At 41.4% G+C, this 144,179-nt stretch overlaps 1 protein-coding gene across 5 annotated transcripts; it reads right to left on the bottom strand.

Moving 5' to 3' along the window:
- Positions 1 to 69,326: 69,326 nt before the first annotated feature.
- Positions 69,327 to 143,049, bottom strand: GABRA4 (gamma-aminobutyric acid type A receptor subunit alpha4). 5 transcript variants are annotated; one of them, XM_073342133.2, is made up of 9 exons: positions 142,941 to 143,049; positions 141,803 to 141,921; positions 130,021 to 130,088; positions 124,028 to 124,248; positions 123,843 to 123,925; positions 122,121 to 122,264; positions 116,646 to 116,798; positions 108,004 to 108,263; positions 69,327 to 71,269 (listed from the first exon to the last, which is right to left on the bottom strand). In XM_073342133.2, exons 3-9 carry the CDS (start codon positions 130,021 to 130,023, stop codon positions 70,736 to 70,738), a joined length of 1,398 nt encoding a protein of 465 aa, XP_073198234.1. In that variant the 5' UTR covers positions 130,024 to 130,088; positions 141,803 to 141,921; positions 142,941 to 143,049; the 3' UTR covers positions 69,327 to 70,735. The 5 variants fall into 5 exon arrangements, with proteins under 5 accessions (XP_073198234.1, XP_073198230.1, XP_073198231.1 ...); XM_073342129.1 differs by lacking the exon at positions 142,941 to 143,049 and adding an exon at positions 142,136 to 142,717; XM_073342130.1 differs by lacking the exons at positions 116,646 to 116,798; positions 142,941 to 143,049 and adding an exon at positions 142,136 to 142,717.
- Positions 143,050 to 144,179: the final 1,130 nt, after the last annotated feature.

Below are 144,179 nucleotides of genomic sequence, written 5' to 3'. Positions count from 1 at the left end.
GCATGTGGGTAAAGCCTCCCATCCCTGTCTGGCTCTAGGGAACCCCAAGAGGTTGACAAAGAAATGCTTTCCCATTGTGTCCTCTGGTGCCAAGAGATGGGGGAGGAGAGACCATGAGTCCACAAAAGTGTTTAAGGAATAGCTCACTGGGAGGCTCAGAAAACTAAAGGTGCCAGATGTCAAATTTAGGTGCCAGATGTCAAAGAAATCTAATTTTGTCTTCTTTATGAATCAAAGGTATCAAGGTAGATAGCCTGTCTTCTTCCTTCAAAATGATCTCTTGTTTTATAGTAGATCCCAAAAGACTGGAGATAAAAGGTATTTTTATTTTAGATATAATTACAGAATGTATGAACCACATCCACAAAATTTAGAGAAACTATAAAGGATTTTATTTGTTTTCTTTCTAAATGATTGTTGCACTGTAGAAGTGATATGAATTGTATGGCACATATTGAAAGATGTAAGCCTCTAACCAGTGCAGAACTTTGATATACAAAAGAAATTGCTTAAAAAGAAGGGAATTCCAATTACTAGTAAGGGTTAATAGAAATTCAGTTCTTGAAAGGATCAAAGAAATGTGTTATATGCCATCCCATCTACTGGATATCAACAAAAACAGGTGAGAAATGGGGAGAGCAAAAACTGAGAGCCCACTTGGCAAGCATCCAATAGAAATCAGAGCCTTGACCTCCAACAACCCCCAAAACAGGGTATATAAACTGTCCACCACAGTGACTTCAGAGTTTTCTGAACCCTCAAAAGAAGCTGCAGAACTGAGAAGTGCTACTGGACACTTGACAAGCCCCATGAACAGACTGTCCTCTCCCAGGGCTACCAGGACAAAGAAGTCTCATTCCAGAGACTGTTCCTTTCACATAACAAACTGAGGCATTACCTTGATGAGTCTGCACTCTCTCTAGTGGAACTTGAGGGAACCATAATTTGGATTTTAACTATAGAATTGTTATAATGTGTATAATCAACTACCAAATAGGAGAAGTGGGCAGACTACCAAAACTAGACACATTCCCTGGTTTACATTTTGTTCATTGTTGGCACTGGTGGAAAGTAGGGTGCCTACAGAACCATTGCAGTCATATGTGTGTGTTGGCTGAATAAAAAGACTTAATACCTAAAGAAGCTGCCACATGTGTGGTTCACAATACAACATATGGGAATGAGGTAGAGCTGAAATTACAAGAACAGAAGAAAAAAAAGAGAGAGAGAGAAAGAAATAGGTTTGGGACACCATCTGTACATAAGACCTACAAACCCTTACAAACATAGAGGAAATGGCTGCAACCTATGGGACTATTTCAACATTTAATCTGCAACTCCAAACTTGGGAAGAATACTGTGAAATATTATCTTATTTTTTTCACTGCTAACGATATTACAGAAGAAAGTGATCATATTCAGCATCACAGGAGCCAAGACTAACGAGAAAAACCTCTTAACCCCTGAAAAGCCTGGAGAGTTAACTTCTGATGAGCTAGTAAATCTGTTAAAAAACCCATTTCAACCCAACACCCAGTGAAATAATAGAATGATTTAAGTTTCTCTCTTGGTCAAGGAAAGCAGAGGAGACAGTAGGGGAATTTGTGGCAGAACTGAGGAAGCTCTCTCAAGATTGCAATTTTGGTGTGACCCTGACAAATGCTAAGAGACTGATTAATTTGTGGCGCTGATCATGACAAAATGCAAAGGAGATAACTGTGCTTCAGACAGTAAACATTTGAAACAACTCTGAAATTGGCCCAGGCAGTGGCATCTGCAACCACAACCCCACAGGAGCCTGGGAAGATGAAAATAGCACACAGGAAACACAAAACTGCAGGGCAATCTGGAAAACAGATCCAATAAGCTAGCAGGGAGTGCTACTGTTGTGGAGGCAAACACACTCCAAGGAACAGCAGATTTAAAAATGAGAAATGTCACATTTTCTGGTTGACAGGGCACATTCAAAGGGTGTGTTGCAACAAAACCAGGAAAGCAGATATACAAAACCACAATAAAAAGCAGACTCATAGCCATGGTACTTTTCACGTACCTGAGAAGGAAAGTAGTGAAAAAGATGATGAGGAAGTAGCTTATACTACCTATAGTATAAGTGAAACAAATACTCATAAAGTAGGTCCCATTCATATGGGGCTGTTTGTAAATGAAAAAAAAAATGTACAACTTGGAGTTCAAACACAGGATGTAGTGTAACTGTTATGAGTCAAGACACATGTGAGACCTTGTAGAAAGAGAGTGAACATTTCCATTGCAGAAATGCAAGATAAAATTAAAAACATACACTGGAAAAGCAGTAAAGATATTGGGAGCCACTAACGTGAAGGTTTGCCACCAGAGCCAAGTAAGACATCTGCTACTGGTCACAGGCACTGACCCTAACTTGCTCAGCAGAGGGTGGCTGGCTGACCTTTCATTAGATGGGAAAGGAAAAATGCATCACTTGAAATGAGAAGATTATCTAGTTCTGGAAACTACATATTAGGAACTATTTAAATGATTAAGTGCGCACTTTAAAAGTGTCACGCCTTGTTATTTCAAACCCAGACCTGTACCCTTTGCCATGAAACAAAAAGTTTAAACTGAGTTTAAAAGACTACAGGCCACTGGTATTATTGAACCTCTGAAGTTTTCTGAATGGGCTGCAACAATAGTACCAGTGTTGAAGCCGGATGGCTCCATACGCATATGTGGTAAGGATAAATTGACTGTACATAGGGCCTCACATAGCACGCAGTTCCAAAACCTGAGTCTCTGATTGCAGTTTTAGCAAAAGGGCAGTTATTCACACAGTTAGGCATGAGCCATGCCTACCAACAGATCATCCTGGAAGAAGATTCCAAGCGGTATGTCGCAGGAAATACTCACAAAGGACTGCTTAAATATAATCAGTTACCTTTTGATGTGTCCTCCACCTCCACTATTTTCCAAGAAACCATGGAGAGACTCCTTTAACACTCCTGCTAAATGTTGTAAAACACGCTAAAGAAAGCAGGTCTGTGCCTAAAACAAAAATAAGTGTTCCTTCCTGACACTTGAAGTGATATAAAGTGGATGCCCAGGGACTGCACCCAGTGAGAGAGAAAGTCAAAGTAATGTGGGATGCCCGTGGCACCTAGGAATATTTCAAAGCTGAAGGCTTACTTAGGCTTGCTGAATTACTAAGGTACGTTTTTGCTAAACTTATCAACACTTCTAATGCCTGTTACTTAAAAAGGGGGGGGGTGCAGAAGTTCCACAAATATGGTCAGAGGTTTACAGTTTACACTGACCACAACCCCCTGATCTCACTGTTTAATGAGATGAAAGCTATACCACAGATGATATCACCCAGAATCCAGAGATGGGCAGTGACATTAAGAGCCTATGAACGTATCATTGTATACAAAGCTTGTAAGAAGTTGGGAAATGCAGATAGTTTATGCAGTTACCTTTACTGGAGAGGCATGAAAGAGACAAATGTGAAGAGAGAGTGTTTAATGGACTATCTCAATATACATCCAGTAACAGTGTTACAGGTAAAATCATGGACAGGTACAGATTTGGTTAGAGATCTTTGTTAGAGAAGTTGGAGAATCTGTGCTAAGAGAATGGCCCCAGACCAAAGCTGATCAGGAACTCACACCTTATTATAAGCGACTGTAGCAGAGCGTGGCAGGGCCCCCTTGGCTCCTGCCTCTGCTAGGTCCACAAAGTCACTCTGAGACCTTGGGGTTAGTAACCATAGCTGCAGTTTATTTAAAGGTTTGTTCCCACCACCATTTCACCATGGACAGTTGACCCTTCGCTCTCTGAAGGCAGGAGGGAGGGAAGAGCTACCTCCCTGCTTCTACTCCCTGCCTTTTCCCTTTCTTTCTGCTCTTCCCCTCCCCCTGCCAGCTTCCTTTCCCTGAGGCTATTATACAGCCCCAGGCTACTTAGGCAGCGGCTGGCTCTGCTTCTCCAATTAGGACCAGGTTATCATCAGCCAGCTCTAATTTATTCCTCTAAATGGGAGCTGGCATAACAGAGGGCTGAATCAATAACCCTTTGCCCAGCACCCTGTAACAGTGAACTTAGTGTGCAAGGTGGATGTGTATTATGGGATGCACAGGTCATCATTCCAAAGCAAGGCCGTGAAGTAATAATGGATGAACTCCCTCAGGTACACCAAGATACTAAAATGAAAAGATGGCCAAAGATGGATATGGATATTGAGAGTAAGGTACAATCCTGTTCTATTTGTCAAGAGAGTTGAAATCTCCTACTGTGGGTCCACTCTTATATATGAGTCTATACTTAATAGGAAAAATACAGCAAAAACGACAGAAGCAAAAGCGGCAACATGACAAGCATGATCAAGAGCATAGTTTTACTGTTGGAGAACTGTCTATACTGTCCCAATCCCAACTGGATGCCAGCTATCATGCAAGATTTTTCACAACTAGTCTCATACAGGGTAATTGAGGGGGATGGCAGGGTTTGTGGGCCAACATGTGGATGAGCTGCGAATAAGGATTGTGGTAAACTCTGGAGATGTTAGTACAGCAACAGTGGAATTGCACCTTGGAGAATGCCCAGTTAGGTTCAGCACCAGTTTCTGGAATTCTGGCCCAAGATCAGCTACTATGGAGAGACCTCATGGACAGACTGTTCTCAAGTTCCCACATCTCAAAATGACAGGTTTGAACCAAAAGTGGTTTCTGAAAATGCAGCAGTGAAGGCAGAATTACCTTTTGCAGTGGTTGAACTGAGGTGTTCCACATGTGAGAAACGTCCATCTACATACATGAAAGATTAAGTGTAATAGTGATTGACTGCCTATTTGTTTATTATTTGCAATGCATTTCTAATTATTATTGATAGTTTTGTAAGTTGTGTAGTAAATACTTAAAATGTAGGGAAATGCTATAATGTGTATAATAGACCAGCCACTAGGGGGAGTGGACAGATAGTTAAACAAGGAAATATGTGGCTGTCTAGGTTTGGTTTTATTCATTGTTAGCACCTGCAGAAAGTGGGGGGAACCGCAGAATCACCTCAGTTGGCTGAATAAAGACCGTTAATACCTCAAGAAGGTGCCGTACACGTGGTTCACGATCCTACTGTAATGCTAAATGTTGTTCTCTTTTGTAAGTCCAAGTAAATGGGCCTAACAGAATCTCAAACAATAATTTTAAGCAGTTGCTTTTAATGTTTTAAACCAAATGCTAGAAATAACAGGTTCCTGAGATTGCCTTACAAGAAAATTACATCCTTACTCCTTGGAGAATTACTTGAAGTGTGATAACTATTAGACATACTAAATAAATGATGATTGTAAGCAAGTGTCATAAGAAATCTTGGTGATTTGTATCATTCTATGACAGTGGTTTTCAAACTTTTTTTCTGGAGACCCCGTTAAAGAAAATTGTTGATGCCTGCAACTCAACAGAGCTGGGGATGAGGGATTTGGGGTGTGGGAGGGGGGTCACAACTCTGGGCTGGGGGGGCAGGCTCTGGGGTGGGGCTGGGGATGAGGAGGTTGGGGTGCAGGAAGGGGCTCCAGGCTAGGGCAGGGGATTGGGGTGCAGGTTTAGCTCCGGCGGCTCCCGGTTAGTGGCACAACCCGGGCGCAGAGGCAGGCTTCCCGCCTGTCCTGGCACCGCAGACCGTGTAGCGCTCCGGAAGTGGCCAGCAGCTCTGTTCACAGGCACTGCCCCCCAGTTCCCATTGGCCTGGAACTGGTCCATGGGAGTGTGGAGCCGGTGCTCAGTGCAGGGGCAGTGAGCAGAGCCCCATGGCCCCTTTGCTTATGAGCCAGACCTGCTGCTGGCTTCTTCTGGGGCAGAGCATGGTGTCAGAGCAGGTAGGGACTACTAGTTTTTACTGGCCAGCCGACAGGGTCTCTGGGTGCTGAGCAAGGTGACCCAGTGCCTGCATTCCGCAACTCAGTACTGGGTCACGCCCCGAACTTTGAAAACCACTGTTCTATGATATAATGCTTGACCTCAATGCTGTTTATGTCAGTTGCTTACAACACAGCACGTTGTATTTAGTACTTCCCTAGAATCTTTGATATCCTAACAATCTATAAAAACTATTAGTTATATAAGCGTGTGATTCTTGGTGAACTGGTAAACTTGTTGATAGTTGAAAGCTAAGTGGCTTGATTTGGAATTTACTACCCAAGGTAAAAGCAGAACCCAGTGTGAAAAGAACCCATCATTAAAATTAGTAAGCTAATGCTCCCTGGCCTCTAAGTTAGGATGACCCCCCTTTTTTTTTTTTAATTCCATTCAGCTATTGCTATAACACTTATTAAATTGGCAAATCCAGATTGTTATATTTCAGCTTTAAAATTTAACTGGCACGTTGGCAAATTCATAAAATTGACCCATTCATTCTTACAAGAGCAACCAGTCTATTGTCTACCCTTTGGATATAACCATCACTTCCAAGTGGTCAGTCCATAACTCCTTGATTACATGCATCCTTTTCTGATCCATGCAGGAGCATAGTTTAGCCTCAAGGACCATGACGTGTTTGTGCTCTTACACAAAAACAGCCTGACTAGGGAAATGGAGTGTGCAACAACTGCCAGATTGGGCCCTCAGTATATTTCTCCAGAAAGCGTTAGTTTGGATTACACAGATCAAACAGGAGAAATACTTTCAAAAACATTTAGTATTGAGTAACAAGTGACAGGAAATTCCTATGGTGGGAGGAGTTTAGCAGACACACTATTACAATGGATTTTTATCCGCAATGTGAACCTGAGGCACAAAAATTACAGACGTAGTTTCTGAAACAGTTGAAATCAGGCTGCACCAGTGAGTGAAAAGCTTGCAGGCTCCTTATGGAAAGGGTACCCTTTTTTCTAACCCCCATGAAAATCCACCCAGGATTGTCTTAACTATAGCTATAGAAAGTCACCAGGCCTCACTAAACCTCTGTCTTCACTCTGAAGCAGGCCTATGGACCACAGCCTCAGGACCTGATAGAAAGTGGCTCCTCTTCTGACCCAACCATGAGGTCAAACTTCCCTGTGAGAAACCACCACATTATACAGTTCACCTGTAAATGTATGCCTACCAGAGACGTACATTGCTATTGGCGAAAATAGAGTTAAAGTATTACTCTATAGAGTAACTGTGAGGAATGAGGCAGAGTCTGTCAGTGAAAGTGATCTGCCATGTGCATTTGGGTAGGGTTGAAGGTATATTAAAGAAGGATACCTGAATAAGCATTTTCTTGTTTTTAAGGGTCATGGGTGGGGAGCTATTCCTGTTAAGCAACTATAACTGTTTTGTGACCAATTTTTTTTTCTTTGTAAATTAAAGGCCCATTCATTATACAGCAGTAGCAGGTGTCAATAAGTATTAGGAGAGTTGGAGGAACAGGATGAATCTTAAGGCTGGATTCCACTCAGCATAGAACCAATGTCTTAGAGATCAGCTTTTCTTGTTAACGGAGCTTTTTATATTTTTTCCACTCTGTCTGTTTGCCAAACATATGATAATTCAGATCTTACTGTGTTACAGGTGCATTTGACAAAGTACACCAGACCTTTGGAAAAGTACCAATATAAAATAGGTTAAGAAAATGTTGCACCTTTAATTCCTGAAAAAGTTTGTCTTTAATATGCTCTCCCTTCTTCCCAGCTCCCTACTGATTGTTGCTTGGAATTATCTGAAATTATTAGAATTAGGCTCTGTACAGAACAATGTTGCTAGAGCACATGCTGGCAAGAGTAGGTGGCATTGTCCTGGTGGGTTTATTATTTCCTTCTAGAAATTAGAAATAAATTTGTTTCCATAGCAAAAATCTAAAATTACTTTATTGCTGTACCTGTTTCTCTGCATTTCAATTATACAAGAATCTGAAGCATAAACTATGGTAATGCAGTGATCTTGCTAGGCCCTGCATGTAAAGAGGGGCAATGATTTTTTTCTGTTGGGAACAAGCTATTCTGCAGAGTATTATTAACAAACAGCAAATGTGCTCCTCTATAGAAACTCTGTACATCAGTGCAGAAAGTCCATGGCTGTTATGGTTTGTTTTTAAATTAAGGGTCAGATAACTGTAAAAATAGTATGCAGATCAGGTTTTATCATTGTTAGATAAAAATTTACAAATAATTTGCCATTCAATACATATTTTCTAAACATAATGTACAGAGTATAACTATTTCCTCCTGCCACAGGTTCTTATGTAGAGTATGAACAAATACTATTTGATAAAAGTTTCCTGTTTATTTAAAGTTTAACATCAATTACTGGGTTTGCAGAATATTTGTCTAATTCTCCAATGCCCTGCAGCTTTTGCTGTCATTTACATCTGTGCAAAGTGGATGCTAATGCTGAAGAGTGACTCACTGATGCAAGCACTCCCTTGTGGCTAGGTGTGGGGTATCAGGCTTTCCTCCTTTGGTACCTCCTGCTGATAGCTGCTCCAGTCCTCCAGTGGTCCACTTCTTGTGACTCAGATTTCATAGTTTCCCCCCACTCCCATGCCCTTCCGGAGTGACAAAATCATGCCAACAAATAGTTAGATTACCACCTTATGTCAGGTCTTTGGCCTCTGTCTCTAGGCCCAGTGGTCCTTACAGCTCTTGTTGCAGGGCTTCTATTAGCCTTACCCCTTGTATCAGAAGGCTTTCCAACACTTTCTTTGGTGATCAGTAGGGGGAATCTAAGTTCCCTCTCTCCTGTTTTCCAGCCCAGGGACCCTACACTGAGCAGTGTCTTCTCCTCCATCCCCTTGCTGCTCCCCTGGACTTCTTCCTACCTTGGTCTATCTCTAGGCCCTTTTCCCCAGCCCCTTTCTAGTCCCTGCAGGGTCCTTTCTAGTTCATGTAATGAGCAACACTTCCCAGCAATTTCTCCCTGGCAATTGGGTTCCTGCCCTTTTAGCAAGGTTCATTACATGGGGTCACTCCACCCTTGTGGTTTTTCAGCATCTATCCTAGCCTATTGCCAGAATTCCTCAGAACCTATTCTCCCCCTGCACTCCCCTCCCTTCTTTTCTACCCTGAAACTCTTCCTCTATATTAGCCACCCAGCTCCTTCTCAGCTGGGTCTCCTTCTTAATTGAGCCTGACATGCCCTAACATGGTCTAGTTGACAGCTGGTATCAAGAGGAGTAACCCAAGGCTCAGTCCTGGGGTCGGTTTTGTTCAACATCTTTATTGATGATCTAGATGATGGGATAGATTGCGCCCTCAGCAAGTTCGCAAATGTCACTAAGCTGGGGTGGGGGAGGTAGATATGCTGGAGAGTAGGGTTAGGGTCCAGAGTGATTGAGACAAATTGGAGGATTGGGCCAAAGAAATCTGATGAGCTTGAACAAGGACAAGTGCAGAGTCCTGCACTTGGACAGAAGAATCCCATGCACCGCTACAGGCTGGAGACCAACTGGCTAATCAGCACTTCTGCAGAAAAAGGACCTGGGGATTACAGTGGATGAGAAGCTGAATATGAGTCAGCAGTGTGCCCCTGTTACCAAGAAGGTTAATGGCATATTGGGCTGCATTAGTAGGAGCATTGCCAGCAAATCAAGGGAAGCGATTATTCCCCTCTATTCAGCACTGGTGAGGCCACATCTGGAGTATTGCGTCCAGTTTTGGGTCCCCCCCCACAATACAGAAAGGATGTGGACAAATTGGAGAGAGTCCAGCAGCGAGCAATGAAAACAATCAGGGGGCTGGGACACATGACTTACGAGGAGAGGCTGAGGGAACTGGGCTTGTTTGGTCTGCAGAAGAAAAGAGTGAGGGGGGATTTGATAGCAGCCTTCAACTACCTGAAGGGGGGGTCCAAAGAGGATGGAGCTCGGCCATTCTTAGTGGTGGCAGATGACAGAACAAGGAGCAATGGTCTCAAGTTGCAGTGGGGAAGGTCTAGGTTGGATATTAGGAAACACTATTTCACTAGGAGGGTGGTGAAACACTGGAATGGGTTACCTAGGGAGGTGGTGGAATCTTCCTCCTTAGAGGTTTTTAAGGCGCAGCTTGACAAAGCCCTGGCTGGGATAATTTAGTTGGTGTTGGCCCTGCCTTGAGCAGGGGTTGGACTAGATGACCTCCTGAGGTCTCTTCCAATTCTAATCTTCTATGATTCTTCTATAAACACCTACATGGGGAACAGAAATTTTATAATAAAATATCAAGCGGGGAAGGAGTTATTTAAAGTTAAGTGCCAATGTTTGCACAAGGACAAATGGATGTAAACTGGCCATCAAGAAGTTTAGACTTGAAATTAGGTTAAGGTTTCTTACCATTGGAGGAGTGAAGTTCTGGAACAGCCTCCTGGGTGAGCAGTGGGGGCCAAAAATGTAAGTGGATTCAAGACTGAGCTTGTTAAGTTTATGGATGGGGATGGTATGATTAGATTGCATACAATGGCACATAGCCGATCTGTAACTGCTAGTAGCAAATATCTCCAACAGCCGGTGATGGGTCACTAGATGGGGAGGGCTGAGTTACTACAGAGAATTCTTTCCCATTGTCTGGCAGCTGGGTCTTGCCCATATGCTCAAGGTCTAACTGATTGCCATATTTGGGGTCAGGAAGGAATTTCCCGCCAGGTCAGATTGTCAGAGACAGTGGAGGTTTTCGCCTTCCTCTGCAGCATGGGGCATGGGTCACTTGCAGGTTTAAGCTAGTGTAAATGGTGGATTCACTGCAACTTAAAGTTTTTAAATCTTTTTTTGAGGACCTCAGTAACTCAGCCAGAGATTAAGGAACTATTATAGGAGTGGGTGGGCAAGGTTCTGTGGCTTGTAATGTGCAGGAGGTCAGATTAAGTAATCATGATGGTTCCTTCTGGCCTTAAAGTCCATTAGACTATAACAGAAGCCTTTTCACTAGACAATCACAATGGTCCCTTCTGGTCTTAAAAATCTATGAATTTTCTCTTCAGGGATGGTGAATACCATTGCTAATTTCCCATGGTAGGACAACTTTATATTGGAAAAAGTTAAAGCAGAGTGTAATAATGCTCCTAGTTTATCTTTTTAAATTAAACCAATGGGCCATGACAGACACTAAGACCCAGATCCACAAAGGGATTTAGACATTGTGACTCTGAGTGTCACAACACCTAACTTTTAGGCACCTAGAAAAAAAAATCACAGAAAGAGCACCGAGATCCCCAAAGCCAGAGTTAGGCTGCATATATAACAGCTGGGGAGAGATAGATGTCTTAGAATACGAACCACCAAACCAGCATGCTAGGTGAGGAGCTGCCTAAGATAGCCAATAGGATGATCAGAAGGGTGTGTGCCAAGCCCCATCCCTCTCGTGGAGATAGTCATCTGAGTCTCCCCTTCCCTGCAGGGAAGGGCCTATCTCTGCTTGTGATTGATGAACTGGGAGATGGTAGGTGTTCACCCGCCTAGGTTGCATACGGGGCCTGGTAGGTACGCTTAGAGGCCACCTACTGAATCTGTCCTTTCAGGTGAGTTCACACAAAATGGGGGGGGAGAGGGGAAAGAGAAAAAGAAGGGGATTCTTTATAAGCTTTAGCCTAATGGATCGGTTACTCACTCAGGATGTGGAAGACCCGCAGGTCAAGTCCCCCCTCAGCTTGTTAAAGTGAAGGGATTTGAACATGGATCTACCAGCTTGCGGGTGAGTGCCCTAACTGCTAGGTATGGGATAGTCTGATGTGGGTGTCCCTCAATCTCTCTTATTAAGTTGTTGCACTTTATTCAATTATTTAATTAAATATTAATTGGGCCAGCAAAAGAAAATGAATCTATAGCCTAGTGATTAGGATACTCATCCAAAAGGTGGCAGATCCCCTGTTCAAATCCCTTCTTGTAGAATCATAGGACTGGAAAGGACCTCAAGAGGTCATCTAGTCCCATCCCCTGCATTCATGACAGGGTAAGACCTAGACCATTCCTGACAGGTGTTTGTCTAACCTGGTCTTAAAAATCTCCAATTATGGAGATTCCACAATCTTCCTACACAATTTATTCTGGTGCTTAACCACACTGATAGTTAGGAATTTTTTCCTAACGTCCAACCTAAACCTCCCTTGCTGCAATTTAAGCCTACTGCTTCTTGTCCTATCCTCAGGAGTTAAGAAAAACACTTTCTTCCTCCTCCTCCTAACAACCTTTTATGTCCCTTCTCAGTCTTTTCTCCAGACTGAAAAAGCTGAGTTTGTTCAATCTTCCCTCATAGGTCATGTTTTCTAGACCATCAATCATTTTTGTTGCTCTTCTCTGGACTTTCTCCAATTTGTCCACATCTTTGCTCAAATGTGGCACCCAGAACTGGACACAATACTCCAGTTGAGGCCTAATCAGTGAGGAGTAGAGCAGAAGAATTAGTTCTCATGTCTTGCTTACAACACTCCTGCTAATACATCCCAGAATGATGGCTGGTTTTTTTGCAAGTGTGTTACACTGTTGACTCATATTTAGCTTGTAGTGCACTATGACCCCAGATCTCTTTTCACAGTGCTCCTTCCTAAACAGTCATTTCCCATTTTCTATTTGTGCAATTGATTGTTCCTTCCTAAGTGGAGTACTTTGCATTTGTCCTTATTGAATTGCATCCTATTTACTTCAGGCCATTTCTCCAGTTTGACCTGATCATTTTGAATTATAATCCTATCCTCCAAAGCACTTGCAACCTGTCCCAACTTCGTATCATCTGAAAACTTTATAAGTGTACTCTCTATACCATTATCTAAATCACTGATGAAGTTATTGAACAGAACCACACCCAGAACTGATCCCTGCAGGACCCCATTCATTATGCCCTTCCAGTATGACTGTGAACCACTGATAACTACTTTCTGGGAATGGTTTTCCCAACAGTTATGCACCCACCTTATAATAGCTCCATCTAGATTGTATTTCCATAGTTTGTTTATGAGACGGTCATGCAAGACAGTATCAAAAGCTTTACTAAAGTCAAGATATACCACGTCTACCACTTTCCCTCTATCCAGAAGGCTTGTTACTCTGACGAAGAAAGCTATCAGGTTGGTTTGACATGGTTTGTTCTTGACAAATCCATGCTGACTGTTATATATCACGTTTTTATCTTCTAGACGTTTGCAAATGTATTGCTTAATTATTTGTTCCATTATCTTTCTGGGTACAAAAGTTAAGGTGAATGGACTGTAATTCCCTGGGTTGTCCTTATTTACCTTTTTAATAGATTGGCACTATATTTGCACTTTTCCAGTCTTCTGGAATCTCTCCCTTCTTCCATGACTTTTCAAAGATAATCACTAATGGCTCAAATATCTCCTCAGTCAACTCCCTGAGTATTCTAAGATGCATTTTATCAGGCCCTGGTGACTTGAAAACATCTAACTTGTGTAAGTAATTTTTAAACTTCTTCTTTCCCTATTTTAGCCTCTGATCCTACCTCATTTTCATTGGCATTCACTATGTTAGCCGACCAATCACCACCAACCTCCTTGGTGAAAACCGAAACAAAGAAGTCATTAAGCACCTCTGCCATTTCCACATTTTGTTATTGTTTTTCTTGTCAGGAGGAGACACCTACCCACTAGGCTACAGGTCATAAGGGAGTTCCTCCTTACACCCCACTTCCCTCATTTTTTGTGAGCCTGCCTGAGGAGCCTGATCTGGTAAGCAGCCTCTGAGCACATCTACCGTATTGGGCCCTGCACAGGACTTTGGCAGCTGAATGCCTGTCTTTCCTGGTTTGTGAATCACTCTGTGGATTGGCGGGAGAGAGCCGCCTTGTGCCTGGGTGCCTAGAGGGAGGTAGCAGTGCACATGCCCAGAGGCAAAACTTTAGGTACTTACAGGGTTAGGCGGCATCCAAGTAGGAGTTTTGTTGATCACAATGGTACCTAAAAATGGGATTTAGGCAACTAAGTACCTTCATGCATTGCACCCTACAGTTCCTGAATGGTTATTGCACGCTGTTGGGGTGTTCAAAGGCATAAGACAGAAGGCTAAATGGCTTTTAACCACTCAAGCAGAGAGATAATCAACCTGAAATGGATTACCTGGAGTGTGTTATTGCATTGTAATTTATAATTCATGCATCCAAATAAAGAAAAACAAATTGTGATATATTTTAAGAAAAACAATTTTCAAGAAACATTAAAATAGGAAGAACTGATACAATGAAAAATTAGGAGGAAGCCATGAAATATTATCTTAGACCAGTTTGCTAGTTCATCCATAGTCTTAAGACCCATGAAAACTGACATTATTTCTATTAAGTAGACTGGTTAAAGATATACTGTGTACTATATAAGGCGGTGTTGATGAGTATTGACAGAATAAGAGAATATTTCACCACATGTGAAAAAATTGTCAAGTATAATTAATTTGACCAGAATTAGACAAACACATAAAAGTAGTAACAACAGGGGATATTAATACAACTGGGCTCATTTATCTATTATTAATAGTTATTATTGCCTGTTATAGGTAATACTTCCATTAATGTCAGTACTTCAATAGATGCAGGATTAAGCCCTAAATTTGACAGATGAGTTAGGGAAAGTAGTGCATTACAAGCTCTTATGGGTCTTAACCATTTTAGGAGGAAATCCCATTTATCAGCAGCTCTCTGTACTGGGTCCCATTATATGATCTGTTATGGTCTAAAAGGAAGAAACACAAAGAAAATTTAAAAACCCTCTACATTTGAGATTAACAACACTGATAACTAATTAGAGGGCTCTCATTATTTCTAGAGCAATACCATAATCAATGGCACTGGACACTAATTAAATACGTTTTGAAGGGCCAGTTAGGTCTTTTAGGTAATTCCACAGTTCTGTTTAAAGCCTCATTACCCAGTTATTTTATTGAGATAAAAGGCCAAAATTTCAAAGGAACTTTAACTCAGCCGCTAACTTTACACCTTCTGTCAGTTCTGGGTACAAGTGACTGCAAGTGAAAATGACAGAAGTGGCATACCTAAATAGAATTGTATCACAGTCAGACTGAAACATCTAAACGGTCACAAAATCAGAGATTTTTGAAAATGTGGTCCTCTAAATGTGACTTCTCTCATTATGTACATAAGATGGGGGAAAGGAGGAACAACTGGGGTTTTTCTTCTCCCATAATACATTTTAAAGCATATAGTGTTTAGTAGAAAAGGCATTATTCTTCCCCCGTGTATCCATCCTGTCTCCTCCCGCTCAGCCACTGGACTCAGCAGTGCTGGAGAAGCCATTGACTCCTTGTACACTTAATTGGGAACTAAGTCAAACCCGGCTGAAACTGTTGAAATTTCATCTTATGTGAAAGTTCAACTGAAAAATATCTTCTTCTGGAGCGGTAGTGAGCCAGGTGGGAGGAGACAGTTGATGGATCTCTTTGGAAACCCGATGAGGTAGGTGGTCCCCTTCAGAAGCTCCTAGGTGACCAGGAATCCAGGCATCTCGGAGAGATGCTGTCTGTCTCTGTGAGTGCAGCAGCTGCTGCACTCACAGTGCAGCAGAAGTGTCCTGGCTACTTTTGCGTTTTACTTAAAAACCTAAACTGGGAGCATTTAAAACAGCTCCAATTTTCATTTCTTAAGTAGAAGTTAAACTTCAAATCAACCCAACCATCTCTAAAGCACTGATGATGGAACGGAGGTGGCAGTTTTCCTTTGAAGAGGACAACTGAACTTCAAGGAGAAGCACTGCAGCCATCAACTGCCTGGCTTATCAGTGCTTTGCAGATGACCAGGCTGTCTTTAAGTTGAGCAGTTCATTTGTACAGCCCCGATTCAGCTGTGAAATATACATTTAAACTTGAAAGTGACTCAGCAACTGCACAGCATGAGCAGCTGGGAGAAAAAGCACCTGCCTCCGAGAGGCTAAAAAATCCATTTAGAACACGAATGGATACAATTTGGAGTAGTTTGAGGATTCATGGATCTCTCAAACTCTTTGGTGGCTTTCAAGCTATGGAAATCTAACTAGAAGTTGAAACCCATTGTGTTTATATCTTAAATCCCTAGGGAGGGAGTTGGGGAAAATGGAGTTTTGTTTAACTAACTTTGAGAAAGTCACATTAGCGATATAAGAACAACCCCCTTAAACTAGTCTGCCGCAAGGAGGAGTCTTATCTACTGTATTCATTTTCCTCATTTTCCCCCACACTCTCTTCTAAGTGGAGAGCAAACCTAATCATTTTCAAATTCAGACACATGAGGCTTCTCACAAACCTTATTCTCAACTGCTGTGACTTCAGACCTTTGAATGATGACCCACTGCTATGTTTTAAAAGCAGCACTTCTGTAAGAATTGTATCATTCACTCACAATCGCCTGACTATGACAATTAGTTAGAGACTTTTGGAAGTCCAGAGTAAATTAATATTTGGCTTAAGAATGTAGAAGCAGCATTAACTAAACAAAATAGTGATTTGTATACAATGTAAACCAAACTATATTCCATTCTCCTTTTTATAAACATAAGTGAGTGAAGGGAGATGGGAGCACTGTGAGAAGTAGTGGTTGCCCTTGTGGTCCCTGAGGGTCTAAAGTCTCAGGTATGGGGGTCCCTTCATGCTAATTGCATCTGACAACCAATATGCCTATCTATAGCAACAGGGAGGTGAACTGTAGTCTGGTAGGCCCCATGGCTCTTTGGGAGTACCTATGCATTATTTTATATTCTAGCTCATGTACATAAGCCTCACATTACATGGATTCCTTCCTGACTCAAAGGCAGAAATAATCCATTGAAAGCAATTTCATTTGTGGTTTACAGCAAACTTTATACGTAATTTTCTTATCACACTCACACCAAGTAATAGGTCCACAATCAAGCTACACCAGTTTACACCAGCTGAGCATCTGGGCGTATGTATGTACAGTCTTACTTGCAAAGAGTCTGGCTAGATCCTTGTCTGTCTCATTTAACTTCTCATGAGCCTGGGGTGTGGCCATGGATAAACTGTAGGGTGTATTCACAAACCCTTGTAAACCCATTTGATTAACTACATTAATTCTACCCTCACTACCAAAGCCACAAAGATTATGGCCCAGATTCTCAACTGCTTTGCACTTTGTTTATTCAGGCACACCTCTACAAACAGAGTACAAAGCAGGCATGAAAAATCAGAATGGGAGCACTTTATGCCTACTTTGCACACATGTAAATAAAGTACCAGGCATTGGCAAATCAAGTCCAGGGTCTGAGAATGGCCAGCTGAACACCATTCGTGCATATATGCATGATCATACACTAATGTACATTTGTATTGCACAAGAAAATTGGTGTGAATGAGTACACACTCTTCCCTAAACACTACTGAGAACAAAAATGTGTATGCAGAAGAGGGGAAAAAATTATGTGATTTTTGCTGAATCAAAATGCAATTGAAAATTTATGAAATGTTTGAATACTAGTTCCTACATTGCATCAATCTATAGTTAATGATGCAACATATACTGTAACAAGCCCCCATCTTTGTCTCCAGGTTACAGGGAAACAAAGGTCATGTAGATACATTCTTACCATTCTTGGTCTGTTACAGAAATTCTTGGGTTAGTCATAACATACAAAAATGATAGATCAGACTAAGAGAAAACAATACCTTGTTTTTGTTCATCATGCACTTTTCAAAAGAGTCAGAACTTTATTTATGTCCTGAATTGAAATACCTTGAAACTAAGTCCAGCTTTAACAATGCTTGGAAAATGTGGGTGTGTGTACACACATGTACAGGAGGAATCCTCTCACATTCTTCAACAGTGCCATTCCTGCCATGCAGTAACAACTGCAGTAGATCAACTGCTTGTGTACATTGCTAGTGACACAGTGGACCTCTGCTACATGGGTATGATTTTTTTTTTCTGTTGGGTCTTTTGATTTTCACTCTTGCCTGTTAGGCTCCTTATGAAAAATTAGATCACGATAAATTCCCTTATTTTGTATTGAAGTGTTGCTGAAAATCCTCTCCCTACCCCACCCTTCATGACAGAAAGTAATTGACATGTCAGGAAGATAGATGCAATGGCCAGCAGCAGGGAAAGCAGAAACTCCACCATAGATCCTAATAACAAATGCTCTATGTCCAAAGGCTAGTGCCATGGTGCCTGATTGTCTAACCTATAAATGAATTCTGAGGTTGCTCACTGACAGGGCTTTGTGACTTTCAAAGAGATTTCACTTCCAAGGCTCAAGACATTTTCAAAACTTGAAATGCGTTAAGAAAAACAGATGAGTAATTGCACCATGCCAAATGCAGGAACGTAGAAAGCGCTCTTTTTGAAAAGAGGGACTGTAGTTTTGGCTGAATACATCTCCAGGAACACACATTACATCTTTCAGAGTAGCAGCTGTGTTAGTCTGTATTCACAAAAAGAAAAGGAGGACTTGTGGCACCTTTTGTGGCTACAGCTCACAAAAGCTCATGCTCAAATAAATTGGTCAGTCTCTAAGGTGCCACTAGTACTCCTTTTCTTTTTACACATTACATCATAAATCAACTTTGCTGCTGAATCTAATGTGTTCATTGTTTACAAATAACATTAGAGTAATTAATGGGGGGCAAAGATGTCTTGGGCGAATGAAAGTCTGGGATGATTTTTTCCCTAAACCAGTTTCCTCCATCTGGAATTTATTATTGATATATCAGCAATTCTGCCCATGCACACTAAAATGGAGCTATTCGAATTATTCACTATTTCTGTTCACAGAAATAAAGATGGGTTTGAAAAGAATTTGTGAACATAATTGTTCATAAATATTCCATAAGTAGTTTCAACATCATCACCAGGGTTATTGGCAAACTCTTTACTTTGATTGTTTGATAGTCTTTATTTGTGATGTATGGTTGATTACCTATGTAACATGGCATTGTCTTTTCCTCTCCCTGATTGGATGACAAACTTTTCAAAAGCAGGGAAATGACTGATGACTACAGCTTTGGATGAAAAAAGAAAAATATTTTACATGGAAAAGCTTCATTCATTTTTCCCCCTGCTTTTTCCTCAACATTCTTTAGATAGTTGTCATTCATGTTTAGTAAAGCAGAATAAATAAGCACTAAGACCCTAATTCTGCAAACCCTTGGTTGAATAGTTTTTCACTTTCAGGATTACTCACACATGTTAAAATTATTCACTTGCATACATACATGTAGGATCAATGCTTTAGTGATAATTTGACAGCTACCTAGAGGTCATCCAAATACTCACTGCCCACATTTGCAAAGGCCTTATGCTCAACTTGATGGCATTTCTCGGTTTGTATTTATGTTTGTAATGTGTTAATTTATGAATACAGCAATCACATCTGAGCAATTCCACTGTTTCAGAGAGTATTCTAGGCAGCAGACTTCAGGATCATATTGATTTGGAGGATAATTGGATAACTGAAAGGGAAACGGGGGGAGGAGGGGCACAAATTGAGCCCCAGCCATCAGCTTAGCACGGCCACAGCTTCAAGCACCTCTGCAATTGTCTGTAGAACAAGCATCTAGTTATAGTACCCATTAATTCTATCCAGCATAACTACTCCATCTCATTTCTTCACTTCCTCTCACTGGAATTTAACATGGTGACACCCTAACTGAGTTATCTGCCAGAGAGAAAGAATAATGGTGGGAGTGAGGGTGGAATAGAGCACACAGAAGCCCAGGCACAGTGGGATGGGAGATTGGGGGACCCTGGAATGGGAGGGGATGCATACAGACACTGCCCTGGGGGGAATTCAGAGCATGGGGGATGCACACAAAGCTGCTAGTACCGTAGGAGAAGCATACAGAACCCCTGGCAGAGGGTCCCTGAAATAGAAGGGGATGGGAGGGTGAAACACAGGGAGCTTGTGGGGGCAGGCAAATGGAAGGATGCAAGGAGCCCCTGGTGTGTGCAATAAACTCAGCCTACACAAGGTGTGCAGTGTGCAGCCCCTACTAAATAACAACGTGAATCCATGAATGTGAAGTTGATCTCTTTATCTGCAAATAGTTTAGACCGTTTTCATTATTATACCAAATGCATATGTGTATTAACTAATTCAGACAGACCGTTAATCGCCCCATGCCACATATCCTGGAGTGCAATATTCACCATGCTTGCTACCTTGAGAACTTGTGAAAAGATGAGAGCATGAGATGGACCGAGTATGCCCCAACTCTGCAATTCAGCCTGAGCCCCGCTGACCTTAGGGGACAGGCAAGGGGTCTACCTGTGGGAACAATTTGCAGAATTAGGGCCTCAGAGATTTTTAGTCTCCACAGCATAATCATAAAGTAAATCGCTCCCTTTCTTCTCTCTAGCATCTGTAACACTTCATTGCTCTGCAGCTAATTAGCGCTACACCAAGAAAAATATTGCTGTGACTCATTCACGAGAACACACAGGGGGGTTTCATAATTGGTTCAAACATTTATTTGCAATATTAAATTTTTTAACATTAAGAAAAATTAGACTCAGGAAATCAGCACTTTCGGATACTTTGGCAGCTCCCGATTTTCGTCATAGCCCTTGTAGGTTCTCTCTAATCTCTCTTCAGATATTTTGAAAGTGTACGCGAATTGGACCTAAAATACTTGAATTTAATGTAATTAGATATTTATTTTAACCCAGTGGGCAGATTTGTTGACGGAGGCTCTCCAAATTATGAAGGCCATACACGACATGCTTTGTACTGTGAGCAGATTGGGCGTACTGTACATCATCATCATCATCATCACTTCCCTGCCTCGGCTCCGAGTTTAATTAGACTAGCTGTTGCAGACAGATGCCCTTCCCAAATGCTGTAAATGCCAGAGCAAAAATATGAATATTGGAGTGGGGGGGGAAGGGGGGGGTTCTGCAAAGCAAACCTGTGGCACTTTACTATACATGACCATGATATAAGCTTTCAAAGCACAAGAAACTATAGGAGAGAGGTCCAGATCTCACAAGTCAAATTATTTTATAAATGTACACAATAGCATAATCTAATTATTCCAACAAAAACACTGAGTACTCTTAACTACCACTTTGCTTCTAGAAAAATCATGCTTGATATGAACATGACGATCCATTGCTACAGGTCTTGTGAAGAATTTTCTTTCATGGATATACAGAACTCTAATTTTCCAACATCTATAACTTGGATAAATCCTAGAAAGTATCTTGCATGTAGTCATTCACTCTTACAATGTAATAACTAACCAAGATCTTGATAAAAATTATTTGTAGTTGGAAATCATTCATGCCTTAGAAGATATGTTATGTGACGAACTGGGTTGTCATACTTACTGAGTGCTGTTAAACTAGCAGAAAACAAACTGAAATGTCTGAGCACACTATTTTATAATGAAACCTGTATTAAGAGTCAATTGGCTACCAGGTAATTCTGAAGGATTACAAACTTTGATCCTGATCTTGCATACCGTAACCATGTGCTTAATTTTAAGGACATGAGTAGTCTCAGTGGTATGTTGACACAGCAACTAGATACCCCCAGCTGGCCCTTTCTAGGGGACTCATGCGGGCTGTGGGGCTGTTTCATTGCTGTTTAGACTTCCAGCTGCAGCCCAGGTTTAAGAACCCTGTGGAGTAGGAGGGTTCCAGAGCTCGGGCTCCAGCCTGAGCCAAGGAGTCTACACAGCAACAAAACAGCCCCGCAGCCCAAGCCAGCTGGCATGGGCCAGCCACAGGGTTTTCTTTGCTGTGTAAACATACCCAGCGATGGTAATGAGACTACTTGTCTGAGAAAAGGTGTGTTTGTAGGGTCAGGGCCTTTGTGGTACCAGCATTGTTATATAGACTTGTAAAGGGGGAGTTATTACTAGCTCCCTGACCAGGATATCACTGGTCCTTAAAGTAGTTATCAAATTGACATTCAGAACATGCACCCACAATCTCCTTGACTGAAAACAGGTAAAATTGTTGTAGGATTGGGCCAAGCTGGTCTAATAAAACAGATCTAATAAAAACCTATTTGTACAACAGCCTGTTGGGTGCATTGTGAAGTTCTCCCTGGCAACCATGTAAGAAATATGCTTATCCTTAAAAAGCAAGCAACCTGAAGTGTATCTGCATTTACCAAAAAAATAGTTAAGGAAATATGTTGAAATTGTAAGACACGAAGGACTGTGAGCTGGAACCCAGTGAAGTGGGTTGCCTCAGATTCCCCTACCTACTCCAGCCAAAAACAACTCTGGAGAAAGTGGCTCTAAAACCAGGAGACCTAAGGCTGTCCAGCCCCCACTAGGGTCAGGGAACTTTCAACTCCCCTTTATCTTGAAGGGGACAGACTATTAAGGACCCATCCAGAGGAATGGATGACAAACTTGATTAACACAGAACTGAGTGTGGCAGCATAAGGACAAGGGAGTCAGGTGGTGTAGCTCCTCATTCTGCTGCAACAGGGTGCTAACAAATAGAGACCCCATATTAAAAAGTGGGAACAATTATTTCACAACAGCAGATAATTAAAAGACAGCTGAAAAAAGACAAGCTAAACAATGGAAAAAGTAGTGGAGGAAAAATGAACCAATAGGCTGTAACCTCTTTAGACCCGAGATAATTTCTGTCATACACTTGTACCTTGCCTAGCACAACAGGGCTGGAGCCTCCAGCTGCCTATCACAATACAGATAATAATTACCATAAAGCTTTGAACAAAACAAGTTATAACAAACCAGCAAAGTTCTATTAAAAAGAAAAAATGAACCAGCTGGACACATACTAAAATTTGCCTCCAGCATCTAGGTGGAGCTAATAAAGGGAAGAATGCTTTAGAAGTGTGTGTAATAATAAATGCCCAGTGCTTACCATTGGTGATGCTCATGTATGGCTGCCAGGAGAGCTCCTCCACTATGTATTTAGTAGGGTCGTCAATTACTCGCAGTTAACTCACGCGATTAACTCAAAAAATTAATTGCTGTTTTAATCACACTGTTAAACAATAGAATACCAAACTGAAATTTATTAAATATTTTTGGTTTTTCTACATTTTCAAATCTATTGATTTCAGTTACAACACAGAATACAAAGGGTACAGTGCTCACTTCATATTTTTATTACAAATATTTGCACTGTAAAATAAGTCTCCTCATATAATAAAGTAATGCAATCATAGAAGTGCAACTTAATGTAGATTGTTACATAACTGCACTCAGATACAAAAAGTAAAACTTTAGAGCCTACAAGTCCACTCAGTCCTACTTCTTGTTCAGCCAATCGCTAAGACAAACAAGTTTGTTTACATTTACAGGTGATAATGCTGCTCTCGTCTTATTTACAATGTCACCAGAAAGTGAGAACAGGCATTTGCATGGCACTTTTGTAGCCCGCATTGAAAGGTATTTACATGCCAGATATGCTAAACAGTCGTATGCCCCTTCATGTTTCAGCCACCATTCCAGAGGACATGCTTCTATGTTGATGACGCTCGTTAAAAAAATAATGCAATTCATGAAATTTGTGACTGAACTCCTTGGGGGAGAATTATAGGTCTCCTGCTCTGTTTTATCTGCATTCTGCCATACATTTCATATTACAGCAGTCTCGGATGATGACTCAGCACATGTTGTTCATTTTAAGAACACTTTCACTGCAGATTTGACAAAATACAAAGAAGGTACGAAGGTGAGATTTCTAAAGATAGCTACATCACTCAACCCCAGGTTTAAGAATCTGAAGTGCCTTCCAAAATCTGAGAGGGATGAGGTGTGGAATATGCTTTCAGAAGTCATAAAAGAGCAACACTGCAATGTGGAAACTACAGAACCTGAACCACCAAAAAAGAAAATCAGCCTTCTGCTGGTGGCATCTGACTCAGATGATAAAAGTGAACATGCGTCACTCTGCACTGCTTTGGATCATTATCGAGCAGAACCCCTTATCAGCATAGATGCATGTCCTTTGGAATGGTGATTGAAGCATGAAGAGATATGAATTTTTAACTCATCTGGCACGTAAATATCTTGCAATGCTGGCTACAACAGTGCAATGCGAATGCCTGTTCTCACTTTCAGGTGACATTGTCAACAAGAAGCAGGAAGCATTACCTCCTGCAAATGTAAACAAACTTTTTGTCTTAGTGATTGGTTGAACAAGAAGTAGGACTGAGTGGACTTATAGGTTCTAAAATTTTACATTGTTTTATTTTGGAATGCAGTTAATTTTTGTATATAATTCAACATTTGTAAGTTCAACTTTCATAATAGATTGTATTACAGTACTTATGAGAGGTTTCAGAGTAACAGCCATGTTAGTCTGTATTCGCAAAAAGAAAAGGAGGACTTGTGGCACCTTAGAGACTAACCAATTTATTTGAGCATAAGCTTTCGTGAGCTACAGCTCACTTATGATTAAGTGAGCTGTAGCTCACGAAAGCTTATGCTCAAATAAATTGGTTAGTCTCTAAGGTGCCACAAGTCCTCCTTTTCTTTTTGCGAATACAGACTAGCACAGCTGCTACTCTGAAACCTGTATTTAGTGTGGGTCTACCTGTTAAAACAGTGACTGTTTTACTGGGAGTCTGAAATGCCAGAACTGCTATTCCTGATTGTTTGTCATCACATCTGAGAATGGCATGTAGAACTAGGATGAAGATACATTTCATTTCAATTTCATTCCCTCATTGTTCTCACAGATGCAGGGATTTGGGTGCTCGAACAGAGATTCTGCTGTATCATCTCCATATGAAGAAGAGTCTTGTGCTACTGTTAATGTGTAAGTATACAGTATGCCATGAAAAATCCTAAAGCTTCAAGGATCATCATACAAACGTTCTTTATTTCAGCAGGATTGAGCTAGAGCAGGAGCTCAGATCCACCTAGAAATGTAGGAGCTGAAAGGAAATGCTCTGAGAACACACACACAAAATATGAATGAACACCTCGAACTTAAAGTTACTCAGATCTGACAAATAGCTCTGTGTAGTTCTAACTCATACCTTCCACCAATAGAAGTTGGTCCAGTGAAAGATATTGCCTCATCTACCTGTCTACCTCATAAATCAGACATTCAGAGCCCTCAACATTATAGAAAATACTGAACTACCTTAAGAGCCTGATTTAGATCCCAGTGAAATCAATCCCAAGGAAATCATTCCATTGACTTCAGTGGACTCTGGATCAGGCCCTTTCTGAACTATGGAAAGCATTTTCATTATTGTACTTTGTGTAAATTGACACATTCTGCTACTTAAAGGTAAGTTATCAGAATTCTATCCTGAAAGAATTTTGGTTTACTGAGCTTTATATTCCCTTCTTATTTCCTGATGATTCACATCAGGAGTTCAAACTTTCCTTTCACTGAGCCACAAATACATAAAAAGTAAAATATGGAGTTTGATTTTAATGTAGGTTTCTAATAAAATTATTTTGTTAAGCCCCAAGGAGATGTGGAATAAAAGTAAAGAAGCTCTTATAAATTATATAGATAAAACCTGAGAATCATACTATATTGAATGTGAGAAATTGAAAATAACGTAGCTGCTGACTCAGGGCAGTTAGAGTTATAACAGCAAGTCAGTGAACTTTGAGTTAGTATAGCCTTTATTTCATAGTCTTAAAACTGGAGCTTTGGATGCAAAATAAGTTCTATAAAATAGAAAACCTGCCTTTCTGAAAAGCAGCAAAACTGGTAACCTCAGAAATTAATTAGTATTTGGGATTACAACTGGTCAAACTGGTTTCTCCCTACCCCGCACAAAAAATATTTAAAAAAAGGAAGGGATTTTGTCGTCATTTTGTTTCACTCAGTTAGGAAAAATCCCACTTTGTCTTTTCACATCCTTCCCCCCTGCACAGACACACGCTTTTCCACTGGAGTTAGGATGTGGAGTAAAAAATGGTCTGGGGTGTGGGGTAAGAGTCTTCCCTCTCCTCCCAACCTAGGAGCCGAAGTCACTTCTAAAAAAAGAACTTCAGAGCTTTTGACAAATGTACCTGAAGTATTACTTTGTGTTCCTGCCTCTCACTTTGAGACACAGTTAAGTGAGACTCACACAGAGAAGTGAGTTACAAATTACTAGTGTAAGTGTTGCTTTAACTTTAACTTTTTTTAAAATGTATCTCTCCCCCCCCACACACACACTTTTCTTGTGGGGGAAAAAAGAGGTAAAGGGAGCAGTTCACTTCCATTTTACATGGTTTTGAGAATTTCCTGGTATGCTTTTAATCAAGTGCTGCTTTTATACAGCAAGACTTCCTAATGGTCTTCTTTCCTCAATGCATTTTTTATTATTATTTTATTAAAAGAGCTCAGGATCTCAGCCATTTTCTGAGTCATTATTAGTTTCACCATCTTTCTTGAAAATTAGTGAACCTGCTTTCTCTCTTCTTGCTTCTATCTCACCACCTTGTCCAGTTACTAGAGGCTTTATCATGTTAATATCTATAATTAGATTTAACTCATTCTGCTTCCTTGATCTTTTCCATGCAAATATTAATATACCCATTGCATTCTTGATTGATGTCTCCCTCGTTTTCTGTTTATAGTTGAAAGGACACATACCCGTGAGTTTTTGAGCAGGCCATTATGAAACTGCCCTGGCTGCTTCTTGTTCCTTTCCATCTTTCAAAGATCTCTCTGCCTTGCTTCCTTCATTTCCAGTTTTATTTGTTTATTTTTAAACACACACACACACAACTCTTCACTGTTAAGGCAATAAGAGGAGAGAAAGGAAAAGGGGAGTTTCTGCCAGAGTGGAGTATATTTGATATCAGAGAAAGTTATTTTCGGTTCTTGTTCCTGGTAGGTGTCTTAGTCCCACTTTTCACTCTTAATTTTAGTCTCCTGGATCAGTGTTTACACATGAGTATGTCAGTATCATTTTGTCCTCTATTTCCTATTTATTATTTTTCATTATTATATTTTTACTTTTGACTTAACACAATTAGAACAACTTTAAGGAAATCTTTAAGGATTCAGTGTCAGCTACTTACCTCATTTCTACCCCTTGTTTATTATGGTCTTGATCCAAAGTCCATTAGGAGTCTTCCTCACAGTACAGCAGGCTTTGCATCAGGCCCTTTGAGTATCAGCTAATCTGTTTCTTCATGTGTGACCAAATACTATTTGGCAGTAAGGAGCCCAGGTTGGGAGCTTCAGCAGCAGAGCACTGTGAGGCACCCCAGGTTTCAGGGCAGGGGTGACAGTAACTAACTGGTCTGGATTGCACTCCAGAATGTTATATCATGCATTAAAGAAAACTGGGAAAGAAGGCTTCTGAAATCATTTGTGATGGTTCCACTACTTGGAAAATAATCCCCTTCACTTTGATGTCAGGATAGACATTAGTTGGATGCTGGCTGTGTAGTATTAAGAGAACGAATTGCACAAATGAAAAGTGGGGGAAGAACAAGACTGCGTTAATAGTATACCTTTGCATATGGTGGTGAGACAGGTACTAGAATGTTGTATACCGTTTGGACATCCATTTTTGAAAAAAGTTGAAAACTGGAGACACTGCAGAAGAGAATCACAAAAAAAAATTTAAGAGCTGAAAAAAATTCCTTAAAGGGAAAGACTTAAGAAGCTCAGTCTGTTTAGCTAATCAAAACAGAAGAGTGAAAGGTGACTTAATTACATTGTAGGTACCGTCACAGAGAGACAACACAAGGTACTGAAAGACTAGCAGAAAAGGCTGATGCCAGGAAAATTCAGATTAGAAACATAAGGTCCAGATTTTTAACAATAAAGGTGATTAACCACTGGAACAAAAACTACCAAGGGAAGTGGTGGTTTCTCCATTGCTTGGAGACTTCAAATAAAGCCTTTCTGGAGGTATGCTTTAGTCAAACACAAAATATTGGATTCAATACTGTGTGAAGTTCTATGGCCTGTTATATAAGCTATCAGACCAGATCTAATGGTCCCATCTGGCCTTAAAGTGTACAACTATTTTAATTGGGCCAACTAGAGTTTGCCACCTACTGGGTGGACATGTGTAGTAGGTTCTGAAGAGCACAGGAACAAACTAACCATATGTACCACAGCATATGTTAACATGCACATAACATGGATCGTGTCTGGGCTTTTCATAAACAGGGAGTTTATGCGAGCAGTCAAAGAAGATGGAAAGGCTGTTCATGCTTAGCAGTGTGTCAAGAAGTTGTTAATGTAAAAAGATCAGGATTCTCTCTATCTGTGGATCCTGGAAGCTCTCACTTTAAATTGCAGCACACAAGCAGCTAATACAGGAAAAGAAAACAATCTACTACACTAAGCATTTAGGTTAAACATTTCCCACAGAATGCTGTCATGCTTGGCCCCCTAGCCCTCCTGTCCCTTGCACCCAGAGCTAAGGCTGAAACAAGCCATAACATTAGCTACGAAGAGAGGTTATCTAAGTGGGTCATAATTACTTTTTGTAGATTTCCTTACTCTTTGGGTGTGGGGGGAGGGTTGTTTCCAAAATATTCATGCCATTCATCTTAGCTTCTAAATACAATACAGCTTCAGTAAATCTATTTGGAGCTTGTATTTCTTTTTCATCATGCATCAACTGTGTCAAGATCTCCCCACTGCCCAGAATACAGTTTTAGGGTTTTTTTGTTTTGTTTTTTTAAACAAAGTGGGAGGATGAGGAGCAGAGTTGGGAAGTGCAAATAACAGTGTTTTTAATTACAGCTTTTGGAGAAAAGTTTATGATTTTTTAGTTTCCTAGGCTGACATTCCATTGCTGTCACACATCACTTCTCATTAATGACACAAAAAGAAAAGGAGTACTTGTGGCACCTTAGAGACTAACCAATTTATTTGAGCATGAGCTTTCGTGAGCTACAGCTCACTTCATCGGATGCATGCCGTGGAAACTGCAGCAGACTTTATTTATACACAGAGAATATGAAAAAATATCTCCTCCCACCCCACTGTCCTGCTGGTAATAGCTTATCTAAAGTGATCATCAAGTTGGGCCATTTCCAGCACAAATCCAGGTTTTCTCACCCTCCACCCCCCCACACAAATTCACTCTCCTGCTGGTGATAGCCCATCCAAAGTGACAACTCTTTACACAATGTGCATGATAATAAAGTTGGGCCATTTCCTGCACAAATCCAGGTTCTCTCACCCCCTCACCCCCCTCCCAAAAACCCCACACACAAACTCACTATCCTGCTGGTAATAGCTCATCCAAACTGACCACTCTCCAAGTTTAAATCCAAGTTAAACCAGAACATCTGGAGGGGGGGGGGTAGGAAAAAACAAGGAGGAAATAGGCCAATTGTGCCCACATATCTATTCAGGGGACACCATCACAGGGCCTAATAACATCAGCCACACTATCAGAGGCTCGTATACCTGCACATCCACCAATGTGATATATGCCATCATGTGCCAGCAATGTCCCTCTGCCATGTACATTGGTCAAACTGGACAGTCTCTACGTAAAAGAATAAATGGACACAAATCAGATGTCAAGAATTATAACATTCATAAACCAGTCGGAGAACACTTCAATCTCTCTGGTCACGCAATCACAGACATGAAGGTCGCTATCTTAAAACAAAAAAACTTCAAATCCAGACTCCAGCGAGAAACTGCTGAATTGGAATTCATTTGCAAATTGGATACTATTAATTTAGGCTTAAATAGAGACTGGGAGTGGCTAAGTCATTATGCAAGGTAGCCTATTTCCTCTTGTTTTTTCCTACCCCCCCCCCAGATGTTCTGGTTTAACTTGGATTTAAACTTGGAGAGTGGTCAGTTTGGATGAGCTATTACCAGCAGGAGAGTGAGTTTGTGTGTGTATGGGGGTGGGGGGGGATGTGAGAAAACCTGGATTTGTGCTGGAAATGGCCCACCTTAATTATGCACATTGTAGGGAGAATGGTCACTTTGGATGAGCTATTACCAGCAGGATAGTGAGTTTGTGTGTGGGGTTTTTGGGAGAGGGGTGAGAGAACATGGATTTGTGCAGGAAATGGCCCAACTTTATTATCATGCTGTCAAGGTTCCTCCCCCACTCTGAACTCTAGGGTACAGATGTGGGGACCTGCATGAAAAACCTCCTAAGCTTATCTTTACCAGCTTAGGTCAAAACTTCCCCAAGGTACAAAATATTACCCCCGTTATCCTTGGAATGGCCGCTACCACCACCAAACTAATACTGGTTACTGGGGAAGAGCTGTTTGGACGCGTCCTTCCCCCCAAAATACTTCCCAAAACCTTGCACCCCACTTCCTGGGCAAGGTTTGGTAAAAAGCCTCACCAATTTGCCTAGGTGACTACAGATCCAGACCCTTGGATCTTAAGAACAATGAACAATCCTCCCAACACTTGCACCCCCCCTTTCCTGGGAAATGTTGGATAAAAAGCCTCACCAATTTGCATAGGTGACCACAAACCCAAACCCTTGGATCTGAGAACAATGAAAAAGCATTCAGTGTTTTACAAGAAGACTTTTAATAAAAAATAGAAGTAAATAGAAATAAAGAAATCCCCCCTGTAAAATCAGGATGGTATATATCTTACAGGGTAATTAGATTCAAAAACATAGAGAACCTCTCTAGGCAAAACCTTAAGTTACAAAAAAGATACACAGACAGAAATAGTTATTCTATTCAGCACAATTCTTTTCTCAGCCATTTAAAGAAATCATAATCTAACACATACCTAGCTAGATTACTTACTAAAAGTTCTAAGACTCCATTCCTGTTCTGTCCCTGGCAAGCGCAGCATACAGACAGACACAGACCCTTTGTTTCTCTCCCTCCTCCCAGCTTTTGAAAGTATCTTGTCTCCTCATTGGTCATTTTGGTCAGGTGCCAGCGAGGTTACCTTTAGCTTCTTAACCCTTTACAGGTGAGAGGAGCTTTCCCCTGGCCAGGAGGGATTTCAAAGGGGTTTACCCTTCCCTTTATATTTATGACACATGCACATTGTGTAAAGATTTGTCACTTTGGATGGGCTATCACCAGCAGGAGAGTGAATTTGTGGGGGGGGGTGGAGGGTGAGAAAACCTGGATTTGTGCTGGAAATGGCCCACCTGATGATCACTTTAGATAAGCTATTACCAGCAGGACAGTGGGGTGGGAGGAGGTATTGTTTCATATTCTCTGTGTATAAATAAAGTCTGCTGCAGTTTCCACGGCATGCATCCGATGAAGTGAGCTGTAGCTCACGAAAGCTCATGCTCAAATAAATTGGTTAGTCTCTAAGGTGCCACAAGTACTCCTTTTCTTTTTGCGAATACAGACTAACACGGCTGTTACTCTGAAACCTGTCATTAATGACACATACTCCTTGAATGAGGTGACAATGTGCTGCATCACTGCAATAATGATACCAGTAGATTTAAAAAAAAAAAAATCAGATTTAAAAATGGCCCTTAGTGAAATATAAATCTTTGACTTTTTTTTAACACCAGAATTTTGCTAATATACCTCAGTGCTGACTTGTAACACCTCTGTTTGTCCAGCATTAAATTTCAGTCTCAGGACTAGATAATCTCAGGTAAATCCCATAAGAGATCATTTATTTCCAAAAACCTTGGACCCATCACCACTTCTCTAGGAGTACTTGTTAGTCACTACCCAGTTTTACACAGCCCCTTTTTAGAAATGGTGATTGAGAATTCCAGCTGCATATTGTGGGTATCTACTGTACGTTCTGTCATGATCACAGCACAGAAAGAAGTTAGATTAAAACAAAGTACTCTTGTTGGAAGACTGCAAAACAACACTACTTTATTTCTTAGAATCCAGAACCCTAACACTAAAGAACCAAAAACACAGAGAGAGAGCAAGAGAGAGAGCACACACACAAGCTGTTCCTTAAGGCAGAGAGGTACAACTCACTACCGCTTGTTCCAGGGTGACTCTTGGCAGATAGAAAGATGTGGATCTCACAATCTGCCAAAAGTCTAAGATTTATATTTCACTAAGGGCCATTTTTAAATCTGATTTTTTTTTTTTTTAAATCTACTGGTATCATTCTTGCAGTGATGCAGCACATTGTCACCTCATTCAAGGAGTATGTGTCATTAATGACAGGTTTCAGAGTAACAGCCGTGTTAGTCTGTATTCGCAAAAAGAAAAGGAGTACTTGTGGCACCTTAGAGACTAACCAATTTATCTGAGCATAAGCTTTTGTGAGCTACAGCTCACTTCATCGGATGCATATGCTCAAATAAATTGGTTAGTCTCTAAGGTGCCACAAGTACTCCTTTTCTTTTTGCGCATACAGACTAACACGGCTGTTACTCTGAAACCTGTCTTTCTTCAGTCACTTTCCTACAGGGCCTCTTAGCATGAAAACAGGAGCCAGGACCATTTAAAATTATGCTTATAATTTTAACAGTTTTCAATGCATCACAAATTCCAGTCTGAGTAAATTGGCTATTTTGGTTGGACTCTGCCAGATCAATCTTCCTAAGGGCTTGGCTACACTTGCAGGTGTAGAGCGCTGGGAGTTAAACCAGCTTTCGGAGACCACAGCAGGGAAAATGCTGCCGTGTGTTTACACTGTCAGCTGCAAGCGCACTGGCTTGGCGACATTAGCAGCTCCTGCAAAGCCACAAAGAGCAGTGCATTGTGGTAGCTATCCCAGTGTGCAAGTGGCTGCAGCATGCTTTTCAAATGGAGGGCGTGGAGCGTGACAGGGAGGGTGTTGTGTGTCTCTCCCCACCCGCACCCAATGCGTTTTGGGGGGCTGAGAGAGCATCAGCGTGCTGTCTTGTAAGTTCAGACAGCAGCAGCCCGCCCTCCCCCACCTCTGTCTCACACACACTCACAACAGCAACATTCCACACTAATGGTTTGCTTGGTCCTGGAGCAGATAAGCATTCCGGCTGTCCAAAAGGGAGCTTTGAAAGGGGCTATCCGCATGCCTGCGGGCGATTTCAAAACAATGAGAAGAGTGGCCACTTGACTTCGGAGGATTATGGGAGGTTTCTGGAGGCCAATCACAGCACAATAATGCAACACCTCGTCCACACTGATGCCTAAGCAATTCAGCCAGGGCGTAGCAGCCTTTATGCTTCTCCTGGAGGTGGATTACCAGGAGCGCTCCAGCTGCAGAGGCCAGGTGCTCTACATGCCTAACCAGTGACACCTCAGGAGTTAAGATGCCCGGGGCTGCTTTAATGCGCTCTAACTTGCAAGTGTAGCCAAGCCCTTAGCCCTCTCACAGATCTTGGGAGACAGGCCAGTCCTTGCCTACAGACAGCCCCCCAACCTGAAGCAAATACTCACCAGCAACCACATACCACACAACAGAACCACTAACCCCAGAACCTATCCTTGCAACAAAGCCCGTTGCCAACTGTGCCCACATATCTATTCAGGGGACACCATCACAGGGCCTAATAACATCAGCCACACTATCAGAGGCTCGTTCACCTGCACATTCACCAATGTGATACATGCCATCATGTGTCAGCAATGCCCCTCTGCCATGTACATTGGTCAAACTGGACAGTCTCTACGTAAAAGAATAAATGGACACAAATCAGATGTCAAGAATTATAACATTCATAAACCAGTCGGAGAACACTTCAATCTCTCTGGTCACGCAATCACATGAAAGTTGCGATATTACAGCAAAAAAACTTCAAAACCAGACTGCAGCGAGAGACTATTGAATTGGAATTCATTTGCAAATTGGATACAATTAACTTAGGCTTGAATAGAGACTGGGAGTGGCTAAGTCATTATGCAAGGTAACCTATTTCCCCTTGTTTTTTCCTACTCCCACCCCCCTCAGACGTTCTTGTTAAACCCTGGATTTGTGCTGGAAATGGCTCACCTTGATTATCATACACATTGTAAGGAGAGTGATCACTTTAATAAGCTATTACCAGCAGGAGAGTGGGGTGGGGGAGAGAGAAAACCTTTTGTAGTGGTAAACACCCATTTTTTCATGCTTTGTGTGTATAAAAAGATCTTCTGTACTTTCCACAGCATGCATCCGATGAAGTGAGCTGTAGCTCACGAAAGCTCATGCTCAAATAAATTGGTTAGTCTCTAAGGTGCCACAAGTCCTCCTTTTCTTTTTGCGAATACAGACTAACACGGCTGTTACTCTGAAACAAGCCCTTAGTGTGACTGTGGAGCTCAGTCTCTGGCTTGGGAGGATTGAATTGAATAGCTCTTCCAAAATGGCTCCACAAGAGAAGAAAAAAGAAGAATGCAGCAGGTTTCATACAACTTGGGTTCAAAATCTCCGCTCACATTTCCGTAGTACCCTGTAGTGGTTTCAGAATGCACCAAGAGTACGACTCTTTCATCCCCATTAATTCACTATGGAGGTGCTGGGGAACGTAGGGGATGGCTCACCTGCAGTAGCCCTGAGATGAAGGGCCAAAGTACTGTGATAAGCTGTTAGATAAGGAGATTGCTATTTTTAGCAGCCTTTAAGGAAACAGGTTTCTATTCAAGCTAAAACTGCCTCTTTTGCTCTGTAGCATGTGGAGCCTGAGGACACAGAACAATTCCCCCCCCCCCCACTCCCCCCTCAAAATTTGTCAAATCTATTTCCAGCTGGGCTGAGACTGTTTGCCAAATTTGACCCTGGAGAAAAAAAACTCAATTGTCAAATTTAAATATCGCTGTAAATAAAAGGCTTTTTAGTGAAGATACTGACACACCCTTAGCTGTGTGCTGTAAGAATAGTATATTATTATATTATTCAGTCAGGCTGGGGAATGTTGGCCTCAAACATTGTAAAACCTCACTTATAGGGCTATTTGCTTTATATTTTCTCATCACCATTTTCAGCTTCATGATTTCTACTTTTTCCCCCTTTTTCTTCCCCCGAATAATTTTGCCATTTACCCACAGTAATTTACCCTAATTTATATTAACAATTTCTTAAACGGAACCTACCAAGATACTGTTTCTGTAATATTAATTTCTTTGCAATGAAGTCTTCTCTCCTAACTCAGCTAGCATTAAACATTTAAATGCTTTACTGAATATTAATTCCAAATTCATGTTAAGCAGCTGCAGCTGTTCCAATATTTAAATATCCTCTTTTGTTATTGTTGCCTGATGCTCTCAGGTTTTTCTCTTCCTCTCTTGTATTCAGTTCTCACATAATGCAGTTTTGTAACTGGTGTGAGGAACGCTTCAAGCTCTTTATTCCCCCATAACAAGTCCTTTCAACATAAGCAAGATGCAGGTAGTTCATGCATGCCATACAAGCGGGATGCATAACAGTATCTACAGAAGGATGCTTCCTCTTCAGCTCTCCCAATATTTAGACGCGTAAACACACACACACACACAGGTACTAGAAACTTAATCACTGAGAATATAGACAAACATTGTTGCTGTAAAAAAAAATAAATGCAAGACACTTCTGAACTCTGGCAACTGACGTAGTTTGTGTTGCTTATATAGGCTCTGCCCTATAGTTTGCTGAGCACTCTTATCCCCTATCCAGCCAAGGATGTACTTTGTTTTAAGATACTCACATGCTTAAAGTTACATACACACACAAACTTACTTAAGTGGTTGCCTGGAGCAGAGTGGGCAGCACTGGCGGTACCATATACTATGCATAGAGTACAGGGAGTGTGCAAATCAGACTGGGTTTATAAACAAAATAATTTTTATGTATCCCAAGGTAAGTGCCAGTCATATCCCTACTTATCTTTATTGGAGGGGAGAAGTTAGTTGGTCTGAAGCTCTTCATTTGGCTGTCATCACATAAGCAATCATTATATTATGCTCTCTTATGTTGTGCTTTGTCACCCTGGGTACAGAAGATTCTTGATGCCCCCCACCCCAAGGTCATGAATATCCTGGAAATATATGCACACATTCAGTAGTACGGAATCAGACTTTGTGCTGGATTGAGGCTGCTTCCTTTTCTTAAGCTTTGATAATTATCTTCCCTAGTTCCTAACATCTGTACATACATAGGTTTGGGAGACTTCATATCCTTCCCCGAGCACCAGTGATCAAACTTAACTGAGATACACCATGCACCTTCCGACCCAAACAGCAAGCACTGGTCTTTGTGTTTATCAGAATAGTCAAAAAAATGCCCTTTTCCCCCCCTGAAAATTGAGGAAAAAAATTCATTGCGCTTTGTAGAGGTTTCCCATTAAAATTCACAGTTTTGACTAGACAAATAGAACCCCACAAAAGGGTTTGTTTTTTTGAAAAATAAGAGGGTGTGTTCAACCAATAAAACTAAGTTTATTGAAAATGAAACAGATTGTTAAAGTTTTAATTTTTGATTAAGCTTTTTATGATCAAAATTGACATTTTTCCTATCAAATAGTAAAGAGCTTCAAGTTTTCAGATACGTACCTATTGAGTGCTCATGAACGGTGCCTGCTTGACACTGATTTCCCCCTTTTAAATGTATACATTTTCTCTGCCTGTTGTATTAACTCTATAGGCATGCTGTGTATTTAGTGAACACCAAATCCTACCAAGTGTAGCTTATGTGCAATCGGAGAAAGGCAGCACAGGGATGCCCTTTCCAGCATCAACCTCCACTCTACCCCAGCAGCTGCTGAACAGACAGGATCCATACGTGGTGCTCCATAGAGCACTAGAAGCTGAAGATGCTGCCAAAGCACCCACTGACAAATCACACCCCCAAGGGCTATGGTGTTCAAGCTAAGAAAAGCATCACAAATGTATAGCAATGCTAGCTAGGCAGCAGATACCACTACTTTCCCCTCTCCAAATGATACATAAGAATGGGAGCAGCATTGAATCCTAAAATCGTTCACCATAAATAACCAAAACTGATGACCACAGCAGCCACACCCTTGAAGTCAAAGAAAATATTTCCCCTCAGGATCTTTTCATAGTTCCTTTTATATTGCAGCAGGACTGACAGAGGAATGCACTAAGAGCTCAAGGTCCTATAACAGGAGTGAAGTTACACAAACCTAACACACGGTTTCAGGCAATTGAATTTGTATTTTCAACTAGTAGCAGACAAACTGTCTTCTGCTTTTATTAATGCAGTTCAGCTCATATGAGCAGACAGAACTGAAAGGGAGGAGGAATGTACTTTATTATCTGGTGGAGAATTTCAATTTTCTTTTTCAAATACAGTTGAATGACTCTTTGCAGCCAAAGAAACTGAAGATCTTGATTACTGTTGCAAGAATAATCTCAGCTTTGCTGTGCAGAAGACAGAGGAAATAAATACTGTTGATGGATGCTGTCATCTGTAAGCTACAAAACAAGAGCCAGAATATTAAATCTGGAGACTAACCTTAGGTGACAGTTATTAACATGTTTTAATTGTGCTTTTAGCAAGAAGTATGAGTGTTACAAAACAAAAAATATTTTTCTTACACTGCTGGTTGAATTACTGATTGAAATTAACAGATCCTGAAAATGTTCACCCCTTTTTATATTCTTGGCTAATTCACAGACTGAACCTGATTTTTGAGAACATCTGTTATTTGTTAGTATTCACCAAGTGGTTTACGCAAATAAATTTCTGACTAGATTATTCAGAATGTTCACTAAAATTATTCCCTGTTAATGGTGCATGGCCAGTAACTGAAGTCCCAGGATATTATTTCTGTTCCCTGAGAAATAGGAGAAAATGTTTTGAATAGATGAAAAGCAAATAATGCACTTCCAGGATATATTTTGAATGGTGTGTCATAAATATAAAGGGAAGGGCAACAACCTTCCTGTATCCAATACTATAAAATCCCTCCTGGCCAGAGGCACAAAATCCTTTTACCTGTAAAGGTTAAGAAACTTGGGTAACCTGGCTGGCACCTGACCAAAAGGACCAATAAGGGGACAAGATACTTTCAAATCTGGGGGGGCGGGTTGGTTTTAGTTTGTCTGTTCTGTGTGCTTGCTGGACAGATCAAGGGAGCAAGCAATCCAACTCCATAAGAATCAGTAAGTACAAACAAGGGAATGCGTTAGTTTATTTTTGTTTTGGCTTGTGATTTTCTCTGTGCTGAGAGGAAGGTGTATTCCTGGTTTGTAACTTTACATTTTGGCCCAGAGGGAAATCCTCTGTGTTTTTTAATCTGATTGCCCTGTAAGATTATCTTCCATTCTAAAAGAAATAGAACTTTATTAGAAAGAAAAAGGCTAAAAGAAGCACCTCTGTAAAATTAGAATCTGATTCAGGGGGGGTTTTGTGTGTCCTAAAAAAACCCAAGGTTGGTCTGTGCTTATCTTGTTTATTCTCAAGCCTCCCCAGGAAAGGGGGTGCAGGGGTTTGGGGGGGGATATTAGGGTGGAGTAGGAACTCCAAGTGGTCCTTTCCCTGAGTTTGTCTAAATCACTTGGTGGTGGTGGCAGCGTTACCTAATCCAAGGTACAAAGGAGAATTTGTGCCTTGGGGAGTTTTTAAACCTAAGCTGGTAGCAATAAGCTTAGGGGGTTTCTCATGTGGGTCCCCACATCTGTACCTTAGAATTCAGAGTGGGGAGGGAACCCTGATAGGTGCTAAGCCTTTGTAATGTATGAAACTTTTGGTGGCCATTTGAGTGCTCAAAGACCATGAATAATGCTGACCTCACCCATACATTGAACTTGGGCGAGTCAGTGTTTGTAATAGTTGAGCAGCTCTAGAATTTAGGATACTATCACTTTTAATATAAAATACGACTTCATGAATGTCAACTGTCAACACCTTTAATGAAAGGGAGAGAGGAATCAGACAGAACATCAAGAGCACAAACATACCCAGCAAACATGATATAGAAAAGAAGAATCAGCATCCTCAGAGGAGTTTGCTTAGTATGCTGAAGTTGTTGCACTCGTGCCTGATTGCAGGGCAATTCCATTTGAGGCACTTAAGGGTCTGAGAGGAAACCGATACAGTCGCTCCACTTGTGTTTAAACTAGCAAGTTGTGCATTTCAGCATTTCTGAATTGTTCATGCTCTGACATTTCAGTCTGAACAATAAAGGAAATCACTCACAAGATGAGGAGTTTCTGCTGAAAAGGAAGTTATCCCCTGTGTGATCAGCACCACCATCCTGCCCACCACTCAGACCACTAACCTGGGCATCACCTTCTACTTGAGCCTCTCTAGTTCCTCACCTCCAGGCTGCATCTATATTTTGCTGATTCCTTCTGCACAACATCTCTAAGAGATGGTCTCTCTTATCCATGCACATAGCTAACACTCTCACCCAAGCTCTTATCTGGATTACTGCAACACCCTTTTTTCTGGCCTTGGCAAATGCAATCGTGCCCTGCTTGTATCCATTCAGATGTAGCTGCAAAGACCATCCTCCCAGTCCATCACGGAGAAAGGGGGACCAGTAGAGAGATTCAAAGACAGGAGTGACATGCTCAATTGGATCAAACATAAGCTGTTCATCTTCACTTTCAAAGTTCTTCCCAGTAAATCCCCACCCTGCCTATCATCTCTCACTCACTACCAAGCCATTTCTTTGCCCCCGATCAGCTCACAAGACCAGCCTCCATTGCCCATTTGATAAAAGGTGTCTGCTTGAAAATTAAATTTTTCCTGGGCTGCCCCACACTTTTGGGAGGAACACTTTGTAACCATCACAGTCATCCCATTATCCACCTTCAAATCCCCCCTTTGCTATGACATATGCAAAACAATTGATAACAGTTAGGCTGCTGGTGTGCGGGCCTAAACTATCCCTTTAAAGGAAGATGTAAATATTAAATAGGATTCGTATCTTGCCATTATTCTATTCATGGAACTCCCACTGAAATCAAAAGTGATTTTAATCTTGGGGATATGGTTGTGAGGCCCTGAAATGGTAAGGCATTCATTGCTCATAAAAGTAATATTTTTATCTATTTAGATATTCTAGGGGATTGTGTGTGGAATTTTCAAAAGTACCCAGTTTTGGCCTAACTGCCCCACTGAAGTAGATGGTAGAACTCCCTTTGACTTCAGTGGAAGTGGAAAGAGGCCAGTGGTGAGTACTTTTGAAAATCCTGTCCTATGAAAAGAGATAAGTCTTTCTCCTTCTACTCCCCATCCCCAAATCAACGTTGGGCATCAAAAAAAGGTGGGATTCATAATCCCGAAGCCCAAGTTACCATGCAAATACATAGGATTATTTAACCAAAGCCAGCCAAGATGGCTCTTCTCCCTGCCACACCTAGTTAGGGTAGGGAACTGAAGACACTGCAAATAAAAACAAATGTCTGGCCCGTGCCAGCTGACTCAGGCTCCCAGGACTCAGGCTCTGGGACTGTTTCATTTCAGTTCATTTCTGAGACCTCCTAGAGCCTGGGCTCCAATCCAAGCAGAGAAATCTACACTGCGATTAAGCAATCCTTTAGCCCAAGTCCCAGGAACCCAAATCAGCTGGCATAGGCCAGCCTTGGGTGTCTAATAACAGCGTAAACATACCCAAAGTGTCCTTGCTCATAGACCCTCACCCAGCCCCTTTCATTCTATAATCAAATTCACAGTGAAGACCACCACCACAGGATCATTAAAGGAGAAAGCAGAACACAAAGCAAGGTGCTCCATGCATTGGGAGTAACCTAGCATGCTATGCAATAAGCCCCCTGACATACATAAGCCAATGGAAGTAATTGGGCCGAGAGAAGGTGGTTAAACATTTTAAACGCTGTTTTCTTTTTGTGACAGAATCTTCACTTCTCAGACAGGAATACCTGAGGCAGAGGCTTAGGATTCATGGTGACTAAAGCAGACTCTGATGAAGCATTTTACAGCATTTATCAGTGAGGGAATTTCCCAGCTGTAAGGTGATAATCGAGGATTGATGGTTGAAACTAGTCCTCTTACTGAAATCTGGGGCTCTGTGTTCAAAGCAGATACACTTGAGGAGTACCAGGATTGATGGTGTATTTTGCAAGATCATGTTTGTTTGTCGTCTTTATATTTGCTTATGGTGACAATTTTGTTGCTACTGAAAAATAGTTAAGTTGTTATTTAAAAAGTTGAATATAATTTTTACATTTACTTTGCATTCCTACAGACCTACACTTAAAAGACTATGTAAATGTCTAGTGATGATTAAAAATTCTACATTTCTGGAGGGAAAAAATGATTTATTCAGCTGACTGAACAATTTGTAAACAACAACTAATTTGATTAAAGTTGCCATTTTTAATTTCACGAAATGTCCATGAACTAAATCACAAATTTTCTCAGATTTATTTATAATTTTTGACAACTCTTCATAAATTAACAAGCCAAGATGAATAGAATTTAGGTCCTGATTAAGGAAAGCATCCTTGTTCAGGAAAAGTACTTATGCCTATGCATTATACTGTCTATGCTTAAGGACCATTGAATACAATTGTGTCAATAGGATTTTGTTGAGAGGGGATTTAGCTGTAAAGAGAAACAAGAATCAACTCAGTCCCTGGAAAAATCATGGAGCAGGTCCTCAAAGAATCAATCCTGAAGCACTTGCATGAGAGGAAAGTGATCAGGAACAGCCAGCATGGATTCACCAAGGGAAGGTCATGCCTGACTAATCTAATCGCCTTTTATGATGAGATTACTGGTTCTGTGGATGAAGGGAAAGCAGTGGATGTATTGTTTGACTTTAGCAAAGCTTTTGACACGGTCTTCCACAGTATTCTTGTCAGCAAGTTAAGGAAGTATGGGCTGGATGAATGCACTATAAGGTGGGTAGAAAGCTGGCTAGATTGTCGGGCTCAACGGGTAGTGATCAATGGCTCCATGTCTAGTTGGCAGCCGGTATCAAGTGGAGTGCCCCAAGGGTCAGTCCTGGGGCCGGTTTTGTTCAATATCTTCATAAATGATCTGGAGGATGGTGTGGATTGCACTCTCAGCAAATTTGCGGATGATACTAAACTGGGAGGAGTGGTAGATACGCTGGAGGGAAGGGATAGGATACAGAAGGACCTAGACAAATTAGAGGATTGGGCCAAAAGAAATCTGATGAGGTTCAATAAGGATAAGTGCAGGGTCCTGCACTTAGGACGGAAGAACCCAATGCACAGCTACAGACTAGGGACCGAATGGCTAGGCAGCAGTTCTGCGGAAGAGGACCTAGGGGTGACAGTGGACGAGAAGCTGGATATGAGTCAGCAGTGTGCCCTTGTTGCCAAGAAGGCCAATGGCATTTTGGGATGTATAAGTAGGGGCATAGCGAGCAGATCGAGGGACGTGATCGTTCCCCTCTATTTGACATTGGTGAGGCCTCATCTGGAGTACTGTGTCCAGTTTTGGGCCCCACACTACAAGAAGGATGTGGATAAATTGGAGAGAGTCCAGCGAAGGGCAACAAAAATGATTAGGGGTCTGGAACACATGACTTATGAGGAGAGGCTGAGGGAGCTGGGATTGTTTAGCCTGCAGAAGAGAAGAATGAGGGGGGATTTGATAGCTGCTTTCATCTACCTGAAAGGGGGTTCCAAAGAGGATGGCTCTAGACTGTTCTCAATGGTAGCAGATGACAGAACGAGGAGTAATGGTCTCAAGTTGCAGTGGGGGAGGTTTAGATTGGATATTAGGAAAAACTTTTTCACTAAGAGGGTGGTGAAACACTGGAATGCGTTACCTAGGGAGGTGGTAGAATCTCCTTCCTTAGAGGTTTTTAAGGTCAGGCTTGACAAAGCCCTGGCTGGGATGATTTAACTGGGAATTGGTCCTGCTTCGAGCAGGGGGTTGGACTAGATGACCTTCTGGGGTCCCTTCCAACCCTGATATTCTATGATTCTATGATTCTGAGAAAGGTAGACACTAGAGGGGGTATGGGAGAAGGGAAAGCAGGGGAACACAGAGGGAATGTGGAGAAAAGCTGAAGTAAAGAGACTACGAGGAAGGGTTGGGAGACCGTGGGAACAGCCAGCCAACCTGTTCAAGGTCTCAGTCCTTAGCTTCAAGGTGCTCCATGACTTGGGCTCAGGGTATCTAGAAGATTGCCTAAAGCTTCATGATAAAGACGTGGTCAACAACTTTATTCCTCATGCACAATGGACCTTGTTATATTTGGACTAAACAAAAAAAAAAGATAGTGACACGGGTTGCTGATTCAAAGAACAGCTGCCTGCTGTGGTAGCTTTATTGTTGTTTTGGCAGCATAAGTGAAGGCAACACGAAAGTGAGACTTTTCACTTTTCCTTCCTCTGTGTAAAATGCCCAAACATTTAGAGATCAGACATCACATTCCTCCACCCTACATAAAAAAGCCTTTCCAAACATATACATCATGTACATGGCTAACACTATAGAGTCTAATGAAAAGTTGTCGGTGGACACCACAGACGCAAATTGCAAGGGATTATTCTGCCCTGGAATAGCAACTCACTAACAACTTATCAGTTCAGGCACACCGTTGATTGCTGTGTGAGAGCTTTCTCGGGGGTTGGTCTAAGACTGTGGAATGAATTCCCCCAGGAACTTGGGACCATCACAAACCTCACCCACCTTCTGCTCCAAGTGCAAGGTGTATTTCTTTGCCCTTTCTTTCTCCAGCACAAAACACAGCAACAGGCATACTGAGAAAATCCTGCCGAAACAAGACACTGCACACAATTCCCTCCCAGGAGAGGATGAGACCCCAGCCATGTGGCAGATGCTGTTGAATGCACTACTGGAAGGTGTGCAGATACTATGGTGATGCCTGTGATATAAGAACCTATCTAGAATAGAATCAGCAGACAAGGTTGTCCAGAGTAGGGTTACCTCCTTTGAAATGCAAAAAACTGCTTTGTCTCCCTACAGTAAAGCAAGCCTGCCACAACCCCAACCCCCAAACAACTCTACAACCCCACCCCACCACAAAACAGCCACTTATTGTATCTAGAGAAACAACACAGAGGTAAGGTTGAGGAGACGTGCAATGTTATCACTCTTGCATGACTCAAACCCTCTCTCAAATACGTGCCGTGCACTTGCATATTGGTGGGCAGCCAGCTGCTGTATTTTCAGCAGTTTTTATCTGTTATCATGTAAACTGCAGGAGTGGGAATATACCAGCATCTTTAGCTGGACACAGACATTTACCGTTAGATATCTGAGTGCATTGTGCTAATAATTCACGTATTTTGACCCACGTAAAAAAAAATACCCAGCAGATTAAACTATTTTTCTGGCAACTGGCAAATCCACAAAACAGCCAGAGCAGTCAAATACCAGCCAGATGTCAAATCTAGTCCAGAATAAATCTATAAAGATATTGTAATCTGATGCTGTCAAAGCCTGCATCTGCCTACCACAGCTACTTGTCTCTGCTGCTCTCAGCTGAGTTTCTGGGGGGCTCCTTCCAGCTGTCTTTTTCCCTATGCTGACATGCTGGATGAGGGGCAGGACCCCATGGGCCCTCATGCCCCCAGAAATTCTCTCCCCTGCATAGTCCTCAGGGTGCTGGGAGAGAGTTAACGCCAGCGGGATTAATAATTAGTTATCTACCTATTATGGGGTGTTGTGGTGATTGATAGAGAAAGTGAGATGGGGGAAGACACTGAAGAGACAATGAAATACAGCTGGGAACATGGAAGAGGACAGCCATGAGGAAAAAGGGACAATGTTTCTAGTAGGGATGCTGGTGATGGAAGCCATATATTTGGTGTTTGTTATTACTAATTTAAGCCAGGGGGTGCAGCAGTGTCCCAGCTAGTTCCAGCACCACTGAAGAGGGGAGAAAGAAAATGTAGCACAAGAGAGCCATGGGGTAAAGAGCAGAAGGTGGAGTTAACAGGAGAATGAGAGGAAACGTGCTGCTGCTTTTCACGGAGATATATGACAGAAAGGAGAGAATATAAAAAAGAAACAGGTAAAATGAAGGGTGCAGACCTGGCTCCTCTGCTGCCTTCCCCTGCAGCCCTTAGTGCAGTGGGCAAATAGGAGGCACTTCTGGAACAAGCTGTGTTCAGCTGGGGCATTGGGCAGCAAATCAGGAGGCTGTCGCCAGTACTTTGAGGGCCCCCACCCTGAGTGAAGCAAAGGATGCAGCCCTCTATTTTTTGTCTAGCTCTTATTTCCTCAAGACTTTTGTGCCATGCTACTCTTGTATTTTGCTTCCATAGAAGTCAATTCTCTTTTTAACCACACATTGTGTTTCTGTTTAAATCACACACAGTTATTTTTAACTTGAATTAACTGTTTTGCAAGCAAGCTAAATTTAGAGCTATGTTACAGTAACCTGGGCCTACTGAATACCGAAAGCAAATAGACCAGGGGTAGTAAGAAAACATGGAGGCAACCCATTTTGTAAGGGCATAACCAATACTCGTGGGGGAACATCCATGACAATGAATTAAACACATGATTAAATAATTATTTGGTTGATTTGATTTGCTCAATTTAGCACACCTTGAAACACCAGGAAAAATGCTTCTGTGATAATGGAAATAGAGTTGGGCAAATTATTATAGAACAATTTTCTCAATGAATTTGCTTTGTGTGTGAATTATTCACTAAAACTGACAGATTTTTATTCATTTGTTTTATGCAAACACATTTCCTCCAAAGGAGTGTTCACAAACTATTCACTGCAACTTTGGTTTGAGTATTTGCACTCTAGTGGGTCATTTATTTCACAAGGTATTCTGCCTGATCTGTGATTGGCTAACTCATTCATAGTAAAAGGAGCGGGGTGGGTCCTTGAATATGTACCTACCTAGGCTGATTAACTCAATTTCCAGTGGAAGCCTGTCTGTGACTAGAGTCACATGATTGTTTTCAGCACTCGCTTTCCATGATCTTTGAGAGCACACAAAATGCCTCTATGAATGTTCACAGGGAATTTAAAGGGTTTTGCTTACTATTGAAATTAAATTGAGGTTTATATCTGAATACATTTATGAAAATCCTTTTTTGCAGTATAGGAAGAATGGATGTCCTTAACTGCCCCAGGCTTCCTGAAGGACCTCAGGCAAGTCTTTGTACCTCATTTTGTCTTCTGTTAAATGGGGGATAAGGATACTTCCTTTTTAATCTAATTAGATTGTCAAATATTCAAGGCAGGGACTGTTTTATACGGTGCGTAGGTATAGTGCCTACCATGTTGTAGCGGTGATCTTGGCAAAGGGCTCTAGATACTCTACTGGAGACAGAAGATTTACAAGAGTCAATCCTGCTAACAAGAATGATAGGATTTCATGCATGTGTATCTGGGAATTAGGGGATGCTTTGATTGAAAAGGTGTCTCAGATTCGATGGAAGTTAGGGGGAAATACAATAGAGCAGGGAGTGATAGAGAGAATTTCTGAGTCTAGATAACCTTACATACGTTTAGGTGCTTATCTGAATAGAGTAGAATTAACAAACCTTCCAACATTTCAAGGTTCACTCACCACTATGATACTTTAGTGAGTTAATCATAATTGAGCCATTGTGAGCAGGTGGCTTTCATATCAACTCTAAGGGCTTGTTTACACAAGGAGTTATGCTGGAATAGCTATTCCTGATTAACTGATTAACTGTTCCAGAATAGATTAAGCTAAATGGGAACAAAGTAATATTATTCCAGAATAAGAGCACTGTATGCGACTAACTGTGCTGGAACACCCATCATGGCAAAAATCTATGGTCTTGGCTCTCCAGTCAGGTCACTTTTTGTTCTCATCCCTTCCAGGGTAACGAAGTCCCTTAGTCCAAAAACAGCATCAAAACAATCTTCAGACCCACTGAGCTCAGCCTTCAGCCCCCTTCCTTGCAGGCAGGCCACAGTCCATTTTACTGCCTGTCATCTCTTGGCCCCAGTCACCCTGACAATGCAGACCAGGTCTATCTTCCTCTCAAGGGATCCAGCAGTACTCCTATAATCCCTAGGCCAAGACAGGCCAGGCCAGGCCAGGCTCCTTGCCTCACACAGGAGCAGTCTGTCTGCTCTCCTTAAATGACAGCCCTCAACTGCTTAGTTTTCTGCCTCTTAAGTCCCACAATCCACACAGATGTAGCAAGGCAGATCTAACTGAATAGGGCTGGCTGGTTCAAAGCCTTCTGGCCTTTAAAGCAGATGTCCATCCTGTTACAAGCAACCACCCACACATGCAGTTAATTAGGAATAATTAATCTGCTTTAAATTCATACCCTACTTTATTCCATATTAACTTTCATGTTTTAAAGACAAGTACAGTCCAGTTTTCCTATATATGTGGAGTTAACTTTCCTCCCCCAAGGTTTTACTTTATAAACAAACCAATAAATTTGACAGATAAAAATCCAGCCTAAACTCCCCCCCAGCATGTCCAAGGACTCCTAGTTCAGTGCTTCTTAATCCACGTCCATCTCTGTCTGATGCCCAAGATCTTTTTATCAAGGCAGCCCTTCTCTGAACTCTACTTCTTCCGACCTTGATGCGGCTGGCAGGTGTTGCTGACTGAAGCCAGCCCACTAACCTGTTCCTGCTCCAGCCTTGTATAGAGTTTTGCTCATCCTATCACAGATGTGCTTTTTTTTTAGTGGTAGAAATCACTCCTGCTAGGACATCCTAATCTCCAGGTATTTCCAAACAGCAATTGGAGTCACAACATAGTATAATTTGTATTAGTTACAGATTAGTTTAAGGGCTGGATACTAATACATTAATTGAAAATGTTAAATCTATATAGTAGCTTTCATATAGATGGACAGCATCAGACGTAAGCAATGAACTTAACTAATCTCTCTCTCTAGTACACTGCATGCAAACAGCCATTTGCGAGCCACTCATTGAGAAATAGATCCTTCCTGACATATGAAAAAATATATACCCTTCCTAATATATGAAAAATATATTTATTCAATTAACATGAAAAGTGGTGTGGTGTACAGCCATTGGTGTCCTAGCCAAATTTCTAGGACTATGTGACTTTGATGAACATTGAGAGGTGGGAAACCCCTGTTTAAATCCCTTCTCATTTAGGGGAGGAGGGGAAATTGAACTGGGGTCTCCCACATCCTGGGTAAGTGCTCTAACCACAAGCCTAACAATTATAAGGGAGGCTGCTGTTCCTCCTTCCCAGCTATATTATGGAATCTGAGCCTCCCAAGCAAGAGACTGGGCAACACCCAGTTTGGGGATCCCACTGGGGCTTAGGCATAAGATAGTTCTGACAGCCAACATCTGAGACAGCTCTGAGCATGCCCAGAGGCAGAAATTTAGGTGCCTCAGAGACTTTAATGGAAGATGTTTCAGCTGCCAAAGTCAGCTGGATTAGAGCGGTGAGCATTAATTGATAAAAACACAGTTTTCACAAAGTCTGCAAAACTGCCTCATATTGATGCAATTAAATTAAAGCCAAGGCTTGAGCTGCTGTAACATGTTTTACATTCGGTCTCTAAGGACCCAGGTCTCCTTCCATATTTACTGATACATCTCCAGCTCACAACCTCTTTCTAAGGCATGACTACAAATATCAATGACCTCAAGTTTGCATCCAAATATGTCAACTTCAGGACACCTCTTGGTGTCTCTTTATTCTTCCTTTTCTCCTCCTACCTCAGTGGGAGTTGAGAGCAGTTAAAAGTTTGTTGGACTCTTCCCTCAGAGACCACAGTGGCAGGCACCATATAAAAGCATAAGATAGTTGGGCTGCTGAATTGTGGTCGCTTTTACACACTATCAAAGGCTTCTGATTATAGCAGCTGTGGCAGTGATTGCTATGGCTAATGTCTGTTGATAAATAGTATAGTCAACTACATGACCATACTTAGTTTTTTATGAAATATATTCAAGAGACCAAATAACCAATATTAGTCAGGTTTATTGCTGAAAGTCAATGATAGTGTACATCACAAGGTGGTCCCCTGAGAGTCTCTTGCCACAGTCACTGCAGGCCGTCTTCACCACCACCGGGCTTTACCATAGTGTTCTATCAGGCCTGCAGTACTATTTACATACATACAAATCCCAGTCAGCTCCCCTCTTACTTCTGGGGGGCGGGGGAGGGGGAGGGAAGGGAGATGTACTAGCAGCAGCCAGTTCTGCACCCTTTTTTCCAGGGATTCCTTCCTATTCATCTGTTCCCAGATACTGGGGTTGCTTCTCCCTCTAATTAGCCCTTCAGTTTTGGCTCTACCTGTTTTGGTCTTCCACTTAGATCCCAATTAACCTATGTTGGTGGGGATTTGAGTGACAGCTTACCAAGTTAGCTCCTCACTAAGAGCCCCTGTGTGATGATGTAGGACTGAGATATGATCATTTATAGTATTAATATTGCCATTGCTGGACAATTGCAATAAAACTTATAGAAAGTATACCATGTAAGGTGTCAATGAAAAAGTTATGCTTTGCCAAGTATGATTGTCCTGTTTGTGTGTGTGTCATTTTGAAGTTATGGATATTGGTTATAGATCTGTATCCTAAAATGTGTGTGTTCCTGGGGTAACACCCAGCAAGTACAATCTAAATTGAAGCCAGACAGCTTTGTACTGATGGACCACTAAAGATAATTAACTCTCACAATGGGCCATAAAAGGAACTCTTCCCACCCAGCATGTCTTCCTGTAGATGTCTTAGCCTCCAAGTGGGCAAGGGCTTGCCCCTGTGAGTCAACCACCCATATAAGGACATGTGACTTGCTCATGTGACCCTGGACTCCATCTTGTGCCTGTACTTGTCCACAAACTGTGCTGGGGCTTTGTTTGGGACAGTAAAATTCCAGCCCCATGGGAGAGGGTATAAGACCCTGGAAACATCTCAATTTTATCTTCATTTCCTGCTTCACTTCTCTGGACTGGATTTCTAACAAGGAAGCTCTAAACAAGGACTGATAACCCCAAGCTGTCTGGGTAATTTCCAGAGCGACTCTTGCAAACTAGTAGTTTATTCCTTCACTGCTTCCAACCTGATAAGAACTTTGCAATGACTGTATGTATACAATTTCCTTAACAGTTTTAACTTTCTACCTCTCTCTTAAAAATAAACCTTTAGATTTTAGCCACTAAAGGATTGGCAAGAGCATGATTATTGGGTAAGATCACCATTATATATTGATCTGGCTCTGTGGCTGATCTTTTGATATCGGAAGGACCCTATATTTAATTGGTTTTCAATAACCACTCAAAGTCTAGTGTCTGGATGATGAAATAAGTGCTGGAATGCCTAAGGAGACTGCATTTTTGACTTCTTAACTAGTGTGGGGAAACAGAGGTTTATTTTTGTTACTGGCTTGGTATATCTCATGCTAGACTAACTGCCAGGTTGGGCTCAGTCTGCCCTATTTTTCAGTTTGTCCTAATCTGGCATCCTCAGCTGTCACCCACTAAGGCACAGTGACACCCTGTCACAGTATAGTACAGGAAAAAGGTTTGATAAAATGGGGGAAGCCATCTATTGCAGCTTTGTTACCTTCTTCTTACACAGAAGATGTACTTGCAAAGTGACAAGTTACAAAAAACTCTTTACACACCCCCTAAAATCCACTCAGTTAGTTAAGTTGCATAACTTGTTGTTCTTTACCTTCCTTATCTTTGTTTTGGATACTAGTAGTCCAGGTACTGGTCCATGAAGGTACTTCCCTAGCTTGTACTAAGACATAGAACGAATGTATCTTGATTTTGACAAGTTTCCTCCATTTATGCCAAAGGGTGAGTTATACTATTGCAGGGTACTGTGGGATGTGGCATGAGTGAACAGAACTCTGAGAAAAACAGACCATTTCAGCTCTAATAACTGCCAGGCAGTCATCATAGGATATATACTAAGCCCACACATACATTAGGTAACAGGTTGCATACTAGTTCCCATGTGTATCTGCTGGTTTTGGTCATTCCCAAAATAGTTAACTTGTGGTCTGAAATTTTGTCAGGTTTGACCTCTGCACAAAAGTGACTTTTATAAATTGGAGTAAAAATGACATGGGGAGAGTGGTGTGGAATCACAGCTGCACCCCCGTCTCCCACACGTGTCCCAGGAAAGTTGGCTGGTGTTCTGCTCCAGTATGCTAAGGAGTCCTGCCTTTCTGCACTGGAATGCTCCACATGGGACAGTGCTGGTCTGCATTGCCCCCGAGACCAGGCTATGCTTTACAGTCAGGGTGGGGCCCACAGTGAATAACTGAAGTGAATGATAAATACTCAGCGCTGTGTTCAAAGAATGGATTATCCTGGGAATGATCAGCAAAGTCACAACCACAACTTTGTCTGAACTTTGACAGCTGCGATAGGAAGTGTCCACAAAGGAAAAAGAAAACCCTAAGGAACTTGCAGAAAAAATGATCCAAAGTCTCCTGCAATGTGTTTTAAAAACACACACACACACACAAACACAAACCTGTTACTGCAGCAGAACAATGTATGAAAAGGGAAAATGAATTTAAATTACTGCCATCAAATAGGCTGCTGAAGAGCTTGCCTCCATTCCTGGCTCTCCTCCCTCTCCCTGCCCTCCCCCAATATCATCCACAGGGTGAGGGAACAGCAGAGGGATTCTCTGTGACATTTAGCCACCCTGTGGAGTAGGGAGTAATGCACCCTGTGGAGGGCTCAGGGTTTGAGTGTGTCTCTGGGTAAAGCACAATCCCTCTGCGACTGGACCAGTGCCCATCAAGACTGTATATTATAACCCCACCCTCGTGATCATACATTATAGGACTATAACTGTGACAGGCTCTGGGATGATTAGGAGCCAACTCCTCACATGACTGCTCTTTCTGTGCCAGTGACGGCTGCAAATAAGGCACTGCTTTCATTCCCGGCTACCCTGCAAATAGAAGTATAAGACTGACTCTCATGAATAGATATTATGCAAGTTGTCATCACCATTATGACCCTACTTTAAAATCTAAATGAAACTCACCTTATATTCAGATTCTTTTCCTGTGAAGGTAGGGCCATGAGGGGTGCTTTCTACAGATGACTCACTTAGTGAAACTAAGTGTGAGTAGAGATTTGCATGGTGGAGGTCTTGCACAAAAATTTGAGCCAGGCTTCCACCATGCAAATCTCTACTCACACTTAGTTTCGCTAAGTGAGTCATCTCCACCAACTTCCCATTCAGATAAGAATTTCTGGTAATTTCAAAGGCAACAGTTTCCTCCAATACTTGGGCTGTGGCTGAAGACATAGGAGGAAGTGTGGAGAACAAAAATGTGCAAGACTCAATGCTTTTCTGGGTTGCATCAATGGGAATGTTCACATAAACACATGCATAAATATTTGCAGGGTCAGGACTTCGATATGTGGAATGGGGCTACTAAAGTAAATATTTTTGCCTTTTCAAGTGAAAATACATGACGTTCTCTTTTCCTTGTTGTTATAAGGTGCTCTTTAGGATTAGTAATAAAAAGTGGAGTTACACATTTTTAAAGAGTTTAAAAGTTGTGATTTTCCATTGTTTTTTCTAACTTCATAAAATGTGTGATTATCTGGTTCCTTTTTGTTTTGGCTTCTTGACAGACAATTCTCTTATGGGGACAAAGTAGTATAAATCAACGGAGAAGTCAAAACATCAGAAGCAGCTAGATCAATTAATAGATTGCAAATTTGGCATTGCAAGTAGAGCCTCTTTGAAGGCACTGGCCACAGAGGCTGTAGTCTATCACTCACACAGCTCCAGTCTGTCTATTGATTTGGTTTCTTTGGCATCTCTAGGGGAAAACACTTTATATCAGCTTATTAAGAAAATGGATCATAAATTGAAAACATTTCTTAAGATTCAGACAACTGAAGCTTCTACAGAACAGATGAACAAGAATAAATCTATTAAGGAACTAATTCAATTCAACCGGGTGTTAAATAGTCCAAAAATGCCATTGCATAGATTGGTGAAACACCATGCTATGTTACATTGCAAATTCTGGGAAATAAGTCTATAGCTTGCTTGCAACAGGCTTGAAAGTGGGACTGGAGGGGAGCGAGAGAGTCCCCTAAATTTCTTTGCCAAAGTTGTTTGGAGAGTTTGAATGAAAAATATGATCCTACACTATCTTCAAAAAGGGCTTTGCAGTTCTCCATGTGGTATTTTGATACAGGGATGTTGATGGGAGAGGAATTAGATGACAACTTCCTTGGAGATTTAAAATTAAATTTCTTTGATAATATTTCAAAGTTATTTATTGAAGACTTCAAATTTTAGTCTTTCCCAATATTGCTCAGGAAACACAAGGCCACAGATTATGGTTTAATGTATTTAGATCTGGATTCAGCAAGGCAAGCACAGAAGTCTCACTTACTTCAGTGGAACTATTCCAGTACTTTAAGTATGTGCTTAGTGCCTTGCTAAATCAGGGCATTAAATAAGATATTAGTAAAAGCAAAGCAAAATTGTCATTTTAGCCAGGCAAGCTCCATGTCATACATAAAACCAAGAATGGAATTATCATCAAGGTCAAGTAAGTAAGTCTACTTACTATATGCATGCCCCCCACCCCCATCCCATGGGTGGGTGTGACAAAGAAGCCACTTCTCCTTTGGTACCAACTCCCCCTCCAACCCAGTGATGGTCTGCATCTTCCTGTGACCCAGTCCTTCAGTCAGAGCACTTTTAGTCCTCTCTCTTCTGGGAGAAACAGAGTCCACACACCAATAATCTAGCAGCATCACAGCAGACCTTTGGCCCAACTTCAGGCTTTGTGGGCCTTTCGGCCCTAGGCTTCAGGGTCTTCACATCACCACCGTAGGTGGAGCAGTTAGGGAACCCAAGCCAACCATCTACTCTGGATTCTAGCCCCAGGATTCTTTATGAAACATATGGTGTCTTTTATTCATACCCTCTGCTGTATCCCTGAACTGCTACCTACCTTCCCCACAGCTAGGCCTTTCTCAGTCTCTTCTGTAGATTTCAAAAAAGAAGAACCAAACTAGTTATGGAGAATGCAAGAAACAAGAGGTCCCACACAAGGCCTACTTGCCCCAGGAGACTTTGGCATCTATACATCTCTAGTTAGGCTCTGCCCCCAGTTGAGCCTTCCATCACAGGGCTAGCTCAAGAAGTTCACACCCTTTCCCAGACAGCCACTGCTAAACTGGTCTTTTTCTTCTTAACTCCTCCCTGCAAGTTTGACACCTCTGACAGGTGTAACAAGGTGGAGCCGATTGATCCCATAGGCCCTCATTAGCCCCTTCTGGGTCAATGTGGGAGGCCCATCACAGCTACAGAATAAATGTAATGCTCTATTAGTGGCAACTTTGAATGTGTGATTATACATATTTTGCCATTTTCCCCCCCACTGAAATGGGGTTTGTTACAGCTCTATTATTGATGGCCTTATGTGTAGGACTAATTGTATATGTTTAGTATTTTTTTAAAATATATAAATTAAACTCAGTTAAGTTAAACTCAGAACCTTGCAGACTGCAGGATATTTGACAGTTTTTAATTGCTAACTTATTTGTGACCATCAGAAATGGTTTCATTGTATAAAAATCAGTGTTGCAGCATGGTTCATTGATCAGGAAGAACAAAGTCCTCCCTGAAATTGTTGTGCAGGGTACTGTACCACATACAGTAAACCAAGCATTGCAAAGGCAGGCTGTCACTTTCTCATAGTATTCTCAGCAGGGTGTGTTGTGCTACTTTTACCTTGGTGGGCAGTATATGCTTACTTCCCAGTGGCGCTGTACAGGTCTAGACAACAGCAGTGGAAATGTTTGCAGTCTGTCTACACTAGCTGCCACCAATAGAGGAGCTACAAGAATGGGAGCTTTCTTGAAAAAGACCAGTGCACACAAGGCTATAGTCTTTTCTATTTCCCTTTGAGACATCTCCCACTCAAATGGAAAGTGTGGGGGGAGAGAAGAGAGGGTAAGTTCTCCAGCAATAACTCTAACTCTTTCAGTCTCTTCCCACCATCTCGGATTTCAGCTCCAGTAGAAGAAGGGAGAGGAGTCTCAGTTTAGTGGTAACAGCCATTTACATCAATACCAAATGATATTATACTGTTAAAACATCAGTAGCAGGGTATGGACTGTGAGAGCCTCTTTTGGCACAGATAAAAAAAAAGTTTTGTAGTAGCTTTTCTTCCCCAAAATAAATTCATCCTTCCATTTTAGGGCCATTTTGAATATTTTCAGGACATCAAAATTCAAAACACCTCCCAAGAGAGGGAGTTGTGATACTACATAACTTTCTAAACATAAAAAAAAGTAACATAGCCCAGCCAATCAACAAGAAACTTGAAGTGCGTGTCCAGTCAAGGAAGGAACATAGTTAGCTAATATTCAGTAATGTAGAGAGAGGCCCATAAAAAGCATTTTTGTTTTCTATCCAATATAGCTGTGTCACAGAGCGCATCACTCACCACCAGCTTGGCACCTTCTCCTGGTTGCTCTGGAGTTTAGCTCAAGGCCGACACCCCATCCATGTTCTGCATGTCCTCACTCTCTCTCTCTCTGTTGTCCATCTGTAGCCCTTCTCCCAGCCTCAGGAACTGAAGCATCCTCTTTGTGGCTTGCCTCTCCAGCCATATCATTATTTGTGTTTCCCCCTTCTGGAGGGGGAGTTAGTATTGCAGCCCAATAGTCCAACCACTTCTCCAGTGGCAAATAGGGGGAGGGGGGCCAAAACCCAGGCCCACCCACTACTCCATGTATCGACCCAGGGACTCTCTGAAGCACAGTCACCTACTGTGTTCCTTTGCTTCAACTGCTGCTGCATTTCCCTGGGCCACAGCACCCTATTCAGTCCCAGCTCCTTCTTGACTCCCTAGGTCCCTGTCCAAGGCACTACAGGGTTGTGACTACTAGCAACAGTCTTTTCTCTTCAAACACCCAGCAACCACTGACCCTGTTCTTCCCTGCAGCTCTTCTTATTTGGGCCTCCTAGGCCCAGATTGGCTGCTCCTCACAGCTTTCCTCCTATTGGCTCCTTCCCCACACAGCCTCCCTAGGCCTCTCTTAACCCCTTCCATGTCAGTGTGGGGTGGATGCCCCATCACAAGCAATAATAATCATGGTAAGTGATAATAAATCATTGTAAGCATCATACTCTGACAGAACATAGCACATTTAATCCAGAAAGGACTTTGCAACCTGTGTTAAATCCCACCTGTACCTACACAGGAGCCAATTCTTACTTGTCGTATTCACAAAAGGCCTGATCCAGTGTCTACTCAAGTCAATGGGGCTCTTTCCATTGACTTGAGTGGGTGCTGGACTAGTCCTATAGGTTGTTCCGTTGAAGTCAATGGAGTTGCTTGCTTGAGTAAGATGTGCGGGATTTGAAACCAAGTGCATAAGGAGGTAACAATATGCACAGGACGCAAGCAGCCTTGTGCATGATGTGAGCAAGAGTTTCTTGCCACAGACCACCAGAGTGCTGTAGCATATACATCTACTCAATACAGCCAGGCAAACTATGACCAAAGAGAGAAAGGGACAGAGCGGGGCCCAAAGCTATTAAGAACATGTGGCTGCAGCAGTAATACACATCTCGGAGCATATTCAGATGGCCTGACGTCTTTCAACCAAGCCTGCAAAAAGAAGATTTCTATGACCACACCTAGCAGCATAACCGAGTATAGAATGATGCCTGCACTGCATAGGCATTTGGTCATATTGACAGGATTTGACTGTAAATATCTGTGTATGTACATATCTTTCTAGTTATCATTTCATTCACCACTGAAATGCAGCCACCTCAGCTCTAACTCAGTTGACAATCTTTTGTTTCATGGAGGCTGGATGAGGTCCTAGCAGAGCACAGCATCCCAACACAATAGGTTAGTACAGGTAATAAGGTAGAACACCATACACAGTTGGAATTGAGGTAGTTAGAACAGGAAGTAAGAAATTGAGGTTGGATTTACAGGAAGAAATATCTCAGAATAACATGGCTGCTGCTAGTGCATGAATTACTTGTTTCTGTTACTGGCAGAGATGCAGGCTAATTTGTTTAGGTTTTAGCTGATTAATGTATTGAGCAGCATCTTGGCAATAATATTATTATGCCAGTAGGACTGTGTGCCAGTTTAATGTATTATACAATAGATTAGCATTCATCACATTGCTGATTAAGGCCATTCCCCTATAAGTTCACATGCAGCATCAGATGGATGAATCACTGAGCTTGATGTTTTAACACTAACTTCAAGGGGATCCATATCAAAGATTACAGCAGCATTTCCACTGCTCCAGACCACAGAGGACCAGTATTTAAGAACTCTCACAAGAGTATTTTATTTGACATCAGCAATATACATCGGTATATAATAGGAAAAGTTTGCACAATCTTTCTTGTAAGACGGATTTATTTTCCAAATACACAGATGTTCATAATACAGGTAGGTAACAATTAAGCTGCACGATAGCAAAACAAGTTTACAGTTATTGAACCACCTTAGATTGTTATTATAATCAGGTGACCAGCACGGAACATATGCAAATTAGCCTAATAACTAAATTAACGTTTTACTCTTCCAGTCCTTCAGACACATTGTTTCATTCCAACAAAAATGTGCATGAAGAATATTATAAAAGAACCCAACAGCTTCCACCTCCAGAAAACTAGGCATAACTTAACATTTAAAACCACCCAATGTAATAATGAGACTTCATGGTGACTATCTAGGTTTGATGTTCCTCCCCCACCCCCACTCCTCCCATATTGCAGTACTGTTATGGAGTACATGAGAATGTGGCATGGCATAAAGGCGTTTGGGCTGGTTGCCTGACTCACTAGTTTTAAATTCATGACGGAGAAGTTATTCAGCTCATTCCCACATGCGTGCTAATGACACATTTCTACCACCACATTATTGTGCTCTTTTGTGTGCCACATTTTATTTTATTTTAAAGTATTTTAGGGAGTTTTAAAAAATTGTGTTGGGACGACTTCTTGTATCCCTCTACCTGTAAAGTCAAGGGCCTTACTTACCATGAACAGGGCTTCACAGGCAATGAAAAAGTTAAAACTAATAAAAAACCATCAAATATTATCTAAAATAGCTTTTCTGTACTTAAAAATATCACTGAGTGAGAAGCACCTGCTTTGTGTCAAATTGGAAGGCTGGGAATCTCCCTTTTCCGTTGGTTTCTAGCTCCATACAGCCATAATGTGTCAAACTTTAAATCAGTCACTGGTGTGGAAAAGAATATTGCCTAGCCTGCATCTCTGACCAGTGTCATTTGAGAGTGGGAGGGGTAGGAAATTCTACATTTTGGGGAAAGAAACATTTTTGTGGCAGGTTGATTGATTTTTTTAAAAGCTGGCAGCTGCTCAGAGGCTGGACTGTTAGAATTAACCTGCAGCAGATGGATTAGTGGGCAGAGTACAGATGAGTGCTCAAGGGCGCATAATAAATGCAACCTGTCACATGTCTGTGCAACTTATCACATGGCTCCATCATTTATCATATGGCTGTCGTCACCACACACATAAAATGTGCGTGAATATATAACAGCCAGTGCTACTGGTACATTTCAGCTGCTTTACACTTCTCCAGTGATGCAACAAAGTTGTAAACCAGGTTCAATTAGCAAGTTAATGTGTTTGCCACTGTATGTCATCAGAACAACCCAAAGCAACACCAGTGAATCTGTCCCACACCATATACATACACACACCTTCACGGGCACATTTGTTTTTACTTTCAGTATTAAATATGCACAAGAGTCTTGTTCCTGACATTCTATAGAGAAAATATTGGTCTCAACAAGCCAAGTAAAATGTATGGGTTTCTAACAGGTATTCCATATAGTTCATCATCAGTGGGGTTAACTGCCAGCTTGGGAGAGGGAACATGATCTAGTGGAATGAGCCTAAAGCTGGGAGCCTGGAACTCCTGAGTTCTCAGACCAGCCTTGTTACTAACTTGGGTCCCGGTGCTGCGGTGCTTGGTGCCCTGAACTCTGATTGACTTTATGGGAAGCTGAAGGTGCTTACTCCTCATAACAGCACCCTCATTTAACTGGACTATTAGATGCCTAACTTTAGGAACCCATCTTCCTGCTCCACTGTAATGTTGCACCTCCCTTCGTCAGCCTGGTCTGCTGTTCCCAGAGGTGCATTCAGCTACTGAAGTGTAGCTGGCAGTACTGCTGTCTCTCATCTCTCATAGTGTCCATTAGGGTGGCAACTCTAATCTCTGGCTGTGATTCCTGCCAACAGAAGTCGGCAGTTATGTGCTGAATCAGAGCATCCCCAGCTGCCCTGGCCATTCTCCCTCTCTGCTCAATGCTGCCTCCTCTTGGAAATGCTCAAGGTGGTTGCATTTCCCCCAGCTGAGGGGATACTGAGGGAGTCTTGTACCACTGCAATATCCCCTCTGATTAGACTTTTTGACACTGGGAACTAACCACCAGGATCTCTTGAGTGCAGGATGAGGGAAGGAGGATTAGAGATGGTCATAATTTTTGCAAAAGTGGTAGGATGTTGTGTACATTTGTTTTGTTTTCAGGAAAATGTTTCCCATTTTTTCCCCTGACAGTTATTGAGCAGTCCCTTGCTGTAAAGCAGAAGTGGATTCCCTCTGCCCCCCCCCTTAAGCAAAAGGCTCAGTGGTCCCCAAGATCAGCTGTCCTACTATGGAGCCAGCATACAGTAAGAGGCTGTCATGCCTGACTACATCTTAAATGAACTGCCAAACTGGGCCTTAAAGTTCCACATATTTGGTTGATAATCTATCCCTGCCAACATTTCCCTGGACTTGTATTGTCTGGGGTAGGGGGGAATAATTTAAGCAAAGGGAAAAATATTTTCTAAGTTATATATGAATGGTAAATGACAGGTTGTAACTTAGATATATTCTTCTCTTCTATTATTTTACATAGCCTGGATGTATGTATTTATATATATTTATACATGCAGTATGCAGAGAGGAGAAATCTGTGTGTGTGTGTGTGTGTGTGTGTGTGTGTAAATATAAATATCTCTCTCCTCCTCGTTCTTTACAGGCTCTGAAAGAAAAGATGTATTCAATATATTTATTTTCAACTATATAAGAAACCATCACTGAATAACATCACAGTGTTAAATATTTCCTATTCTGATTGATACCAACCATCTTACACTATGAGATAAAAAATAGAGTAACAATTGACATTCACTGGATCTTATTTCCAATATCCACAGAGGAGAGCTCAAATGGAAATATCTTTAAGACAAAATTAGCTTCTCTAGCATGGACAAAATACTCTGAAAAATTATAAATTGTTTAAGAACTAACTAACTAACTAAACACCACCCAGCTGAAGGACAATTAACTTGTTTACTTTTTATTTTAAAACAGGTTTTTAACCAGTTTTCCCAGACATTTTCCCATTCAGTTGTTACCTTGGTGGCATTCTCTACCTTCCCCTTCTCTCTGATTTGCACTAGGACTTTACAATTCACATATCAGTTTGTTTTAAATTGAAATCAGAAAACATTTTCCCTTGATGTTTCATTTAACAAACAAACAACAAAACAAAGCAAGGGGGAAGCATCAACAAGAAAAAGTTTTAAAATGTTAAAAGTACGGGCTAAGCTCTAGGCTACAGAGGTGTAGTGACTAAGAAGACCACACTCCTCGAAAGGAAACACTGCATGTGAGTAAACCCACTGACTACTTGCATGGAACACTGACCACAAATACTTGAATGAAGTGTGGTGATAGCTGGAGGCTTTTTCCCAACCCAGTGCAGAGTCCAGAGAACGCATGTGTAGTTCCTCAGGGAGCATACTGAGCAGCAGCGTTGAGCTCAGGAATGCTTTTGCTTTTTTTTTTTTTTTTTTTTAAATGTAGTTTATTTTTGCACTCCCTCCAGTGCTGGCCTCTGGACAGCAGATGTGCAGGTTGGAGATAGGAGCCTGGTTACCCAATTCACACAGCCAAGCCTTCTTTTGGGTGTTCAGAGCTGATGGCTGTGCTAATTTTTAAATCTTTCTCATTTAACTTTTTAAATTAAAGCTCAAACAAAAACCTCTGGATTTAGCTTTCTTAATATAATGAGTATGTTTAATGATCAAGGCACCAACCTGCACTGTTTAAAGAATTATCAGGGTCTGGAGTGCTAGGAAACTTTAAAAAGCCACTCTTTGTTCTAGGCTGAGAAATGCTTCAAAATTAAGCAGAATAATAATGTTTAAATAATTGACTTTTATCCTACCTCTTAATCCTTCCTGACCTCCTCTAATGAGCTAGAAAGGGTGTATTCAATGAACAGAAAAAATGTTTTAAAAAGGGCACTTGCCAAGATATTTTCCATATTTGTTTTCTCATAATTCATAAAAAAAATTTGTTTGCAAGCTGTCTCCTGCCCAAACTCCTCACAAAATAACATTTCTTAAAATAACTCTTTGGAAGCCAGAAACTGAATTCTGCTTCCGTAGCCACATTCTCCCCCTCGCCCACACACAGCCTGGTTGATTTACGCACTTTCATGAGTCCTGGGCTCCTGGGATATGATTTTTGGTCCTTTAGTTGTTTTAAGTGCACAGAATCACCACACCAATCAAAAGGAAGCACCAGAGACAGTAAAGCCTCTGGGTGTATTGCCACTGCTTTGACTGGAAAAAGCTACCTCGGTGAGCTTTGCCAGTAGATTATATTAAAATGTTTTCTTACTTACCAACCCGCAACTTTTATTCTAAAATCTTTTTCCTAGGTACAAAATCTAGGCTTGATTTTTCTCAGACTGACAGTGAAGAAGCATTTCCATTGACTTTACTGGCAACAGGAGAAAACCAACGTGCCAGGCCCTCTATGTCTCATAAGACGGCCTCAGAGCAGGAGTCACAGTAAAGAGAGGCAGGGGTACTACAGCTCCCCATCCTCTGCTAAAAGTACAGAGCAAGCTCTCTTTTCTTACCCCAGCTTAGGCAAGTGACACTCCCTCACTGCTCCCTCTTGCCCTTGGCTTGTGTGCGGAGAGCTTCCCTTCTAGTTTCAGTCTGCTTTAGCCACTGTCCCAGTAAATACATTTTTATACAATTATATTTTACTTTTTGGGGCACAAAGCGCTGCCTTATTCGCACTGCATGTGTTGGAGGGAGCAAAGAGTACATCCCACCCCCTGAGCACACCCACGCAGCAGCCGATCAGGATTGCAGTCGAATTCCCTTGTGTGTCAGACAGAGGGAGTGGCTAATGCAGACATTTGTGCACCAAGTACATATGGCCTACCAGCCTGAGACCTTGTTATGCCTGTGGTCTCCTGTGTGGCGTTCTGAGGCACGTGACAAGAAAGGTGAAGGGAAGAGCTATATGATGATGCTTTTTGTAGCACCTGTGAGGTCCAGGTAGGAGCATTTTCCTCCCAGAATCCCTGAGCTAGGCTGCTGACAGGGAAACTCAGGGACCCGCTACAAAACTATCGCTACTCGGCCACATATACCACCCCCATCCCCACCAGGCATGGCTGAAATTTGCAAGAGCAAGAGTTTGCCCCAGCTCCATGAAAAGTATAAGTGGCATATGATCTGGAAAGGCATGTATGTAATTACTATGTAACAAAACTGCATTTTTCATGTAAATTCCAAAACAACTATGGTTACCTGCATGGTTATCTGAAATGTTTTAAATCTCAAACAACGTCTGTCATCTAAGTTAACAATGAAGCACATAAATCATTCTTTTTCTCTTGAACATGCATTCATTACTCATGGTTCCTTTGATGATTAGATGAATTCTAACATAAAGGAAGCTTTTCAAACTTGCAACGGCAAAGCAGACTTTGACATTAATTTGTAGCGATGAGTTTCAGCCAAACAATCTCATGCTTTGAAAGCACTTTAGATGAAATGCAGGTAAAAAGTAAACATTCCTGACTTCTGAGCGCTCCACCGTTACATCCTCGCAGAACAGGAAGATGAGCCGTCATCATTAGCGGCAAGGCCAGGCAGGGTTCAGTTTCACATAGCTTGGAAAGTATTGTTCTGAGAACCCCAACTGGGTATTTCATGTAGATTTATGCTTCTTCTATCAATCTCCAGTCAAGCTCTTTTTTTTAAATGGCAAAACCAGGCATGTAAATAATATTGATTTTACAAAAATAAATACTCTCTGATAATCTGTTATGTCTGTTTTTTTATAGAATAACAGTGAGTTGTGGTATTCACTCTAACAGACAATATGGATACAGCTTTTATTAAAATGCAGAGCAAGCATGCTGAAGTAGATCAGCAGCAGCCAAAAATCAAACTAAAACTATGTATTAGTCAAAGGTTAATTCTAATAGTACAATATATTATTTCTCTTACCTAAGTATCTTTGTTTGATTTTGAAAATAAAATTGCACAGACAACAACAACATATACTGAGCTTTTATATTCTTTTCATCCATGCAGAAACCCTTTCAAATTTAGGTTGGCTTGCTTTTAAGTACACCTTCATAATGTCTCCTTTACAATTCAGTAAATATAATATTTGAACATTTTTTTCAATGTTCAACAGTATACTGATGTACTACATTGAGTCTTGATCATGTTAACATTTTTTAATACTGGACTTATGCTGCCCTTTAGTGAAACCTTTCAGTAATTCTTGACTAGATTTGAATACTTCGCTAAGGCTTAGTTCACAGAATCTGAGATTCCAGTTGCCTTTTTTTTTTATTTATTTAAAGAAGTTGTATGGCTTTCTCTGTTGTACAGGAAATTAGAATAGAATTTGAATTAAAAAATCTGAGCAAATTACAGTGAGGTTTCAGAGTAACAGCCGTGTTAGTCTGTATTCGCAAAAAGAAAAGGAGTACTTGTGGCACCTTAGAGACTAACCAATTTATTTGAGCATAAGCTTTCGTGAGCTACAGCTCACTTCATCAGATGCAGTTATCCGATGAAGTGAGCTGTAGCTCACGAAAGCTTATGCTCAAATAAATTGGTTAGTCTCTAAGGTGCCACAAGTACTCCTTTTCTTTTTACAGTGAGGTTGACTTTTTAGTTGACTGATTTGCTTTGGAATCATTTCTAATGAAGTAATATACAAAAGATTAGAAAGTCCAAGAGAAATCTCTCAGTACTTTAAATTATACATTACAAAGCAAAACAACAACAACAAAGATTTTAAAAGGTATATCCATCACCTCTGTTAATTCAACGGTGAAAACAAACCATGTTGTGCAGGCCTCATTTATTTTTAAAAGAATTGCATTTTTCCATTCTCTACCTTTAAGCACTGCAGGGAGCTTTTAATCAAGGTGCTCAGTACTTCACTTTAGCTAAGCATGCACATGGAATGTGAAGAAGAGGCTTGCTTTCAAAAAGTCTGCATTACACAGAACAGTTTGAAATTGAATTTGTTTTTTTAAAATAAATTAAAAAAGCATAAGCTAAGAAAGTTCTGTTTTTATTCTGAAAGCTAACCACGAAGGTCTATCAGAACTTTCCAAAAGATGGCAGCTTTCTCCTTGTGAAAGAGGCTATGTGCCTGATTCTCCTCTTACTTAAGGCCTGATCTAAAGCCCATTGGAATCAGTGGAAAGATTCCCACTGACCTATGTGGGCTTTGGATCAAGTTCTTATACCAATATAATCAGAAGTGACTTACACTGAAATCAGTGGAGTTACACCAGTGCAAAACCAGTGGAAGTAAAAGAAAGTTGTGTTTTTGAGGGAGGAGTCATGCTATTGTCATTTAATTGCTTTACCTTTGCATAGTTTTTAGCATTTTTTTAGAAACCTCTGACGTGTACGTTCATTTGTTCTATTTAACTGTCACTTGTTAAATACAAATTTTGCATTAAGTTCTTTCTACTTCAGTGAGTTGGTGCTGTCCCACTTCTTGCATTGTTAACTTATTTGTAACAAGATTATAAAGCGAAGGTACATCTTAATCTTTCCCTTCCCAAATGATCTGAATAAATTATTGCTACATAATTTAAGAGTTTAGAAATACTATGAAAGTCTTGATTATAATTGTCATTGCTTGTTCTGTATTATTACAAGGTGTTCCAAGGCATTAGCCTTTATTTAGGTTTGTCTGCACTACAATTGCTACTTGGTTTTTAATCCCCATTCATTAAGATTTACAATCATGTTAGTTAAGAACATAAGAATGTCCTCACTGGGTCAGAACAATGGTCCATCTAGTCTAGTATCCTGTCGTCTGGCAGTGGCCAGTGCCAGATGCTTCAGAGGGAACAAACAGAATAGGACAATTATCAAGTGATCCATCCCCTTGTCCTCCAATCCAGCTTCTGGCAGGTATAGGTTTAGAGACACCTAGAGCATGGGGTTGCATCCCTGACCAGCTTGGCTAAGAGCCATTGATAGCCCTATCTTCCACCAACCTATCTAATTCTTTTTTAAACTCAGTTATACTTTTGGCCTTTACAACATCCACAGGTTGACTCTGCATTGTGTGAGGAAGCACTGCCTTATCTTTGTTTTAAACCTGTTGTCTAGTAATTTCACTGAGTGACCCCTGGTTCTTGTGTTATGTGAAGGTGTAAATAACACTTCCTTATTCACTTTCTCCACACCCGTCATGATTTTAGAGACCTCGATCATATCCCTCCCTTAGTCGTCTCTTTTCTAAACGAAACAGTCCCAGTCTTTTTAATCTCTTCTCTTATGGAAGGCTATTCCATAACCCTAATCATTTTTGTTGCTCTTCTCTATACTTTTTCCGATTCTAATATATCTTTTTTGAGGTGGGGTGATCAGAACTACCCACAGTATTCAATGTGTGGGCATACCAGAGATTTATATAGCGGCATTATGATATTTTCTGTCTATCCATTTCCTAATGATTCCTAATATTCTGTTATCTTTTTTGACTGCCACTGCACAGTGAACAAATGTCAGGGGACTAGCCACAATAACTCCAAGATTTCTTTCTTGAGTGGTAACAGCTAATTTAAATGCCATCATTTTGTATGTATAGTAGGGATTATTTTTCCAATGTACATTATTTTGCCTTTATCAGCATTGAATTTCATCTGCCATTTTGTTGCCCAGTCACACAGTTTTGTGAGATCCCTTTGTAATTCTTAGTCATCTTTGGACTTCACGATCTTGAGAAATTTTGATCATCTGCAAACTTTGCCACCTTGCTTTGCCACCCCTTTTCCAGATCATTTATGAATGTTGAACAGCACTGGTCCCAGTACAGATCCTTGGAGACCCCTCTATTTACCTTTTCCATTGTGAAAACTGACCATAAATTCCAACCCTTTGTTTCCTATCGTTTAACCAGCTACTGATCCCTTAGACAAACTTCCTTCTTATCCTAGGACTGCTTACGAGCCTTTGGTGTGGGGCCACGGCAAAGGCTTTCTGAAAGTCTAACTACACTATATCAACTAGATCACCTTTGTCCACATACTTGCTGACACCCTCAAAGAATGTTAATACACAAAGAGCATATACAGGAGAAGGAGTAACAGACAAAGGCCCCATCCCTGTTTGTGATCCAAGGATGCTGCAATCCACCCAGATGAATCACAGTGAAGGACGGGGGCTAGGCTTACATCTCCAACTGTTGTATACCTTATTGTAATATTCTACTGCTATGTTATTCTCAATTTAGTATTGCAGTGAAACCTGATAATAATAACCACCACAGGGTCCGATGGATTTCTGACAATGACGACAGATGACTACATGATGAAGTGTGATCACTGTGGATGAGCATTGTGGGTGAACTGAGATTCTACTGGTCTTTTGGCCAGGTGCCCACTTTTAGGGGTCTGTACCTGCATCACTGAAATCAATGGGAGTTTTGCTATTAACCTCAATGTATATGCAGTGTTGTAGCCCTTGGGCAAACACTTTTCACAAAATGATTATTCTATATCTGATTTCTCAGTCCTCATCCTCAAAGGAAACCTGCACAACACCTTCAAAAGACGAGCCTGGGCACTTACATTCATAAAATTTGTTAGACACTAATAATCATGGTCTTAATAAAGACACTGGATTTATGGCTCATTACAACAATTTGTAACCCACTAACCCCCCTTTTTTGTCCCAGGACTGCAAAGGGTGTTAACAGGAAACTTCACTTTGAATGGTCCCTTCCAATGTGTGTTAACTACTAAACAACCTGTTCTACCTTATATTTAGCTGTGATACTGAGTACCTTTCCCAGACCTGAAGAAGAGCATGGTGTAGCTCAAAAGCTTGTCTCTTTCGAGAAGTTGGTCCAATAAAAAAATATTACCTCACCCACCTTATGAATGTCTGTGGACAGTCTCTTAGCAGGTCGCAGTTGGTAAAGATTTCACCTGGAGTACATCAACACTAGAAAGGTAACAACGGTACAGCCGCAATCTCTCCAAGAGATGGTAGTTAGGGCAACGGAAGAATTCTTTCACAGCCCTGAGCAATGTAGTTAAGCCAATCTAACTCTGTAGTGTAGACCGGCCCTAGGTTTCTAATATTCTGATTTTTTTTTAAACTATCACCACCTTATTTACGATTTATAAACTGGATTTTATAAATCAGATTGGTTGATTGTTTTTAAATCATTGTAGTATTACTTTAAAAAAAAAAGCAGAAGAGGGCATTGTTTAACTGATCGCTGAAATTATAGGAAATTTTGGGGCATACAATTTAAGCTGCCAATTTTGAACCTATAGCCAAAGACTCCTAGCATATCTTTGGTGTGTTTCTTTTTGGGTTTTTTGTGTGCCTCTGAACTGCAGATGGTTCATAACATGCTAATATTGACTACACTGCAGCCTCTCTGCTGTTTCTGATTTCTCTGCTATAAAATTAAGAAGTAACAAAAAAAACCTCCATTAACAACTTTCCCTTTACATTGTCCTTATGCAATTTGGAAAGCTAGTTATGGTAATTTCTTCATATGCCCTAACACAAAAACATAGTGCAGCATTACAAATTATTCCTAGCCTCACGATGAGATTGTCGTATCTCATTTTGAATGCAACCATGCAGATGTTGGCAGGTGCTTAAGTAGTACTCTGACAGATTAAAAAAAAAAACCAAAACCCACTTTTCTGAGAAACTCCTAAACATTCTCCTCCAAAATATTCTCTCCCCCAGAAGGTTGGAACTGAATGTTTGTAAGTTTGTTAATTTTCTATGGTTGTGTTGCAGGTTTTATCAAACCAGAGTAGGAATTGGCAGGGAATCCAAGATACATATTCAAATCATCTTGGTCAACTAGCCTGAACCAACATATGGTCCTGCTGAACAATGTGCTTATTATACATCCAACATAGGGAGGTGGGAGGAAAAGGAAGACAGCTGTTTCCAGTGACTTGTTTAAAGCTGTGCATGAGAAATGAAGATAATTTCTCTCCTCATCATAGTGGAAAGCGAAGCTCATTTTTAGTAGCTTTCAGAGCAAATGCTGCAGTTTCCAAACAAACCAAAATTACATTGTTCATCATGATAGAAATTTTAGTATTTGTGTAGTTTTTTGTTATCTCTTAGTTTAACCTGATAAATCGATTATGGCTTCTGCCCGTGGGCGATAGTGTGATTATGACACTGTGACTAAATTAGGGAGCAAAGGCTACCATGCCCAGAGATGCATCCAAGGATTCAGAACGGCTTCAGACAGCTAATTAGTGCACATGCTGCATTTGTAATTTTGTGCGACGGCAGCTACTGCGGTATTTTAAGAAGTGTGGCAATCTTACACTTGTTATACAATAAAAAATCGTATTAGGCCTTTTGGTAGATGTAAAGAAGCAAAATGTAAATGACGGCATCTGGCTGCTTGGCAAAACCAGTGAAACAAAAAATTAAAGAAAATTCTTATATGTTACATCATAATAAACTCACATAAGTCAATTTCCATGCAGTCTAATGTAACACAACCTGATGAACTGAAACGCATACCACATGCAGGATTAAACTCCATGCTTGGGGTTACCCTAAACCTCTGACAACCAAAACCTGGGAGATCATTGGATCATTCCATAATCCCCATGAAACTCTGGAATGGGCCCCAGTTGGAAACAAGATATTGGGTAAGATGGACCATAGTCTGACCCAGTCTGGTAGCTCTTATGTTCTTACCTCTCATGGTCTCTAAAGTCTTTTAAACTACAGGTTTCAGAGTAGCAGCTATGTTAGTCTGTATTCGCAAAAAGAAAAGGGGTACTTGTTGCACCTTAAAGACTAACAAATTTATTTGAGCTGTAGGTCACGAAAGCTTATGCTCAAATAAATTTGTTAGTCTCTAAGGTGCCACAAGTACTCCTTATTTTAAACTACAGTGTCAGATTCTCAGCGAAAGCCTGTGTCCATGAGATAGAGGTGGGAAGAAGGGCTGCAAAGATCCCAGTTGTCGTTTCCTCATTCTGGGGCATTTTTACACTGACTCTGATCCCAGAATAGTTTAGGGCAGCCTCTGGAACGTTCTAAACTACTCAAGCTGGCTGTGGCCCCCAAAGGTCCATCTGTCAGCTGGTCATTGCCAGAGCGCAGTAAAGTGTTGGCAATACCCCTTCCGCCCCTAACATATCCCCTATGCTAGGGGCTCCTAAAGGAGTGGCTTAGGAGTCAGTTATGTTACTCTATTCCAGCTGGGGACTAATCCACCCAAGCATATCCCCAAATATGCCGGAGCATAGCTGAGAATCCAGACTATTATTTTTGGTAGTCAATTGCAGAGACGTATCAGAGGGGTAGCCGTGTTTGCTGCTTTTACAGATCAAGACTAAGAGTCCTGTGGCACCTTATAGACTAACGGATGTATTGGAGCATGAGCTTTCATGGGTGAATACCCACTTCGTCGGATGCATCCATGCATCCGACGAAGTGGGTATTCACCCACGAAAGCTCATGCTCCAATACGTCTGTTAAGTCTATACATTGAAGAGAAGTTAATTTAGCTACCCAGGTGAAGTTTGTACAAGCAATTTTTTTTAAAATCAGCATATCGTCTACCCAGTATGGTAGAAAGGAAATTGATAAACAAGACCTCTGGTAGATTTAAACAGTTCACTTCATCCAAGAACTCCAAATACTTACCTGCCTGCACATTTTAACTCCAACCATTCAGGAGAGCACTTTACTGCTATTGAGCAATTTTAAAACAGGCTGGGGTGAGAGGAAAAGCACCTTACCCCATCTAGAAAAGTATTCCTCTTATTTATGTGACATGACTACTTCCCAAAGGAACTGACCTCCCTTCCTTACAATTGTACTATACCCGTAACCATAGAAAGAATGGGCAAACTCATTTTGCCATTTTAAAGCCACTTGAACTCAAACACTATTGGGTATGCATTCTGGTTAGGGAAGGCTACAAGAAACAGTGCAAAAGGGAAAAATAATGGTGAAAAAAGGAGGAGAGCAGACAGTGAAAAACAAAACAGGGGAAAGGCACCAGAGAAGGAAGAATTCTAAGCAAAACTTAAGCATCATGGGCCTGTTTCTTCTCTGTCTTACACAGTTGTAAATTAGGAATAACTACACTTAAGTTAAATATGGTGTAAATGAAAGAAGGATCAGGCTATTAAGTTGGTTTTGCAAACCCAAAAGAATTAGTTCCAGAGGTTCATAAAATCTCAGACTCCACAAGATTCACTCATCCTTTAATTCAGAGAGAATTTTCTACGTAGCGGCACAAAATACTGCTTAGTAAAAATATATGGAGTTCTCCAACTCCTTTGCCTAATTCTTTTCTACAGTGCTCCCCTCACCCCCTCTCCCGCCCACCAACCCTCCACCAGTAGGACTCCCTCTGTTTTCTTCTGTCACTACTCATTATTTCTTTCATCAGCTTTAATCTAGCAGGGAAAAGTCCCTTTCTGGCAGCATTTAAAAATATCCACAAAACAGTCACTGCAAGTCATAGTGGAAAATGCATTGCTGGACCTTGGCAGTGGTGCTGGGGGCCTCAGGGATTCGTAATAATCATTAGGGCATACTACTAAAAGTCAGTGCATGTTACACTGCATAAATGTGTGTGTCTGCATTCTATTTGCTTCCCATCACTGTTCCTCTCCTTCCCTGCCCCCCATGGCAAGTTCTGCATACCCATTTGGGGGAGATAAGTCAATTTTCTTACCCTTCACTCAGCGATGAGTTAGTTAATTGTCCCAATAAACTTGTTCATTGCGGCAGGAACCTAGCACAGAGCCTTGTAAAATAAGAATTAATGGTCTCTTTTTTAAGAAAAAAATGTTTTAAAAGAAGGAACCCTGCAACAAATGTGTTATAATAATTAAGGAAACTACTACATAGCAGCAAAACTACATTAGACTTTCTGATTTTTCCATGGTGTCCTTGGATAGATACACTACCCAGTAGACCATGTTAAATGCTCCAAATGTGACAGGAAATAGAATGCGTGCATATTTGTCTATCTTACTAGTGCCAGAGCTGGAAGCAGGGGGAGCAGGAGACGGAGAGATAGCAGACGGCTTTACAGATGCTCCCACCGTATTAGCTGTGGTCTGAATCTGCTCCAGTCTAGATCCAAGTAAATGATGAATAGATGGGGATCCAGCTGTGGTATGCTGGGTTATGCATCCAGTTAAAATTGGGGTGGAGGGAGGAGCTGGAGGAGTAGCTCTTGCAGAAGACAATGTTTCTGATACACTGAGGCGACTGAACGGGTTTGGACTTGATGCTGAAAGAGACTGGGGTGTAATGTCAGAAGACCCCTGAGTTACCCCAGAAGGTTGGGTGGAACTGTTTGCTGTGTCAGTTCGGTTCCCACCATCGGCTTCTGACTGTGCCATGGCATTTGTTCTTTTCCTCACATTTGAATTGGCATCTGTAGTCTGCAAAGTTACAAGAAATAATATTAGTCATTTTTAAAATAGACACAAATAGAAGTGATGGGAACTTTTTAAACAAGCCCTATCATGCTAATACTCATTCATATCAAAGTTAGCTTGATCCTGAAGTTCAAAGATACCATCTGCTCATGAATATGAACTTTAAAAAACCCCAAAACTATGAACAAGAAATCTCCTACTAGCTATAATATCGACATGGCCAAATCCGAAACTACCAGCATCAAGTGACATCAATTTAAACTTGATACCATTAATCTAAGGACTCTTAGCTTGTTTTTCTCCCTTTTGGGGCTGTGATTGGGCACAAAAAGCCCATACTGAGCCTCAAGGACTTAAAAGACAAATACTTGGCCCACGCTAAATGAGAGTTCAGAAGCGCAGGCAAAGGGTCGTGGACAGGCTGCAGGAGAGAGGAATGCTTCTCCAGGAAGCTAGACAGAAGGTTGAGCCTGAGTGTGGACCACAGAGCAGGTAAGGCCCCCACACATTGCCTTCTCCATCTACCCCAGGGCCCTGCTCCTTTGGACTTTTGGAGGGGGCAGGGGGGGGGCAGTTGAGAGAGACTGACTTTTTGGCCTATAGGAGCCATGCCCCAAACAGAAAAGCCCTGTTGGCAGGAAGTAGCCCAGGGAAGTGAACCTGTACTTACTACAGGGAGGATCCTGCTGCTGTTGCTGCCCGGTGGAGAGGGAGGGCTCAGGTCCCACTACCACACCCCTTTAGAGCCAAGGCCCAGATGTAGGAGGAAAGCTGAAGATTCCTGGATTTAAGGTCAGGAACAGATATTGCTACCACCCTGACAGGGAGGCCTGGGGGCAGAAGTCGGGCGTGCTAACCACTAGGCCACCCTGACCTCTGAGCCCCCATCACACATGGAAGAGAATGTGGGGAGCATAGTGTCCCAGACCTGAAAGTAGGCCAGAAAAGAGGGGGAGATGGAAGGCACAAATAGATTTTGAGAAGTTGCTGAAGTGGGCCCTGGAAAACCATTAACAGGTAGCCCAGCAACAGCAGTAGCAGAGCTAATGGCTCCAGCACTCTCTTCCCAGCAACAGCAGCTGATTAAAGAAATGGCGACACAGCAGCAGCTCATCAAGCAGATTATTACACTCATACAGCCACTTGGGGCAGCAGCAAGTCTCACCAGGGCAGGGGGAGGTGCCACCCTAATGCCATCCATCCTGGTGAAACTGACAAAGATGGGGCACACAGATGACCCAGAGGCATTCCTCCTCACATTCAAGAGAGTCACTGACATGACTCCGTGGCCAGTGGAAAGCTGGGCCAACCTATTGGCCCTCCACTTGTCAGGCCTGGTCCAGGCTGAATAATGGGTCTTTGATGTGGTAGCCACCCAGGATAACACTCAAGTCAGGGCAGTAATTCTGGGTGCCTGAACCTCTCCCCAAACCTACCACCAGTGGTTCTGTCAGGAGGAATTCTTGATTGGGACTCAGCCCTGGGCCATTGCCCAGAGTCTGAAAGAACATTGCTGGTGGTGCCAGAGGGTTGCACAGGTGCCACAGAAGGTAGGCATGGAACAGGGAGCACAGATCCTCTCTACGGGGGGTGTACATGGATTAGAAGGCAACATCCTGAAATTCTCACAGAGGTCATTGCCCTGGCAGAGAACTCTCTCAGATCCCTCGGGTCCAAAGCAAAAATGCCCGAAGTAACACCGGCATGAACCCAGGGCATATACATTACTGACCTCCGAATCCAGCCAAAGGTTCCCTGGGAACTGGGATGCCCAAACCCAGGGGTAAGGATACAAAGGTCTCAAAAGAGCCCAGAAGTCCAACCTCACTCTGTTAGGAGGGATCTGGACCCAATGGAGTGACTTTGCCCGCAGGGGCCATTTCCACAGGGAGAAGAAGTGATGGGATTGACTTCAACTGCAGGGGTTTGCTTTGCCTGTGGGCAACAAAGCAATTTTTGGCAAGACTGCCTATTCATGGATTGTATTTATGGGCAGGCCTAGACCACAGACAGCCAGGCTCAGAAGAGGGGGCCCAAGGAAAACGTTAGTCCAAGTGGACAGAGTGACCATTCAAGGACGGACAGACTCTGGCTGCAGCCAAACCCTGGTCAGGGAACCAGGGGGGCCAGGAGGGAAGCACAGAGTTATGATCTACCTCCAGTTCATCAATGGAAATATACAGCCCTACGCAATGAGAGAGATGAAATTAACTGTGCAAAACTGCACCAAGATCCTGGAGTGGCCAAAGACCTGGCCTATCTGGTCATCCTGGGGTGTGACTGGTGGTTTTGGAAGAGGTTATCCTGAGGCAGGATCCCTAGTGGAGGCAGGTTCGAGGCCAAAAGACCTCAGAAAACAGGAGATGGTCACAGTGGCCGAGGAAGGGTGCCACAAGGGGAGTTCCTAGGAGATGTCAAGGACCCAGAGGAAGGACTGTCCTTGGTAAAGGACCATACACCGGGGCCAAACCAGAGCAGTAAGGGTCCACCACTACCCCTCAATGTGGACTTGTTGTCTGGTGAGATGGACTTTGTAGCCTGGATGCAGCAGAGTATATAATACACTCTTGACCTAATGAAAGGGTATTGGCAGATACCCTTGACGCCCGAGTCTAAAGAGACAGCTGCCTTCTCCATCCAATTTGGTGGTATCAATTTAAGACCATGCCTTTTGGGCTTCCTGGGGCCACTGCCACCTTTCAGAGATTGATGGATAAAGTGCTGTGGCCACATGGGGCATAAACAGCCACCTACATTAACAGTATTTTCGTATACGGTGAAGATGGGATAACCATATAAGGCACATTATTGCAAACTACAAGCTCTTATGGAGGCAGTGTTGATGGCTAACCCAATCAAGTGCCACCTGGCTGCCAAAGTAGTCACTTACCTGTGGTATACAGTGAGAGGGGGACAATTACGATCTCTGGTGGACAAAGTCCAAGCCCTAGCGGATTGCTCCATCCCCTCCACCAAGAAGCAAGGTCACTGTTTATTGGGACTTTTGGGGATGAATCTCTGACAGTACCCCCACCTTTGCTACCATTACTGACCCTTTGATGGACCTGGTAAAGGATTCAGTACCCCTGTCATAAATATAAAGGAAAGGGTAAACACCTTTAAATCCCTCTTGGCCAGAGGAAAAACCCTTTCATCTGTAAAGGGTTAAGAAGCTAAGACAAACTCGCTGGCACCTGACCAAAATGACCAATGAAGAGACAAGATACTTTCAAAGCTGGAGGGGGGGAAACAAAGGGTTCTCTCTGTCTGTGTGTTGTTTTTGCCGGGACCAGAGCAGGAGTGCAAGTCAGAACTCCTGTAAAAAGTCAGTAAGCAATCTACTTAGATATGTGTTAGATTCTGTTTTATTTAAATGGCTAATAAAATAAGTTGTGCTGGAGGGAATGTATATTCCTGTTTTTATGTCTTTTTGTAACTTGAGGTTTTGCCTAGAGGGATTCTCCATGTTTTGAATCTGATTGCCCTGTAAGGTATTTACCATCCTGATTTTACAGAGGTGATTCTTTTACTTTTTCTTTAATTAAAATTCTTCTTTTAAGAGCCTGATTGCTTTTTCATTGTTCTTAAGATCCAAGGGTTTGGGTCTGTGTTCACCGATGCAAACTGGGGTAATAAACTCATTTTATCAAACCTTCCCCAGGAAAGGGGGTATAGGGCTTGGCGGGATTTTGGAGGGAAAGACATTTCCAAGCGGGCTCTTTCCCTGTTATATTTGTTAGACGCTTGGTGGTGGCAGGAAAAAAGTCCAGGGACAAAAGGTAAAATAGTTTGTACCTTGGGGAAGTTTTAACCTAAGCTGGTAAGAATAAGCTTGGGGGGGTTTTCATGCAGGTCCCCACATCTGCACCCTAGAGTTCAGAGTGGGGAAGGAACCTTGACAGCCCCAATAAATCTGTTGGATGAAATACTGTGATGAGACATTCAAAGCATTGAAAGACCAGTTGAGCCAGGAACTGGTGCTATTCCACCCAAAGGTCACAAAACCATTTATTATGCAAACGGATGCAGTCGACGTCAGGCTCAGGGCACTGCTGTCTCAGGAATTCAGTGTAGAAGAGCATCCCATCCTCTGTCTCAGTAGAAAGTTGTTCCCCTGGGAGGTGGCATGCTCACTCACTGGAGAAAGAGGCCCTGGCTCATTCACTGGAGAAAGAGGCCCTGGCTTAGTCACTGAGAAAATCAGCTGTTGATGTCCTGTGATATTACTTATGGGGGCAGCCCTTCTGACTAGTAGCAGACCATGCATCTCTCCTGAACTCCATGAAAGACCACAATCTGTCCATCGTACAGTGGTATCTCACGCTGCAGCCATATAGCTTCCATGTCTCCCAATGCACAGGCAGGAAAAACAAAAATGCCAATTTCTTTTATGAGCCAGAGGAGATGTGGATCAGCCCTGTGACATCACAACTTGGTGGCTGAGTGGGAGGGTATGTGATGGGGTATACAAACCCCACATAGGGCCCAAAAGTGTTAAAAAGACAATACTGGGACCAAGTAGCCTTGTCCGGCCAGGCTTGCTGAGCATGCACCACCTGGAGGAGCCGGTTAAGTGGGGGCTCAGAAGCCCAGGCAAGGGGTGATGGACAGGCTGCAGGAGAGAGGAATGCTTCTCTAGGAAGCTAGACAGAAAGTTGAGCCTGAGAGGGGACCACCCAGCAGGTAAGGCCCCCCAGACCGTGCTTCTCCAACCACCATCCCCTCTGAGAACAGTAGGTCCTGTAGGGCCCTTGGACTTTTTTGTGGTTGTTGAGAGACTGAATGCACTATAGGGGCCAAGCCCCAAACTGAAGGGCCTCCTGATAGGAAGTAGCCCAGAGAAGTGAACTTGGATTTACTGCAGGGAGGACCTGGCCAGTGTTGCTTTCCACAGGGCCCTGGATTGGGACGGCCCAGGTCCCCATACCACGTCCCTTTAAGGGCTGAAGCCCAGATGCTGGTGGAAAGCTGAAGATTACTGGCCTAAGGTCAGCAACAGATATCACTACCGCCCTGACTGAGGGGCAAGGGGCCAGAAGTCAGGTGCACTAACCACTGGACCCCCTTGCCCTCCAATCCCCCTATCACAACAACATTCATATTTTTAACTCTGGGCTCAGATTCACTGGTATGTTCTTACTCCTTTGGTGATGTAAAACAGCTCTAAATCCAGCTCTTGATAAACCTGGTTTAGCTGCTTTGTATCACTGGTGCAACTCAAAGCAGCTGGAATTTACCAGGGAATCTGGCCCCTATTCTCTAAGTTGACACATTGTGGCCCAAGGATTCTGACACACTGTACTCTCCTAGATGCCACTTGTGGTAATTGCTGGCAAATGCTGACTTTTCAAAGGCAATGACTGCACTCCACATACAGTATTTTCAACCTCAAATTATGTTATGAAGCAAAAAACCATGCAGATTTAGAATTACTGCTATTAAAAGGCCAAGTGGGTGGAAACTTCTCTTTATGTACTCCATATACCCTTTCACAGCATGCATTTCATCTTGGCAACAGAAAGTTAACAACTACTTTATATTCAATTAGACATTTTTATTTTGTTGAAAACAGCAGAAAAATCGATGTTCACCCCAGTTTTTTGTTTTAATCAATATACATATTGAAATACTGAAAAGATCTAATATTGAGCTATTACACTAAGTGAAACACGTACATATCCCTCTACCAAATGATTACATGTCATGTCATCTCTGTACTGTGATTAAAAAAAAAACCCCATCAAAACCCACTATATATAATACACTAGCATTCCTTTCCTTCAACTAATATCCAACTAACATAAAAAATAAAACATTAAAATGTGACTTAGAAGCGGAAATGAACAGGTCTAAGAGCAAACAAGCTAGAATTCCAAAGTCACGTGGCTATTTACCATCACCGCTAATGAACAAACTGCAGCAGACCTCATCAACGAGGGCACTACTCTCGATAACTCCTGTCCGTCTGACTAAACACACACACACACCTCGCTCCAAAACAAGCAAGTATATGAGGAATTCAGGAAAGCCATGTTTGGCAGAGTGATAACAATACTTTGAAAACAGACTGCCATTTCAATGTTGCATCCTCAAGGCACTGTACCAATCTTAGCTATTTAATACATTTAAGTAGCAATCACATAAAAACAGAGCTGTTGCAAATGTCACATCAGCAGCTTTACTGTGGTGTTCTGCATGATAATTTGGGGCCAGATTCATATAGGGACTTTGGTGCCCCAACTGCTACTTGAGCCTATATCCAACATTTAGGCAGGACTGACATTCAAAGAATTCCCACTCAGCTGCCACCTAAGCATATAGGTGCCTAAACACACCCAGTGCCTAAAAAACTTTTCTGCTGTAAAAGTTCCCTAGATACCTATATTTCTGGTTCTGGGCACATGCACTGCTGCCTCACTTGAGGCATCTGGAAGTCTAAGCCCCAGCGTGATACCCAAAGCAAGGGAAAATACGAGTTCAGTGCTCACCTACTGGATTGGGGCCTGTAGTTATGTTGGTGATGATTATATAACTTTTAGCTCAGTCAGACCATTCACAGGGGATGTGGGAAACCCAGGTTCAATATCCCCCTCTGCTAAGGCAGAGGAATTGAACTGGCAACTCCTACCTCTCAGGCAAGGGCCTTAACCGCAGAGCTATGGGATAGTCGGGGAGGGGGTTCCTCACTCTCTCCTTTTGAAGCTGAAGCACTTTGGATAAATAAGGAGCCACTGGACCAGAGAGAGAGAAAGAATGACTCTGTAGCCTGGTGGGTAGGGCCCTCACCAGAGGGTGGGAAAGCCAGTCCCCTTGCTCCTATCATTATTTATCCAAAGGGTAACAGCTTCAATAGGAGAGACTGAGGGAGCCCTACATCAGAAAATGCCTTTGCCCAGTGGTTAGGGCACTCACACCTGAGAGGTGGGAGATCGCTGTTCCAATCCTTTCTTCTCATCAAGCAGAAGGGAAAGACTGAATCTGGGTCTCCCACATCCTAAGTGAGCACTCTAACCACTAGGCTAAAAGCAGCGTAGCTTCTCCTTTTCCTCCTAAGCAGAAGCTCCTAACTCCCTGAGAGGCGTGAGGCTTAGGGCACACCCCTCTCCTCTGCAGCTCCCTGCTCAGAGTGCTGGCTTCAGCAAATTCCATTCTTAGGTGCCTCTCTCTCCCCATTCACTCTAGAAGGAGCCCAGATGCCTACCACAGCCTTTGTGAATCCCATGCTTTCCTGGATACCTAAAAGTCATTAAGTGCCTTTGTGAATCTCTCCCTTGGTCAACAGATTACCTACCATAGCAAACCTGCTTTATGTGGCTTGGAGGAATTAATGATACACAGCTAAATGATTTTTCTGAAATGTGGGAAAACAATTTTGTATGTCTGCCAGCAATAACTGATTCTCCAGACTCACGCTACAGTTGAACTGATGGATAAACTGGTCTCATTTGTATGAAGAGTACTGAACCAACAGATTCTTCCAAAATGTGGGAAAGGACAATAAAGAAGAACTTAAAAGATTTCCTAATATAGCCCATAATCCTTAATGAAAGAAAAACACAACATGCTGAAAAGAGCTGTTATCACTACTAGACAAGTTTGAACATTTAGGGGTAGCTCTAAATAAAGCAACAAGTTCAGAGCAATCTAAGTTAGGGGAGGCCTTGTTCCATCTAAAATTGAGTCTACATTTCCAGCTATCACAAATACATACAACCCCTAAAAAGGCACGGTTATTTCGAGATGTTAGACTTTCTGAATGAAAAGGAAGCAATTTTCAAATCTAGAAAAGAAATCTTGAGATAAAAAATAAATACAATGGTCACAGTTCCTATAAGAAGTCAGAGGTTACAGTGTAGAAGTACCTTCACAGATAGAAAATACCAGCTACTGAAGGACTGTTTATTCTAGCAGAGAAAGACATAACGAGAGTCAATGGCTGGAAGTTAACCCTAGACAAATTCAAACTAGAAATCAGGCACAATTTATTTTTTTCAGCAGATTCGGTGATTAACCACTGGAACAAACTATCTAGGAAAGAGGTGGATTCTCCATCTTTGAATGTCTTCATATCAAGATTGGTGGCCTTCATGGAAGATATGCTTCAGCTAAACACAAGTTAATGGGCTCTGTACAAGGGTAACAGGGAAATTCTGTGACCTGTGTTATTCTGGAGGTCAGACTAAATGATCTCAATGTTCCTTCCAGCCTTACAAATCTATGTAACAATCGGGGGGCGGGGGGAGAGAGATATCTACTAATATTAATTAATTCTTTAAAAAGTCTCCTTACCCCTTTTGTGTCTGATGATTGCAAACACCAGAGCACTCAAGCTTTACTGGCAACATGTATGCGGAAAGTGAATTTCAAAGATTGCATGTGCAAGTTTTCACAGAAACTGAAATTTTAACTTCAAACATGCAAGTTCTAGCACCAGAAGTGCTTATGTAATCAGGGAACACAAACAGTGCCATGTGACTGATCTGACCAATCACACAAACAATACAGCTCACATTTGTAGTATCAGTAATCAGTTTATAGGTTAAAGTTTTTTTAAAAGATATTCCTCAAATAAACTCCAATAAGGAATACATTTGAAGAAACTGTGTTCTGCTTGAAGATTTCCCATAAACAGAAAAAAAAATTAATTCATCGAATATGTGTGTTTCAAATTGTGTACTCTGCTTTAGTCCTGACAACAAAAGCTCAACAGTAACTTTCAAAACATCAACAAAAGAAAAGGCTAAATTGCAGGATCATAAAAATATAACAACTCTCCCTTTAGCACCAAGACCATGAGCTGATATATTGTAGAATTGTTTTTTTTTTCATAATGCAAATAATGTAACCATGACATTTTCTGGTTGCAAAATGTTCTAGTTTTAGAGTATATTTCATGCACACACCTGTACCTGCTATCCTCAAAAGTTTACATGTTCTAATCTAAAAGGTAAAACACAGTCCCTGCAATTTCATATATGTCCTCAAGAAATTGACGTCAATGTAACTGGCCGCCCACAGCATATGCCAGTTCAGTTGCAATATGTTTATTTCAGAATCTCTCTTAGGTTTTAAATATCTCCTTTTCCATTGCCGGCTGCTAATTGCCTTGTTTGTTTATTTATTTATGGTGCTGCAGCTTGAATAAGTGAAGGGCTGAATTACTGTGTAAAAAGAAGGGGAAATGATACTTCCTGAAAGAAACACTAATTATTCCATTTGAAATAGAAAGGCTAAGTCATTATTCAAAATGTATGCTGCATGCACGGATGTGCAGTTTGCATACCTCTGCAAGAGGGTTGCTTACAATCCCAAGCAGATTTTAAGATATCTAAATGAAAACTAAAATAAAATTATACATTCTGTAAGAGTTGGAATGTGTATTTGCTGTGACATCGCTGTAAGCTGACTGTATACCAGACTGTGCACATCACATGTCAGCTGAAGGCTTGCAAAGCTTAAAACAGATGTGATTTACTAACGAGCGCTGTCCAAACCAACAGTGCTGGTTTGCAGAAAGGATAGCACTGGAGTTCTTAAAATGGGAGCTGGTATTAATCTCTTATGTACAGAGCTATTAGCACATAATACATTTTGGCTCTACTTGGGTGACATCCACCTGCAGTGCAGAGGGCCAGCCCAAAGCCCTTTTTACTATATAATCTCTGTATGGGGAGAGAACTGGGGCGAAGCAGCTGTATAAGAGTGCCTGCATTCTCCTCCATGTTCCACAGATAGTGTCTCCATGGCAGCCCTGCACAGATCAGCATGGAAGGCTACGATGTGGGTGGGCAACAGGTTTGATCAGCATTTATATGAATCCATTAGTCTCACATATCGTGCACACAGAGGGGTACAGCCACTATTCCAGCCGATAGGCCGGGCTAGGAGTTGTGGAGAAACAGTTGCACACTGGTCCCAGGTTGGGAGTTTTGGATTTAAGCACCCCCCACCCCTTTCTGCACTTTACCTGCAGAGAGTCCGGTTACTTGAGTTTTATGTGGATGGAGAGAATTTTGCCCGTTATGAATAGCAAGTCTCCAATCAGTATGGGCTAGATTGTAAAACAGCTGCATGGCCCCAAGAGCAAAGAATGAATTATGACTCAGAGTCACAATTCATCCCCTGGCCCCCATTTGCCCTGTCATTTGTTTTCATGGCCTAGCTTAATTCTGCCCCACTCCCCACCTGTGCGCCCAATCAGCTACTGCTGCTTGTGAATAAGAGGAGGTGAATCCAGGGTTCCTCCTACTTCCTACTCCTATCCATTCCCTCCCCATCCAGTTGATCTTGGCAAGGAAGAGCCCCAGTTTTCCCCATTGCACTATGAGAAGGAGGGGTGTTGGGGTGGGGTGGTGGGATGAAGGGGTGGCTACTTCCCTAAACAGGCAAATAAGGGCAGGAGCAATCTAATCCTTTAATCACGATGAAGCCCTGTTTTGAAGTTGTCTTAGCCACTGAAAATGGGCTAACCACGTATTTAGACTATTTTCCTGCAATAATAAGAAAAAAGTTTAAGTATACAGAGAGAGAGAGAGTCTGTTGTTCACACTAAAATTTACATTTCTGAAGACACCATACAGATTACACTTCATTTTATACCATCACTATATAATATTGTACAATAAACCAGAATAGTGTGTGCGATTCTGGTGAATGTTGGACATCATCTGCTGGCACCATAAAATGCCCAATACCTGGAAATTAGAAAGCATATTTGGAGATTTTGGGCCAAATTCTGTTCTCAGTTACACTAGTATAAATCTGTTATCAATAAAGGGGATTGCACTGGATTTTCCACCAGTGAAACTGAGTTTAGATTCTGGCCTTTGAATTACAGTTTATCCTTAAAATATGGATAAACAACTATAATATAAGCAAAGACGAGTCATATTACATTGCATCCAGAAAGGCACTGATTTCAGCCAACCCCATAACAGTTAGAATGGCTCCTGAAAGAATATCAAACAGCACCAGCAAAAGCAACAATAGAAGTGTTTAAAAACCCAGTCCAATTCCACTGAGGTGAATGGGAGTTAGATAAGGCACTACGATACCAACCACAATATAGACCTAATATAGCATTCCACTTCTACATGAAATGTTTCCCGAAACTGTGCAGGTCTAGAAGTTGTGGAGTATGCCCCTTGGTGAAAGGGATGGGACAATATCATAATGACAATACTAACAGCACAAGGAAACATTGTTATTCATTTTTGTTTAGAGCACCTATTGCCACAGCAGCAAAGCATTTGAATACCCGAATTACACAAACCTACAGGCAATGGGTAACATTTAAAGTCTTGGATTTTGGAGGTATAAGAACTAGTGGGGGAAAAGCTAAAACTAAATGGCTTTGAGGCAACCTAGAAGGTGCAGTGATTATCCAACTAAGGATTCACCCCAGAGAAAAGCAGGGAGCAGTACAGCCAACCTCCACCACAGAAGGGCAGCTTTAAGCTTCCGTTGATTGAGGCTCCGTATAGAGCTCTCCAGCAGTATACCCGGGACAGTCTCTGAATGATTACCAGGCATCAGGATCATGATTGGGACATGGATGGTTGTGCCTAATTGTTGGAGCCCTGGAGGTGGCCAGGCCTGGATATCAGAGGAGAGCTGAGCCAAGCTGGAGTTGAGAGTCAGGACCATGGGACATCTGGGGACATGGTCAAGAGCAGAATCAAGGTTGGGAACCAGGGATCAGAAGCTGAAAATCAGAGCCAATGAGTGAGTGGGAGACAAATCAGGAAGAAGAGCTGGAAGTCAGGGCCAGGGACCAGATGCCAGAAGCCAGAGCCAATACAATGGAGACATCAGGAAGCAGCACCAGAAGTCAGAGCCTGGGGTGTCAAGGATGGAGAAGGGCAGGAACTGAAGTATCATAGAATATCAGGGTTGGAAGGGACCTCAGGAGGTCATCTAGTCCAACCCCCTGCTCAAAGCAGTACCAATCCCCAATTAAATCATCCCAGCCAGGGCTTTGTCAAGCCTGACCTTAAAAACTTCTAAGGAAGGAGATTCTACCACCTCCCTAGGTAACGCATTCCAGTGTTTCACCACCCTCCCAGTGAAAAAGTTTTTCCTAATATCCAACCTAAACCTCCCCCACTGCAACTTGAGACCATTACTCCTTGTCCTGTCCTCTTCTACCACTGAGAATAGTCTAGAACCATCCTCTCTAGAACCACCTCTCAGGTAGTTGAAAGCAGCTATCAAATCCCCCCTCATTCTTCTCTTCTGCAGACTAAACAATCCCAGTTCCCTCAGCCTCTCCTCATAAGTCATGTGTTCCAGACCCCTAATCATTTTTGTTGCCCTTCGCTGGACTCTCTCCAATTTATCCACATCCTTCTTGTAGTGTTGGGCCCAAAACTGGACACAGTACTCCAGATGAGGCCTCATCAATGTTGAATATAGGGGGATGATCACGTCCCTCGATCTGCTCGCTATGCCCCTACTTACACATCCCAAAATACCATTGGCCTTCTTGGCAACAAGGGCACACTGCTGACTCATATCCAGCTTCTCGTCCACTGTCACCCCTAGGTCCTTTTCTGCAGAACTGCTGCCTAGCCATTCGGTCCCTAGTCTGTAGCTGTGCATTGGTTCTTCCGTCCTAAGTGCAGGACCCTGCACTTATCCTTATTGAACCTCATCAGATTTCTTTTGGCCCAATCCTCCAATTTGTCTAGGTCCCTCTGTATCCTATCCCTGCCCTCCAGCGCATCTACCACTCCTCCCAGTTTAGTATCATCTGCAAATTTGCTGAGAGTGCAATCCACACCATCCTCCAGATCATTTATGAACATATTGAACAAAACCGGCCCCAGGACTGACCCCTGGGGCACTCCACTTGACACCAGCTGCCAACTAGACATGGAGCCATTGATCACTACCCGTTGAGCCCGACAATCTAGCCAACTTTCTACCCATCTTATAGTGCATTCATCCAGCCCATACCTCTTTAACTTGCTGACAAGAATACTGTGAGAGACCGTGTCAAAAGCTTTGCTAAAGTCAAGAAACAATACATCCACTGCTTTCCCTTCATCCACAGAACCAGTAATCTCATCATAGAAGGCAATTAGATTGGTCAGGCATGACCTTCCCTTGGTGAATCCATGCTGACTGTTCCTGATCACTTTCCTCTCATGTAAGTGCTTCAGGATTGATTCTTTGAGGACCTGCTCCATGATTTTTCCAGGGACTGAGGTGAGGCTGACTGGCCTGTAGTTCCCAGGATCCTCCTTCTTCCCTTTTTTAAAGATTGGCACTACATTACCCTTTTTCCAGTCATCTGGGACTTCCCCTGTTCACCACGAGTTTTCAAAGATAATGGCCAATGGCTCTGCGATCACAGCCGCCAATTTCTTTAGCACTCTCGGATGGAACTCGTCCGGCCTCATGGACTTGTGCACGTCCAGCTTTTCTAAATAGTCCCTAACCACCTCTTTCTTCACAGAGGGCTGGCCATCTATTCCCCATGTTGTGATGCCCAGCGCAGCAGTCTGGGAGCTGACCTTGTTAGTGAAGACAGAGGCAAAAAAAGCATTGAGTACATTAGCTTTTTCCACATTCTCTGTCACTAGGTTGCCTCCCTCCTTCAGTAAGGGGCCCACACTTTCCTTGGCTTTCTTCTTGTTGCTAACATACCTGAAGAAACCCTTATTGTTACTCTTGACATCTCTCGCTAGCTGCAGCTCCAGGTGCGATTTGGCCCTCCTGATTTCATTCCTACATGCCCGAGCAATATTTTTATACTCTTCCCTGGTCATATGTCCAACCTTCCACTTCTTGTAAGCTTCTTTTTTATGTTTAAGATCCACTAGGATTTCACCGTTAAGCCAAGCTGGTCGCCTGCCATATTTACTATTCTTTCGACACATCGGGATGGTTTGTCCCTGTAATCTCAACAGGGATTCCTTGAAATACAGGCAGCTCTCCTGGACTCCTTTCCCCTTCATGTTAGTCCCCCAGGGGATCCTACCCATCTGTTCCCTGAGGGAGTCGAAGTCTGCTTTCCTGAAGTCCAGGGTCCGTATCCTGCTGCTTACCTTTCTTCCCTGTGTCAGGATCCTGAACTCAGCCAACTCATGGTCACTGCCTCCCAGATTCCCACCCACTTTTGCTTCCCCCACTAATTCTTCCCGGTTTGTGAGCAGCAGGTCAAGAAAAGCTCCCCCGCAGTCGGCTCCTCTAGCACTTGCACCAGGAAATTGTCCCCTACGCTTTCCAAAAACTTCCTGGAGTGTCTACGCGCCGCCGTAGTGCTCTCCCGGCAGATAGCAGGAAACAGGCTCAAGAGTAGCCTGGGCAGGAGCAGGCACCGGAAGCAGGACCAAGTGCAGCTGCAGGCATGGAACGCACTGAGCAGACAGCAAGCTCTAGCTGCTGCTGTGTTAAGTAGTAGCTTAGCTCTGCCCCTCCACCAATCAATCACACAGCCCCTTCAACAAATCAGTCCAACATGTCCTGGAAAATGTCATTCATGAAATGCTGAAAATGTAGCCAGAGCATTACGCAGCCCAAATGGCATAACTAATTACTCAAAATGGCCATATCAAGCGCACAACTGTGAAGTCTTCCACTTGTTGCATTCCCTGATACAAGCCAGACTGTAGCCTCTGCAAAAGTCCAGTTTAGAAAAAACTCTGGCCAAGCCAAGTCTTTCAAAAGGGTATCTATTTCAAACTGTCACTCTATTCAGAGCCTGGTAATCAACACAGGGCACCAGGAGCCATCTATTTTGCCACAAAAAAAAAGATCGGGGGCCCCTTGGTAGAAGGATGAACAAACTCTTCCTCTAAATTCTCACTGAGGTATTCCCGGAGCATTTGGAGTTCTGGTTCTGAGAGGTAGTAAATATGACTGAAGGGACTGTCAGCCAGCCCTGGGCTGCAGGTCAATGGGGCAATCATAACTGTGATACGGTGTCTAGACAAGTGAATATAGTCTGATAATGAGCTCCACTAGAGCCTAGTCAGTGGGAAATGACAGGAGTTGTAGCATGAACAGGAGCCAACACTGATTCAGGAAGCTGCAAAATTCCCTGCAGTCATTGGGAAATTGGGCCAGCGAGAGAATCGTTGGTTTCCTAGGGACCTGGGCAGCAAGACCTGCACCTGCAGAACCATGATCTGAGTCTCCAGCATCTGCAAGGTGTCCATTAACTCCCTCAGGGTAATGGAGATCAAACTCGCAGCCAAGCCTGATCGCCGGTCTTTGTCTCTTGGGCTGAACAAACTGTCAGGATCATGATCTGAATGTAGACGGTCAGGCCTAATGGTCAGAGCCATGATAGTGGCCTGGCCTGGAGGTTAGAGTGGAACTGAGATGGGCTGGAGTCAGGGCTATGGATATAGTTGAGAGCAAAGGCAAGGGTGAGAACCAGGGATCAGAAGCCAAAAAACAGAGCCAATGAGTGAGCCAGAGAAGTGGTGGGGAAAGCAGAGCCAGAGGTGTCAAGGAAAGATGAAGGGCAGGAACTGAAGTGGGCACAAGCGCAAGCACAGGAAACAGGACCAAGCACGTCAGCAGACATGGAACACATTGATCAGCCAGCAAGCTCTGGATGCTGATGAGTCAAGTAATATCTTAGCTCTACCCCTCCAACAATCAGGAAGCAAAGTCAACCAGGCAGCCCCTGCCAGGATCAGCTGCACCCAGTGTGTTGCTAGGAGACGGACTCCGCTGTGTGGCTCACTGACACAGTGAGAAGGATGAGTGGAACTGAACAAAGGAACCTGGTCAGGTTTCAGGAAAAACCAAATGCAGTGTGGCAGCAGGCACTCAGGAATGCAGGCTACATCCCGGACAGTAGAGTTGGAGTATGTAACACTGGTCTAATATAGCATGCTTAATAAAGATCTCTTTCCTGCAATGCCACCTGCCTGCCATATCACTTATTGCCAATAAAACAGGCACCTCATCCTTGCTCTGACCAGACCCACCCGCTCTTTGGGTGTACCCGCCAGTCTGATAACCTCCAGCTAGGTAGGGGGTACTATGATGCATCACATTCTAAGAGGACTTTCTGCTGCCAGAAACCTGCAGTCTTGGCTCTGCCAGCTGTGAATCTTATCCAATAAGAATATTTTCAGTGAGTGTTTCCAAATCCCAAAGGATCCGCACGCCCAGTTCACATTAATGTTAATGGGAATAGCATGTGCAAATCCCTTAGACAGTTTTGATAATCTCCATTTCTGTATTTTGCTTCAGTTCCGGGATTTCTTCAATTGAAGAAGCAGCTCTGCTGCTGGCTCTGGTGTGGTCAATCCCAGAAACCAGCAGCAACAGCCTCCCATTTGGTTGTAACTGCTAGGAGAGGCTACAGTGCAAGATGTGGATTTTCAGACAGCCAAGTTTCAGTCTGCTCAGGATCTCAAAGATTATCACTAACATCATGGAATTTAGTGCAGACTTGAGCACAGGCATTATGCATTCTCAGCTGTGGCCCCCACTTAGGAGGCAGGCACCTGAATTCTGCATCAGCAGAAGTAAAGTACATTGCTGTAATCTAGTCTGAAGGTGAGAAAAATGTGGATGACTGTTGTCAGGGCTAGATTACCCAATAGGCAGACTAAGCACATGCTTAGGGCACCAGCAAAGCAGGGGGCACAAAAAAAAAAAGATTTTTTTTTTTAAAAATTGATATTTCAAAAAAAGCATTGAAATAGTCATCATGGGAAAAATCAGAACTTTGTTAGACTTCCTTACACTCCACTACACGCTCTTCCCCCGTTTGTCTGTTCTCTTTTTATTACTTATCCCCACCTAAACCAGGGGGGCGTCCTACTAATGTAGATCGAAATAATGCAAGGAAATCAGATCCTATCATGTATTGCAATAAATTTATGTTTTATTATTGATATATTCTTCTGAGCTATACGTTCTCGATTTGTTTTTTTTCTTTCTTATATATATATATATATATATATACACATACATACATATATATACATACATACATACATACACACATACCCATAAAATAGTGTATGTTGTGTAATAATTTGTTGGGTTTTTTAAGTTCAGATAACTGAGATAAGGAGCAGGATGAAACATAACCAACTGAGTGGAGCACACAAACGTAAACTGGCGGAAGAAAACAAACAAAAAACTAGTGAAATTTTTCAAAATCTTCCAAAGCTGACATTTTTCAAAGCGAATCCATCAAAAGGAACATCTTCTCTCAGTAGCACAGACATCGTTCCAAAACCTGTAGGTGCTTCAGAGACTGACCCTTCTTCTATTGGTGAAACAAACACCATTCCAGAACATGTGGATGTGTCAGAGATTGTAACTGATCATCCTACTCCTGGTGGTAAAACAGACATTGTTGTAGATGGTGTGGATGTGTCAGAGACTGAACCTGCTCATGCTGTAAATAATAGAAGAAAAGATCCTAGTACGTGGGTTGATTTCAGTACGATGATGTAGCTTACTGGATAGATTGTGGACCAAATGACTGTCAACACCACACTGGGCCTTTTGAGAAATCACGTCATAGTGATTTTTACCAATGGCAAACAAACAAGATATTGCCCACAAAAAATATTTTTCGGCATGAAAGCGAAAGGTGAGAAATACACTTGAGAATGGCTACCGTATTCACCATCAACAGGGTCTCTGTACTGTTTTGTTTGCAAACTTTTTGCATATAAACCTTCAGCATCCCGGTTTGCTGCAGATGGATTTAGTGACTGACAGAATACTGTTTTAATTGAACAACATGAAAATAGCACTACTCACAGAGATTCAATGTTGACATATTTAAATCGAAGACAGGGCTATGGATTGACACAAAAATTGGAAGAACAAATTAAAGGGGAGCGTGAATACTGACAACATGTCTTGCAGCGTGTTACAGCTGTTATTCAAACATTAGCTGAACGTGGTGTGCCTTTCCGGGGATCAAATGACACATTTGGATCATTGCAGAATGGAAATTTCTTGGGACTGTTGGAGCTTGTGGCTCAATTTGACCCATTTTTAGCAGGCCATATCTCAAAATATGGGAATGCTGGCAAAGGTAAACCAACACACTTATCCAAGACAATATGTGATGAACTCATTGGTCTAATGAGTGACAAAGTTCGTTCAGCTATTGTGGATGAAATAAGTACTGCTGGGTACTTCAGTTTATCTGTCGACTCTACACCTGATCTTTCACATACTGATCAATTGAGTATTATACTAAGATATGCGTCTCCCACAGATGGAAAACCAGTTGAACGATTTATAACATTCCTCAATTTGAAAATTTGGTGAAGAAATGGCAAATCAAGTACTGCATTATCTGTGCCAAGTTTGCAAAATAGATTTCTCAAAGTGCAGAGGTCAGTCTTATGACAACGCTGCCAACATATCAGGGCGTTATCGAGGAATGCAGAAGAAGCTTTCAGAACAGAACAAATATGCCATATTCATACCTTGTGCTGCACACTCTCTCAAGCTTGTTGGCCACAGTGCTGTTGATTGTTGTCCGGTGGCAGTAAGTTTTTTCTCAACAGTCCAGTTACTTTATACATTTTTCTCTGCCTCAACACACCGATGGGCAGTTCTTAAAACATTTTTGGGCAATGATCGTGTGTTGAAATCTCTTTCTAATACTCGCTGGGAGGCACATGCAGTGGCAACAAGTGCAATTCTGGAGTCCTACTCAAAGATGGTGGATGCATTGGAAAGTATAGCTGAAGACCAATCACAAAAGGGAGAAACTATACGAGAGGCAGAAAACATTGCAAACAAGATGCAAGAACTAGAGTTTGTATTCATGTGGACCATGTGGAATGAAATTTTACAACACTTTTACCACACAAGTCAAGCTCTCCAAGAAAAAGAATTGGATTTGAAAACATGTGCAGACCTCTGTCAATCATTAGCAGACCACTTACACACTTTGAAGAATGATTTCAAAACATTTGAAGACATATCAAAAGATATCTAACCTGATACTAACTACAAAGAAGCCCAGTCCCGCAAGCAAATCAGGAAAAAACAAGCAAATGATAGCAGTGCAACAGAAACAACCCCTCAGACAGAGACAAACATCTACAAGATCTCTATCAAGCATTCTTACAACTACAATACCCACCTGCTGAAGTGAGGAGACAGATTGACAGAGCCAGAAGAGTACCCAGAAGTCACCTACTACAGGACAGGCCCAACAAAGAAAATAACAGAACGCCACTAGCCATCAACTTCAGCCCCCAACTAAAACCTCTCCAACGCATTATCAAGGATCTACAACCTATCCTGAAGGATGACCCAACACTCTCACAAATCTTGGGAGACGGGCCAGTCCTTGCCTACAGACAGCCCCACAACCTGAAGCAAATACTCACCAGCAACCACATACCACACAGCAGAACCACTAACCCAGGAACCTATCCTTGCAACAAAGCCCGTTGCCAACTGTGTCCACATAGAGAAAAGGAGTACTTGTGGCACCTTAGAGACTAACCAATTTATTTGAGCATGAGCTTTCGTGAGCTACAGCTCACTTCATCGGATGCATACCGTGGAAACTGCAGCAGACTTTATATACACACAGAGATCATGAAACAATACCTCCTCCCACCCCACTGTCCTGCTGGTAATAGCTTATCTAAAGTGATCATCAAGTTGGTCCATTTCCAGCACAAATCCAGGTTTTCTCACCCTCCACCCCCACACACACACAAACTCACTCTCCTGCTGGTAATAGCCCATCCAAAGTGACAACTCTCTACACAATGTGCATGATAATCAAGGTGGGCCATTTCCTGCACAAATCCAGGTTCTCTCACCCTTGGAGAGTGGTCAGTTTGGATGAGCTATTGCCAGCAGGAGAGTGAGTTTGTGTGTGTGTTTTTTGGAGGGGGGTGAGAGAACCTGGATTTGTGCAGGAAATGGCCCACCTTGATTATCATGCACATTGTGTAGAGAGTTGTCACTTTGGATGGGCTATTACCAGCAGGAGAGTGGGGGGGTGGAGGGTGAGAAAACCTGGATTTGTGCTGGAAATGGCCCACCTTGATGATCACTTTAGATAAGCTATTACCAGCAGGACAGTGGGGTGGGAGGAGGTATTGTTTCATGATCTCTGTGTGTATATAAAGTCTGCTGCAGTTTCCACGGTATGCATTCGATGAAGTGAGCTGTAGCTCACGAAAGCTCATGCTCAAATAAATTGGTTAGTCTCTAAGGTGCCACAAGTACTCCTTTTCTTTTTGCGAATACAGACTAACACGGCTGTTACTCTGAAATGTGTCCACATATCTATTCAGGGGACACCATTATAGGGCCTAATCACATCAGCCACGCTATCAGAGGCTCGTTCACCTGGGCATCTACCAATGTGATATATGCCATCATGTGCCAGCAATGCCCCTCTGCCATGTACATTAGCCAAACTGGACAGTCTCTACGTAAAAGAATAAATGGACACAAATCAGACGTCAAGAATTATAACATTCAAAAACCAGTCGGAGAACACTTCAATCTTTTTGGTCACTCGATTACAGACCTAAAAGTGGCAATTCTTCAAGAAAAAAAACTTCAAAAACAGACTCCAATGAGAGACTGCTGAATTGGAATTAATTTGCAAACTGGATACAAGTAATTTAGGCTTGAATAAAGACTGGGAGTGGATGTGTCATTACACAAAGTAAAACTATTTCCTCTTTTTTATTCCCCCCCTATTGTTCTTGTAAACTGCTGGAAATGACCCACCTTGATTATCACTGCAAAAGGTTCCCTCTCCCCACCCCCCGCTCTCCTGCTGGTAATAGCCCACCTTTCCTGATCGCTCTGGTTACAATCTGTATGGTAACACCCATTGTTTCATGTTCTCTGTGTATATAAAATCTCCCCACTATATTTTCCACTGTATGCATCTGATGAAGTGAGCTGTAGCTCACAAAAGCTTATGCTCAAATAAATTTGTTAGTCTCTAAGTTGCCACAAGTATTCCTTTTCTTTTTGCGGATACAGACTAACACAGCTGCTACTCTGAAACCTACTCAGAAACAGCACTGAATCCTAGAGACAAATTTCACATATCTACTTACTATACTATAATTGATTCACTTGAAGCTCATATGGAGAGGAGAGGTGAAGTGTACAAAGAAGCATCAAGTAGATTTTCTTTTCTAAACGATATGGACTTATCTGACGAACAATATTCACAAGGTTCCCAAAAGCTAGTTGACTCATACCCTGTTGACTTGAACATGAATCTCTGGTGGAGAAGTACGGCAGTTCCACTGTTATATGCACGGAAAGTTTACTGAAACAGGAAAAATAAAATTCAGTCACATTGATCTTCATGACAATACTGAAAGATGGAATACAACGTGTATTTCCAAATGTAGAGATCGCACTACGTATTTTTCTAACACTGATGATTACTAACTGCTCCGCAGAATGCTCTTTTTCTCAGCTGAAAAGAATAAAAAACCCGCAGAGAACAGCAATGTGTCAGGACAGACTTGATTCACTTTCCCTATTGGGTATGGAAGCGGACATGCTTCGTCGAGTCAGCTTTGGTGAACTTATTCAGAATTTTGCAATCAGAAAATCTAGAAAGAAGCTATTTTAATTTCAGCATACACGTAAGTTTTGTGTCATTTCAAAAAATAAAATTTTATTTTACAGTATAGTATTGTTTTTATTTTTTAATTTCATATGGGGGTCACCATAATCTTTTCAGTGCTTAGGGCCTCTAAAGGTCTTAATCCGGCCCTGACTGTTGTAAATCCTGTGAGAGGAGAGTGGTAACAGCCTCTTGGCTCACAAGACTGCAAATTTTTTTTCTGAAAGTTGGACAAATTTGAGTTGTTTGAGTTGATGGTGGAGATGTAATAACTCCCTCCCTGTCATCAGTAGGGTTCAAACCCATGGCCTTCAGCATCACAAAGCAGATTGCTACCACTTGCTCTAACAGAGTAATTCCATTAGGGGATAACGGCCTCCTGCTGTTAATGAAGTAGCACCTAAAGGGGGCGATGAGAAACACTATGTTAGTGTGAATTCTGTACTCTCCCTGTTAAAGGCAAATGAGCATGTGGGGGTGTAATGACTTTGTAATGACTCCCTGCACAAACCTCTACCACTCAAATGAGTAACTCTATTAGCTGGCAGCAAGAGGAGATTGTCCTTTAGTAGATTGGCCATGAAAGGGACAACATGCTACACACTAATAACACAGGTCACACAGATACTGTGTCTGCCTGGTCTTCTAAATGATTTACATAACAAATAAGCTTGTCTTTTTCAGGTTAAACTAGAGCCAATTTTCTGAAGGGCCTATCCTTCATCAATGAACCCAATGGAAGTTTTGCCACTGATATCGAGGAGAGCAGGATAAGGCCATTTATATTATAAACTATTCAGAGCAGCAATCTTCTTAACAGCCTGTAAAGCACCTAACACTGATTGCTGGAGTTACACCAATAATAAATAATCAAAAAGACTATGCTAGGATATGATTTGAAAAAAAATAGAGATCCACGGAATGATATATTTATGATTTCTTTTCTCAGAGCAAAATATATTCTGGTTATGACAAGATGAGGTATCTCAAATGAGATGCTGGGTGCAGGAGAAAATTGTTATAAAAATGATTGGCTATTTCTAGCACATCTTCTCAAAGTTTTATTCTCATTTGTTTCTTCCTAGAGTAATAATGTGAATATGAAAGAAGTGTCTCTTAATATTAGCATCCATTGAATTTGATACTAAATAGATGAATTAAAGTGGACTGTTCTTGAAATAAGACCCTCTAATAATCTATTCAATTCAAAATAGGTTTATTTTCCTTATCAGTGTTAACCATTTTGGCAGTCAGCCAATATTTTGGCCCACTGATATTTCTTTAGTGAAGATAGAAACTCTTATATTTCGAGCAGTAATACCAACTGCAGCGTACAATTGGCTTTTGAAATCCTTATTGTAGTCAAACAATTTAAAGTTCTTCCCTTAATTATTAAATAGTCAAAACATTCTGAATGTTTTTTGAAAGATTTTTTTTCCAGGGGACTGGTTGCAATGGACAAATGACTTCATGCTGGCTTTTCTAAATCCCAAGAATTTTCAAACACAACCCTTTTCAAAATCTTAGTGCAGAAATTCAGTCCATTTGACTTGGCATGAAGGTAGGATAACTAGGCAAACTTCCTTGCAGGCATGCATAAATATTGTGATTAATGCTGTGCCCTTCTCTTTTCAAGTGGAAGCACATGCAATTGACCATAGATAACACAATGAAGTATGCTATTAGCATAGTTCAACATAGATTGGATACATTTAGCATTAAATCTTATGGCAGGTTTCTGCAGCAAGGTTGTGTTGGTCACCTTATAGGAGAAAATACATCACACCACCAAAATAGAGTAATAAATCACTCACAAAATCAACTCCCAGATCATTCCCTGTGTCCATAAAGTAAGACTCAAACCGCTGGTTACTGTTTGCTATCACACTAAAATGAAGTTCAAATAGGAGTCAATCAAAAAACTCTTCAATATTTAACAAGGTTTGCACACTATAAAAGCTGTTCATCTAAATACAAATTTTGAAACTTCCTCTGAGCCTACATAATCCTTGACTTGAGCCAAACAAAATCAGGTAGTAGATTGTTTTTTTCCCCCCACGTTTTACCAGTTTATGACAAGCAAGCCAATTTTGCACTTCAGTGAAGTCAGATTGCCAATTTAGCATGAACTGAAACAGTGCAGAGCAGCTGAGCTGAGATTTACAGCAACTGGATCAACAACATATTAATATACACACTGAAATGACAAACTTAGTCATGTTGTTTTAAAACAAATAAAACGAATCAACACATCCATTTCACAACCTCCGTGATGAGACCCGATCAAGTCATCTGTAAAACAAGCAAGTACGTACTTTTAAAATATTGCAGGATAGATGCCTTATACAAGCCTCAGGAAATGCAGCATTCGTATGGAAAGGCTGAAGCAACGATAAAAGTATTTACAGTGCATCAAATTATGCAAACCCCACTGAATAGGTCTATGATGCAAAATACTGAGAATTGTGCAAGCTGTAAGAAAGTCATATGCTAGTGCAGCATTATGCAGTTCCTTGCCGAGCCCCTTTCTAGCTCTCAACAAAGTGTTTTGAGAATCCTCTTGCAGCACACTAGTGTTCTACATAGCAGTTTTAAATCATTCTGTTTCATTTAAAATTGCTTTCACAGTTTGTATGAGGAACATGCCCTATTGGGATCTGAATTAAAAGAAAGAGTAAATCTCCTATTAGTTCAGCTAAAGAACTATCAGTCGTAGTAGTGCATAAATCCGCTTTGTAGGTCTCTAGCCATTCCGGACAAGACTATCACCAACTGCTGATAAGCAGGAATGTGATACATTTAGGGTCACTTATTTGCAGATCAGCTTCAGCACTATTTTGAACAGAGTAAGCCACAGCAGCACTTCAGCAATCCTGGAGCTGGGTGAGACAACACTTTAGCAGTGCTATGTCTGTCTTGTCCTACTCCAGACATATTCAGAGCAGCCTCGTGGAACGTCCCAGGACCGCTTTTGCAGCAACTGTGCACTACAAGGAAGCTCTCATTGCTATGGAGGCATGTTTTTTCAGAGCTTTAACAATCCCTTTATGTCACTAGATTCTACACCAGTAGGGTCTCCATTTAGGTCAGAGATACTGTACCATCAATTCGGAATAATAGGCTTGTTGTGTTGCTGTTTTAAAGGGGAAGGATATAGCCATAATATAGACTAAAGACGGTTTTATGGTTATGTGGAGAAAAGCAAATGTTAAATTCATGTGTATGTGCCCTCCCCCCATAATTTAGCAGGCCCGGGGTTAGAGTCGGTCTTCGTCCATGGCAGTATCACTAAGATTTCAGTAATTTACAATCCACATGCAGGTTAACTTAATGTACAGGAAGAACAGGGAGTCATTTGATGTCACACAGTCAAAGTATGTATTTTTCAAAATTAGAACTCCTTTACTCACACCAAAAGGCACACATTTTATGGGACTTCAAATACATGCAACTTTTGTCCGCATAATAATGGTGCTTCCATGAACAAATTGAGTAATTTTGTTTTCAGATGGTGCTTCTTAGCCACTAGTGCCACAATTCCTTAATTTACATATGCAACCACTGCAAAACACATGTAAATAAAGTGCAAATATGGCTAATTTTCAAAATCCTATCTAAGAGGAAATTGTGAAGGTGAGGGTGGTCACCTGTCTGGATTTCAATATAAATTTGGGAGATTTAGGCACAGATTCTGTCAATAAGTGCAGTACTGTTTAGCCACGCCATGAAAACCTGCCTTTATCCCAGTTTAGAAACACTTTTCCATTGCACTCTAATCCAAGAGCCCTTTTCTTATCCTGTCTGCTGTTTCCTAGAGAAGCGCCGGTTTCCAGTTACTTCAGGAGGAATGACAGCTTGCCAAATTGCATGAGATTTGAGGTTTGCCACGGAGATAACATGTTCTCATCAAGAAAAGGAGTACTTGTGGCACCTTAGAGACTAACCAATTTATTTGAGCATAAGCTTTCGTGAGCTACAGTTCACTTCATCGGATGCATACCGTGAAAGTGTAGAAGATCTTATTATATACACACAAAGCATGAAAAAATACATCCTCCCACCCCACTCTCCTGCTGGTAATAGCTTATCTAAAGTGATCACTCTCCTTACAATGTGTATGATAATCAAGGTGGGCCATTTCCAGCACAAATCCAGGGTTTAACAAGAACGTCTGGGGGGGGGGGTAGGAAAAACCAAGGGGAAATAGGCTACCTTGCATAATGACTAAGCCACTCCCAGTCTCTATTCAAGCCTAAGTTAATTGTACCCAATTTGCAAATGAATTCCAATTCAGTAGTTTCTCGCTGGAGTCTGGATTTGAAGTTTTTCTGTTGTAAAATAGCGACTTTCATGTCTGTAATTGCGTGACCAGAGAGATTGAAGTGTTCTCCGACTGGTTTATGAATGTTAGAATTCTTGACATCTGATTTGTGTCCATTTATTCTTTTACGTAGAGATTGTCCAGTTTGACCAATGTACATGGCAGAGGGGCATTGCTGGCACATGATGGCATATATCACATTGGTGGATGTGCAGGTGAACGAGCCTCTGATAGTGTGCCTGATGTTATTAGGCCCTGTGATGGTGTCCCCTGAATAGATATGTGGGCACAGTTGGCAACGGGCTTTGTTGCAAGGATAGGTTCCTGCTGCGTGGTATGTGGTTGCTGGTGAGTATTTGCTTCAGGTTGGGGGGCTGTCTGTAGGCAAGGACTGTCCCGTCTCCCAAGATTTGTGAGAGTGTTGGGTCATCCTTCAGGATAGGTTGTAGATCCTTAATAATGCGTTGAAGGGGTTTTAGTTGGGGGCTGAAGGTGACGGCTAGTGGCGTTCTGTTATTTTCTTTGTTAGGCCTGTCCTGTAGTAGGTGACTTCTGGGAACTCTTCTGGCTCTATCAATCTGTTTCTTCACTTCCGCAGGTGGGTATTTTAGTTGTAAGAATGCTTGATAGAGATCTTGTAGGTGTCTGTCTCTGTCTGAGGGGTTGGAGCAAATGCGGTTGTATTGCAGAGCTTGGCTGTATACGATGGATCGTGTGGTGTGGTCAGGGTGAAAGCTGGAGGCATGTAGGTCTACTGACCACTATTCCTACCTACATCTCCCCCCCCCCCATACGTTCTTGTTAAACCCTGGATTTGTGCTGGAAATGGCCCACCTTGATTATCATACACAATGTAAGGAGAGTGGTCACTTTGGATAAGCTATTACCAGCAGGAGAGTTGGGTGGGAGGAGGTATTTTTTCACGCTTTGTGTGTATATAATAAGATCTTCTACACTTTCCACGGTATGCATCTGATAAAGTGAGCTGTAGCTCACGAAAGCTTATGCTCAAATAAATTGGTTAGTCTCTAAGGTGCCACAAGTACTCCTTTTCTTTTTGTGAATACAGACTAACACGGCTGTTACTCTGAAACATGTTCTCATCAGTGTAAACAACAGTTGTCTTCCTCTCTTTGGTATGCATTGTTCACTTCTGCCCCTCTCCCAGATATTTATCGCTGATTATGTACTATAAGAAAATCAAAAATCCTTTCAGGCCCCGATTCGCCATCTTGCCATGTCACAGCAAAACATATAAACTTGGAACAGAAGTATCTCTTAGGTTGACGTTCCAGAGCCAGGGGGATCAATATTTACTGAAAAATGCATTATAGATTTTACTTTGCCTAGTCCTAGTAAAATCTACACCTGCACAAAGGACAATGAATTCCATTACAAAGAGAGAAGAATACCATAGTGCACAAAAACTATTTCATAATTTGGAAATCAATAGAATTTAGAATTATGTGAACAGAAATAATAGTTATTGAAAGCTACTCTTTATAATCCTATCTGTAATGCCGGATATTTAACTATGTCATATCACCCCCTCCAGCTGTGCAATATTTAGGCTCAAGATTTAAAATAAAAATGCAAAACAATCATGCAATTTAGATAAGGCCAGAGTATGAGAATCAGGAAACAAAACTGAATATAGCAAAGATCCATTAGGTTTATTTGTTTATCCCCCATTGCAGGATTGTTCCATATAGTGTATTCAAAGGAAGAGAAGAAAGAGTTGATTAGAAACGAGAAGGACTTTTAAAAAGTGTTTTCTCCACTTTTCAATTCTCCAGTGACCTTAAATTCTCCTTAAATTTGTTACAGTGGCTTGGTGAAAATGTCTTTGAAAACATACTAATCTGCCTGAGGGATTTTTCCAAGCTTCTAACAGATTTATTTCCCCCCACCCTCATCCCCTCAGAGTATAAATGAAATTAGCTAAAATGTCACCATTAGCATAGAAAACTCACCCTAAAGTTTGGTGGTGCTTGGGCTCACCTGTACCACAAACCTCACTACTCAGTTTTTCCCATAACAATTTTCAAACCAATAAAAAAATATTGAAGCCACAGTACAAACAACAATTCAAATTTAACTCACAGGCTTATCATAAAAATCTTTACAGGAAACAGGAAAATTGATCCTCTTTGTGGATAAATACACATCCATATAAATGAGGACTATTGAAATGACAACTTTAAATTTTTTTTTAGTCTTTTCCTCATTTGTTCTTTAGAAAGCATAGTATTTATTCAGAACTACCTGAAAATCCTACTCCTTCCAGCCAGGGGCTTAGTCTCCTTTTGTGTTTTTAAAATGTTCTAAGATATTACAATACTTGGCTATTTTCAATATTTACTTTCATTAAAAACTAGAAGACAAAAAGATCTGATAAACTGGTTTCATCCAAATCCCAACTGGGTTCTTGAAGCCAATATTAAAACAACAACCATTATTTATTTCAGTGGTGAACCTGAAGAGTATTTACTTTTCAGTGGATCTGTTCAATTCTCCCTGACTGAGGAATGCACTTAAGCACATGCTTAAATCCATCCCTAGTTAGTAATCCACTTAAGCATGTGCTTTCATTTATTAAGCATGTACTTAAGTGCTTTCCTGAACAGAGGCCTACAAAAACAACATTATCTATTTATGCTTTAATTTCCAAAGTAAGTGCCTGATCTAAAACCCAATTAACTCAATGGAATTTGACTCCGGCCTTTGGAGCTTAAAATGACTAATAACAGAGAAGAGCCTCACAGTGCCTAGCTTGCATTTCTGGCAGTTCTTTATAGTATTAGAGTTACAAGAATTAGCAAACTGCTACACTTTCTAGCAGGCTTTGCAGGTGGGAAGGACTCCAGAAGGACATCCTGTTTATTTACAAGAAATCTGCTGTGACAGAACTCCTGTGGTAACAACTTTAAAGTCAAACAATTTTGGTCACATTACCGTCATTACAACCTGATTATCCATGGCCAAACCCAGATCTGTAACTCAATGGATTTTTCTTCTGGATTTACAGTGGTTGGATCAGAATCTGACCTAAATCAAATACCTTGATTTCCATCTCCCAAGAATTTCTCACCTTCCAAAAGAAGAAAGTTTTCACTTTTCCACAGCTGCCTATGAATCATAGAATATCAGGGTTGGAAGGGACCTCAGGAGGTCATCTAGTCCAACCCCCTGCTCAAAGCAGGACCAGTCCCCCATAGTTGCCCCAGATCCCTAAATGACCCCCTCAAGGATTGAACTCACAACCCTGTGTTTAGCAGGCCAATGCTCAAACCACTGAGCTTCCCTCCCCCGCTATGTTGCACACCCTAACCATATCAAAGGTATCGTCAATCCAAGGTTTCTGGATAGGGACCATCCAGTTAATAGAACGCTATGATTTATACCATTCAGAATGATATTGCTAATGTGAAATACTAAGAAGCCCATTTAAACTACTTGCAATGTTGGCAGTTAGGTTCGATCCCGTAAAGATTTATACATATGCTTAACTCTGCTGAAGTCAATGGGTCTACTCATAGTATGTAAAGTTAAAGGCACGCATAGGGCTTCAGCAGGCTAACAGTGATATTCAAATAGAAGCTGGACTTTATCCTCAAGTATCCAAATGCTCAGCATGCACATTGAATCACCACAGAGTTAGGCAGCTAGTCATCACTACCATACCTTTCAAATAAGGTTTAATATGAGATATGCCACTCACACTAGACCCACATCTACTTTCATCCCACACAGAACTGCTCTCTCATTATTACTCTAAATTACTGATAGCAGAGATGCTAACGAAACTAAAGCGATAGAAAATTGTTGACATGTCAAATACATTATTCAGAGAGCACTGAAAGCTCCCTCCTTTATCTGATCATCGTCATTCCCATCCATTTGCATGACCACCTGACATTTTTTAAGGCCAGTATCTCTCATTTGGTTCCTGGCTGGATTTAACTGCTAAACACCATGACTTTTTTTTTTTTAAATTACCTAAGGCTATGGAAATAGAAGTGAAACCCTACTATTACATTTTAAAACTGAATCATTATTCCATTTTCTAGTGTTATTTAAGTCTTAGAATTTAATAACGATTAAACTGAACACTTGTGTAACTAAACAGCTAGGGCCAGAATGGGAGTGACTGCACGTCCGTGCAAGGGAGTAAGCGAGCATATACCCAGACATGGGCAATATGAACATTAGATCTGGTCAGGTTGGAGCAAGCAAAGCCACTTGCCGCTTTACTCCCTCTTCAGAGCAGGCTCCACCCCTCTACTCCCTGCCTAGAATAGCTAAAGGGGGAGCTAATAATGTACTGCCGCTGTTAGAGCGCAGAGGAAGCAGGGGGAGGAATTGTGGGGCGCACCGTATGCATCTCTCCTTGCTCAGCACTGTGCCTGAAGTCACAGGGTGAAATCCTACCCCAGTACAGCCCATGGCAAAACTCCTATTGGCTCAGTGTGGTCAAACAACAACGATGAGATAATATCTGGCATGTGCTAGGTTTGGATAATAAATGACCAAAAAATATAAGATTTTTAAAAAGACACCCAATAAGACAACAATACTTTAGCTGGGTTAGGATAAAAAAAAGGGATCTGAGTCAGTATGGATTACATCTATTTGTAACTTTAAGCTTTAAAAATATTTGATTTAATTTTAAGTGCTCAGAATTGTAGAAAAGGGTTTGTTTAAACTGACCTACTTTTCGGACTGCACATCCCAGAGATACACTGAGAAGGATAAAGGTCTTACTAATAGTGCTGAAGAGGTTTGTTTTTTTAAAATGGAACTTTTTGAAATGATCCAAAATGTGATGAAATTCTTCTTTAACACAAAAAGTCAGTATGTCTTTAAATGGAAGTGAAACTAGCACAGAAACATAAAAATAGAATCATGATTCTGAGAAACCATAAATCATTCCGCTTCCTCCAGCACTAGGGTTGCCAACCCTCCAGGCTTGTCCTGTACTCTCTAGGGATTAAAGATTAATCTTAATTAAAGATTATGTCATGTGACGAAACCTCCAGGAATACGGCCAACCACAGTTGGCAACCCTAATCACATACAACAATATTTCTGCTTTTCCTAAACAAAGATCAAAATATACAGGGCCAGATTCAGTCTTGCTGATGCAAGAAGGTGCTAACCTGCTGCCTGCCCCATCACCCCAGGGTTACACTTGAGGGAGGGCAGGCTCGGATAGGTGCTACCTGTCCTCGCCTATTGGTTTGGGTCAGAGGAGGGTAGCTTTAAGCTCTGCTGCACTTTTCTCAGGAATAATGCAGGCAGAAGCTGCCTAGGAGAAGTGCATATTCCTTGCATCCTGGGTTGCCATACCCTATCTCCATACAGACTGAACAAAAAAAAATGCCATTACCCATAAGCCCAGGGCAGAGGAGTGTTATCTGGGCAGATATAGGTGCCCGATTTCCTGTTTGCTGGACAACAACAGTAAAGGAAGCTGACATGGTGGGGAGGAGGTAACATTAAGGTAACAACAGCAGCACTAAGTGCAGGGTAGCCAGAGGGGCTGAGTGGGCATGGAGATAGTGAACTGAGCGAACAAAAGGCCTGGGAGAGGAGAAGGGACTGACAAGAACAACAGAAAGGAGCTGAACTTGGAGTAGAACGCTGTGTAGGCAAGGCATGTCTCTTTGTTCAGAAATTACATATGAAAGAAGGTAAGCAACACATAACTCAGAATACACTTTGAATAAAGCCCTTAAAAGCAATAAGGCAATGCCCTTATTTCCCATCCTTGACCTTCAGGGACAATTGCTTCCCCCTGAGATGGAGATCATAAGAGGGGAAAGAAAAATAATTTTTCCTCAAAAGGCCCAGTCACCATGTTTCTGAATAAATACTGACTTCATGTTGACCTGTTACTGTATGTTAAATCATTGTAGTAACAAAGCAATTTCTAATATAATAATTGTCACAGGCCAAATTCTGCCCTTCCAGATTATCCATACAACCCTCATTGATTTCAACATGAGTTGCACATCAGAGAATAGACTCTGACCTACTAATATGACATGATTTTCCTGCTCATGTGAACTGATTACTCTTTTGCTATGTTACCAGCACTTTCTACCAGCTAGAGAACAATACTAGGCAAAACTGACTTCTATAACACTAACAAAATATTGACTGTTTTAGGGGAACAAACTGGAGACAAATAAAAAAAAAAATCACGAACCAAGGCAGTTTTTGTTTGTGACACACAAATTACATTTCTTACAGGAGCAGATATAGCCTTGGAAAATGTAATACAACAAAGTTATCAAATTTAAATTATCCTACAGAGGTATCAGGAAAATAAGAGTCTTCAGAGGCCTGATAAGAAAAGTTATTATTATAACCTTGTCTGATAATGGGAAACAGAAATTGCTTGTGTCTTAGTGAAATAAATACTTGGATATTTATAGTACAGCCAAATAGCAGAATTAAAACCAATCTCAGGAAGAATAAACAGCAAAAAGAGAATAAATATTTGCACCTCAGTATGAATAATGCAAGAACACTCCCTTTCAGTCAAACATCCCATGTGATGTATCCTCTGTACCACTAAACTCTTTAATTTACGTTGTGGTGGAATGCTTGCAGCAGCATCAGCACATCACAGCGGAGATTCAAGGGCCTGATCCAAAGCCCACTGAGTTCTATCGAACATCTCCAAGAGTCTCTGAGAGATCATGGCTGATAGGCAAACCTCATTCCTCCCTCCTATGTAAAGACATCAAAATCGGATCCCAAGATACCAATCCTGTAGCTTGTTTCACAAGAGCAGGGGTCCACCTCTGCAGAGTCAATTGCAGAATTGAGGCCCAAGTACAGTAATAAATCCATTGATGTCAGAAAGGTGTGTTAGACTGGTTGAGTAATGAAAGTATTGGAATATATTGGTCTAAGTTAAAATGCATCGGATTGTCTAACTATGCTCTGAAAAAGCTTACTGGTTTTTTTAGACAAAAGGTAATTTAATTTAAAATATATTAGGTCAGTCTCATCCATGATGTAAACGTAGTGAAGTAAATGTAATTATACAAAAGAACAACTAGTCACATCATACAGCCAATATCTTTGTCAAAGTATGTTGTAGTCAAAGCTATGCTACCTTTGATATAGATTTGCATGAGTTATGCATAATGTAAATGGACACCTCCAAATAGACCAGAATGCATCTCTTTCCAATGAAACAGCTTTCCAAAGAAAACCTATCAGACATTTGGAGAATGGGCTTTTGATTAAAAATCTAGATCTCTCTTAAAAAAACCACAGTATATTGGTCTGAGTAATATATACATTGACTTTACATGAAAATCACATTTTAAAATTATTGTTGGTCTCATGGAAACAGATCTAATGGATGACATACATACTTGAAAAACTATTTCTAATAATAAAATCTTTATTTTATCAAATCCTATTATTAATTTGCTTAATTCTTATGTTTATTGGGCTGTACAATCCCCTTCCATCACAAGGGACCTACCTTCATAGTCCAATTCCCTCCTTCCTCATACAGAGGCCAGTGCTGCAAATCCATATTTATACTCCACTTCAATTATTGGGATCGTTCATATAGATAAGGAATACTCATTCAGGAACAACAGCCCAGAGAAGGGCAGAACTTAGTTCTACTTTTCATATATAGCATTTTTTTTCATAAGATCAGTTACTGTCTTTTTGTTGTTGTTTTGAGGGGGATCTAAAGCTACCCTAAGTCTGGGGAATCTCAATGGTGAAAAACCAGCATAGTCATCTCTACAGCGCCCAAGGTGGATGATAGCAGGGGCAGTCCAGTCTCAGTCAGGAAGGGGAGTAGGAGATTCCTATCACACAATATAGATACTGTGGCTGTGCACCAGGGAGAGGGTTTAGGGCTTTTAAGATTTTTGGACAGCTTTTTCAAAATTTACAAGTGCGAAGTTTTGGCTAACTGTCTTTTTGAATGTTCACATTTTCCCGTGGACAACGGCCAGTCTGTCGAAATTCTGCCAACAATCTAAATTTCAGGAGGGCTAAGTTGTGTAAGACAAGTTTAAAAAAAGGTCTCATGAATTTCACAAGTTTTGCCCAAGTTTATTGCTAATTCCACTATTTTAACACAAATGTCAACATAGGAGAAACCAAACAGGATTGACATAAGAAATCAAAATGAAACACCTAATTAGGATGAGACAAAATAATAGTAATAGTAAAAGACAAATTACATTTAAAAGTTATTTTTATGGTATATTAATACTAAACACTGGGCAATCCTTCTGAACTCAAAACTCAGGGCTTGCCTACATAGAAGAGTTATTGTGAACTAAGTTAGGGTATGAATTAAAAGTTCAGTAGGTACTCTGCAATAATTCTACATGTGGACATGCTTATTCCATGTTCAGAGTATCCACAGGGGATGCTACTGTGGAATAGCTATGAAGGAGGGTAGTGAGAGAGCAAAGAGGTGGGAAGGAAAGTGGAAGTGGGTGGACAGCAGGGGAGGAAAGCAATAGAGAGTGAAGGTGGAGGGAAGAGGTCAATCCTAGAATCATAGAAATGTAGGGAAGGTAGGGTCCTCAAGAGGTCATCTAGTCCATCCACCCACACAGAGGCAGGACCAAGTATAGCTAGACGATTCCTGACAGGTGTCTTGTCTAACCTGTTCTTAAAAACTTCCAATGATAGGGATTCCACAACCTCCCTTGGAAGCCTATTCCAGTATTTAAGTATCCTTATTGTTAGAAAGATTTTCCTAATATCTAAATCTTCCTTGCCACTTCCCAAGGGTCTGGGGCATCACAAAGTTGGCTTGAAGCTGAGTGGAGCTGAAGATCTAGCCTCTGGACCCAAAGGGTACATCTACATGGCCAAAAAAACAAACAAAAAAAAAACAACCACCTGCTGCAGCAAGTCTCAGACCCCAGGTCAGCTGCCTCCAGCTCACATTATGAGGCTAGAAATAGTCACGTCGACATTCCAGCTCAGGCTTTGAAACTGATGTGGGCTCTGAAACTTGCTGCCACTGGCGTTTTTGCAGTACAGGCATACTCTTAGGGTCTGATACAACCCAAGCTTCCATCGACTTCAACGGGAGTTGGGGTCAGACTTTTAATTAGCGGGCCTGGATATCAAGATAAGTACTAAGGAATCACACAAACTACCTAGATCTCATTTAGGACACTACGATAGCTAAAAAGCAATCCACGGAAAAGGCTTGACAGTAGGTAGGTGGGGTGCCTGTGCAAAAAGACATTATAATCAGCTCCTTGAAAACAAATCCATGACTGAAATAGCTGGATCTGACAAATCCCACGTGATAAGAGTCTTGAACACTTACTGATTTCATAGAAAATGAAGGTTCAGTGCTGTGAGATCTGCACATAAAGGAATACTGATTGTTGGATAGATTGTGCCACCCTTGCTTATTCTGAGTAGTACCTTATTCCACTGATTTAAATGTATTACTCACTGTGAGCAAAGGGATCAGAATCTGGCCCTATGTCATTAGCTTCTTTGATAAATTAAAATAAATAAATGAAGATATAAAAGGGTTACAGAATCCCAGAGAAGTCCTTCCCAACAGGCTCAAACCAAAACTTTAACTGCTTCATTAATAAATTCAGGAGAGGCGGGAAAAAAGACTATTAAAAAACAGTCTGCAAGAAGAAAGATATAATTATTGATGGACACAACCAACTGATTTTTCCGGACACCGTCCAATCACTCAGCAATGCAAGGAAGAATTAAAAAAAAATATAAATGGCGACAGCAAAGCCGCAGACTTACATTTGGCTGAATTCCATGTTTAGCGTAGAGGGGAACTTTCTTATTGCCGAATGCTATTTTTTTTTAACCTGTCTAACTGATTTTAAAATTACTGCTTGCAGCCAGACCACCACCACCACATTGGATCCCGACTCTTGGAGGATGATACACATTTTCTTTCCTTCTTTGAAATCTTAACTAAGTATGAATCCCAGAACTCCATGCAGAGACTGGCCTGCCTGCCTCTTATACGGATATGGATACAGTTGCCTCTGTGGTTACCCCTATTGTCTGGGAGCCTTCAGAGGGCATCCTGATGGCTTGGGACACTGTGCAGGGGTGACAGTAGAAAGGAGTGAGCAGGCTGGGATCTAGGTTGAGGATCAGGTACATTGTCACCTCCATTAGTCTTGCAGAGATTTCCATGGAAAAGTAATAGTCTCGGACTCTCAGGGTGCTGGTGCCAACCACAGCCAGGGGTGGCCCAGATAATGTGGCTCCAATGAAGACAAGAGGGTAAAGGGAAGGTTAAAACACTCAGAAACAATAGAAAGGCATCAAGCCTCCATGTAGATGATCCCAGTCTCCTCTGGTGCCCTGGGATCTGTATATTTTGTGGACTGGACACACAGCCTAGGCAACAGGGAGATGGAGTGAAAACAACACAATGGAATGACTTGGGAGGAAACCCCACAAGGAGAACCTTCTAGCTTAGCTCCCTCCCATGAGGAGAATGCAGTCTGGCCCGCTCTTCTCAGATGGATAAATATAAGCTACATGTGTTGTTAAATATTCTACTTTCATCTTCACTCTATTTCATCAAGATTAGACCCTCTATCTGGAAGGTATAACTCGTTAATCAAAATGGACAATATGGAAAGATCCTAAGAGAACCAAGTCCTGGTCCCATTTATGACAGTGGAAAAAAGCCCTCAATAGGACCAGGATTTATCCCTTACAATGTTCTCTTACGGGACCCTATAAATATATTGTCAGATATTTTTCATGCACTGGACTCAAACAAGTGTATATAGTCCTGAAAACAGTATAACAAACAACAGATAAATAAAATACCATGAGTGCCTCTTCTGTGCACTGTTCTCGCTGCACCGGCAAGATTGGAAATTCAAGGAGTGATTTCACTGTCTTCCTTTTGGCCTTTTCCAGCTGAACATTAGTAAAATAGTTGACAGCAGCAAATTCAATAAGAGCAGAGAACACAAAGGCAAAGCAGACAGCTATGAACCAGTCCATGGCAGTGGCATAGGATACTTTTGGCAACGAATGCCTTGCACTGATGCTCAACGTTGTCATTGTCAAAACTGTCGTTATTCCTTCAAAGCAAAGAAACAAAGCAAAATTAATTGCTCTATCCATATTTTATTTTATCAGATCAGAATGGCAATAAAAAAAGAAAAATCAAAACCATCTAGTAGTTTTCCATTTGTAATTGCAAAACCTAACATCAAAAAATACAATTAAATTGCAGATCTCAAGATAATCCTCATTTAACTGAACATGCCACTTAAATCATCTTGCCAATGAATAATGAGGAGAAAGGAACTCAATATTCAATTTTTTTTAAAATAGCACTAATGATCCTTATAGCTTTAAAGCAAAATAGGCAACAATAATTTGTGAGAAAACAATTTATACTGCGCTTGACCTTGCAGTTCAGGGATAACGTAACTCTAATGCCATAAGAGGATCTCAATTCAGGTCCCAAGTTGAGACTAATACTCCCATGCTAGGAAAATATGTGAAGAGCAAGATCTCTCAATCCCTCATGAAAAGAGAGCACCATGTCTTGCTCTCTGTGGGCGAATGGGAACAGTGATTGGACCTAATCTTCCAGTTTTTATTCTGGCAAAACTCCAGTTGAAGCCAATGGGAGACTTGCCTGAGTAAGGACTGCAGAATGAGATCCTTTATGGGCTGAGGCGTCTTGATTTGTGTGCAACTCTTATCATCTACATTGATGACTTTGCTCAACATGGAACTTCTAAGAGGAAATTGAGGGCAGAATAGGTGAAACCTAAAGGTCAAACCCAACAAGGTAAATACAGTTCATTGTGAGCTTGCAGGAGTCTTACTCAAAAAGGTGATGGTGGACATACTGATGTGGGTGATGGGATTTTCTCAGGCTAATTAAAGTAATTTAGCTAGTAAAGAAATCCCTATTGAAATAGTTGTTTCTAAAGAAGATGACTCTGTTTTCCAAGACTCAGTAGTTTAGCTGATATGTCTTTACTGATGACATTATTAATGTGTTGGTTAGCAGAGGAAGGTCCTGACCTTTCTTAAACATGAAGTGATCAGAGTCCTCCTCAAGGAGGCACCACTTAATGCTGGAGTGATTTGTTAATTATTTCCCAGAATCAAACCTCTCCTATTTGGGAAAAGAGATTGAGAAGCTAGTAGCTATTAAATTACCCATGGACGTCAGTGGCACTATGGGTAAATTCTGAACCAATCAACAATTGGGAGAACCTAGAAATGTTGAGAAGGGAAAAACATAATAAAATAAATAAAATAAAATGGTGTCGATGGGGCAGAAGTTCTTCCCCAGAATGTTTTCAAAGTATCAGATGCAATTTTCTATATTTTATAAGCTTTTAAGATATTTCAAAAATATCCCAGCCCTTAACTGCTCTTTATGTTTGTGTGTGTCATAGGCTAACTTTCCAGAGTAGCAAATTACGTTCTATTAAAATGCTAACAGACATGAGCCCTAAACACACTTATGCATTTCCAAGCAGATGCACATAAGCATTTTTTAAAAAAAGAATCAGCATAGTAAGCAAAAAGATAAAACCCCTAAAACTATGCAGATTATTTCTCCCCCTTTCCTAAGGAACACTGATCTCCCGTATCCACCCAGCAGCACCTCTCCAAAACTCCACCTAGTCTATAGAATCCTATTCCTGATATGTAAAAATCAGATCTTTTGTACATAGTTTATTGTAAGATTTTGGCACCAAATTTATACAATAAATCACAAATCTGACTTACTACTGTGCATGTTTCTGTTACTTATCAGCATTACAATAGGTTTGGCTAGGATAGGATGTGAGCCGTACGAGGCAGCATAATTCCCAGGGGTTTCTGTGGCTTGCAGAACTCAACTCTATAGATCTATAGAACTGGCCCCTAAAAACTGAACTTTGCCTTCCCATATTAACTAGCATTAATGCAGGATCAGAACTCACTGAGGCCAATTATCTAATTATTTTTTTGAACCCAGTTATACTTTTGCCTGTCAAAACATTCCCTGGCAACAGGTTCCACAGATTCACTGTGCATCATGTAAGAAGTACTTCCTTATGTTTTAAACCTCTGCCTATTCATTTCAGTGGGTGACCTCTGGTGCTTGTGTTATGTATAGGGGTAAACAACACTTCCATATTAACTTTCTCCACAACATTCATGTTTTTATACACCTCTATCATATCCCCCTCCCTTAGTCATCTCTTTTCTAAGATGAACAGTTCCAGTCTTCTTTAATCTCTCCTCCTATGGAAGCTGTTCCACACCCCTAATCATTTTGTTGTCTTTCTCCGTACTTGTTCCAATTCTAAGATACCTTTTTTGAGATGAAGCGACCAGAACTGCATGCAATATTCTAGGTGTGGGCATATCATGGATTTATATAGTGGCATGATGATATTTTCTGCCTATGCCTTTCTAAATGGTTCCTAACATTCTGTTCGCTTTTTGGACTGGCTGCCATCATTTGTTCCTTTATTTGCAGCTAAAATGGAGAGTGTATATTTAGAGAATGTTTACACTGCTGTGCTAAACCAAATAGGTGCTGCTTTATTTTAAGTGATAAAATGTGGCCTTCGACTGTAATATTGTGAATCTAAATCCTTCCCACATCATCAATGAGACAAGGCTCCACCATCCCTGCCTATCCTGGGCTGCTCTTTTCATGTCCTCTCTGTTGTTAAGTCTACACATTTTCCCTCTCGAAATAATGGTTGACAGAGGGATTCTTTCAATTGACCCCTGTCACACATTCCTCCAGCTGCCCAATTGCACGCCTGCCATGGCAGATGTTCTAGATTCTTAACACGTCCCAGATATTTTCATCTTCTTTTCTGGATTACTTTGGAAATAAGGAGTTGCAGAACTCTGAGGAATCTCAGCATTTGTTAACAATTAATTCAGTTTCATACTTAGTATTTTCCTGAAGCATTTGGACATCTGTCTGTATCTCTGGTGGATCTCTAGCTTTCAAATCATAATATTTCAGTTGATGATTCATAGTTTGGTCTTTATGTTGTAGATTTTCAATAGCCAAATCTTGTTTAAGATGGTCATGGCAGCTGCTATCTTGCTGATTCATGACATTATTTTTAGTCTAGGGGCCCACATGGAAAATGCTGCCTGTATTTGAAATTCAGAGCAACCCCCCACCACACACACACACACACACACACAAAGAGTTTAATGCATTTTAATTTGGGGATTAACCCTCAAGTGTGATTTTAGGGCAAGGAAGATGTGGTATTATGCAGTTATAATCTGAGAATTATGGACAATTTTTATTAAGTCATGTCAAAATTCCTTCACAAATTTCTTGAAACAGTCAAAGTAATGACTCTCTCTTAACATGTGTATAATTACATACTAATTTTATCCTATATTGATTTCATTATGGTAAATTTTATTTAAATATGTTCTGCTTGTTGTTTTGTCTATATGCGTAATTTATGATCTGCTTACACCATGTAATTTCTTTAAAAAATTAGCTCATTTCAACATCATGTTTTACAACTATAAACATGGCAAAGGGTGTTTTAATTTTAGCTCAATGTGGTAGTCTACCAGACCCCCTCTATTCCGGAAGGCAGCTTTGGCACAGTAGCCGCTCAGGCTCAAACAAAGAAAACAGCACCGCAAAGACAATCACTTGAAACTCCTGCAATGTTCCAAGACATACTGGAGTGCAATCCTCATGGGTAATGATCTACACCAAATCTTGTGGGGAAAGTAAAAAGTAACTGGTATACTGGTAATGAGGCTTTCCAACAAGCCACCAACTTTGATCTGCAATGGATAATTCTAAGATGCTGCCCAACCAAACTATCTGATGCAAATTTGAAAAGGTGAATGCTCAGCAAATATCAGGATGGACAGCTTTTAATGTGATGATTTCTTCTGCCACACCAACCATCACATCTATTGGGTACTGTCCAATGCTGCCAGCACCACCTACTGAACAGAGTACAGTTTTCACTGTAATGAAGAATGTCAGCAAGATGTCCAGGACTCTTGAACAAGATTACAGTGTCCCCATATTTGATGGGGCTATATATTGTAAGGCCAAAGAGAAAGCCAGTGGAGGCGCCCAAAGGAATTTCAGAAAACAATCTTAAGAAGGGTAGATTCCACAGAGACATTTCTTGCTGCAATTGGAAAGATGTATGAAGACAGTGGCCTTGAAGACAGCCTCACAGAATCGCAGGTGTATGGTAGCAACACAGCAATCAACGTACTTAAAGGCAAATAATACCACCGTGGATTGAGGGCCCACAACGTTGTAGTGGAGGCTTTATCCAGACTGCAGTGGATAGCATTTTGTAAGTGGGTACAAGACAATGAGAGTGACTGAGATGTAGACAGGTTTCAGAGTAGCAGCCGTGTTAGTCTGTATCTGCAAAAAGAAAAGGAGGACTTGTGGCACCTTAGAGCGATAGCAAGCTCCAAGAATGTCAAAGCACGGCAGCAACACTTTCCCAGCTCAGTCATGCCCTCAAGAATGCACGGGATGTATTGCACAGAGTCTGCAATTTTGGAACATCAATTTCCCCACCTTTGCATTCTGGGACGATTACATCAAAATGGTTAACATCTTAACGTGTTTCATTAGAGCTGAACATGAAAGCAACTGGGACTTGCACCTTGTGACAGTTGTAGAGATGCTACCACTATTTTTTGTCTTTGACCACACCAACTATGCCCTCTGGGTATCTGAGAACATCAGCGATATGAAGTTTCTGCCAGATTATGGCCCCAAAGTTCATGAGCAGTCTGTGCATGGAAATCATGCTGTGGCTCAGTCTAGCAATAAATTCAGCGAAGTATGGACAGACATGGCACTTGAACAAAGAGTAAACTGTGAGAGTAAAGTAAAAGTGGGTATAGGGGGGTTTATTTTGAAACCAGGAGCCTTGGCTAGATGGTTCATCGCTACTCATAAGCACTCAGCAATCACAACTTCCATGAAAGTAATGTGTGATAAGGCAGACTCAGATGTTTCAGAAGGAAAACATGAGGAGGGCATGCAACATGTTGAAGGAGATGTAGATAATGTTGTTCACACAATCACCAACTCCATGACAAAACTATTTGATTTGAATGCTGACTTAATAGACTCACCAACATTGCAACTGCATTGCGCAGAGGTTGCCACCCAGCTTGTTACTGAGAATGATACAGGAATCAAAGCAATGGAATAGTTTGTAGAAGATAGATTAAATTCAAATATCACTGGATTCTTTGAATCAGTGCACAAACTCAACAATCAAGACATTTGCATCACTAAGAAAAAGATCAAATCTGAAGTTAGTGATTGCAGACAGGGAGTTGTTAGCCATCCTGTAGTAGCTGAACAAATAAGAGAGATTAATCTGAAGGAAGTTTTCACACGTTTACCACAGTTCCATATGCTCTAGCACATTCTGATGGTACCCTGAACAAAAACCACAAAGAATAAGCAATTGCCTGAATTAGGAAAAGAAAGAGTCAATGTACCCAACATGCCCACAGCTTGGATAATATAGCTGTTACACAAATGGTCACACAAGGAGGTGCAACTAGCTTTGCAAAACTTGCTGAACTGAACTTCAGAATAGTACACCAGCCTCTACAGAGTTATGAAAGCTGCAAAAGAGTATATGTTGATAAAAGATGATATGTCGTCAAAGATTCAAGTAAAGCTTTTAAGGGTGCACAAAAGCAATCTTCACAAAGCAATGAAGTCAAAATCCATGATTCCAAAACACCCAACCTACAGCAGTGGAGTAAATTCACTGGAAATCCCAAGAATAAGGCACAAATGGTAATATTTTTGTCAGACTCATGGTGTGATATGGCAGAAACTTTACTCATCCCAGCTCAGAAAATGGTTATTGCAGGTAGATTCAAGGATGGCCTCATTGCTTGCATCGTCACTTCAGATGGAGCTGTAGATCAAGAATATCTATTCTCATTGTATGAAGAAGCAGATACTCAGCCTCAACATCATGTTGCACATGTTTCACAAGAATACCCTTATGTAGTGGTGTGGTCTCCAGACACTGACGTTGCAGTTCTCCGTGTACATTTTATTCATAAACAAACAGCTCAAGACCTTCGGTTTCATACCGGTATGAAAGATAAATCCAGGTTTATACCAACCCACACGATAGCAGCTCAATTTGGCCAACAACTATGCAGAATGTTGCCAGCAGTACATATGCTGACTGAGTGTAATTCAACCAGAAGTCTGGCAGAAGTTGGCAGACTAAAACCATGGAAGCTTGTCAGGAAAAGAAAAAAAAAAATTTAGAGGCCTTGCTAATTTTGGCACTACAGTGGATATACTTCCTGCACAACTGAAATCAGTAGAACTTTTACTAATCCTTCTCTATGACCCAACAGCTAACTCAGTGGATGTAAATAGTGTACGATATAAGCTTTTCTGTTGCAATCAGGCCCGGACAAGGCCCTCCTCTAACTTACAGTAGTCTTCTGCAACATACCAAGCATGCAAATTACCAGACCCTTATCTGAAACCATGACATGGAGGCTCAGCCTGACATCCCTTCCCCAATTGGAAATGACTAGCAACATGACAAGGGTGGACACATTTCTCCAACACTAATGACATAGACACCAAAGCACTCCTGGAACTCATTATATGGGGTGTAAAAAACCAAAAAGTGTAAGCTCAAGTATAGTTGCTCAAGACAGAGCATGGAGTGCACACAGGCTTACTTGTGTACTTGTGGTGAGGACTATTCAAAGTTGCCAGTGTGGATCCAGATGAGTCTGACACTACAGATGGCTTAGATAGATATGTTGAATATGGCAAATATATTGACAAAGGATAGACACACATATATAATGTCATATTACCGACCACTGAGAGGGAGTCCATTGGCTATTAGTGTTTTGTTAGCACCATGGTGTTCAAGAGTATACCTGGTTTCTATTATAATGAATGTTTAAAACTTGTGTCAATAAATAACCTATGCATTTATCAATACAAAATATGAGGCCAACATTCTTTAAGTAATGAGCCTTAATAACGTGTCAAAGAAACCTTTTATAGGACTAAGATTTGTTTCTGTCTTATAAAATAAGAAAAATCCCATTTTACTGGCAATTTTTTCTTTCAGACTTGTCTTGACAACTTAGGTACATTTCTGTGGCCTTTTCACTTGTGCAAAAGATCGTTTTGACATGGGTACAAAAATCTTGCATTAGCATACTTGGCTACCACTTTACAATACCATATCTGCCCTAGATAAGTACCTAAGGGACACTTCTATCAAAACAACATAGTTGCTGGTTTCTGTACTGGGGGAGGGGATGCTATGTCACCAACAATGTCCAGCCAGGCCCCCAGACTATTCCATCTGGACATCCCCATTGCCTTGCATGTTACTGCCAATGTACATGGGAATTGACTCACCACTTGTATACCTTCCCCTCTAACGTAATGCTTGAGTGGGGTGTTAAGGTTCTCATTAGATTTATTTTTTTTCCATTACTGACTATTAACCAGATCTTTTTGTGATGCTGGACAGTCTTCCAGTCTTTGCTTGTGTGTTGGTTGAGCTGTCACTTAGAAGTATTCTTATTCTTTTAAATCTATATATAATACATCTTTTGGCTAAATGCTCTCCAGCTGATTAATCTCGCTTCAAAATACAATACATTATAGAGTCACTTTACAAGATTGCTTTAACTATGCTTGTTTTTTCCATTCCTTTGTTAGGAACCAGTTTGGTTTTGTACATTTTGTCTTCCACACATTTGTTTGTTCATTTTCAGTGTTCGTTGTAGCGTCTCTTTTCAAATTGTATTTTAATGAGTGTCACTTTAATATTTTCTGATCGTTTGCCTAATTGCTTTTTCGGTTCACTTTCATGGAGGCAGCAGGAGAAAAAAGAGACAGTTTCACTGCAATACAGGACCTAAACCTAAACTCCTTACTTGGACAAAACTCCCACTGATGTCAGTGAGACTTGTGCCTGAGATCTGTGCACACATATACGTAATTCCAAAAAAATTAGTTCAATGACACTTTAGTTGGAGTTACTCTAAGAAGAGCCATGAACATACACCTGAGGGTAAAACTGTCCCTTCTGCAGGCTGAGGGCCTGATTTGGATATGGGAGTTTTCCCATTTGCTTCAATGGGCAAAGGGATGGGTCCCAATAAATTTAACCCTGCTACAATCAACCACATTCCCCTCCAAGTTAAATATTCCAAGTTTCCCTCCACAGTCCAGTGAGCCAAGTTACATATTCCTAATATTTATAATTAGGCAGATAGTAAACAAAGGCCCATCTGCCTTTGAACTTAATTTATTTTCTCATGTTAGCAGCACTGGTTTTGAGAAAGTATGCATATTCTGTCCGCTAATGAGGATTATTCTAGTAAAAATTATTAGAGGAGGAAACATAATTAAATGGAAAAAAGAAAGAAGAGATTATAATTACCAAATACGGTTCTAGCTGGAACAGATTCCTTATTTATCCAAAATGACACTTGTGAGAGGATCACGGTCATAATGCACGGGATATATGTCTGAATCATAAAATAACCCATTTTCCTTCTGAGGTGGAAGTAAACTGTCATAACAACATATTCACCTATAAAATAAAGCGAAAGGCAAATATACTTCTGACTCCGTATACAATTTTGCAGAATAACCATGTTTCTGACAGCCAACCAGCATTAGATATGAAAATATTATCTTCAGAGCTTAGCAATACAAGCACGGGAAGATGTGTTGCTTAGGAAACAAGAAGGAAAGGAAGTGTGATATCAAACAAAATGGAAAGTAATACATCCTTACAATGCCATTCTGGAAACATAATATAAAAGACTATAAATTAATAGGTAATGTTAGATTGCCTTTTATGGTTTAAGTGCTATTTAAGAGATCTTTTGGCATCTCAAGAAGAAAACACTCTCAAGGCATAGAAGGCATCTATTTACCATCTATCCAGCTGTGGCATTTGTAATATCCATTTCACTGTATATAGACACCATACTATAATATCTAGGTACTGCCTTATGGAACATATTAGTTCATATGGAAACTTGTAATTGTTTCACAAGATGTTCCCATTCTAGTACTGCTGTCATAATTAAACAGTGAATGAATAAATAAATACTCCGTACTTACATAATGCCTTTAAAATTCTGTACTGGTATCAGGTTTCAGAGTAACAGCCATGTTAGTCTGTGTTCGCAAAAAGAAAAGGAGTACTTGTGGCACCTTAGAGACTAACCAATTTATTTGAGCATGAGCTTTCGTGAGCTACAGCTCACTTCATCGGATGCATACCGTGGAAACTGCAGAAGACATTATATACACAGAGACCATGAAACAATACCTCCTCCCACCCCACTCTCCTGCTGGTAATAGCTTATCTAAAGTGATCATCAAGTTGGGCCATTTCCAGCACAAATCCAGGTTCTCACCCCCCCACCCCCTCCAAAAACCACACACACAAACTCACTCTCCTGCTGGTAATAGCCCATCCAAAGTGACCACTCTCTTTAAAATGTGTATGATAATCAAGGTGGGCCATTTCCAGCATAAATCCAAGTTTAACCAGAACGTCGGGGGGGATAGAAAAAAACAAGGGGAAATAGGCTACCTTGCATAATGACTTAGCCACTCCCAGTCTCTATTTAAGCCTAAATTAATAGTATCCAATTTGCAAATGAATTCCAATTCAGCAGTTTCAGCCCCCAACTAAAATCCCTCCAACGCATTATTAAGGATCTACAACCTATCCTGAAGGATGACCCAACACTCTCACAAATCTTGGGAGATGGGCCAGTCCTTGCCTACAGACAGCCCCGCAACCTGAAGCAAATACTCATCAACAACCACATACCACACAACAGAACCACTAACCCAGGAACCTATCCTTGCAACAAAGCCCGTTGCCAACTGTGCCCACATATCTATTCAGGGGACACCATCACAGGGCCTAATAACATCAGCCACACTATCAGAGGCTCATTCACCTGCACATCCACCAATGTGATATAGAATCATAGAATCATAGAATCATAGAATATCAGGGTTGGAAGGGACCCCAGAAGGTCATCTAGTCCAACCCCCTGCTCAAAGCAGGACCAATTCCCAGTTAAATCATCCCAGCCAGGGCTTTGTCAAGCCTGACCTTAAAAACCTCTAAGGAAGGAGATTCTACCACCTCCCTAGGTAACGCATTCCAGTGTTTCACCACCCTCCCAGTGAAAAAGTTTTTCCTAATATCCAATCTAAACCTCCCCCACTGCAACTTGAGACCATTACTCCTCGTTCTGTCATCTGCTACCATTGAGAACAGTCTAGAGCCATCCTCTTTGGAACCCCCTTTCAGGTAGTTGAAAGCAGCTATCAAATCCCCCCTCATTCTTCTCTTCTGCAGGCTAAACAATCCCAGCTCCCTCAGCCTCTCCTCATAACTCATGTGTTCCAGTCCCCTAATCATTTTTGTTGCCCTTCGCTGGACTCTCTCCAATTTATCCACATCCTTCTTGAAGTGTGGGGCCCAAAACTGGACACAGTACTCCAGATGAGGCCTCACCAATGTCGAATAGAGGGGAACGATCACGTCCCTCGATCTGCTCGCTATGCCCCTACTTATACATCCCAAAATGCCATTGGCCTTCTTGGCAACAAGGGCACACTGCTGACTCATATCCAGCTTCTCGTCCACTGTCACCCCTAGGTCCTTTTCCGCAGAACTGCTGCCTAGCCATTCGGTCCCTAGTCTGTAGCTGTGCATTGGGTTCTTCCGTCCTAAGTGCAGGACCCTGCACTTATCCTTATTGAACCTCATCAGATTCCTTTTGGCCCAATCTTCCATGATATATGCCATCATGGGTGCCAGCAATGCCCCTCTGCCATGTACATTGGTCAAACTGGACAATCTCTACGTAAAAGAATAAATGGACACAAATCAGATGTCAAGAATTATAACATTCATAAACCAGTCGGAGAACACTTCAATCTCTCTGGTCACGCAATCACAGACATGAAGGTTGCTATCTTACAACAAAAAAACTTCAAATCCAGACTCCAGCGAGAAATTGCTGAATTGGAATTCATTTGCAAATTGGATACTATTAATTTAGGCTTAAATAGAGACTGGGAGTGGCTAAGTCATTATGCAAGGTAGCCTATTTCCCCTTGTTTTTTTCTCCCCTCCCCCTCCCCCCCCGACGTTCTGGTTAAACTTGGATTTATGCTGGAAATGGCCCACCTTGATTATCATACACATTTTAAAGAGAGTGGTCACTTTGGATGGGCTATTACCAGCAGGAGAGTGAGTTTGTGTGTGTGGTTTTTGGAGCGGGGTGCGGGGGGTGAGAAAACCTGGATTTGTGCTGGAAATGGCCCAACTTGATGATCACTTTAGATAAGCTATTACCAGCAGGAGAGTGGGGTGGGAGGAGGTATTGTTTCATGGTCTCTGTGTATATAATGTCTTCTGCAGTTTCCACGGTATGCATCCGATGAAGTGAGCTGTAGCTCAGGAAAGCTCATGCTCAAATAAATTGGTTAGTCTCTAAGGTGCCATAAGTACTCCTTTTCTTTTTACTGGTATCAGTTAATTTAGTCTAACAACCATTACATAAGGTGGCCATCATTATTAAAAGTGTGAGAAATATTCAGAATGAAATGCAAATGGTGGGTCTTATCCAACTGCCATTGAAGTCAATGGGAATCTTTCCATTTGGATCAGACCCACTCTCAGCTAACATGGAGTGGTTCAGAACTATGGGGATTTGGAAAACAAAATGCCTGGAGAGAAAGAGATTTACAATAATGGTTAAAACCAGTCTCAGAAAGTCATGTAAATAGTACTATAGCAGTCATTATTTTAACTTTAGCTTTAGAATGACACTGTTGTTTGTACATTTATCACTATGACAGAGGTGTATAAAACAATGAATGAGAAAGGAAGGGTAAACTGAGCCTTCAAACATTCACAGTTATATTTGATAGGATAATTGTATATATAAATAGATAGATAGATATAGATTATAAACTCTCATCCTCCAGGGCATACACCAACCACTGACTGACAGGAGTTAGGAAAAATATTCCATGATGGGCAGGTTATTCTAAGTTGTCCATTTGGGGATTTCTTATACCTGTTTCTGAAGCTTCTGGTACTGACCACTGTCAAAAACAGGACGTTGAACTAGATGGACCTGATCTGATCCAGTATGGCAATGCCAATGTTTCTAGTCTTACAGCCCCCCACTTGATAGAAATTATTTTTGGGAAGTTATATGGCCTGTGTTATACAGGATGTCAAACTAGATGATCACAACAGTTCCTTCTGGCCTTGTATTCTATGAATCTACGGTAGGGAATAGAGACGAAAAAGTAGACCAGGCCAGACCAAGAAGAGCAGGGACAGTCCATTTTGGAGCAGGCCTCTTCAGAGGGGATGAACTCTTACTCATTTGAAATCAAGAGGCTATTTCAGTGAGTCAGGACTACTCACAAGAGAAAGAAGTTTGCAAGATTAAGTCCCAAGGCTGTCCTACACCCTGCAGAGGAGATCAGGGAAGGCTCCTGTGCCACTTTCTTCCCAGAATAGAACTATGCACAATCTACCCCCTTATCTTCTCATTCCAGTCAATGGAAATTCCTCTCCACAAAAAACCCAACAACAACAAAACCAAAGGATTTCTATTGTAGTGGTAGAGTTGCTCCACCAGTCACCACCCATATAGACACACACAGAGTCATGAAAATTCACACCCTTCTGCTAGAAATTACAGTATTAATTAATGATATCACAGGCGGCCCTTACAAAAAGCCTAAATTGAAATCCAGAATTTAATTACAGGAAAAGTAACACAAACCGTCTAGTACAGAATAGATGGCTTTGAAGTCCAGTCTTCACCACAGGTGAAATCCTCGCCCCTTGAAGTCAATGGCAAAAATCCCATTGACTTCAGCAGGAACAGGATTTTACGCCATGCATCTCTGAGCTAGTATTCTGAAGACAAACAAACACAACAAGCTTAGACTGCAAGAGGTCTCCAGAAACTGTTTTTTGGGTTTTTTTGGGGGGTGGGGGAGGGGCAGGGAAGTGATCAGGTTTGTCTTATTATCTTATGGATAATCAACAACATCTCGTGCTAATAATATCCAGATATATTAAGAAAATATTTTTATCTTGAAATAAAAAAAAAGAGAAATCTGTCAAATACATTCCTCAATCTGTTGTTTAATTTTTGTCTTTGTCCTGCCACAGCATTTCATTTTACAGTACCAAACATCAAGGATTTAGTAATGTAATTTTGTAACAAATCAACAATAGATAATATTTTTAAAACAAATTTTATCAAACAGCTAATCAGTGAGATTTCACTTACTGGGTCTACCTTGATATTGTCACTTGCCTTAGTAGAAATTTTAGTAGCACAAATAGCAGCAGCAGGCTCTGTTGTGATTACCACTATGCTACTCTGAATATAGTTCTAATTTATTACTTTAACAACATATTCCACATGTTGTATTTCTCTTTGGAATTGTTTGCATTGCCAAACAAAAGCAAGTATTTTCCCAAATAATACAGACAGAGCACCGAGAAAGTATTTTTATAACTGGAATTCAAGACCTCTAACAGCCTTAGTTACATGGCTCCTAACTCTACAGATTACATTTTAAGCAATCATTACACACGTTCATCTAGCCTTTCTGACTAGTGACCTCATACTTGCTTTCCAAATGGACTATGGACTCCACTATAGTGAATCTGCAAGTGGTAATATGAAGAACGAAAACCTGAGCTCTGATTTAAGCGTGTATATGCATATACATAATATGTCAGTAAAAACTATGGAATACCTTATAGAAAAGGCTAGGACAAAATTACATTGTTAATTCCGCATCTCAAATTGATTCACATTGACGAGATTCTTACCTGTAATAGATTTAACAGTTTCAGTGGATACAGTATGCCCAAGCAGGTCATACTGAACTAAACTGGAAGACTCTTCAGGAACTTCCACAGACTGCTCAGGTCCTTTTGTCCAGGTGTAAATCATTTCACTCTTTGGATATGCATCTAAAACAACATATTGTTAGCATGACTAAATAGAAGTGTCTTATCACACCACATTAAGGTCCTGATACAAAGCCCATTGAAATCAATGGAATACATATGGAACCACCATGAACTTGTGGGGGGAGTGTAGACATAACTAGAGGGACTCAATCTTAGATCCACCCCGTGCCAGTTGGGTCCTAGGACCCAGCTTTTGAGTTCTTGCTGACCTGAGTCTGAGAGACTCATGTGTGTGGACAGAAGAGGGATTTCGGCTCAAACCTAACTCTGAGCCCAGGTTTACAATCAGTGTAGACATACCCCAGGTGGATACATCTGAGAGGCTGGGGACACATTTATTTTAAGGAAATAACACTTATGCCAAGCTCAGAAATTTTCAAAATATTTGCCAAAATCTGAAGGCCTGTAAAAAAAAATTCCCAGCAGCCAAAATATATTCCCAGTCCCCAAGAAATATTCAAATAATAATATGAAATAAAGTGATAATGCCGAGTATGTAGTCTCTACATAGCCAAAACTCATGTTAAAGCCAAATCCAGCCCTCCTGTTACATGTGAAATGAGTATGACCTTTTTATCATTTCACTGAACATATGGTTGGATATTCCAGTCTGCCAAGTGCAATTTCCACTGCATTTATTTAAACTGGCCAGTGATCCCCCTGGAGAATTCTCCCTATATACAGGGAATCTCTGCTACTATATGGCTGTTGTCATAGCCACCTTTTATGCCAGCTGCCATCCATCTGGGAAGATGAAGAGTTTCAGGGCAGGTGGGCAGCCACACCAATCCCTATGCCTGATTTTTCACTGGTGTAAGCTGAATTAATGCCAGCAGCAGAAGTTAGGAGTACACGCCCTACTGCTCTAACTTCCACTGGAATGGGTGGCCAGAGAACAGGGAGCTGGCAACCAGCTCCCTGCAGGCACACTGTCCACAACATCCGACTGCAGCACAGGGACATGCCAGGGGTTGGACTAGGGGACTAGATTAGATTGTAATGTGATCTAGCAAGCCCAAGGTGGTCCCCAGGCCACTCAGAACTGCTCTGGGGGCAAAAGAGAGAAACAGGGAGCCATGACTGGCTCCTCCTCTCTCTTGTGCCCTATGCAAGATGGAGGCAATACAGAATCTGGCCCAATATGTTACCATTAGAGAATATTAAAAGAATTTAGGAGATCTTACAGATATCTGGTACTGGATTTCTAAAGCTTTCCTTTCTATATCAGACACAAAAGGTCTGAGCCAAAGCCTGCTGGAGTCCTTGGGAATCTTTCCACGGACTTCTGTGAACGTTAGATCAGGCCCTGAAACATCCGTGTGGTCAGAGAGGTGGAGTTTAACTTAATATCTGAATCTGTGCCCCTTTGTCAATTTGCTGCCTTGATAGCACTATGGGCTTGATTCTGCAGCCCCCATATCAACAAAACTCATATGGAAGTCAATGGGCTTTTTCTATGCATAAGGCATGTGGCTCAAGCCTAGTATTCAGAAACTTCAGTTATGATACAAAGAATTTTTAAAAATCCACATCTGTTTTTAAAACTAAAGCTTCAAGAAATTCATAATTGTAACTTACAACTCCCAAATTTGAGAGGACAAGCATGACCATCCATTGGAAAATCCACTAATCTCATGGGACATTCTGCACTTATGGTAAGCCTATAATGAAACAAATTGAATACACTTTGGTTTGGATTTTGTCTCGGCAGCATAACTTTTCTCTACAGTAATTGAAAGAAGCCAAACAAATAAACTGAATACCTCATTGTGTATAAGATGGTGCCATTTCTCATTATTCTAAAGAGTTTGTTTGGGGCTGTCATATTATGCGAGACGGATTTTTTCCCATTCCTGAAAAAAGTGTCCGGTGTCCACACCTTCGAAACCATCATATTATTAAGTCTTAAGATTTCAATGGGACCATCATATTTTAATCTTTTGTCCACCCATGTCTGACGAAAGAAGACATCCATTGTGTATTCCTATAGCATATTGTAGAAAAAACAAATGTTACACTTTTATGTGTAGGTTTCCTGTAAAAATCCCTTAGGAGCAAACAAATGAATGGTGAAGTAAATGTTGTTAAGTCAACTACAAAATATATTGCTACCAATTAAAGTGAATTGTACACTTCTTAATACCTTAATTTCCCGTATTAGTCATATAAATAAATTGCTATACATATTTAATCATACAGGAGCAATTACTATAATCTAATAAAATTGCAGGAAGCAGACAATTAAGCTTGTACTCTAGCATATAACTGGAAACAAAATGAGTAATGTGTAAAGTGTCAATGGACTGTAAAAAAAAAAAATCGATGGATTTTTTTTTTTTTTTTTTTTTTTTTTACAGCTGGACAGATTGAAAATATAAGGACACATGATTTCTTATTTCTCCCAAGTTCACCAAAATCACACAAGAAAATATACATCTAATATCAACTGACAAAACAGGTGGTTTACTGAAAAGGGATCAATAGTTCTTTTGTCACATCTACAAAAAGTGGATATAATAAACCCTGCTCCTGCAAACATTTACGTTTTAACTTTAAGCACCTGCGTAGTCCCATTGACTAACATGGGACTACTCATGTGCTTAAAATAAAGTATGTGCACAAATATTTGCATGATTAGGGCCATGAATATGTAACAAGAACACACACACCTGAATGAATGCATGAAGGAGGGAATCTTTACATGGTACTTGTTATCTTGGGATATCAAATCACTTGCACACTGTCTTATTCGCATAATATTGGTTTAACAGTGAAGGGCATTATCCCCTCTAGCTGTTATGCAACTGCAGTTTTGTGCTAAAACATCTTCAAATTATTGTGATCTAATTTCTTTATGACAATTTTCCGAGAAGCGTATGAAACGTAAAACCTCCTCATTAGAGACTTGATGCTGCAAATCCTTCCTCACACGGGTAATCAATCATTGGGCCTGCTCAAAACCACTGGAACTACTCATGTGATTAATGACTAGTCAGATGAGCAATGATTTGTAGGGCTGGGCTCCTGATTTTATTGTATGATACAGGTGGCTTGGCTTGGGGAACTTGTTTTGTGAACAGAAGGAGTACGTAACAATATGCATTTCTCATGATCAGGGCTGGCCTTACCATGAGGTGAACTGAGATGGCCGCCTCAGGTGCCAGACTGTGGGGAGGTGCCACTAGGACCCAGAGTGTAGAAAATTGTGTCTGCTGATGGTGCATATGTATTCTCTCCACTCTAGATGCACAGAGATGGTGCAGTGCTGTTCTGGAGGAAGGAGGACACAAGCGACATAACAGGCAGGCAGGAGAAAAGCTGAGAGGGAATAACAAAGCAGCAGGAGCTACAGGGAGAGAGAGAGAGAGAGAGAGGAGGAGAAGCCTCTTATGTACCTCTCTAGCACCCCCAGGAGCCTGGACTGATTAACACCAGCTTCTCCGGGAGCTTCCTGTTTCCTGCTGCTTCCCTGAACCCACTTGAGGAGAACAGGCAGTCAACTGAAGCAGTAGGAGCCAGTTAAGCCCTTAAGACGTTGATATCTTCCCTCACTCAGGCCCTGCTTATTTGTCCTCTTCAATTGAGTGTTGAGAGTCACTATAGCTGGGACAGAACAGCAGTCATGAATGAAAGAAGAAAACGCCCCTCTGGGGCAGCATTCAGAAAAAGAAAGCAAGCAAAGGAAGCTTTTCTATCTAAGCAGGAAGGAGCTCTCCTGAGATACATAGACACAAATGTTCACAGTGAGCCTTCCGGCCCCAGTGAGGGATGTGAGTGGTGAGGAGATGCCTGATCTTCCAGTTAGTCAGAGTGCAGGTGACCTGGCAGCCACTGCAGCATCCATATCTCCATCTCGAATGGATGTAAGCAGGCACATTCCTGAAGAAAAGTGTAGATCAGAGAAGAGTGTGGTGGAGGCGCAAGAAACAGCTGCTGCTGTTTAGTTCCTTAAGTCTAGATGATCCAGAACTGTGGACCCACTTGAGCAGTAGCCGGAGGAACTTCCTTGTACTGCATGGGCCACAGCAAATGAAAAACTTCATGTTTCCCCAAAACAATGAAAATAGAAGTTTCCATCCAACACATTACTGGTGTGAAATTCCCAATGGCGACAAAGTGGAGAGACCATGGCTTATGTACTCAAAAACCCAGAATGCAGCATACTGTTTTTGTTGCAAACTCTTCCAGTCTAATGTTCCAGCCACATTGGGTTCTACAGGAACAAAGGACTGGAAAAATCTGGCTAGAAATCTGGCATGCCATGAGAAGGCAGCAAATCATCAGAGAGCATTCCATAGGTGGAAAGAGCTTGAGATGAGACTAAAGTTAAAGGCCACCATAGATGATCAGCATCAAGAGAAGATTGCATCAGAGTCTCTTTACTGGCAAAATGTTCTGAAAAGGCTCATTGCCATTGTGAGAATGCTTGCTACCCTTAACCTAGTACTGCGTGGCACTTCAGGTCAGCTGTATGTGCCAAACAATGGAAACTTCCTTAAAATTGTGGAGCTGATGGCTGAGTTTGATGCTGTACTCCAGGAGCATCTAAGAAGTCACCACCCAAGAAATGTACACACACCACTAACTTGGAAAAACCATTCAAAATGAAATCATACAGTTACTGGCAACAAAAGTCATACAGAAGATTGTGGCAGATCTGAAGTCAGCAAGATATTACTCTGTTATTCTGGACTGCACACCTGACATCAGCCATACGGAACAAATGCCTTTAATGGTGCGTTTTGTAACAACAAGAGAACCTAGTGAAAATGTCCCTGCAATGGTGACTGTCAGCATTTTCTAGAATTTATTGGCATTGATGATACTATAGAAGCTGGTATGACAAATGTGCTTCTTAAAAAGCTGGAAGATACGGGAATTGTGATAGCTGACGAGAGGTCAGGGCTATGATAATGGTGCCAACATGAGAGGAAAGAAGAGAGGAGTGCAGACACAGATCCGAGAGTTAAACCCTCGAGCTTTTTATGTCCCGTGCAGTTTTCATTCATTGAATTTGGTGGTCAGTGATGCAGCATCAGCTTCTAGTGAAGCTGCTGAATTTTTTAATGTAATTCAAAGCATCTTTGTATTTTTCCTCTGCATCAACTCCTAGATGGCAAATTTTGAAGCAACATCTGGGAACATCCTCTCTGACACTGAAACCACCGAGTGCCACACGATGAGAAAGTAGAGTGGAGGCAATAAAGCCTATCAAACACCAAATTGGGAAGACAGATGATGCCATAGTTGCCATTATGGAGGATAATGCTATGACAGGAACTCTTCATGGGAGAACAGTAGCAGAGGGAAATGGAATCACCAGAAACATACCTAACTTCAAATTTCTGTGTGGCTTAGTGTTGTGGCATGACATACCGTTTGAAATAAATATTGTAAGCAAGAGACTCCAAGGTGTTGATTTATCTGGAGCAACGGAACAACTGAACAAAGCAAAGTCATACCTACAGCTTACCGGTCAGATGAGGGATTTCAAAATGTTCTGAAGAGTGCACAGAAGTTGGCAGAGGAACTTCACACTGAAGCTATTTTCCCACCCATTCAAGAATACAAGAAGATGACGACATTTTGATTACAGGGCACGGGATAACCCCATAAGAGACCCCAAACAACAATTCAAAGTTGAATTCTTTAACCAGGTGCTAGATTGTGCAATACAGTCAGTTGAAGAATGTTTCATGCAGCTCAAGGAACACAGCAGTATATTTGGGATGTTGTATGATTTCCAAAACTCCTCACTATACCTAAAGACAACCTACACCAGCAATGCAGGGCACTAGTGACAGTGTTGACATATGACAATATGCGCGATATTGATGCGAGCGATTTAGGTGATGAACTGAAAGCCCTTTCAAGATACATTTCAGTAGGATCAACTCCGAAGGCTGTTCTGGAATATATGTGCACAAATAAGATGACCACCCTCTTTCCAAATGCTTTTGTTGCTCTGCGCATATTTCTAACACTTCCCGTAACAGTTGCCAGTGGAGAATGCAGCTTCTCCGAACTGAAGTTAATAAAAACACATCTACGCTCCACGACACAGGAGAGGCTGGTCGGCCTTGCAACCATCTCAATAGAGCATGAGCTGGCCCAGACTGTGGACCTTCACGAGGAAGCAGTTCAAATCTTTGCACCCAAGAAGGCACGGAAAGCATCACTTTGATTATTCAAACAGATAAAAATGCCAGTGTTTACTATGCAGACAAGAAAAGTTAAATTTGCTGTTCAGGCATTTGAAAGTTAAGTGTTACTTAAAATTTTTGAACAAGGCATTTTAAGTTGTTAGTTCTACTTTATTGGGGTAGGTAGCAGAGCAGTACCATGAGAGGAGTAGAACAGGAAGAAGGCAGAATTGAGACCTTTCAAAGTTTTGGCCCAAGCGAGTGGACATGGGGGCGTCGTTTGAGCTCCCCGCCTCAGGTGCCAAAATGTTTGGGCCGGTCCTGCTCATGATCTTTCACTGCTTTTGTCCTGTTTTGTCTCCTTTCCCTTACACCTTGTGTTCATTCTCACCCCTTGCTAGATCATGCCCAATTCAGTTTATGGCTTTGCAATTCTGTATTATGTCTAATGTTATGTCATTGAGCTCAATAAGGCTGCTTGCATCCGTAAAAAGTACTCAACGTAAGTAATGGTTGCAGAATTGAGCCTTAAATCATTAGCGCCTTGGGGCAGAGATTTGCCAATTTTAGTTGCCTGTAAAGTGCCGAGCAGACCCATAGTGCTGTATAATTAAATAAGCGGAGCTAATAATTCACAATTAATAATTTAGTTGACAAATACAGTCTTTAGTCTGTGGTGATACTTAATTATCTCAAATGTATTCACTACTCAGATTTACTTGGGGCCAGATTCTGATGTCCTTACTCATGCTGGATAGCACCCTAATGCACAAGTGCAACCACTTAACGAGCAAGGTGCTATTCAAAAGCCATAAGGCCCTTGAAGAATATCTTGTCTAAACTTTACTCCAAAGCTTAGCAATGTATCTACATAATTTGAGCTTTGGCGCTTGGCCACATAAGTCACACAACATATTTTCTTTTCCCCTTATTAAGGGCTGGGACTTGCACCATAGAAGTCAATGGGACTGGATCAGGCCTTGAATGAGTGTGGAAGCCTTTCAGGCACAAATGTGTGTACATTTAACATTTGTCTTCTGTGGCTACTCATGCATGTCACTTTGACATTCACTTTTTGCAAACTGGTTTTCTGGTAAAACTCTCATTTGAATGTTTAGTGAAAGTGTTGTCAAGAGGGGCATGAAGATGGATGACAAATTCATTTGAAGTGACAATGTCAACAAATATTTGGGGAATAATGTCATTATTTACCCATTAGTAATAAATACTAAATACTAATAAGCTAGGGAGGCAGAGAAACGCTAGCTCCAGAGGGGAAAGGCATTTCTGTGACCTCATCAGAGAAATCATCTGCTCTCCGTACAGTGCTCTCAGATACCCCACTGGGCCTGAGTTGGCTCCGACACCAGTATAAATCTGTTGTAAAGTAATTGATGTCAATTCTTTCTACCAGTCTAAAAACAGTCTGAATGAGATCAGAATCAGGCCTGCTCTATCTAATTATAGCCTACAAATTAAGCTGCTGGTAATCTTTCCTACTTTGCATGACTGACAGTACAGTACAAAGTCATATGAATTAAGCATTCACTCCTTACTGCAGTTAATGGTTTCTCAGCACCAGAAAATGGTATTTTAATTCCAGAAGTACATACCATTTCTACATCAGAAACCGGTCCAAAACTGGTGACATATATATCTGTTTTGACTTCAGTAACAGGACCTAACATATAAAAAGGAAGTGAGCAAGAAAAATCAAATGTTGCAGGTTAACATGTCTCAAAAATGATATCAGCACGTAAGCCACATTTTATGCAGTTGTCACTCTGAAGATTCTTTGGACTAATCAGAAGAAAATACATAGACATCATGTTCTCAGAACGAAGCCTACTGTAATTTACAACAGTTGCACAATGTAAATTATGCAAGTGAAGGTAATTCTCTAATAAGTAAATCATATATGTTTACAATGCAAATTCTCACTCAGAAAATATACTTTGACTCAGTGGATAAGAAAACAGGTGCCACAATGGAAAGACTTAAGCAAATTAGTATTTTAAACAATTAGGGACCTGATTCAGCAAAACCTTATTACCAAGACCAAGTTATTTACTACTACTACTAACATGCATAAGTCTACTAAATTAATGGGAATACAAGTATTGTAAGCAGTATGCTACCTTTGACCCATTCTTGCAACTTCCGCTGATATTAGCACAATGGCCATGAAAGTTGCACTGAATACTTATATCCTATGCTTGTCAATAGATTGGATACAGCATGGGAAATAACAGTTCACTGCAAAGATTCTCCAGCGAAACCCATCATTGTTCTTTGCCATTCTATAGAGAAACCACCTCCAGAAGACCAATAAGGATCCAGCAACTAATAAGGGCCTGATCCAACTCCCATTAAAGAAAATGGAAAGACTTCTGTAGCCGTTAATGGGAATTGAATCTATCCCTTCTGAGACAGCTAAAGGGGTGCTAAATAGTACTAACTATAATGGGTGTTTTGAGATGTGGGCACTAGTCCAATAGCAATTTAACTTGGACCATCAACTCATGTCATATATGCTATTAAACAGCCATTAGATAGACGGTAACAGCTTTCGGACATATTTGAAATGGTTTCCAGTCTCCTGAGATTCACGTTTCTAAAGAAAAGACATTATCTGAGTCTATATTAACTCGGGCTTTTTGATAGTTCTTACAATCCAATAAGAAGCACATAAAAACTTGAAGACTTTGTTTCAAAGGCAAAGAATGTCTGCCTCTTGTAAAACTGTTGTATGCACAGATGTCATTTTAAATCAAAATGCAGAAATGAAAGGAAAGAAGAAAGTAGACAACTTGCAAACAAATGAACTATTTGTCTCTTCAGCCAAGCGCACACATTGCAGACTACAAACCAAAAGCAAATTAAAAGTTTGTAAAATTATTCCATTCAACAGCCTGCACACAATGTCTTAAGGAAAAGTTAGGAGAAAATGCCAACACTAATCTCTATTTCTCAAGGGCATAAGAATATTAGTTGTGTATTTTAGATTATATAATCACTTTAATCAGCTACTTTATCTGTTAGCTCTAAGCAACTGAGTTTTAACATTCCTCAAACTCTTTTACTTCCTCTTTCTTTTCAAAGTGTATTTTTCCATTTTGATTTCACTGATTGCTATAACTTTATAACTGCATCAAAATCACCAAAGGCACAAACATCCATTGGAATGGGGGATTCTTGCAGACACAGACTGATTATTTTGGTCTACTAAATAGCTGCAAAATCATGGATGACAAGTTTACAGAGTGTATTAAATGAAATCACTCTTTGGAGTATCCTGAAACAGAAGATGCAAAACTAAGGCCAGGAAAGTGATTTAAAGTCTCAAATTAGGCAACACAGAGGTCTAATGACAGTACCTCATGGGACCAGTGTTTGAGTAACTAGTTACACCCTCACATCACAGGTAGGTGGAGGCTAGAAGCACTTAAGAGTAGAGCTGTGTGACAAGCAGAATTTCCAACATTTCAAAATATGTTTTGTTCCTAATTTAAAAAAAAAAGTTATTTTTGGGTCAACTGAAATATTTCATTTCAATTTTGAGATTTGTTTATAAATATTAATTTCTGAACAAAAAGTCATTTTGAAACAGAAAATCAGTTCCAAAAACATATCAAAATAAAACGTTTCAATCTTAAAGCGCTTCCCCCCCCAAAAAAACGAAGTTTCGGCCAAACAGACACGTTCCCACAGGAAGTTTCCATCTTTACAAAATGACATTTTCTGGTGGAAAAATGATGCATTGGAAAACTTTTGATTAGCTCTGCTGCAGAAGTAAATGTGATGTGAAGCTGTGATAAAGGAGCATATGACTTTCTAGCAACTACTTCTAGTCAACTCTTGGAATAGGTTTAATGAGCTCCTGACACACACACATTCACACCATGTAAAGGGATCTTTAATGGAGAATAAAGAAGGAAATAGGAGCTCCCAGAGAAGATCTCTCTCTAACTATCTCTCTCTCTCTCACACACACACACACACACACACACACACCTAAAATTAAGGGACTGTTCACTGACTTCAATTGTGTTGTCTCATCTAATATCAGTGAGATACTGAAATTAATTCCTTGCATTTTAAGGCATTACAACCCAGAAATCATGTCACTGTAAATAAAATCATTTAATTTTAAATGTTTTAGGGGAATGTCATGCTTACAAAAGTAAAAATTGAAATATTAATGACAGTAGTTTACAGAACTAGACATAAAGAATGCAAGCAATGTTCAAACTTTCACCTAGAGTTCTACCACTCATCCTAACCGGCAACACTCTGCTTCTCCTATTCTCTGGCCACAGGCTACCAATCATGCTAAACTGTTTGGTGGTTTGGAAGTGTGTAGTAGGAGCAGGTCACTTTGACTTGAGACTAAATGACACTCCGGCATGAAAGCACTGTACCACTTATTTTGAGATTATTAACTATGTAATCAGAATGACTTGCTACAAAACCCTAACCTGCTGTTATTGATAGAGTGGACATTTATATATTAAATTACCTTAAGCAAAGGATTGTACAGAAGCCTATTAACACTGGATTTGATCAGTAAAAATTGCTCGTCACTGGACCATGTGAATGTTTCTGCACATCAACAAATCCTCAGAAACAATTAGGAACTATTTACAATACACTGGTGGTTAGTATTTTTTTAAATCCACTAAGGAGTAGGGGCGTCCTACACACCGCTATGGGCACTGTCAAGCCTGAATCACGGCCTGCAAGATAAAATGCTTCTAGATCTCCTCATGCAGGATTAAAATCAACTCAAGCAAAAAGCTAGAATTAATTGGGTGTGTGCAGGGAAGTTAATGAATTACTGAAAGAAACAGATTCCAGCCCCTAAAACTATGAGCAGGCCACAGGATAATAGCATAGGGTTCCCGGGATTGCTATTCCAGCGTATGGACTGAATTGTAACTACAGGCCTCCCAATGCCTCCTAGGAAGAGGTTCTGGGCTACTGGAGCCTTGTAAATTTAATCTATTATCTCCTCCCCTGTGCCACCCTATCCTCAGTGGACAACTCTAGGGTGACTGCAGGAACAATGTGGAGGTTACGTGGTGCAGAAAGCCTTGTATGGATCTTGGCAAATTTCACCATTAGAGAAATTTCAAACAGAAGAATTAGGAAATTAATTAGGGGTTAAAGTTTGTGCAGAGCCTTCTGTGTGTGAAGTGCAATTTAGGTGCTAAGCATTGTTATTACCATTATTGGGAGAACAGTCCCTTGAGCACTGGGATACATAATCTGTTTTAGGACTGTCCCCAAAGGTATGGCTAAAGTCAACTGGTACAGCAAAAGCTGTTTGTGGATGATTTGGTACTCTCTCTTTTTAGGTACCTTCTGGCTAGACAATAGAGGAAAACAACATACATTTGGGATTGGGAAGCCATCAACCAATACAGTTCAAATAAAACCGAAAGAGCAATCGGCAAGAATAGCAGAAGGAAACCTGAACAGGGCCACAATTTTGGTTTTAAATTGTGAAGTCATGGTAACTGAGTAGGATATTTTTTAAAGTGACTGTTTAGTGGTCATGGAAGGTCCAAGATAGATAGCACTGGGCAATGTACCCCCCACAGCCTATTCAGACAGACAGATAGAGAGACACCGCATAGGCATAATCAATTCTCAAATACCAGTGCCCCTTCACCTACCCATGTGTCTGAACCCTGACCCTCTCTAGGAATAAGGAAACTGCTCAGTCTCTTTGCCTGTTCAACTCTTAGTCCCTCTGCTGAAACTGCCAACAAGGGTGGTACTGGTGCCAATTTCATGATGTAGGCACCTGTCTACTGAGAACTGGACAAATATCACCAGCTAATTTTACATAGATCACTGAACAGCAGACAGATGGTAATGACTTCAGTCACAACCAGCCTGGGTTATATTCAAAACAGCCAACTACAGGTAAACAGTCCTATATCTTTGGAATAATCCCCTGACTCATCCAATTTAACCATCTGAGGAAGACTGGACAATTGCCTGGAAAACCATATCAGCTTCATGGCACAGTTCCCAGTGATAGCCCACTGATGATTTTTAGTAAGTACATTAGGCCATATAATGTAACCTTGAAGCTATGTATGAATTTTTAATAGAGGCTCATAATTGTAAATATTTTTCTATCCTCTAGAAACAGACTAAATTACCTCTCTGTTTTTCCAGTGTAGCTTGTGGTTATTTTCTGGCTTACTGGATGTCAAGTCTAAATTAAAGGCCTTACCCCACAAGCCCTCCCTCACTCAAGTATTTCTTGCTCACAATAGGAGCTCTAAGGATTTTCAGAAGTAGGCCTTAAACCATTAACAAATGATGTATTGGTCTCTCTGGACTGGTAGGGAGTGCAAACTCTCCAGAACGGATGCTCAGATGCTGAGCACTGAGCAGCTAGAGTGTGCCCTGAGGATGGGTGGAAGGACCTTTGTAACAACCCTAATGCTTGGAGTGGAGCTGTTCAGCTCCACAAAGAATCCATGCACACTTTCACCGATATGGGCTCTGCAGGGGAAACAGGCAAATCCTCCTGAGCCTCAGAAGTTATTAATCAATTAAAAGCTGAGAAAAAATGCTTATGTCTATCATTCAAGTGCAGTACAACTGTGAAGTGACTGTGTAAAGTGGCATTATGGGAATCCATGTTTACTGTCTCTCAATTATTTCCAGATTAAGTAGGCACAGTTTACAAATATAAACAAGGTACAGGGGATTTTGGGGGGGGGGGGGGGAAGAGAGCACATTTCTCTAACTGCCAGCTTGTCAAACTCAGTCTAGATTCTGACAGTCAAGCTGGTTGTTTCATTTTCAGACATTATCACTAGTAATAAAGACTGTGCAGACCAAATAATGCCCTGAGTGAACCTGTATAGCCCCCATGCATTCAGATTATGTTCTCAGTGACACCTGTGTAAACCCATTTTCTTCAGTGAGTTTACACAGGTATAGCTCATTAGAAATTAGTAAGCAATCCTGTAGATTATGAACAGAAAGGAGTAGAATCCATCATATTGCCTCTTAACTGCATCAGCTCTGTCAGGGCTAACAGGGCAAAAAAACCCAAATACATAGTTTTGCTAGTCATGTACGCAAATACACACAGGAATGGATCTGTTGAAAAAAAAAAAAAAAAGAGGCTACTTTTGCATAATTACTTTTTAGACTAGAACCACACATTAAATTAAACGGGGGGTGGAATTAATCACATCAATAATTTTTAACAAAATTTGTTTTTAAACCTAACATATATTTCATTAGTCTATGAAATAGCAGTGATTTTTAAGGAAAAATATTAATCATGTCCAGACTGGATCCCATGCTTTTTTTACAGGATAAATTCACAGAGAGGTTAATTACACAGCTTCACCACTAATTTACAAAGGGAGGTATAATACTTTTAGTGATGCAACTCTCCTTAAAGTCAGAAATCCTCACTTTGAAACAGTGGCAGTCAGTGTCTCTATGTGGCATAGGTGTTGGCATAATCCCTGAATCGATAATCCATAGATTGAGACTGAATTACCAGTGTAGTCCGGTGACAGCTGAAAGCAAAACTAGCCCATTAAGGTTTAATCAGAGTCAATTTTCAAGAGCAGATAAAGATTGCATAATATGTGATTAAACACAGGCTGGGCATGTCTATCCTGCCTAAACTTACTTGTCATTTATATGAACAATGAAATTCCTACAATCCCTAGCAGATCAAAAGTTTACTTGGTAAGAATATATGACTTTCCCCACCAGGTCAGATCAGTGGTCCATCAAGGCCAGTATCCTGTCTCTGGCTTTCTCTAGTACCAGATGCTTCAGAGGAAGGTTCACAAAAAAACAAACAAACCCCACCACTATCTGTAATGGACAACTTGCCCACAGTTTCTTCCTAACTCCAGTCAGTGGTCGTCTTATACCCTGATGCATCCATTATATCCATTTTCATGTTTTAATTAGATCCTCTGTCTCTGAGCATATTCTCATTATCCTAATAAAAAGGTCTTATTTTTCTGAATCCTACCACGATGAGCTTAATCCAGCAGAGGGCAACAAAAATTATTAGGGGGCTGGAGCACATGATTTATGAGGAAAGGCTGAGGGGACTGGGATTATTTACTCTGCAGAAGAGAAGAACGAGGGTGGATTTGATAGCTGTTTCAACAACCTGAAAGGGGGTTCCAGAGAGGATGGATCTAGACTGTTCTCAGTGGTAGCAGATGACAGAACAAGGAGTAATGGTGTCAAGTTGCGGGTGGGGGGGGAGGTTTAGGTTGGATATTAGGAAAAACTTTTTCACTAGGAGGGTGGTGAAGCACTGGAATGGGTTACCTAGGGAGGTGATGGAATCTCCTTCCTTAGAGGTTTTTAAGGTCAGGCTTGACAAAGCCCTGGCTGGGATGATTTAGTTGGGGATGGGTTCTGCTTTGAGCGGGGATTGGACTAGATGACCTCCTGAGGTCCCTTCCAACCCAGATAGCTTATAGAATCAGACTCTATGCTATCCGGCCACAATAGCTTCCACAGGCTAGTTGTAGATTGCAGTAGAAAGATTTCCTTTCATTCATTTTGAATTTGCTGCCTTTCAGCTTCATTGAATGTGCCTTTGCTCTTGCATTATGAGAATATGAAAACGGAGGGCCCCATTTCCCTTCTCCATGCCATTCATTATTTCATGTCTCTCAATCAGATCCCCATGGTTAAAAGTGTCTGAGTGCAGAGCTCAGCTGTGCCAATCCTATCTGGGTGCATACTGCAGGTGGGGATATAAGGTTTCCAGGAAACTTCTCCCCCCTTTGCATGTCCTCACTGAGACTAGATATAATGGCAGTACATTTCCGTGCCCTAAACTCATTGACTGCTCCAAGTGAACAACTCTATCCGCACTAGCCTCCCCCAAGTGAATGGGAAAAGCAATCATTGCCTCAGTCTACCTCGTAAAGAGCCAGTGGATCTGGCTTAATATGGGAAGGGAACACATGCTGCAACCTCAAAGAGGGTGGGGTACTAGGTAGACTCCCCCATGCTCCAGGAATTATTGCCCCTCCATAGGTTGCCACCGGGATTTCCAGCTCTGCACTACCACTTGTGCTGGGCTGTGTGCCTTCAAGGCACAATCAACTCCTTAGAGTCATAATACCTACTTGCCTACATCTGGGCACACAACTCCCATTAACTTACCGTAGGGGTTATGTCAAAGATCAAGTGTTACAGGGGAAGAAAGAGCCATTGGAGTTTATTTTCTCAATGGTACAGGCTTTCAAAATCAGCAAAAGTACAAAAATACATACTTGTGCTGATCCTGTTCACGCTAAATGCAACAGCCAGAATTCTTCGTAGTTCAATAGGAACAGGAGCAGGCTTACTGTGTTTACCTGATAAACCACGCAAGTTCTAAGGGACCATACAGTCCATTAAGAAAACACACACCAAAAAGCATGTGTTATAAATATGAAAGTATGACCCTGATTGGGATATCACTTGCACTGGTATAAATCATGAGTAATTCCATTAACGTCCATGGAGTTGCATTAAATCAGTACGCATGAGACAGAATCAAGCACTATATTTACTCAAGTAAATAATATACCTTTAAAAATCACTTTCAATTATATTACTTAATTTAGTACAAGATCACCAGTGAAATGTGAACAAGCTCAATTTTCAGAAAAAACACAGGTTTTATAGTTGTTTATAAGAGATTTTTCTTCCTTTTCTATTATGATAAAATAAAGGAAACACACAAGCCGTGAATTCACATTGTGGCTGGAACTGGTGCTCCATCTGATTGTTGCTTCTGAAAATTTTGTGGCAGGTTACCATTTTTGGTAATACTTTTGCAATTTTGCGACAGATGAGGACTATTTATACAAAATCATAACTTTCTTTTCATAACCACATCGCAGGTATTTACTGTGAGCTCCATGCTTTTCTGATCCAGTGTACCATAATGTTTTGATTTGGAAAGCAGGGTGCATTGTAAATTCTAGTGAGAATACTGAATGCAATATATATATATTGCAGATAGTGTAATCGACTTGAGTTCTACTACTGTGTACTTCCAAACCTTACAGAGCAATATTTTATTCATTAGTCTCTACATATTTTCCCACTCCTGAAACAGCACCTGATTATCTTCAAAACAGCTGTACACTAGAAATCTTCCTGATTATACTTCACAACTTTCTTCTACAAAATTGCCCTTTTAATTTTTGGGAAAATTAAAGCCATGCTATCGATTTAGTTTTATGTTGCTATTCACCAGGTTATTCCCCTTTCCCAAAACTATTCATCAGCTTATTCCCCTCCCCCAAAATCTGTAAATTCACTACTATTCTGAAAACAGCCATCTAAAATTTAGAAACCATTTCATAGCTATCATGGCCTTTTTAATGAAAACATCTATTTTTGTGTACAAAAACTGCCAAACTCGCAATGCACACTAACCAGACATATGTTTTTGGTTTTGTATTTGTTTTATTAAGTTAGTTGATCGTTAATGACTGGCACCAGCCTGACTTGCATGGGAGACCTGATTCCTCCATTTATCCACAGAACGGATACAGAATGGGTAATCGCTTTCCCACCCCCAGTTTTACATGAGGTTCAATCCCATACTTGTAGGACCACTTCTAAATGTAAGATGGCAGTTTGTCTCTATGCTCATTCAGACTCTCCTGTTTCTCAAAACTAGCATTAACTAGCACAGTTGTTGGCAGTGTTTGGATCCATATTAGGCTTGATCCAATTCCTATTAAAGTATTTTCCATTCAGTTTTATAGGAGCTGGAGCGAACCCATTTTTAGGAAATCATCCAAAAAAATTATATCTTTCCCATTTTGCCTCTGTATGCAGAATTTTTCATAAATTGTTATTGTGGCAAAGCTGGCATATGCCAGAAAATTTCAAAAACTATGGCTAGCTTCCTGGGTCTGATTCTAATCTCACTTAAACTAGTGAAAATCAGAAATAACTCCCTTGAGTTTGGGTATATAAAATTAAAGTCATAATGCCTGGGAAATAAGTTCTTGGGCCTTGTTTGGAGCTGCAAGAGCTATGGACGGTGAATAAGCTTCAGCATTGACTATTATGCTGTTTGTCAGCATGCGACATAACTTTGACATTACTGAAACATATTGTACTTTTTCCCTGTGAATACTGATGTCCTCTGTGACACTTGTTTACTATGCATTCATTGGTGAATGACCCACTTTTAAGATGTGAATCACATTTAGCATAAATATTTATCAGCAAAGACCAGAATACAAGGAAAAACATGATTGAGGATGTAAATATTTTAATGATTAATCATCTGCTATTACTCCGAGTTCTGCCAAAGAATCAAACCTCTACATTTATATGCATTACTTTATGCTAAAAGCGACTCTTGCCAGTTCAGGTAAAGGTAACTTTTGCAACTAAAGACACCTTCTTAAAAAATTAAAGTATTTTTCATGTATTACTTATAAGCTTTATAACATTAAAACCACTCACCTTTGAGTTTTAAAGTTAGCTACTAGAAGAAACAAGCCATCTAGTCCCCATACTTTAAAATATTCACCAAAAATACATTTTTCAACCTGAACTCTGGGTTTTCCTTTCACCTGCAAACCCTAAACTATTTACATTTGTAGTTGGGAGGTGAAAAGGAGGACAGAATTCTCTTTTGCTTCCTGTTAGAATTTTTAAAAAACCAATAACATGTTTTTAATTATTCTGTATTTACACAATAAGCTGCAAATATAAAATCTCCATGAACTGTATATTGGTTACAGATTCAGCATTCCAATACTTTGCTTAAAGTATATTTTACATGCTTAATAACTGTGTGTTCAAAACAGAATAACGAAGTCTTGTTCACAGCACATCCCTCTGAAAGAAACCTGCAGAAGAGTAATCTGTCTTTAGGAGAGTCAAACTGCAAAAGACCATCTGCGTAAATTATCTTCACCCATGCTTTAACAAGATTAACTTTATTTACACCTAATGTCCTAAGCCTAGCTTATAGAAAGCCCACTCCACAAGGTAAAAAACATCTAAAATAAACAAAAATTGATTAAAGGTGCTCTGTGTGTTTTTCTTGTACGGTAAAGTCATGCATGCGTGCATATTATTTGGTATGTGCATGGAGTGTTTTAGCTTGATGTAGATGTATCAAATGTATGAAGAAGGTATGTCAGGGCAGGAGCAAAGTATTTCACAGAACAAGCCTACATAAAGCCCTCATTCAAACCTGATGGGTAGAAGCCCCATGACTGTCTTGGTCAGCCTGGTGCATCAGCAGAGATGCTGTGTCACTTTTCTTTTTCCCAAGCCTATATTTTAATCCCCTAATTCCAGGAAAAAGTAAAAACTGGATTTATCTGGATCTTTATGGGTTTTGGTCCCTATCTCCCAAATTATACCATCAAAAGAGAGAACATACTGTCTAGCTTCTCCTGTAGCGCCAGAAAAAAAAACCCTGGCATCCCAATACTTCCTGGCACAATAGTGCCATAAAAACCAAGATTCAGCACCTCGAGCCAGCTAAATATTGTTCTAAAGAAAAGACAAAAATTGAGGCATTTCAGTTAAAAATTGACAGGGTCCGATACCCAATTTGTATTTTCCCCTAGTACTGTTGGAGCAGATGCAGGAGGGTCCAGATTTGTCAGTGAAGTAGGAGTAGCTATGCTGGTTTCTGTTTAGATTGTACATATAGGATCTGGGGGCCAAAAATTGCCAAAATCCAGCTGGATCCAGGTGTCAGATACATATTTTTGAAGCCCCATTATGCCAGTATATGGTGGGCTCAAAATATTGAGAGAGTAGTAGGAGCAGCTAAACCCATTCTGTGTTAAACAGTGGAACTTGGGAGGTGGGGGCTAAAAATTAGCAGGATCCAACAGTGTTCAGGTGATGGATCTGAGTCTTTGCATTGTTATGCTGATATTTTTGGCACACTCAGTATAGCTGAACTGGTTCTATGTAGTGGAATTTGGGCTATTACTGCCTACTTGTGTCAGGACCCACATACTGGACTTAGGGATCTATGGCACTTCTGCTCCAGAGTCCAGATTCTTTTGGTGCAGTAGAAGCAGCTAGACTTGCTCTTTATTTTGAGGGCACAATCTGGGGATCAAAAATCAGCAGTATTTGGCAGGATCTAAGTAGATCCAGCTTTTTGCTCTCCTCGCTCCCACTGATATAGCTTCTCCTCAGACTCTGAGGGACAGTCTTTTTGGGAGGGGGGAGCAGGAGGGGGTCTTTTCACATTATCTTTCGTCGATAACAAAATCAGGATCATTACTTTGGTTTGCTTTTTAAACGCACAAAGCCTACCTAGTTCTCCCCACAGACAGACACACAGGCAGACTGACAGACAGGAGGGACCGTGCACAGTAACCATACCCCCAAATCCAGGACGCAGCCTGTTGTCATAACCATCCAGGAGACTGTTCAGGATGCTTGTAAAATTCTCCGGCCATAATTTCTCCTCCTTTTTGATCTGCCCCGGGGGCTCGGTGACGCTGCCAGGGGAACAGACAAGCCATTATCATTGTAGATGCGAACTTGGGGGTGGAGGGGGGGTAGGATCAGCCAGGGGTCAGGATGGGTTTTCTTCAACCCCCACCCCCCCTTCCTCCGTCCCCTGCCCCGGGTCAGACGCACGGTCCAAAGCCAGCGCGCCGGGGATCAATCAACGGGCAGGTGGCCTGGAGCCGCTGGCTCGGGGGGACTCACCAGGTCGCCAGGCACAGGAAGTGCAGGAGGGTGATGCAGAGACCCGAGGACATCGCGATCACTAGCTCCTTGGCAGAGACCATCTTTGCATGCCATTCTTCAAGCCTGGCCGCGTGCCCCGTCACTCAGCGCCTGGCCCGGAGGGGAGACCCCGGCCGCCGGCGGGGGAGGGGGCGGCCCGCCCCAGAGGAACCAGCGCGGGGGGGACCCTGCTTGCCCGCGCCGCTGGTCTCCCGGCCGCGCTACCTCTCGCGGCTGCCGCGTCGCCGGGCGCTCTGCACATCCAGGCGGCTGGGCGAGGCTGCCCGAGCCGCTAACTCGCGAGGGGGCAACAGGCTCCCGTCCCCCAGCCCCGCTCCTCCCTTCGTCCCGCCCCCCCGCTAGTCCCTCGCAAGAGGGGGTTCGGCTCGATCACATGGAGCCGGGCGCTGCGGCTCGCCTGGTTGTTTGCCCCGCTCCATTGCGAGCGCCAGAGGAGAGGGAGGATCCAACGTGGCAACTACGAGGCAGAAACCGGGGGTGGATGGGTGGGTAGGGAGGGTCTCCTCCCTCCCTTGCGTCCCTTCACCCCACCGCTCTGGGGTGGGTGGGAAAAGGTTAAAGCCTCGCTTCCCTGCCAAGTGTTAATTTTATACTGGGGAGGGGAGGGGCACAGCCACTAATTGGCGAGAGAAAATGTCACTTTAGCAAGAAGCCCATTGATTACCAAGAATAGGCTGTTTGAGGACACCGCCCTTTCCCCCAGCACTTCCACCTCCATCTAAACACACACACACCCCCATTCCCTTTTGGGGCATTATTATACCTTGTTGCCTGCTGGTGACAAATACTTTCACTTCTTTGAAACACTGTATCCCAGAATGACGCAGACTTGCTGGGAGACTTCCCCCTCTCTTCCCCTGGTGGCTCTCTCCCCAGCTGTCCTGGTGATGATCATGGTGATGAAGTCTTCATTTGTCTTGACTGTCTTTTCTTTCTTAGGAAGGGGTGGGGGAGAAACAAACCCACCAGCCACAAAGAAATGAAAGCCTGGCGCATGTATTTCCTGGGTGTGGGAGGTTTGAAAGAAGAAGACTTTTTTTTCCCCATGTAGATCGTGGTATAAAATAAGGGGAGGGGGGAGAGAATTGTAGCTGCAGTGTTAAAAACAGTGCACACCCAAAATGGATGCAATCGAGCTAATTACCCTTGGATAGAAACACGGAGATGCTACACAGAGAGAGCAGATAGCTTGCACATTCAAGAGCTGGTTGTTTTGTGGTTGGTTGGTTTTGTTTTTGTTTCCTCATAGTGATGAAACCAGCTGTGATGACCCAAATAATTTCCATTATATTAAGTCCAAGGGATTATGCACCAATTACAGAGAGCTCCTTTTTGAAATGTTACTACTCAATCAGAGACTATTTAGGTTACAAGGTTTCTTCCTCCCTCTCCCTCCCCCATTTCTTTTTTCTCAGTCACACTAAAAGTGTTTACTATGAACATCGACTTGTTCTTCTGATCCAGTGTACTGTACAGTTGTTTGTATTTGGAAACTAGAGTGCATATAAATCTTAATGAGGATTCTGAATTTCATTGTGCTGGAGTATATAAAGCAGGTATTGTAATTGACTCAACTACTGTTGTACTGCCAAGCCTGCCAGAAAAGGGCTTTATTTGTTACTTGCAACAGATTCTACAACCATTGAAATGGCACCTGATTATCTTCAAAACTGCTCTCCACTCGAAATCTTCCTGACTGTACTTCAGAATTTGCTCCAAGGAAGGTGCCCTTTTCTTACTCCTTTGAAAAACAATTAAAGCTGTGCTAAATAGATTTCAAGCACATGCTGCTGTTTATCTTTCAAAAGACTCCATCTAGGCAGGCCCTATTTAGGGTTGTGCAAATTCTTAGTCTGCTTTCTGGCAGTTTCAAAGGGGAAATGCAAGAAGCTTCCCTTTGGGATTTTTTCCCTATACTGTATTTTGTATGTTATTTAATATGTAGTACACATTGTAAATTAAATTAATTATTATTACACGTTAGAAAAAACTGAAATCAGGG

Source organism: Lepidochelys kempii, chromosome 4 (assembly GCF_965140285.1).
Source record: "Lepidochelys kempii isolate rLepKem1 chromosome 4, rLepKem1.hap1, whole genome shotgun sequence".
NCBI lineage: Eukaryota > Metazoa > Chordata > Testudines > Cheloniidae > Lepidochelys > Lepidochelys kempii.
This window is presented reverse-complemented; position numbering and strand designations above follow the sequence as displayed.

Excerpts from the sequence above, each read along its gene's own strand:
- GABRA4 (XM_073342129.1), bottom strand. The coding sequence starts at position 142,218 with ATGGTCTCTGCCAAGGAGCTAGTGATCGCGATGTCCTCGGGTCTCTGC. Across the intron at positions 116,799-122,120 it reads AACTGTTAAATCTATTACAG|GTGAATATGTTGTTATGACA; the intron begins GTAAGAATCTCG and ends TTTATTTTATAG. Across the intron at positions 71,270-108,003 it reads GCACAGAAGAGGCACTCATG|ACTACAGATGCCAATTCAAA; the intron begins GTATTTTATTTA and ends GTAACTTTGCAG.